The following is a 144,179-nucleotide window of genomic DNA, read 5'->3' as shown; positions in this document are numbered from 1 at the left end:
GAGCAGAATTTGGTAGAATAAAAGTTTATATTCTCACTACTTTTGCTTCTGCTGCTCTTCAAAGCCCCTACCTAGGAGCTTTGCTGTTGACAGACTCCCTTTAAGAAGACACATAATACATTTGAATTCAGGAGGGGGACCTGCAGTCATCGTTCTGGTACATGAGTACTTGCTGCTCGAATCATCAATTAACAGTGGGAGTGCCAGATCAATATGTACCTAGCCGGTGGCTGTGCATTTGGTTCATCCCAGGGGTGTCTTCGGCCAGTCCACCCCTATACATATATGCCAGACACATGCAACTTTATGATATACAGCTACGTTGCCTTTAAAAAATACTATACAGTATATTACAGTATACTCTTTCTAATACAGCTAAAAACAGATATAGCGACGTTTACCAGCTAATCATAGGCCAAAAGGGCACTCTTTTGTCATTTTTCTGGTCAGTTATAACCTATGGATACATTGTGTTTTTTTCCACAAAAATGTCCCACTGTATACAGAACATCAACTGTTTGCCAAAAGGGATGTCCTTTTAGCATACCTTTAACCAGGATACGTCTGGATCCCACAGACCCAACTGTATTGAAAAACACTGCACTTCACTTTTTGTACATTTACTATATGTATTTTACTATACATTATGAATTTATGATCATCAATGTACTGTGAATTTAGGCTGCATTCACACGTCCGCAATTGTGGTCCGCATCCATTCTGCAATTTTGCAGAACGGGTGCGAACCCATTCATTCTCTATGGGGACGGAATGGATGCGGAGAGCACACTTCCAGCATTTCCAGAGCGCGCCGCCGATCTTCCAGTCCGTGGCTCCGGAAAAAAATAGAACATGTCCTATTCTTGTCCGCGATTGCGGACAAGAATATGCAGTTCTATGGAAGTTCTGGCCAGGTGTATTGCGGATCTGCAATACATTACGGACGTGTGAAAGGACCCTTAGGCCTCATGCACACGACCGTTGTGTGCATCCGTGGCCGTTGTGCCGTTTTCAGTTTTTTTTCGCGGACCCATTGACTTTCAGTGGGTCCGTGGAAAAATCGGAAAATGCATCGTTTTGCAGCCGAGACCGTGATCCGTGTATCCTGTCCGTCCAAAAAATATGACCTGCCCTATTTATTTGACGGACAACGGTTAACGGACCCATTCAAGTCAATGGGTCCGTGAAAGAACACGGATGCACACAAGATTGGCATCCGTGTCCGTGATCCGTGGCCGTGGGTTGCTTTCATACAGACGGATCCGAAGATCTGTCTGCATAAAAGCTTTTTCAGATCTAAGTTTTCACTTCGTGAAAACTCATATCCGACAGTATATTCTAACACAGAGGCGTTCCCATGGTGATGGGGACGCTTCTAGTTAGAATACACTACAAACTGTGTACAAGACTGCCCCCTGCTGCCTGGCTGCACCCGATCTCTTACAGGGGGCCGTGATCAGCACAATTAACCCCTTAAGGACATAGGGCGTACCGGTACGCCCTATTTCCCGAGTCCTTAAGGACCAAGGGCGTACCGGTACGTCCTAACTTAAAATCTTAATTCCGGCGCCGCTGGGGTTAATCGGAACGGGATTTCGGCTGAAATCATTCAGCCGGCATCCCGTAACAACGCAGGGGGGGGTCATTTGACCCCCCCGTATCGGCGATCGCAGAAAACCGCAGGTCAATTCAGACCTGCGGTTTGCTGCGCTTTTTGCCGTTTCTGATCCCCGCGGTCCCTGACCGCGGGGATCAGAAACTTCAGAGTGCCCGAAATCAATATTGTTAACCCCCCCCTGCACCCCTGCACGATTTGATGGCGGCGGGTGGTGCAGGGGGGGTGTCGCATGCAGTGGGGGCGTTGCGGGAGGCGGGCGGTGCGGCAGGCGGGATCGCGATCCCCCGCCCGCCTCCCATTGCATAATCGTTGGTGTACAGTGGGTATACCAGGGTGCCAGCACATTGCTGGCACCCTGGTATAAACGGCTGACATCGTTGATGCGATGTCAGCCGTTTAACCCTTTCCATACAGCGGTCCGTACGGACCGCTGTATGGAAAAGGTTAACAGTAAGAGGGAGCTCCCTCCCTCTCCGATCGGGGGGCTGCTGTGCCTTTGCAGCCCCCCGATGGGAGAAGGAGAGAGCCCCCAGACAGCCCCCCCAGAACCCCGTCCTTACCCTTCCCCGTCTGCGAAGTTCTGACCATAACTGAGCAGACGGGGAAGGTTCCCATGGCAACAGGACGCCTGATCAGGCGTCCTGCTGTCCATGGTGCTGAACAGATCTGTGCTGAAAGCATAGACCTGTTCAGTGTAAGTAAAATACAGTGCAGAAACCTATATAGGTTCTGTTCTGTATTTTACAGACATCAGACCCACTGGATCTTCAAGAACCAAGTGGGTCTGGGTCAAAAAAATCAAATAAAAAGTGAAAAAAGTTAAGATAAAAAAAAAAAACATTTATCACTGAATAAAAATTAAAAAAATAAAATACACTACACATATTAGGTATCGCCGCGTCCGTAACGACCTGATCTATAAAATGGTCATGTTACTTTCCCCGCACAGTGAACGCCATAAAAATAAAAAAATAAAAACTATGAGAAAATTGAAATTTTGCCCACCTTACTTCCCAAAAAAGGTAATAAAAGTGATCAAAAAAGTCGCATGTACGCCAAAATAGTACCAATCAAACCGTCATCTCATCCCGCAAAAAATGAGACCCTACTCAAGATAATCGCCCAAAAACTGAAAAAACTATGGCTCTTAGACTATGGAAACACTAAAACATGATTTTTTTTGGTTTCAAAAATAAAATCATTGTGTAAAATGTACATAAATAAAAATAAAGTATACATATTAGGTATCGCCGCGTCCGTATCGACCGGCTCTATATAAATATCACATGACCTAACCCCTCAGGTGACCACCGTAAAAAAAAAAAAAAAAAAACTGTGTAAAAAAAGCAATTTTTTGCCATCTTACGTCACAAAAAGTGTAATAGCAAGCGATCAAAAAGTCATATGCACCCCAAAATAGTGCCAATCAAACTGTCATCTCACCCCGCAAAAAATTAGACCCTACTCAAGATAATCACCCAAAAACTGAAAAAACTATGGCTCTTAGACTATGGAGACACTAAACAATTTTTTGGTTTTCAAAATGAAGTTATTGTATAAAACTTACATAAATAAAAAAAATTGTATACATATTAGGTATCGCCGCGTCCGTGACAACCTGCTCTATAAAATTACCACGTGATCTAACCTGTCAGATGAATGTTGTAAATAACAAAAAAAAAAAACATGCCAAAAAAGCTATTTCTTGTTACCTTGCCGCACAAAAAGTGTAAGCAACCAAAAATCATATGTACCCTAAACTAGTACCAACAATACTGCCACCCTATTCCGTACTTTCTAAAATGGGGTCACTTTTTTTGGAGTTTCTACTCTAGGGGTGCATCAGGGGGGCTTCAAATGGGACATGGTGTCAAAAAACCAGTCCAGCAAAATCTGCCTTCCAAAAACCGTATGGCATTCCTTTTCTTCTGCACCCTGCCGTGTGCCCGTACAATAGTTTAGGACCACATATGGGGTGTTTCTGTAAACTACAGAATCAGGGCCATAAATAATGAGTTTTGTTTGGCTGTTAACCCTTGCTTTGTTACAGGAAAAAAAAAATTAAAATGGAAAATCTGCCAAAAAAGTGAAATTTTGAAATTGTATCTCTATTTTCCATTGAATCTTGTGCAACACCTAAAGGGTTAACAAAGTTTGTAAAATCAGTTTTGAATACCTTGAGGGGTGTAGTTTCTTAGATGGGGTCACTTTTATGGAGTTTCTACTCTAGGGGGGCATCAGGGGGGCTCCAAATGGGACATGGTGTCAAAAAACCAGTCCAGCAAAATCTGCCTTCCAAAAACCGTATGGCATTCCTTTCCTTCTGCGCCCTGCCGTGTGCCCGTACAGTAGTTTACGACCACATATGGGGTGTTTCTGTAAACTACAGAATCAGGGCCATAAATAATGAGTTTTGTTTGGCTGTTAACCCTTGCTTTGTTACTGGAAAAAAAATATTAAAATGGAAAATCTGCCAAAAAAGTGAAATTTTGAAATTATATCTCTATTTTCCATTGAATCTTGTGCAACACCTAAAGGGTTAACAAAGTTTGTAAAATCAGTTTTGAATACCTTGAGGGGTGTAGTTTCTTAGATGGGGTCACTTTTATGGAGTTTCTACTCTAGGGGTGCATCAGGGGGGCTTCAAATGGGACATGGTGTCAAAAAAACTGTCCAGCACAATCTGGCTTCCAAAAACCATACGGCGCACCTTTCACTCTACGCCCCGCTGTGTGGCCGTACAGTAGTTTATGGCCACATATGGGGTGTTTCTGTAAACAGTAGAGTCAGGGCAATAAAGATACAGTCTTGTTTGGCTGTTAACCCTTGCTTTGTTAGTGGAAAAAATGGGTTAAAATGGAAAATTAGGCAAAAAAATGAAATTCTCAAATTTCATCCCCATTTGCCAATAACTCTTGTGCAACACCTAAAGGGTTAACGGAGTTTGTAAAATCAGTTTTGAATACCTTGAGGGGTGTAGTTTCTTAGATGGGGTCACTTTTATGGAGTTTCTACTCTAGGGGTGCATCAGGGGGCTTCAAATGGGACATGGTGTCAAAAAAACTGTCCAGCAAAATCTGGCTTCCAAAAACCATACGGCGCACCTTTCACTCTACGCCCCGCTGTGTGGCCGTACAGTAGTTTATGGCCACATATGGGGTGTTTCTGTAAACAGCAGAGTCAGGGCAATAAAGATACAGTCTTGTTTGGCTGTTAACCCTTGCTTTGTTAGTGGAAAAAATGGGTTAAAATGGAAAATTAGGCAAAAAAATGAAATTCTCAAATTTCATCCCCATTTGCCAATAACTCTTGTGCAACACCTAAAGGGTTAACAGAGTTTGTAAAATCAGTTTTGAATACCTTGAGGGGTGTAGTTTATAGAATGGGGTCATTTTTGGGCGGTTTCTATTATGTAAGCCTCGCAAAGTGACTTCAGAGCTGTAGTGGTCCCTAAAAATTGGGTTTTTGTAAATTTCTGAAAAATTTCAAGATTTGCTTCTAAACTTCTAAGCCTTGTAACATCCCCAAAAAATAAAATATCATTCCCAAAATAATTCAAACATGAAGTAGACATATGGGGAATGTTAAGTCATCACAATTTTTTGGGGTATTACTATGTATTACAGAAGTAGAGAAACTGAAACTTTGAAATTTGCTAATTTTTCCAAATTTTTGGTAAATTAGGTATTTTATTATGCAAAAAAATTAATTTTTTTGACTTTTTTTTACTAGTATCATGAAGTACAATATGTGACGAAAAAACAATCTCAGAATGGCCTGGATAAGTCAAAGCGTTTTAAAGTTATCACCACTTAAAGTGACACTGGTCAGATTTGCAAAAAATGGCCTGGTCCTTAAGGTGAAAATGAGCCCGGTCCTTAAGGGGTTAACCCCTTCAGGTGCGGCACCTGAAAGGGTTAATTGTACTATCATATCCCCCTATAAGAGATCAGGGCTGCCAGGCAGCAGGGGGCAGACCCCCCCTCCCCAGTTTGAATATCATTGGTGGCCAGTGCGGCCCCCCCTCCCTCCCTCTATTGTAATAATAGCTTGGTGGCCAGTGTGCGCCCCCCATCGCCCCCCTTCCTCCCTCTATTGTAATAAATCGTTGGTGGCACAGTGTGCACCCCCCATCGCCCCCCCCCCTTCCTCCCTCTATTGTAATAAATCGTTGGTGGCACAGTGTGCGCCCCCCATCGCCCCCCCCCCCTCCCTCCCTCTATTGTAATAAATCGTTGGTGGCACAGTGTGCGCCCCCCATCGGCCCCCCTCCCTCTATAGCAGTAACAACATTGGTGGCCAGTGTGCGGCCTCACATCTCCCCCCCCCCCCCCGATCATTGGTGGCAGCGGAGTTCCGATCGGAGTCCCAGTTTAATCGCTGGGGCTCCAATCGGTAACCATGGCAACCAGGACGCTACTGCAGTCCTGGTTGCCATGGTTACTTAGCAATAGTACAATAGTAGAAGATTCATAGTTACCTGCTTGCTGCTGCGATGTCTGTGTCCGGCCGGGAGCTCCACCTACTGGTAAGTGAAAGGTCTGTGCGGCGCATTGCTAAAGAACTGTCACTTACCAGTAGGAGGAGCTCCCGACCGGTCACAGACATCGCAGCAGCAAGCAGGTAAGTATGAATCTTCTACTATTGTACTATTGCTAAGTAACCATGGCAACCAGGGCTGCAGTAGCTTCCTGGTTGCCATGGTTACCGATCGGAGCCCCAGCGATTAAACTGGGACTCCGATCGGAACTACGCTGACACCAATGATCGGGGGGGGGGGGAGGCCGCACACTGGCCACCAATGTTGTTACTGCTATAGAGGGAGGGGGGGCCGATGGGGGTGCGCACTGTGCCACCAACGATTTATTACAATAGAGGGAGGGAGGGGGGGGCGATGGGGGGCGCACACTGTGCCACCAACGATTTATTACAATAGAGGGAGGGAGGGGGGGCCGATGGGGGGCGCACACTGTGCCACCAACGATTTATTACAATAGAGGGAGGGAGGGGGGGGCGATGGGGGGGCACACACTGTGCCACCAACGATTTATTACAATAGAGGGAGGGAGGGGGGGCGATGGGGGGTGCACACTGTGCCACCAACGAGTTAACTACAGGGGAGGGAGGGGGGGGCAGCAGGGGGGCAGTCATGTACACAGTTTTTTTGTATATTCTAACCTGAAGCGTCCCCATCACCATGGGAACGCCTCTGTGTTAGAATATACTGTTGGATCTGAGTTTCACGATGTAGCTCATATCCGACAGTATATTCTAACATAGAGGCGTTCCCATGGTGATGGGGACGCTTTAAGTTAAAATATACCATCGGATTGGAGAAAACTTCAATCCGATGGTATAAAAGAACTCCAGACTTTACATTGAAAGTCAATGGGGACGGATCCGTTTGAAATGGCACCATATTGTGTCAACGTCAAACGGATCCGTCCCCATTGACTTACATTGTAATTCAGGACGGATCCGTTTGGCTCCGCACGGCCAGGCGGACACCAAAATGACTTTTTTTTCATGTCCGTGGATCCTCCAAAAATCAAGGAAGACCCACGGACGAAAAAACGGTCACGGATCACGGACCCCATTTTTGCGGACCGTGAAAATAAACTGTCGTGTGCAGGAGGCCTTACACTAAGACTTTTGCAGTGCGGCAATCACAGCACATAACAACTTAGGGCTTGTTCACACGACTGTTCTGTGTTTTGCGGATCCTCAAAACACAGATGCTGCCTGTGTGCCTTCCACAATTTGCAGAACGGACGGCTCTTTATAGAAATGCCTATTCTTGTCTGCAAAACGGGGAGCCACGTTGCGGAGCCACGTAACGGAGCAACGGATGCAGACAGCACACAGAGTGCTATCCGCATTTTTTGCGGCCCCATTGAAGTGAATGGGTCCGCATCCGAGCTGAAAAAAATGCGGCTCGGATGCGGAACCAAACCACGGTCATGCGAATAAGCCCTTACACAGAGTTAAAATGGGGCTACACATTGCGCAACGGATTGCTTTCTTAGCACTGCAGCCACTAATTTTGGAGTCTCAGTCATGGCCACTTGCGAGATGCGCTGCAACTCCATTAAGTTCAATGGCTACAGTGCTACAGGGACCCTTGGTTGCATGACGTATGCAAAATTTCCAGTTGGTTTTTATTAGTTTTTTAGACTTTATTGAGAATGTTACAAAATTTACTGCATTGTAAAAGGCAGTTATTGGGTACTATTTCAGCAAATTGTACATTATTTCACTGAGAAAAAACTTCTGGCAAAGTAATTTTGCCTTACTGAGTAGCAGAAATACTACATGTAGACAAGATTGCACGGAAGCAGGGCAAGAATAGTATGTACTCTCCTTGTAACTTTCATTATATTATTTTTTTTTTTTATTAAAAAGACTCTGTGTGGGTCAAAACATTTTATTATGTTGAAGGAATAAAATCTCTTGGACATTTAACACCTACTGAAACTAAATGTAACTGGATAAAGATGGAAATGTGTAGATTGATCCATTCTGGTTCTTTACGTAGTTGGGTGACAAATGGATGCCATTTCTACATTATTTATTGTCATCCAGAATTTATCTTACTCAAGTAACAATGCATCCACACTACAGTATTTTTTAGATGTATGAACATGAGGGATTTAATGTACAGATGAGATTGGGCTACTGACTTTGCATAATTTCTACAAATCATACTCAGGTGTGGCTACTTACCTTCTTTATAGGAGCTATAATACTGGGAGGCTTTCATTCAGGATCCTTAGTCATGGGATGATATAAGCATGAGGAGTAATTTTTTTATTTTTGCCTTCACCCTTCTTACCCTTGTTATACCTCATAATTATATTCTCAGGATTATACTGTGTTCTTGGTAACGCCAATCACACCTCTAGTTTGAAATTGATGTTCTTGAAGCTTAACATGCAGCAGAAGTCAGGGGCGTAGCTATAGGGGGTGCAGAGGTAGCAGTCACTACCGGGCCCAGGAGCCTGAGGGGCCCAAAGACCCTTGTTCCACATAAGACACTGGCATTATAGAAAGTGCATGCTGGTCAATTTACACCTCTGGCTGGAGGGAAAGGGTTAGGTCAAGAATTTGGCATGAGGGGGTGCCTCAGGCAGCAGGAAAGATATGTGCTCCCCTACCCCTTGTAAACAAGCACTGAGGGAAGGGGGGCCCAAGCTGAACTCTTGTACCAGGGCCCATGAGCCTTTAGCTACCCCCCTGGCAGAAGTAGTGCTCCATGGAGCAACCACAGAATTTCAGGCAGGCTTGTGATGACATTCCCTGCCCTCTGCTGCTATTTCACCGTTGCCCCAGTTCACATCTCTCTCTACCATCTGGTGCTGAGATCATCATGTCAGAAATGAATAGAACTTCCCACTCAGCCAATCACTTGCTACAGTGGTGACACACCTAATGATTGACTGAGCAGGTAGTCCAAGCCATTACCTGGATGTCGAGGTCTAGACTAGGAAGTGGAGAGGAGCATGGAAGAGATAGATGTTGATCCAGCCCAAGAACTGAGGACAAAAATGCAACTTTTTATATTTTTTATTTCATTAAACCAAAATTTTTCCTGGAAACTGAGGCATCATCTACTTGGGCTACTAAGGATACAATTAGAAAGCCGAGGAGCAGGACAGTCAGGCACTCGTGGGAGGCAATAAGGTTCTGATGGATTCCCTTTAATGTAAAATAAACATTACGATAAGTTCACATCTGCACCAAATGTTTTGTTCAGATTCTCTGTTACAGATTCCTTCAAAACCAGCAGACAAAAAAGTTTTGCATGCAGGGCATTTTTTTACACTAAAAGATTGGACTCCCTAGCAGAATGCAAACAGAACCCATTATAGTCAATGGCGCACATTTGGCACCATTTGATTATTTTTTGGGCTACTTTCACACTTGCGTTGTTGTTTTCCGGTATTAAGATCCAGCAGAGGATCTCAATACCATAAAAATGTATCTGTTTAGTCCTCACGCAAATGAATGGAAAGAGATCCATTCAGGATGTATCAGGACATCTTCCGTTCTGTTAGCATTCCGTTTTGTGACCGGACACAAAACCGCTGCAAGATGCGGTTTTGTGTCCAGTCATAAAAACAGAGAAAAATGGATCCAGTACTGAAAACAGTGTAAGTCATTGGTGACAAATATTTTTTTTTTTGGAGCCTAAAATTTCAATGTATTTAGTGACGGATCCGTTTTTTTTTCCTTTTTGATTTTACACAACCGCATCTTAACGGAGCGGATGCATCCTAATGTGCAAAATCAAAACAAGTCCTTTGCCAGATCTCAATACTGGAATTAACAATTCAAGTGTGAATGTAACCTAATTATGTGGCGAAACTGGGACTTCTGTTATCTTATTGTTCTGCTCCTGTTTTGGTGCAGAACAATGAAAACTGATAGCGTGTGAACCAGTGAGGCAATTGATGCATATACTGTAGTGTGCTAGGGCTCATTCACACGGCAGTGCCGCCATGTTCTCCATGGACAGCAGATGTATCCATTGCTTTTAATGTGTTTATTCACAAATCCTTGTTTTCAAGGGAGACATGCACTACTTTGGTCCATGTTGTGGACCAAAGAGGCCCCTTGAAGTCTATGGGTCAGTGAAAACTACAGACAGAAACTGACTGTGTTCTGTCAGTGTTTTTTATACTGACCATTGGTAGGATATGCTCGGGAAATCTCCTTTTCAGTATAGCAATGCACATGGAATATGGATGACATATAGACCAAACATTGACCCTTTCTGGACATTGCCATGGACATGTGAATAAGGCCTTAGTATGAAAATGACCTTAAACTGTTCACACAAGCGTCCAGCTAATTATAAGGATGAAACTGAGACGTCCTGCAATAATAATAATAACCTATCTGATTTTATTTACACTGGAAATGTTATCTTTGCACGTTACTGCATTAGTTGATACCACCTTTCAGAAATATATCATGTGCTATGAATGATGTTTGAACAACTCATGCTGACTTCCATAGGATTTCTGTTGGATATGTTGAATGTTTTCGGTAGCATAGCTTAAGTTGCTAAGGGTAGAGTCAATTTAAACAGTTGTGTGTGCAATTCCAGAGCTCCTTGGTAACTTGGAACTTTGCATTAAGGAGCAATCTGCAGAAGTACAATGCTTCCCCAAAGTGCATCTTCATGTATCTACAGTATACGTCCGTGACCAAGAACGTTCATTAATTGCCTACTTACTCTGCTAGTTTTTGTTGCCGTTATCTTTCTGTGCGTGAATTCTGCATCAGGTGTAATTCAGCTTATAAGGCTACTTTCACATATGTGTGAAGGTATCCGGAAGGCTGTCCCAGCAGAGAATCTGCCAGAGTCTGCCAGAGTACACCATATCGGGCATAGCCAGATAGGGCCAGTGCACCGCCACATCCCATTGACTATAATAGGACCCGGCAGGGATCCGGACGGTATCCGGCATAAGCACTGGGAGACGGCCAGACAAAAAACAGTGCTTGCATTAGTTTTCGTTCGGCCGAATACCAGCACTCATTTGGGAAACCGTCCTCATTCACATCCCGTCAATTGACTCCGGTGGTAAATGGCAGTATCCGGCTATGCTGGATATGAAGAACTCCAGCAGGCTGTCCCACTGCCTGAACAGCCTGCTTGACACTATCATATTTGAAACTGGGCTAAATGGAAAATTGGCCATGTACTGTATATGTATGTAGCAAATGATAAGAGTAGAAAATAAGAAACCTGACCTCTACAGCTACCCACAAATGCTTAGAAGTAAAGTATCAGTTTTCTGTGTTTAATCAGAACCCTATCCGCTTGGACAACTTTTAGGCAGAATGGAATAGATTATTTATTTAATTGACATGGCCAGGCAAGATGACCTTGCAAGACCTTGGCACTGTCAATCAAAGAGGAGAGGGAGAGGCTGGCAGAGGAAGCAGGAGGACCAAGGTTACACAATGTGCACTTAACTGCTCATTTGCATATATATTGAAAGTACTTTTTCTCCAAAACAGATTGCTAAGTGAAAGGTATCGTCACATTCAGCTCAGCTAGCCCTACATGGCGTTGTGCCTTTTTTAATAGTAAGTTTCCCGACGACAGACAACCTTTAGAGAGGTTTCCACTTTGGACAATCCATTATTGTCAGAAGAATCACCGGGCCATAAATGACAGGTATCCAGCTGTTTGAAGCTCCAGTGATCAGCTGCAATCTGTGAAAGAACCCGAAAACAAATGCTTACTTTCCCCTGCAGCACCACCACAATGGAAGAAAAAGAATTATGACGTTTCCATTGAAATCAGTGTGCTGATTAAACAATACTTGTCAACTCTCCGTTAAAAAGGGGAGACATCCTGGACTCCAAGAAGAGTTTAGCAAATCTGAAGGGTTGCTGTATCCCGGAAAGCAGCCCTCCATGCACTTTGACTATATGTGGTGTGGGGATACTGTATAACTCTGGCACCCAACATGCATTAGGAGTGGAGCACTGTATGGAAAGGTGCAGGACACCATAAGAACGAGGGTGCAATTTCAGTGATATGTGGGGGTGACCTAGTAAAATGGGCGTGCCATATTCTGGCAGCTTGCTGTATGCACAGCACCCACCGATCTCCCTAATGCTTCATGTCGGCAAGTATATGTAATACATAGGCATGCTGAATATACCACTGTCGGAGGCTACGTTCAGTAATTGATGAACACTGTGAACATCGCTTCAACTCCTGATGAAACACTGAAATCAACAGTGTAGAAACGCATTGAGTATCAAGTGTCACTGTATGGAGCATAGCCAGTAGGTAGGGTAGTAGCGGGACTCTGGTTTTGTCATAAGCATCTCTGTGGTGTGCTATACATATAGGCAGCATCAGCCAAAGCGTCAGATAAAGGGCTGGTGCAGTGAGAATAACTGCTGTATATTGTGGATACAACTAGCTCTGCCTCTTATGCTTGGCCCTTTAAGTAGGCCTTGAGACATAAATAAGCCAGCATCTCATCTGCAGACAGCAGTTCTGGGGTGATTTGCATCCCTTTCTTCCCAGAATTCCAGAGGAGCATGTATGGCCTATAAGTCTCCGCACACCGATTAAAGGGGACCTTTCACCACTCCTGACATGCCTGTTTTAATAGCTTCATGCATTCCCCATGTAATAATAATTCCAGAACATCTATTCTTATGTCTGTATGTTGTGCCATTACTTTATTACTCTTACTAGAAGTTTTGAATCAATTGCTAGCAGTCTGCAGTAAGGATACAGAGGGGTGGTAACAATTTAGGGGGTGCACCTGCACAGTCTGAAAATGGCAGCACTGATTGGATAGAGTCATTCTGTGCAGGAACACATCTCTATCTGGTTACCACCCCTCTGTGCCCTTACTGCAGACTGCTAGCAATTCATTCATAACCTCTAGTTGAAGTAATAAAGGAATGGCACAACATAGAGCCATAAGAATAGATGTTACAGAATTGGTATTACACAGGGAATGCATATAGCTATTAAAACAGGCATGCCGGAAGTGGTGCCAGGTCCTCTTTAAGGCGCTTTCTACCCAGACAGAGATAGTATTCCCCCAGATACAATTAGGGCATGGTGTTGGGCATCACTATTTCACCACTGTATGTTCATAAACTATATGCTGGACATCACAGTGCACCGATACCAAATGATATAAATATAGCTTCTTTAGGTGACTTTTGCTAGTCATATTAAGGGTCTGGAATTTGATTGAATTTAATACTTTTCAGGTAATTGTATCCACAACCAAATAATTTGCCTAGTTTATGAGACAATTAGTTACATAGTATCATTGTATTGCGCATGACATTGCATACTGTGATAGAAGATCATATTTGCTTTTACCTCTCTATCCCAGAATTCCCTGCCTTGCCTATGTGAGAACAGAATATATGGCAAGCCATGAGTTTGCTTTTTTTTTTAATAAGTATTTTCAATAAACTGCGTTTTAACCTTTTTTTCTCTGGCAGTGAACATTTCATAAATATGACACGTAAACACAATTATCTGATTTCAGTGAACCCCCATATGTGCAGAATATGCCATAAATGTCTGATAAATATGGTTTCCACCACTGGGACCTGCACCATTCTCTTAAATAGGGGTCCCCAACGTAATCCCACCTTACCTTGTCCGGCATCCATGCTGCAATAGGAAGCCAGGTTTATGAAAACAGCCAAAGTCATTGTGCTAGGCTGTTTCTGTAACTCCCAAAAAAGTTAATGAGAGTTAGGAAGACAGTGTAGTAAAATGAGCTCAGTTGTTTCCATAGCTTGGCCACATTTTGCAGCCTGGATGGAGTCAAGGATCCTCTTTTCTAGAAATAGGTAAACTGAGCAACCCTGATGCGGCAACCAGTAGGAAAGGGTGAGGTGGGACAGGGTCAGGCTAGAGATAGATGTGGGTCCCACATCTGTCAAACATTCATGGCATATCCTGTGGATACAGTGTACCATAAATGTCCAAAATGAAAATATCCCTTTAAAGGGGTTATCCCATTATTGATTTAAAAAAGGAAAATCAGAGATCATATAGTACATAACAATCTCTTTCTAACACAGCTAGAACCAGCCCTGTACCTCACATGGATCCAGAGATCTCCCCATTCACTACTCTGCTCAATTCAAGCTGGCAGTTCAGGGGGAGTGGCTTTTCTTCTGCAGCTAAGGGGGCGTGTCTATTCTCTCCCTATCACAGCTCTAGAGGGAGTTGGAGGATGTCTAATTGTCTCAAGCTTAGCATTAAGAGCCTATGGGGGTCATTTATTTAGAACTCCGGTCTTAATATATCCCCTATAGCTGGCAGTGGATCCGCCAGAGTTATCTATAGGCACCGGCCTCTACATAACTTCGGCGGATCCACCACCGCTTCTAAATGTAAGACAGCTTCTTAGCTGTCTTACATTTAGACCATTTTCTATGCCTAAACCAGGTGTAGAAAATTATAAATGAGACCGCTTGCCAGCCCATCCCCGCCTACATCATACCCACTTTTTTAGACTTGGCGTAAGCGGGGAAAAAGTAACAGATTGCGGCCCAAAGGACTCTTGCACTGTAATCTGCGCCTCAAATACATTTAACATAGGCATATTTTTGGTTAATAAATGTCCACCTACAGTGCCTTGCAAAAGTATTCACCCCCCTTGCTTTTTTTGTATTTTGTTACATTACATATTATATATTCACCCCCTTTATTAGGAAGCCCATAAAAAGCTCTGGTACAACCAATTACCTTCAGTAGTCACATAATTAGTGAAATGATATCCACCTGTGTGCAAAAGTGTCACATCATCTGTCATTACATATACACACCTTTTTTGAAAGGCCCCAGAGGCTGCAACACCTAAGCAAGAGGCATTACTAACCAAACACTGCCATGAAGACCAGGGAACTCTCCAAACAAGTAAGGGACAATGTTGTTGAGAAGTACAAGTCAGGGTTAGGTTATAAAAAATATCCAAATCTTTAATGATCCCCAGGAGCACCATCAAATCTATCATAACCAAAGGGAAAGAACATCGCACAACAGCAAACCTGCCAAGAGACGGCCGCCCCACAAAAACTCACGGACTGGGCAAGGAGGGCATTAATCAGAGAGGCAGCACAGAGACCTAAGGTGACCCTCAAGGAGCTGCAGAGTTCCACAGCAGAGACTGGAGTATCTGTACATTGGACGACAATAAGCTGTACGCTCCATAGAGTGGGGCTTTATGGCAGAGTGGTCAGAAGAAAGTAATTACTTTCAGCATAAAACAATAAGGCACGTTGTGAGTTTGCGAAAAGGCATGTGGGAGACTCCCAAAATGTATGGAGGAAGGTGCTCTGGTCTGATGAGACTAAAATTTAACTTTTTGGCCATCAAAGAAAATACTATGTCTGGAGCAAACCCAACACATCACATCACCCAAAGAACACCATCCCCACAGTGAAACATGGTGGTGGCAGCATCATGCTGTGGGGATGTTTTTCAGCAGCCGGGACTGGGAAACTGGTCAGAATTGAGGGAAAGATGGATGGTGCTAAATACAGTGATATTCTTGAGCAAAACCTGTACCACTCTGTGCGTGATTTGAGGCTAGGACAGAGGTTCACCTTCCAGCAGGACAATGACCCCAAACACACTGCTAAAGCAACACTTGACTGGTTTAAGCGGAAACATGTAAATGTGTTGGAATGGCCCAGTCAAAGCCCAGATCTCAATCCAATAGAAAATCTGTGGTCAGAATTAAAGATTGCTGTTCACAAGCGCAAACCATCCAACTTGAAGGAGCTGGAGCAGTTTCGCAAGGAGGAATGGGCAAAAAAAACTGTGGTAAGATGTGGCAAGCTCATAGAGATGTATCCAAAGCGACTTGGAGCTGTGATTGCCGCAAAAGGTGGCTCTACAAAGTATTGACTTTAGGGGGTGAATAGTTATGCACATTGACTTTTTTCGGTATTTTGTCCTATTTGTTGTTTGCTTCACAATAAAAAAAAAAAATCTTCAAAGTTGTGGGCAAGTTCTGTAAATTAAATGATGCAAATCCTCAAACAAGCCATGTTAATTCCAGGTTGTGAGGCACCAAAGTACAAAAAACGTCAAGGGGGTGAATACTTTTGCAAGGCACTGTATATGACCATGCTATTCAACATTGAATAATACATTTAGGTTAGATTCACACATCCATTTCAACTATAATTTTGACTTGCATCCTGTTTCTAAGACGAGCGGTAACAGATCTCACTGGGATCTGTTCCTATTTTTAAGACAAAGAAAAATTTGTGTTTGCCCAAATATGAGTTGCAATGTTTCTTTTGCCTTTGAGACATTTCTCTCTATTCCTTCTAAATTACAATAGTAAATTCATGTCTATGTTATCAGACTAAGCAGCGCCACAATGCAGAGAAAGTTGTAACAAGAAACTAAGTAAAAATTTTGTACAAATGAAAGGCCTTGATAGAAAACATTTAGCCCAAAAAACTACGGTACCTTGCAATGTTGTCATAATTTACAGCTATGGACCAGTGGGTCCCTTCATCAGTCACTGGTGGGGATCAGTGAGATCCTAAAGTATTTTACCACTGAATAAAGCAATTGTAATGGAAATGCAGTACGTACAATTAGTTACCGGCATGCCTTTGAGAAACCCTATTGCCCCATTGTATCCACAGTTATTTGTGTGAACTGGTTCATTGACTGCAAGGGTCACTATTCACTGCATCTCACCACAGCAATTAGGCTTGAAAAGACTGGATTTGGGAAAAATGTGTGTCTGTTTTAAGTCTTCAATCTTTTCCATAACTGAAAGGGCTAACTTTTTTTTTTATCCACGAGAAACAGTCCCTATGTCAGAAAGTTCATTTCTGGACTGATCGTGAATGTTCAATAGATAACGATCGATTAATTACATAGTTACATAGTTAATACAGTTGAAAAAAGACATAAGTCCATAAAGTTAAACCAAGGGATAGGTGGGGATGCGAATCCCAGAAGGAAGTTAGACATAGATTTCTACACATTTTCATAAGCATTAATGTTTTTTACTTTTAAGAATTCATCTAAACCCTTTTTAAAACTGTCCACTGTTCCTGCTATGACCACGTCCTAAGGAAGTCTATTCCACAGCTTCAAGTTCTTACAGTAAAGAAGCTTTGACGCTTCTGGAGACTGAACTTTTTCTTCTCCAGTCGGAGGCAGTGCCCCCTTGTCTTTTGAGGGCATTTGACATGGAACAGTTTTTCATAGTTTGTTTTGTATGGCCCATTTATATATTTGTATAGGTTAATCATGTCCCCCCTTAGACATGTCTTCTCAAGACTAAATACATTTAATTATTTTAATCTTTCTTTATAACGAAGACCCTCCAGGCCCCTATCAGTTTAGTTGTTCTTCTCTGTACTTTTTCTAGCTGTAGTGCGTCCTTCTCTAATGACTGGTGGCCAGAACTGAACTGCATATTCCAGATGAGGCCGCACCACCGCTTCGTAAAGTGGTAGTATTACATCACTGCCCCGCGAGTCCATGCCTCATTTAATACATGACAATACCCTGGTGGCCTTAGAAGCAGCTGATTGACATTGTATGCTGTAATTTAATCTACCATCTACAAGGACACCCAAATCCTTCTCTCCCAGTGTTACATCCCCTAGGAATTATGATGTACGGAGATTAGTACTACCAAGATGCATTTGTCCACATTGAACCTTATTTGCCAAGTTGATGTCCAATCACTCAGAGTGTTCAAGTCAGCTTGTAGTTTATGGACATCTTCCATAGACTGTACAGTTCTACATAGCTTAGTGTCTTCTGCGAAAATAGAAATGGTGCTATTAATCTCAGCCTCAATATCAATAATAAATAAATTAAATAATAAAGGGCCTAGCACTGAACATTGGGGTACACCACTTATAACCCGGGACCATTCTGAATAGGAATCATTGACCACAACTCTCTGGACACGGGCCTTCAACCAGTTTTGCAATCCAATTACAAATTATACTTTCTAAGCCTATATTATAGACCTTACCTTACCTATTACAGTGATGGCTAACCTTGGCACTCCAGCTGTGGTAAAACTACAACTCCCAAGATGCCCCCCTTGCTTGGCTGCTCTCAGAACTCTATAGAAATAAATGGAGCATGCTGGGAGTCGTAGTTTCACCACAGCTGGAGTGCCAAGGTTAGCCATCACTGACCTATTAAATGTCTATGAGGGACAGTATCAAAAGCCTTAGCAAAATCCAGAAACACCACATCCACAGCCGCCCCTCTGTCCAGGCTACTACTCACCTCCTTATAAAAACCAATCAGGCACTAATTTATTTAGCCCAAAGCCTAAACTGTATGTAATTGAAATTAGAAATTATTTCATCAAGTCATATCTGGCTTGTTATTCCAATCTTGAACATGGGGAATGAAAAGAACGTTCACTTGGGGCTGGTTTCCTAGAGCTGCATTATATGCAACTTAAAAAAAAAAAAGATCACAAAACCACAATTCTATTCTCGGCTGTTGCTAGGCAACCAGTCATTATTGTGGACGACCTCATAACTCAGAACCCTGGCGTACTTTGAAATGTTTCAAATATTTACAAAGCTTATTTGTCGGTAATGTTTTCAATAAGAACTGTTTTCAAGATGTTTTCCCCTGTTTTCCCAAGGTGTCATTTCTCAGTTCTCATCGTCCAGGTTTTTGAGTCAAATTCATTTAGGACAAAGAAAATAAAATTGCTGCAGTGTGTGCAGAAATGGTAATTGGTTTCACAATAGTGTTGAAGGGCTGTTAGAGAGGATTGTTCTAAAGGGCCAAATCCTTTAGGGAGAAGAAAACATTTTAGTTCTTTATTTAAGAACCGCAAAAAGCCTTCAACAAAGTTATTATTCTTAAAGGGTTTTACCCATGGACAATTATTGTTTACCTATCTATAGGATAGGTGATAAATGTAGGATCGCTGTGGGGTACAACCAATGAGGATGCCACTGTTCATAAGAACAGGGGTCCTTGAGTCCCCTTGTGAATGGAGCAGTTGTGTGCATGTTCAGCTAAGCCCCTGAGAAGCTGAAGCAGAGGACGGGAGTGGTAATAGGACTGATAATGATGTATCATGATCTCTCTTAGGCCATTGCTCATGGGGTTGGTGCCATGAAGCAGGGGCACCCTTTGTTCCCACGGGGACTCTCTGCCTGATGATGGTTTGGGGGTGCTCATGGTGGTAATGTCCATGTGGGTGCTAGGCAGGGCATGAGATGGAAATGCAATGGCCAGTGTGTGGTGTTAAGACAGTCAGAGACTAGGCCAGATTGAACTTAACAGAAGTCTCTCTTTACTGTGTGAAGCAGTGGCGTAGCTACAGGGGTCGCAGCGGTCGCAATTGCGACCGGGCCCCTGAGCCAGGGGGGCCCACGGCCCCCCCACCGCCTCCTATTCAAAATCCAGGCCAGGGCCCACCCCGGGGGCAGTGCGCACGGGGCAGTGCGCACGGCGCAGCGCAGGCTGTTGGCGGCTCACATGTCTGTCATGTCAGAGGGGGCGGGCGGGCGGCCGCAACATTGAGTGAGGTCTGACTGAGTGAGGAGGAGCCGGAGGCGTGGTTTCCGCGCATCTCCGGCTCCCAGTCAGATCAGACACTCAGAAGCAGGCGGCAGTGGCAGTGCGGACGTGCGGTGGCTGCGGCGGCGAGGTGAGTTTTGAGACTGTCTAACTGGTGACAGAGAGTGTCTCTACTCTGACTGAGTGGCAGGCGGCGGCAGGGCAGAGCCCAGGGACCAGCTTAATGATGATGGGATATGGAATGGGATTGGGTCTTGGGATCATGGAGTGAGTGGTGGGAGTCTGGGACTGGGACTCTGAATTCTGTGGGAGTGGGAATCTGTCTCTGTGGCTGAAGTGGTTACTGGGCACACTACTTACTGTGTGTGTGTGCCAGGCCCAAGGGTCAGACTCAGGCCGCAGGCAGGCAGTGTGTGGGCCTGTGCCAGGCATGGGCACTGCCCCTGGGGTAGGCAGTGAGGGAGTCTGATGGGACTGACTTGTAAAAGTTAGATGAGAGAAAAAGTATGAGTGCACTCAGACTTTTCTCTCTCATCTAACTGAAGACGCATGGTAAGGCCCCATTCACACATCCGTAAGTGTTTTGCAAATCCACGGGCCCGTGGATCCGCAAAACACTGACATCGGTAATGTGCGATCCGTAATTTGCGGACCGCACATTGCCGACACTGCATAGAATATGCCTACTTTTGTCTGCAGATGCGGACAAGAGTAGGACATGTTCTATTTTTTTTCGGGAACGGAATTGCGGACCCGGAAGTGCGGGTCCGCAACTCCGTGTCCAGGCTGCACATTGTGCGGCCCCATAGAAATCAATGGGTCCGCAATTCCGTTCCGCAAAATGCAGAACAGAATTGCGGACGTGTGAATGGGGCCTTATTGGTAGGTGCCAGACCAGATGTGACACCTCCAGACCCTCAGACTTTTCTATGCTCATGGCGGTGGGAGATCTAGGATAGGTGTTTGGGTGGGAGCTCTGGAAGGGGTGGTGGGAGGCCCGATAGATATGTGGGGGCTGGGGGGGCCCATAAATTTTTTTTGCTATGGGGCCCATGCATTTCTAGCTACGCCCCTGGTGTGAAGTATAGAAGTTGAAGTGCATCCAGCAAATCTCTCTAGAAAAGTCCCCCCAGATGTGCAAGCATGAGCTGATGAGTACAGCATTGGTCCTTAGATTATTATATTATTCTGGCTAAAATATCAGTTACAGGGATCTCTGGCTAAGGCTACTTTCGCACTAGCATTTTAGTTTTCCGGTCTTGAGATCCGCCATAGGGACTCAATACTGGAAAAAAATTCTTGTTTTGTCACTATTCATTGTCAATGGGGACAAAACTGAACTGAACAGAATAGAATGCTCCAAAATGCATTCCGTTCCATTTAGTTGCATTCCCAGACCAGAGAGCAAACCGCAACATGTTGTAGTTTGCTTTCCTTCCTGAGATGCGGAGCAAGACGGATTCGTCATGACCCCCAATGCAAGTCAATGGGGACGGATACATTTTTTCTGCCACAATAGAAAACTGATCCATCCCCCACTGACTTTTAATGGAGTTCATGATGGATCCGTCTTGGCTATGTTAAAGATAATACAACCGGATCCATTCATAACGGATGTAGATGGTTGTATTATCGGTAACAGAAGTGTTTTTGCTGAACCCTGCCGGATCCAGTAAAAACGCTAGTGTGAAAGTAGCCTAAACCATCTCTACTGCTTGTGCATCTAAGCTTCAGTCACTATAAAGAGCTCAAAACGAATTAATCTTAACTCTGCAAAGATTAAATTATTGGGTTATTAAACAGTGCCGCACTCCGAAGATTACCCTGCAGGCACATAAATGTCTGCTTTGTAGATTATTTAATCCAGGCCTATAAAGGATTGATATACTGGGAAAATAGATTAAAGAGACATTTGTATAACATGAAGAAATGATGAGGGAGACGTAAGGGCATTTTCACACTAGCATTAAAGTTTTCCGATATTGAGCTCCGTCATAGGGGCTCAATACCGGAAAAAATGCTTCCGTTTTGTCCCCATTCATCGTCAATGGGGACATAACTGAACAGAACGGAATGCTCCAAAATGCATTCTGTTCCATTTAGTTGCGTTCCCAGACCGGAGAGCAAACGGCAACATGTTGTAGTTTGCTTTCCATCCTGGGATGCAGAGCAAGACAGATCTGTCATGACCCCCAATGCAAGTCAATGAGAACGGATTGGTTTTCTCTGCCACAACAGAAAACGGATCCGTCCTCCATTGACTTTCAATGGCGTTCATGATGGATCCGTCTTGGCAATGTTAAAGATAAAACAACCGGATCCGTTCATAATAGATGCAGATGGTTGTATTATCAGTAACGGAAGCGTTTTTGCTGAACCCTGCCGGATCCAGCAAAAACCCTAGTGTGAAAGTAGCCGAATTGCTGTGTTCTGGCATCTGTGAGTGTAGTATACGCTATTCTGGGGTGCATAGGGTGTCTTAACTTATTTTCCCATTGCAGCAGCAGGGTCTGGAATGCTTTAAGCTGGGTTACCTTGCTGTCTCTCTCACTCGCTGTAGCCATGCATATACTCCTCCTCTAGTTCTTTCATCTCCTGGAGCTTGTGGATGTGCTGGAGGCTCCAGGGATTGATGCTGGAGTCTGGGGGAGAGAAGCACATGGAGTCTGCTCCCTTCCTCCTCTTCTCTACAGCTACTCTGATTGGAATCTTCTGGAACTAGGGGGTGGAACCAGCCCACATCCTAAGTACCAGAGAGGGCTGGGCCAGGATGTTAGTCCTGGCAACATCTATCTCATGCTGGGATATTCTAAGGATACAGTGCATTACAGGGAGACCCCCTTATAGCCTCATGGCCATATACAATAAATATAGAGCTGACATACTCTTGTAACCACATATTGCAAGATATCTAGCAATGGCCTTATTGTTTAGAGGAGTTTTCTGGGACTTAATCATTGATGGCCACATATATACTGTGGCTCATCTGTACTGGTGGCTGTTCCTGGTACTGTACAGTAGATTAATTCCTTTTTCAAGTGAATGGGACTGAGCTGCAGTACCAGACACAGCCACATGTGGAATTTTCACCAGATTTCCGCCCTCTTGATAGAATTGTTGAAGTCCAGCTGCAAAAATCTGCAACACTTCCAAATGAGAAGGAGCATGCAGAAGTTTTTGAAAACTGCAGCATGCTATTATTTCTGAGCACAATTTCTTCAACGGCGTGTGAATGAGGGTTTTCTAACATGAACATGAATTGTACTGTACTTTCGGTGAGAAATCTGGCACAAAATTCTGCAACAAATCTGTGAGAAGGGTAGGTAGGTTCAAATGCAATGTTCACAATAGTAGCATCTAGGAGAACATTCCTGTAAGGGCTCGTTCACATGAACGTGTGATGCCCGTTGCCGTATTGCGGACCGCATTTGCGGACCGCATTTCAATGGGTCCGCAGATCCGAGATGCGGAACAGTGAGGAACGGAAAAACGAACACTACGGAAGCACTACGGAGTGTTTTCTGGGGTTCCGTTCCGTGCTTTCGCACCGCAAAACGATAGAAATTGCTCTATCTTTTTGCGGAACGGAAGGATCGTGGACCCATTCAAGTGAATGGGTCTCCGATCCCCATGCGCCTGCCCCACGGACGGTGCCCGTGCATTGTGGACCAGCAATTTGCGGTCCACAGCATGGGCACGGGCTTGACACCTTCGTGTGAACGAGCCCTAATAAAGATACATATTAAGCACACCTAATGGCAGATTGTACAGTATCTTGGTGGTTTTCATTATCTTGTGTATAATGCCAAATCGTACATCAGTCATCGCCCAGTAGGGTGGTGTCCAAATAACAATGGCATATGTTGGCCAAACAGTACAGTTCAATAAAGACCCCTAGCTAAAATTACTATTCGCAATTTGTAACAGTCACAAACTTTGGGTACCAAGACTTGTTAGGTGCCCCCTTCAACTAGTGCACTAATCGCACATCCTGAAGGTCGGTCCTACAGATACCCCAAAACTGTGTATTATCCATTACCACTGCATTTACCTCATTTTTAAAAAATATTCATCAAGCAACTGTCCCTAGGAACTTCACTATCCCGTTCTATTGGTGACTCGCTAAGCACAAGAGGAATGGATGATCCCCTGTCAGTCAAGAAGAATGAAAGGCTCTATCCATTCAGCTTCGCAAACAAATGAAGCCCTGAGTTGCTGCCGATATCCATCCTTGCTCAGAAACACTGAGAAAGAACATAGTTATCCCCCCCATCTCATTCCCTGCCAAGCGAGCCAGCACCCCAGGCAATAACAACCCTTCACTAGGTTGCCGAGCGGGTCCTGTGAACCTCCCGAACACAATGTACATTTCCTATTTTTTCTGTATGGCAGCATGGCACATTACCTGCTCAACTGTACAAGGAACAATTGGTTCTTGCAAGTACAGACACTGACACTTCTCTTATGCCAGTCACAACACATTTCCAGTTTAATTAACAAAACTATTCAGATGATGAAGATATAGAGTTATTTTCCCATTTGACAAAAAAAAAAGTTATAACATAACTTCCCAGTTGTGATTCTGTAAGTGCCCCATAGAGATTTCACGGAGGCCGAGCCCACAACATGCAATGACTAGTCATAGACATCCCTGGAAGGACTGAGTGTTGAGCAATCCTCTAAGTATAGTGTACCTGCATTTAAGCTGTGATCGCTGAAGTCTTGTGCTGACAGGTAATTGTGGCATTCAGCACCATTGTACTGTGGTATTAACAACTAACAGGATAATCACCAACAGGACATAGGAAACCGCATAGGGTGAGTACAGCACTCTGCTCTACTACTCAATTATAGGTCTAGAGTATTTGTATAGGACAGTCAGGTATGATGTCAGCTACATTGTACAGCATGTATGGGTGCGGTTTAATGCATCCACCTACCACTGTTTTTCCTGGGGTTACTTAGTAGCTTTGATTTCATGTTCTCCATCATATTTCCAGAGAACTGGACAAAAAGGTAACACTTTTTATCATGCACATAGTTATACACATGTACAACTATGTTATAATGATGATTATATTATATGCGTTTTGTATGTTTTGCTTACTACATATGTAAAGAAACTAGCATTTAAGACGTCTTGGGATGTACAGTATGTGTCAGGCTGCCATTGCTGGTCCTGAAACTCCTCTTGCATGTCTTTTATTAGCATACCGCCTGTGCATGAACTTTTGCAGTGAGACAGGTACTTGGAAACCTCTTTCGTAGCCCCTGAGGAAACGCAGAAAGCATTTAAATTATTTTATTTGTACAGATAATAATAGGGACCACTAATGGTCACAGCTAAAACAAAAAATCTATAACATTGATGTTGATTGATGTTTATTGACTAAATCCTATTTACTAACAGTGCATCAACTAAGCTCTAAATCTCTATTATACCCAATAGACCAGTGATGGCGAACCTATGGCACGGGTGCCAGAGGCGGCACTCAGAGCCCTCTCTGTGGGCACCCGCACCTTGGAAAAAGTCTATGGTGTACCAATATGCTTTAGACTTTTCCTGCCATTGATCAGCACAGGACGCACTATGAACAGCACGGGCAGCGCACTGAATGTAGGTTATTAAGCTATTATAGCTAAATGATAAAGTACATGGAAGATATACTATATTGGTATTCAGGTTAAATTGCCGTGTTGGCACTTTGCGATAAATAAGTGGGTATTTGGTTGCAGTTTCGGCACTTGGTCTCTAAAAGGTTCACCATCACTGCAATAGACCCTTTAACCTCTTCGATCCTAGTTTAGATTTAGTTTGATGGCTGACCACTTTTAATAGAATACTGTAAACCTCCAAACCAGGCTGTTGATTCGATAAGTTGACTGAACGGTGGCAAAGACGTGAAATAGTAGGCATTTGCTACTAAAATGGCACAAATGGTGCCAAATATAAGTGTCGCCTTCCTAAAATTAAAAGTGAATAGTCTTCTCTTCTTATTAAAGGAAAAATCCGAAAATAAAGAAAATAACAACCAAAATGCCCTTAGCTCCAGGTTCTCACCTTCCGATGCCAGCAGATGCATTCTGAATAAAATAGATGCCCTATCAGAATACCGTTGTCCTTTGCCACTATGTTCACATACAGAATTGAGTTGTTCCTGACCCATAAAGAAAATAATCCTCCAATAGTCCTCCATGTCCTTGCTGCCTTGTTCCTATCTGATCTTGAACTTTACCTCTAAAAACTGCTGTCATATAGCTTTTATATATGGTATATCTATGTGATAAACTGTGGTATACCAAGTACAGTACATTAGATGTGGGAGAAATTAGGAAAGTTGCAATATTTTCTATTTCATGTCAATTTCCCTCACATAGCACAGGCAAATTGAAAAAATAGTAGATCGGCCTGTATGTCCCTCAAAAAAGGGAAAAACAAAAAAATAGTGGCAGAAGATGAAATGAAAAAGAATATTCAACTTTATAATGCATTAGTCCAAAACACTGTAATGACCCTTGCTCCTGAAAGGGTTAATAAATATTATACATCATTTGATATGACCATCAACATGTCAGACTAAATTGCCAGATCAGGAAGGTAATAATTTTTTTTTTAAAACACATAAAGCAACAGAGTGAGTTTGTGCCAGGGGCATACACAGATAGGACCCCATAACAAAACTTAGTATGGGCCCCCTGCACCATCCATACAGTTACTCCCAGGTAATGCAACAACCCAGATTTTGTTTTTATTAAGCAGAAAAAATTAATAAATAAAAAGTCATCCTCCACCTCCCCCACTTTATATTAGGTGCTTTATTAATAAGGTGCACATTCTATACACCATATTTCTCAATGTATTTACCGTACACTCGGACAACTGGCACAAATACACTGATAAATCTTTGGCTTCCCTTCTTTTACAAATCTGACTGCCTGCAGCCGCCACTAGAGGGAGCTCTGTGCATAGGAATTTATACAGAAAATTCAGGGGTTGGCAGCACTACTCATCCCACTCATTTGGGTACTGACCAGGAAATGGCTTACAAGCCAAATGGTGCGCGCAGATAGGGATCCTGGCTGGGGGTCCCAACTCATCCAGACAATTCAATAATCCGCAGTACTCGCCGGTAAATGATGAAAATAGTGGTGATTTATTCACTCAAGCAGCCAGTATACAGCGACGTTTCGACCTCAGTTGGTCTTTATCAAGCAGTCTGCTTGATAAAGACCAACTGAGGTCGAAACGTCGCTGTATACTGGCTGCTTGAGTGAATAAATCACCACTATTTTCATCATTTACCGGCGAGTGCTGCGGATTATTGAATTGTTAGGAATTTATACAGTCATCATTTACTGAAATAAAATCTTAAAGGGGTTCTCCAGGAATAACTTAAAATTGCAACCTGTAACATGTCCTATAATGTGAGGAGCGTTTATAGACAACAAAAAGAGAAGGCGCTCATAGGGTGAGTATGTAAGTTACTATTTTCCCTTTCTTGCGGGAGGTAATATGCTCACCTGTCAGAGTTGCACCAAATTGGGTGCAACTTCAATAAAGGCTGAATACTCATGAGGATTGGTTGGTGCCGCCGGCTTTGTCCAAACACTCTTCGGTCAGAGCCAAACCGCCGATCGGGTGAGTGTAAGAGCTGTGGGTTTGGTGGACCAAGGAAGTCCAAGAAGAGCGGACAAAGTGAAGGGCGCAAATCCACAACCAATGGTCAGAAACAATTCGGTTGTGGATTTGCGCCCTTCACTTTGTCCGCTCTTCTTGGACTTCCTTGGTCCACCAAACCCACAGCTCTATAATGTGAGGAGGACTGGGTTCCACCACTTGCAGAGCTGCCTGGGGTGTTGGTGGTCAGGTGGCAGGGCCTCACTACATACTACACTGCTCTACAATAGAAGGCAATGATGTAAACATGGCTATTATATGTCGTTATGGCTGAGCAGCCTGGCAGGAAAACTCACCAGGTTCGCCCCTGAAGAAGCGAGGCAGCGAAACCCGGGTCGGGCAGGAACGAGACGATCTAAAGTGATATTACTATATGCTTTTTGTTGAACAACTCTTGTGAGTAGATTAAAACCTTTTAAAACCATCTGACAAAGGGTACTTCACTATTTTGCCTATCCTTTTGAACCTCATAGAGGCTATTGTGTGTGGAAGACCGGACCCTGCTGGGGTGATAAAGAAAAGGCTTGTGGAGCCCAATGCCATCCATCAGTGACCGGGGAATCTAGTCTAAAGCAGCGCGGTTCCAAACTTTCTATTATCTGCATTGAGTGTGAACACCTACCACACTACTCCAGAGCCTGCAGCAGCGCAAGTATCTGTCCTTATTGGGACACAGGACTGACTTTTATTGTATTGTCTTTCACCAGTAGGTAGTTTATGGAAGTGCCAGAGCATTGTGCATAGTGAGACCCTGCTCCTCACCCTCCTAGGCAGCTTTGCAAGTGGAGGCAACCAGTCCTGCTCACATTCTAAGAAAGGTTGCTGTCGGACATTTTTTAATAATTCCCGGAGAACCCCTTTAAAAAATCTTTTAAGATTTAGCTCCCCTAGTGCCCCCCCCTCTTTCCAGACCCCATAGCAGTTGTGTTTTTTGCCTCCATTGAAGGTGCCTCCATTGTGAAAAGCAGCAAATGATTAGCTGCATTCAGACATTTTTACCATAAACCCAAAAATATCCATCCTGGCAGATCTGGCCCACCAGAGTACTAGAGGAGCTTCTGGTGGGCCCAGGCTCTGATACCATAGTGCAGGGTTCCTCAGCTTCAGTCCTCAGCGCCCACCTGCTGGTCATGTTTTCAGGATTTCTATAGTATTGAGCAGGTGATATAATTAGTGTCCGTGCACCAGGACTTACCTTAGGTATTCATTCTGTGGGATATTCTAAATCATGACCGGTAGAAGTGCCCTGAGGACTGGAGTTAAGAAACACTGCCATAGTGGGCCCTAAATGTCCAGAGAAAGGTTAGAGTTTATTGATGACTAGAAAAAGTACCCGGCCCTGCCCGAGTATGGTCTGGTGTTGGTCTGTTTGTGTGTTTATTGGATTTGTTCCAAGGGTGCCCAGGAGGCCAATCCATTTTTTTATGGCTAAAAAGCTATTGGCCCTATATCCCCGGGCAGTTACACAATTTTTATTTTATTTTTAACTGTCCCCATAACAGTGACCTTGACATCACCCTACCCCCTTAACAGCACCCCACTTCCTTAACAATGACCTTGACAGCATCCAGCCCACTTAACAGTGACCTCCACAGCACCTTGTCCCCTTAACAGTGACCTCCACATCACCACACCACCTTAACAGTGACCTCCATGGCACCCCACTCCCTTAACAATGACCTTCACAGCACCCTGCTCACTTCACAGCGCCCTGCTCCCTGTGGAGGTTGGCACTTGTTTAATAATGTATTCAGTTTGGCTTTCTTTGTTGTATGTATGGAGATTACTCGCTTGTGAAATGTTCAAGGGTTTTCCCCGGAACATGATAAGATAAGATAAGATGCCTTTATTGTCACTGTACAATACAATGTAATACAATACAATGAAATGTTGTTTGGAGCAATCCAATGGTTCAAGCGTTTAGGAGTCTATAGAGGACAGACAAACAAACAGACATTTATATTTATAATGTAGGCATAGGGGTTGGGCCACGAGAATAACTTCCTGGGACCAAGGAACCCCAGTCCGATCCCGGACAGATCATATCTTTGGCAGACAACAATCTGCTACCAGCCATCAAGAATGACTTTTTGCATATCATTTCTAAACCATCTTTGGCCAATATGGTCAGTGAACATTTATCTTATGTGTCTGGGCAGCTTAAATTATATCAGTGGGTACATAATACTTTGTACAATTTACACTTTAACTCTAGAAAAACATACAAATGACTAAATGGTGGTCCAACTGTACTTTTGGCTATGCCTCCACAAACGGCTATGCACAGCAGTGTAGATAAATGTAATAGTGAGAAATAAAAACCTCTTTACAAATCATGCAATAATCTACAGGTTATGGCAACTACTAGACAAATCCAAACAAGAGATGAAAATTTCGGCTCATTCATCAAGCCTACTTAACACATAAAACTGGAACTGTTGCCCACAGCAGTTAATCACAGTGCAGCGCCAGGTTTTCCAGAACAATTTAAGAAGTTAAGCTGAATTCCCCGTTTTGTTTTCTGCTAGACAGTTCTGATAAATGAGGCCTAATGTTATCTGATGTTCATCAGTCGTGGCATGAGTAGCCAATCAATGGCCCATAATTGGGACAAACAGTCAAATGCTTCAGCCAATATTTATCTTGGCTATGGCTGGCTTTACTAATTGTGTTCCAGATCTGAGCTGTTTATTCACTCTTCGGCTGCTATAAGAGATGAAAACAAACAGTGTTTTTGTCTAGTGCCAAAGGGAGAAAACCACGTATGTCCATGGGATGAGAGGGCAAGCTGCAGATTGCTTTTTTCTGTATATCTCTTCATCCTTTGCTGTCAGTGTTGCACTTTGCGTCTTGTTCTCTTCTCCTGGGAAATCATGCACACTGTTTTTGCAAATACATCAATCTGGGAGGGTCTGTTAAAAAAAAAAATGCAAAAACCAGCACTGATGTCGGAAAACGACCGAATCCCTGCAGGATCCCATTTTAGTCAATAGGGTCTATTGCGAACTGCTGGAACAGCCTGTCGGATCAGTTAAACGGAGGTGTGAGCCTACCCTTAGGCTAAACTCAGGTGCTAAAGTCATAGCCAACAGTGAAGAACTATATATGGGCCTCCTGCTTCCAACTGACAAAAGAACTGATAAAGAGAGCTACAAAACCCTCACCAACGTCTATGGTAGAACGAAAACCATTAGTACTATCCCTTACAGGCATCTTTTTCAAAGATGGTGGACCACTTAGCCTACAGGACCCCTGTGAAGCTGCACAGGTTACATATATCATATGTCCACCCCTGCTCAGATAGGCATGTCTAAATATGACATTGCCTAACTATGTGCAGTGCCTAACTATAAGATCAATAACATTAGGCACAGAAATCTACAAACTATTTATAAAAGTTTGTGAACTGGGATAATAATAATAATATGGTGATCTCAGGTGACAAATTACCTTAAAAGTAATACAAAAAGTGGAAACAACAAAAAATGCACAAAAACTCTAAAAACATAAAAAAGACAAATAATGACTATAGGGCTCACTTATGAACTATGGTACTGTTTTTCTCCTGTTTTCTGGTCCAAAAAAGTCACAGATGGCGTTTGTGACTTACGGTATTTGCGACTTTTTTGCAACATTTTGGTCTCTACGTCAATTCTGCAAGAGTTCCATCTTCTAGATGAAACCTCCAGATTAGATCGGGATTATGGCACATTTACTATGTGCGACTTTTCAAAATCTTGAAAAATGTCATGTCTCACGCCAGGCAACCCCTTGGTCTACTTTTACACCTAGAGGTGTAAACCACGTTACACTCCCGCCTAGGTTGGCCACCGATGTTCACCCCCAAAAGCCAGACAAGCAGACTCCGCTAGGCCACGCCCCTGCTGCCAACAAAGAAAAATGACTGGAAGAACGTCGGGTGAGCTGCCGGGGGTAGGGTTAGTTTGTGATGCGGCTCACACTTAGACAGCACAATGCTGCTGTCTAAGCGTGAGCTACTGAAAAGGAGGACATCCCTGCGTCGGTTCAGGACCTGCGCCAAACAGAGGACAGAGAGTCAATAAACCAGATTGTCCGGCCTAAAACTGTGTGTGAAACCATCTTATTGGGAACCTATGATGTTGAAAATGCAGTGCAGCCTGCAGGCAGCATGTTATAGAGCAGGAAGAGCTGAGCAGATTGACATATAGCTTTGTGTTAAGAGTCAGTAAAACTTGCCATTTACACATTTATATCTCTGCTCGTTATGGGATTATGAGTCCAGTGGGTGGTCGTACTTAGTGACTGACAACTATACACACAGGTCTAATTCATACGTCAGTGTTTCAGTCACTGTTTTGGTGAGTGATTGTGAGCCGATACCAGGTGCGGGTCAAAAACAGAACAGGAGCAAATCTTTCCATTATACCTTATCCCTGTAGCTCCACTCCTGATTTTTGCTCACAATCACTGATAAAAATCACTGACCAAACACAAAAAAATAATAAAAACAGCCCCTTATACCTTGTATATAGTGTTTTGCGTCGCAGGTACCAGATTGCGAAGTGGGTAGGTATTCACATACAGTCTAGTTGTGTTTTTGGTTGGACCGCGCTGCCTCAAATAAGTACCAGAAGAAAATTCATTAAGTCAGAGCCATTTGAACTGATGGACATGGTAAACATCGAAAACCACCCGAAGCCTCCTTCACTCCTTTACGTGCTTCTGTGGAGAACCAAAGGTCGCAGCAATAGTGAAGCACAGTCACCCAGGGTCAAATATAAAAGGGGTTTATTATACTCATAATATTTCAAAAGAATAAAAGCAGTGTATACAGAGATCAAACACCCGAGCCGGGTTTCGCTCCAAGCTTCGTCATTGTGGCTTCGGGTGGTTTTTCGATAGTTACGCATGTCCATCAGTTCAAATGGCTCTGACTTGATGAATTTTCTTCTGGGACTTTTTTGAGGAAGCGTGGTCCAACCAAAAGCGCAACTGACCAAACACTGACTGTGTGAAGGCATCCTTAGGCTTCATTCACACGTCCTTGGAACACGGTCCGTGAGATACCGGACTGGCATACTGCTATCATCTATACGAGTGTATTACTGTACTGCGGCGGCGGCACAAAGGGCACAGCGTCATAGCAACCAATGATGCTGAGCGCTCCTGCACTAAACAGGATGCCAGTCCCGTATCTCACGGACCATGTTCCACGGACGTGTGAATGAAGCCTTAGAGATGGAAGGCTGTCAGTCTTTCAGTAGGACTTCCATTGGACTCCCATAATGAGCAGCCCTTGTTGTACTGGTAATCAGTCGTCCATGCACTGACTTCCTAGTGAGCTTGTGATAGATCAGTGTTATACACAGTAACCAATCAGAGGAGGCAGAGCTCCAGGGAGGAGCGAGAGAGCAGCAGCCTGAACCAATGATGAGACAGGAGGTGTATCTCAGACTACCACAGGCTCCCTTTAGATGCTGTAGGTAAACTATAGTCACAGGTCACAACTCTGTCCTAATGGAGCTGAGCTATGACAGCCAAAGAGCAAAATCTGCATAAGGACTCATGCACGCGAACGTGTGACGGCCGGGCCCATGCTGCAGACCGCAAATTGCGGTCCGCAATGCACGAGCACCAACCGTAGGGCCGCTGCATGCAGACGCAGGACCCATTCACTACTTTTTTGTGGTGCAGACGCACAGACAGAAAACCCATGGAACCACTCTGTAGGGCTTCCATGGGCTTCTGATCTGTGCCTCTGTATCGCACCGGACCGCATCGTATCTCCTGGCTTGTGGATCCATTCAAGTGAATGGGTCCGCAACCGTGATATGGAGTGCACACGGCCAGTGCCCATATATTACAATATGGGCGCGGCCAGGCAACGGCTGCGTGCATGAGCCTTAAAGTTATTCAATCAACCACTGGAGGTACTGACTAAGGCCTCTTTCACACTGGCCTGTGCGCCCCGTTGCCGCATTGTGGTCCGCAAAATGCGGGCCGCAATACACGAGCACAGTCCGTGGGGCAGCCGCAGCGGATCGCAAAAAGATATGACATGTTCTATCTTTTTGCGGAACGGAAGTACGGGACAAAAACCCACGGAAGCATTCCGTAGTGCTTCCGTAGGGTTCCGTTCCGCACCATTCCGCATCTCCGGACCCATTCAAGTGAAAAAAACGGATGATGTCCGTGTTGCATACTTTTTTTTTTTTTTAAGGACCCATTGTAACAATGCCTTTTCTTGTCCACAAATCAGACAAGAATAGGATATGTTCTATCTTTTTTTGCGGGACTGTGGAATGGATATACGGATGAGGCCAGCACACAGTGTGCTGTCCGTTTTTCTGCGGATCCATAAAAATAAATGGGTCCATGTGCGATCTGCAGAATGTGGATCGGACCAAAAATATGGTTGTGTGAATGGGGCCTTACACTCACTTTAATATACTGTATCCCTGATTGTCTAGAGTTGTTAAAGGGGCTGATGGCAACATCAATGATGACCAATGGGGTTGTATGAGATTAGAAAAAAGAATCCATGAGTTGTGTCTGGTTTTGTAATTCAGCCTCATGCAAGTCCTCATCCAGGGAGAGGATGATTAGTATTAGGACCTGCCACTGTATGGCACTGTGTATAGGGGGTACTATCTGGAATTATAGCTGGAGGCACTCTGTGTTATTCTTAGTATTATTCAAGTACTTTGTGGTGTTATTGTGGTACTTTTTGATCACTGTATGGCTGTACTATTTGGTGACTATGGTGGTAATAACCAGTCACTGTATGGTGGTATTGAGTATTGGTATGGTTTCAATATTCAATAACTATAGAGCAGTGTTATCAGTCACTATAGTGGTACTTATTAATTTGGTCACTGTATTTAGGATTTACCATAACAATGTCAATTCAATTAAAAGGGTATTCCAGTAATTTCAAGTTATTCCCTATGCCCCAAAATAAAAATAGCAACAGGACAAGCATGTGCAATGCCGCTCTATTCATCTCCATGAACTGGTGGAGACAGCCGAGTATAGGGCTTGGCTATTCCCAGCAGGTCCCGTAGAGTTGAATGAAGCAGTAGTCCACATGCCTGACCTGCAGGGTACGAGACCCTAGTTATCATGATCAGTGCGGATCCCAGCAGTAGGACTCCAAATGATCTAATATGTATCCTCTATCCTGTGGATAGGGGATAACGTGAAATAAAAATAACCAGAATACCCCTATAACTTTGAAAAATGCTCTTCTGTGTTTGTACACGGTACTCTTATGGAGAAGTAATGTGCACATAAATCTAGGTAGACATTCCTTGTTCATGGATTATTTCCATAATAACATATGGGCTCCATTGAGTTACGCTAAAATCTGTGTGCTTGATGAAAAACACTCACTGCCAAAAGGTTTATACTATAACTTACACCCCAAGTTATGGGGGTTCAGTAGACATCAGGCACAGTCAAGTACCCTAACTAATACAGCAGGGATGGTGGTGTTGGGAAGAGCGGTGCTAGTTCACTCCCGCCTGCCTGTACACGTTACCTACCTATCATTCATAGCATCTCTCATGGGGTACAGTGTTTTTAATCCTTTAGTTAGCTCACCTATTACTTTTTTCACGAGTTTTAAATAAAAATAAGTTATGTTTTATTAGTCTGGGACAAGAGTGGTTAGTAGCCGTTTAGGCATAAGTGGTTGTTTAATTAAAAACCCTTCCCAGATAGGGTCCTCTGCAGGAATCACATAATAACATATGTAGAACATGACAAAAAGGTTTACATAATAGAATGAATCAGTAGTATAACACTCAATATTGTGTTGTGACTACAGAGAATCCTACACACCTTCTTGTCTCTGTAAAATTGCACTTTAAATTACCTTTTCCATTTCAGAACATGCTTTGATCTAGGAGTTCATGTATGAAGGGTCTGTCAACTGCACATGCCCAGAGGCTGCTGAATAAGTCAAATAACACTGAGTCACAAAACAAAGTAATAATAAAACAGTCTACATACAGGATATGTTGTAACCAGCATTGTGCCACGATCGCCTGGCTGCATTGTGGTAACATGCCACATCAAAGCTTCCAGCATTTGGACAAGAGTCCGGTATCTTTTTTTGCTAATGCAACTCTTAAGGTGAGTTGCCCGATTGTCGGGCAGATTATAAGGGGCAAATGTTCCTACAAACATTCATTCCCAATAATTGTCCCTCTAATGGTGACGCAGATCACCCGATGAACGAGTGAAAAGCTGATTCCTTTGGTGAAACAATTGTTCATGTGGACACCTAAATTATCATTTCTGAGCAGCAGGATGTGTCATCTGAACTCTGCTGCCCAGAAACAATGCAGCTATATAAGTACTAGCGACAGTAGTAGCCACCACTTGTCCTCACACTGTGGAGGTGATTGCTGCATGTACATGTGCAGTACCCCAGTCCTGGGGGTATCTGCAAATGCTTATCATGTATTGTTATTGTATGCATTGTTAGGCCATATGTTCCAGGTAGAGAAGATATGGTTGACAATGGTTGGCAGAAACAGGGCTAAGCACCCTGTGCCTCCTCTCTTGGTAAGAGTTGGCTAGTCCTACTTCCTGCCAGGAGGAGTTCCTAAGTAGACCGCTAGGAGGAAGCACAAGCCAGTGCTCCTACTCCTGTGAACCAGATCCGGTACTCCTATGAGATCATCAAATCAAATCACTATTTCCAAAAAACCTCAGTGTGCCTAGACACTGCTGCAGATGAGGGACTAAAGCTCAGACACCCATCACCTAGCTAACAACCAGGCCAGATTAAAATCAAGCCTGTATCACACAGTGGACACCTACTGTAGATCCAAACGTGCCTGCAAGTGCTATTAAATTGCTATTCAACCAGCCACCATACCTCCTCATCCGATGCCAGAAACTGCACTTTGTACTTAATACTGCTAGATCTGCCACAAATTAGTACAATGTGACACAAAGCCTCATCAGGGTGACTACCACTCCCATCCTCTGCACTGGTTCCCTAGGGGCTCGCTGCCGTAGCAGTTCACCTCTAAGCAATAAGTATAGGGGGTAGTAACAAATAAATAAAATTTAAGATTTAATCAATCATGGATAAAAAAAGGCACTTGACATGGACAAACAAACCACATGTGGGCATACATAGCAAAAGAGTCCAAATTGAAAAGGGAAAGCATGGGGAAGATGTATATAAGTAAGCAACTACGGTACATAGCATATCTGTTAAAAACCATAGTAATCCTGGAAAACCCCTTTAAGGGCAACCAAAAACTGAAGACCAAACCCCATGTCTCCTCCTAAATCCTACTTAGGGCTCATGCACACCAGCGTGTGTGCGCCGTGACTGTGCTGCGGACTGCAAATAGAGGTCTGCAATGCACGGGCACTATCCGTGTGCATGCCGTTGGATGCGGACCTATTCACTTGAATGGGTCTGTGATTCGCAAGAGAGGGTCCACACCACACAAACAATAGGAAATGTTCTATTTTTTTGCAGTACGGAGGCACGGACCGAAATCTACGAAGCTCTTCCGCAGGCTTCCAATCTGCGCCTCCGCTCCATATCTTAAGGATTACGAACTCATCCAAGTCAATGGGTCCACATCCGTGATACGGACTACACATGGCTGGTTCCTGTATATTGTGGACCCGCTGTTTGTCGGTCTGCAATACCAGCATGGGGAACACATGTGCCTGAGCCCTTATAAGAGAGTCCTCCTTTCCAAGATCAGTTCTGTGTTTTTTTTGGTCTGTCTAGACCACCATCTGATGAAAAGGGGCTTAAAGGGGTATTCCAGGATAGGCCAGTAATATCTGATTGGCAGGGGTGTGACATCCCAGTTTTTAAAGAGTAGCTGGTGCCAGACGATAGTGCCTGAATTAAAGTCTGAATCAAATATTGATGGCCTATCCTGCTTTTCCTGATGCCGTTTTGAAGGCCAAAACCAGGAGAAAATTCAAAAAAGAGAAGTTATATCTGTCCTTTATACTTTCTCTCCTTTTATCGTCCACTCCTGATTTTGGCTTCCAAAACTCCATCAGGAAACCCAAATGTGTGAGCGTGCCCTTAGGATTATGGCGCAGAATCCGCTTGTAAAATCCGCACAGAAATTCATGCACTCCACCACTGATTTCAATGGGAATACCATAGGGTAATCAGGTAGTATTAAATTGATTCAGGATGCCCGGTCTCAGATATGGAGGGAATATATATTCAGTTTTTTGTCAGTAACATGTAATGTATAAAGACTGAGAGTTGTGAATGATAAAGGACGCTTATGGACAGTGATGGAAGATTAAAGGCTCTCAGGGGTAAGGAGATCTGACAGTCTTTTGTCTTGTTAAAGCTCCTTACCCTCACACTGCGCTCGCGCAGATTGAAGCCAGCCAGCAATGAAACTGAAGCGCGCTGTGTAGCGAGGGTAAGGAGATTTTACAATCCGTGCGTGCGCAGTGTGAGTGTAAGGGGATTTGACAAGACAAAAGACCGTCAGATCTCCTTACCCCTGAGAGCGCACGCGCTGTGTCTGTGCGCGCTTCCATGAGTCAACGCTCACTGTAATTTTTACTTATCCATGCCCTGGTACTGCGCTTCAAGTGAATGGGTCCAGTGCGGGTGCCATGTTCACCTCACGCATTGCACCTGAGCGGAAAACTCGCCCACGTGAAAGGGGCCTTAGGCTGGGACTACATGGTCAAATGCGTGTGACAGCAAATCGCTGAAAAGTTGCACAACAAAAAAACATTGTGCAACTCAGGCTAAGTTCACTTCTTCGTTTCATTTTCCATTCTTCTGATCCGTCAGAAGAACAAGAAAAAAAAACGGTCCTGTAAAAAAAAAAAAAAAAAAATGATCCTGTGCATTGGGGCCCATTAACACAAACGTAAAACGTAAAAGATAGGATCATGCCCTATCTTTTACAGAGCAGGGACACGGATCAGAAGCCCACGGAAACTCAGAAGCGCTTCCCTGGGCTTTCAGGTCTGTGCCTCTGCACCGCAAAAGATAGGACATGTCCTATCTTTTGCCATATTTTGCTGATCGCGGACCCATTCAAGTCAATGGGTATGCACCGCAATACAGGATTCACACGACTAGTGCACGTGCATTGTGGACTACTATTTGCAGTCAGCAGCACGGGTATGGCGACCATGAGGCCATGTGAATAAGCCCTAAATGATGCACAGGTTCTTATCTTTTTACAGGTTCCATTTTTTTACAGGATGTTTTTTTTTTGTACAGGATCAAAAAATATATTTTTTCTGACAGGATCCTTTTTTTTTACACGATACGTGTTTTTTTCATTTTTTTTCAGTTCTTCTGGCAGATCATAGGAACGGAAAATGAAACGGAGATGTGAACACTTCCTTACCGGCAACTTGCTGTCACGGGACTGTTTTAGAGCTGTGATTTGGCTGTAAAAACACACCAATGTCACAAAATGATCGCAGGCAATTCACGTGTCGCACACGACTTACATTAAAATCACTAGAGAAAAAGTCAGGTGCAAAACAAAATCCATCAGGTTTGGCTTTTCGAAATGGTCGCATTGAAGTTGCAACCTGTCACGTGTTCCATTGGCAATCTTTAGATGCAGTGTTGAGCGACACCTGTGATGGTGTAGCTCCAACCTAAAGGGGCACTAACACGACCGTAAGTGTTTTTCAGTCCGCAAAATGCAGATCCACAAAATACAGATAACGTCCATGTTGCATCGGGTTTTTTTTGCGGACCCCTTGGCTTCAGTGGGTCCGTGAACCCCATTTTACAGCCAATTATAGGACATGTTTTATCTTTTGCGGAAAACAGAGATACAGGTATAGAAAGCACACTGTATGTCAGTTCCGGAAAAGATAGAAACTGTCCTATTCTTGGCTGCAAATGCAGACCACTGACCCACTGAAGTCAACAGTTTTGCAAAAAAACGGATGTCAATCATATTTTGCATATTTGCATTTTACGGATACATATGATCATGTAAATGTCCCCTAAAATAGTTGCACAAGTTGCAGACAAGTTATACAAATGTTTTTGTCACACAACACCTCTGATCATATATAGTTGTAACATTAGACCTATTTGAGGAATCAAAAGGGAGGAAAGGCTTATGTCTCTCCGCTTTCTTCTATCACTCCTAAATGTGCTTTCCCTTTTTTGCATTTTACTTGGAATATAATACTTTCAATTAAATGCTATCCTTTCTATAATGAAAAGTTTTTTAAAACTAATTTCTGTATTTAGGGTAGGCTCATGTAAATCTGGGAATCTATTCTGGCAGAGGAGCAGACGACGGGAACAATCGTATCCAGCGTAGCTGGACATAGCCGTGCACCACTGGGAGCCGCTGGATGCCCATTCACTATAATAAGATCGGGTGGGTTTTCAGCCTAAATACCGTCATTCTGCTGGAAAATGCAGCTGCATACAGGGTACATTAACTCCGATAGTCTGCTCCTTTGAAGGAACAGACTACTGGATTTACCAGCCATAGATGTGAACCTACCCTAAGGGTCCATTCACACGACCGTGTGTGTTTTACGGATCCGTGGATCCGCAAAACACGGACATCGGCGACATGTTCTATTTTTTTGGGGATCGGAATTGCAGACCCGGAAGTGCGGATCCGCAATTCCAGATCCGGGCAGCACATCATGCTGCCCCATAGAAATGAATGGGTCCGCAATTCCATTCTGCAAAATGCGAAACGAAATTGCGGACATGTGAATGGACCCTAACTCACATTTTCCGATCTGTTCTGGTCCTATGGCGAACATGCAGGGCCATGGCAGTTCGAATACTTACCTTCTCCTTGTCGCTTGGTCCCAGCTCCTTCAATTTACAGCACTACAGAAACTGACTAGCAGGGAACTGTAGCACCATGAGCTGAAGAAGCCAGAACCGAGCGGAAGGAAGCAGGTTGTCAGGCTATCCTCCGTGAGTCCGGCAGGAAGAGGCGGCTGCTGAAAAGGCTTTGAACCCTGGACAACCCCTTTAAACAGTTGGGGAAAGGATTTTGAGATTAAAGGGAATCTGTCACCTGGTTTGAGCATATTAAAGGGGTTGTCCGGGTTCAGAGCTGAACCCGGACATACCCTTATTTTCACCCCGGCAGCCCTCCTGAGCCTGGCATAGGAGCATCTCATGCTCCGATGCGCTCCCGTGCCCTGCGCTAGATCGCGCAGGGCACAGGCTCTTGTGTTTTCAATAACACACTACCGGGCGGTAACTTCCGCCCAGCAGTGTGTTCGGTGACGTCACCGGCTCTGAGGGGCGGGCTTTAGCTCTGCCCTAGCCGTTTTACTGGCTAGGGCAGAGCCAAATCCCGCCCATCAGTGCCGGTGACGTCACCGGGCTGCCTGTCAGCCCCATAGAGAGCCCGGTATGTCACCGGAACTCAGAAAAATGCCTTTGCCCTGCGCGATTTAGCGCAGGGCAAAGAAGAGCATCGGAGCATGAACTGCTCAGATGCTCATGTCAGGGGGGCTGCCGGGGTGAAAATGGAGGGATGTCCAGGTTCAGCTCTGAACCTGGACAACCCCTTTAAGGTGTTACTACTGCCATGTACAATACGATACCTTATTTCTTGCTGTAGTCTTCATTTTGTGTTTCGTGGTTTCATTAGCGATAAAATCCACGTTTTATGTTATGCAAATGAGTGTCCAAGGTGCCCAGAGGGGCAGCAGATGACAGATTTCCTTTAAGGGCCTGGACTCCAGTCTTATACATTGTAGCAAATTAGCAGGGATATTTGTTCAACTGCTAAAGCAGCGAGCCTCTGATCAGTCCAGAGGATGGGAGTGGTAGTGGCCCTGATGAGATGTATCACGCTGTACTCCCTCAGGCCATCATTCCCTAAGGATCGGTGCAGTGGAAATATAGCCCTGTTCCTGCCAACCATAACCTCCTCTGCTAGTACACACGGCCAGAACATAAAAATACATTACATAACTATATACAATAAATGTGCTAAATCCCCCAGGTCTGGGGTACTGCACTATGCATGTATTAGGCCTTATTCACATGGTCATTGTTTGGTCAGCATTTTACATCAGTTTTTATTATCCCAAACCAGGGGCTCGACCAAAACACAGAACAGGTAATCCTTCCATTATACCGTATCTTGGTGGAGGCTCCACTCCTGGTTTTGGATAATAATCACTGATGGAAAACACTGACCAAATCACTGAAGTGTGAATAAGGCCTGACGGAGTCCAGACTAAATACAACAGTATCCACTCTTCAGATGAAAGGAGGATTCACTATACCAGAATGCAGCTTGTGAATGTAAACAGGAGTGTTCTCATTCACTGACAGCAAACCGACATCTAGAAAATAGTGAGAAAGTCAGCAGGATTAACCCTATTAGGTTCAAGTGAAGATCGTATCCCCCTGGACTACTTATTTTAATGTATTTCATTCAATTTGTTATCAGCTGCCAATATTTTTAGTCATAGTTATTGATGATTGATGTACATGGTTCAGTGCTTGTTTTATATGAATGAAATAAATGAAACTAAGTAATCCAGGAGGACATTATCTTCACTTAAAATAGCCATAATGCCTGGTATGACTGATGTTGGCTCAAATGCACCGAGGACGGACCCTAGCAACTCTGTGCACCCTAGCTCCTCCCCTCTGCTTCTCAGGACACTCCCCCTCTACCTGGATACCTGACCCTGTCATTTGAGGAGGGGGAAGTGTATGAGGAAGTAGCGCCCTACTAGGGACATAACTACAGTGGACATCAATACCTTAGTTAGAGGTTCATTATTACCCATTTCTTATTTACCAAAAATAACTAAATTTATTAGTTAGCTATTAATCCTGCTCCTGAGAACACTTCTGATTTGTCATATCTCTAAAATGTGGTAACAATGCCTCCCAACATGTTTCGTTAGCACTCTAGCATCATCAGGGGTACCAGGCATAGACACCCGCGGACCCTGTGTCGGGCTGTTTATAGTTTCAGTCTAAAGGCTCGCCTTTCTTACTACGTTTTAATAGCGTTTCAGCACTTGTAGAGATATGACAAACCAGTAGGAGCAGGATTAATAGCGATCTAAAGCGGTTGTGCACACTGCTGTGATCGGCTCTCTAGCCTATCGAACACATGTTATACTAATTGCTGATTGCCGGTCTGCTGGGGGGTTTTGAAACACAGTTTGGTCTTAAAGCCTACCAATAAATGCCACAAAGTTTTATGAATTTTTAGGAAATGAAATGAGTAAAAAAAAAAACTCTAACTAAGGTACTGATGTGCATTAAAACACCCCTAATTTATCTAGGTCCCAAGTGTGCAACTATACCTATAGTGGGTCCTGGGAGCACCAGCCCTGAACTATTTTTTCTGTTCACAGCATGAAAACACTGTTGCTCAATGAATATAAATTCCTATTCATTGAGCTCCCCCTAGTGGTGCCTGCAGGAAGCCAGTTTTGTAATATTCGAAGGGAAGCAGTATGGGGAAGACTCATCAATGTGATGTGAATCCACTGGGAAATCTGGTGTTCAGAAAGCCATATTTTTAAGCACCGATTCCACTCTGGCCAACATAGAAGTCAGATAAATTCGATGAGGCCGAGGGCAGCTTTTTTATGTCAATTTTTTTCATAAATTTTCTTCAATTCAGTAAAAATCAATACATAAATTCATCAGAAATCTGGGGCCTCCTGATTTGCATTATGCATTTTCTGGGAGTGTCTAAAGGAGGAAGAGCCTATACTAAGTTTTGCTTTGGGGTCCTATGAGATCTGTGTACACCCCTGGGAAGTACTGATTAAATGATGCACATTGTGGGGAAAGAAGAATAGGACTTGTAATATAACTTACCCATCAAACACAGGCACAGTCTCTAGAGGTAATTTTTTAGCCTTCGCACGATTTTGCAGTGAATGCGTAAACCCTTGTGTACATGGCGGAAATGTGAATACAGCAACCAGATGTTATGCTGGGCAGATTCCCCCCCATGAACCCAGTGTTATAAACTTACAGTCCTGACCAGTGAGCCACCCTGCTTCTCGTCATATGATTGTACTGAATGAATGGCCGCTCCCCTCATAATGAACAGATAATGAATAGCCCCCGGACCATTAGGAGGGGGACCCATGGCAGAATTGGCATTAAGCCAGATTTGAACTTTATTTGACCCTAGGTGGTGTTGTTAGGGTAGGAGGGCAGAGAAAGGTAGATTTGGGCGGGAGAGTTTCCCGCTGTTATGGTTAAGGTTTCTGGGCTGATGTGTTTTGCCCAGCAACCTCATTTGATTGGTTCTCAGGTGGGCCTGTGAATGATCTCGGGCTAGGGCAGTGTTTTGGGAGGCCCCCGGAGATAGGGCTCTGATTGGTTGTAAGACCTCTGGAAGTGAATAAGAGGGCGAGAGACACAGGCTGTGGTGCCTTTTTTAAGTGACCTGCGGCTGTCAAGCGGACCGTTTGTGCCCCGCCCGCCCTCCCAAAGAAATTTCAGTCAAGTATAATAGCGTTGTGATTGGGCTATGGCGCTGTGAGTGGTGAGGATAGTCGTCCCCGATATGGGGATGGACTTGTTTATGTGTACATTTGATATTGTACTGCTGAAGTTAAGTCCGAGTCTATGACTGGACTTTGTTATGATTATGTTTCAAGTTATAATGTTATTAAGTTAATAAACAGGCCATGACTTTAACTCCACTCTCTGTTTATGTGTATTATAAAAAAAAAAATAATAATTAAATAGATAAATAAGAAACAGTTTAGGTATGGGTGGTTTTTGGTGTAAATGCTATGGCAATCTATATGGCATATTCTGCCATGAGGGGCAAAGCTTCATGCAGATGAGTGAAATGTATGATCCTGTTAGAAGTCCGAGACCTTTTATAGGTTTAGTGGATGAGCGCCAAATATTGACATACTCTGGTAATATGAATCAGAACAAGAGCTAACATGAAAGGTATGTAACCTGCGGCTTTCACTTCCCACAATAATGCAAAATATTCAAGCACACAGAAATATTGATAATTCATTTATGAAGGTCAAAGTCAAGGTCCTGGTTTAAAGGGGTTGTCTGGGATAATGAAAAAATCTAGTAATTCTCCCGAATGCTGTAAAAATAAATAGTACATACTCACCTCTTTTTGCTGCGCTGTTCTCTGTGCCGCTGGTGTGGTCCTTCTCCCGCTGTCTGTTTACAGTGATGTGCAGGTATACAGCACATGACCTCTTCAGCCAATCTCTGTCCTCAATGGTATAGCAGTGCTGAAGAGGTCAGGTGCCATATACCTGCAAGTAACCCCTGCAGTCTGTAAAGAAGCAGCAGGAGGAGGAACAGACCAGCTGCGCAGAGAACCCCACAGAAGAAAGAGGCGAGTATGTAATTTTTTGTAATACCAAGCAGAGCACCGTACATTGTATAGTGGCTGCAGTTGTGTGCCCAGGGTGTTTGCCACCCGGGACGGGTCATTTCTCTGCCCCCCCCCCCCCAATACTTGACCTCTTACATCCAGGGACATCTCCTGTCATGTAGACCTTCTCTTTCCTCTTCTCCTCCGTTAGACCGCCATGACAAATTCTTTCAGCCACATCTCTTCTCTACAGAGTTTGTAACACAGACACGTTAGATGTCTAAATTTTTCCATGAACCACCCCATCCTGGTGTCCCCACAGTGTCATCCTGCTGCCACCCCCAATACCTGTGCCCATTGTGCCCCCCAATGCCCCAGGCACTATACTGCTGAAAAAATAGTGACCCAAATAGACATAATTGGGGTCATTTATCAAACTGGTGTAAAGTAGAACTGGATTTACAAAAGAGCTGTCAAATATGAAAGGTGGAATCTGATTGGCTGCTATGGGCAACTAAGCCAGTTCTACTTTACACTAGTTTGATAAATTACCCAAAATATCCCTATAGTGTCTACAGCAGCTATAATGTCCCCTAGAGTGCCCCCAGAAATAATAACACCTTATATTATGCTCCAGGCAATAATCCCTGTATATTATCCCCAGAAATAATAGAATGCCTCCCCAATAGCAACGTCCCCCACGCTGCCTCCCACACAGTAGTGCCCCCCACACTGCCCCCAATACAGTAGTGCCCCCCACATTGCCCCCAACACAGTAGTGCCCCCCACACTGCCCCCCAGACAGTAGTGTCCCCCACACTGCCCCTACACAGTAGTTTCCCGCACACAGTAGTGTCCCCCATACTGCCCCCAACACAGTAGTGTCCACTACACTGCCCCCACACAGTAGTGTCCCCTACACTGCCCCCCACACAGTAGTGTCCCCTACACTGCCCCCACACAGTAGTGCCCCCACACAGTAGTGCCCTCACACAGTAGTGTCCCCCACACTGCCCTCACACATTAGTGTCCACCACACTGCCCTCACACAGTAGTGTCCACCACACTGCCCTCACACAGTACTGTCCCCCACACTGCCCCCCCACAGTAGTGTCCCCATATAGTAAATTTCCCCCCACATGGTAATCCTTCCCATAATAATTTGCCCTCACACAGTATCCCACCATATCCCCCCCCCCACGTCCTCCTGTGTGCACCCCCCTCATGTCCCCCAAAGTTGGCACATAAAATAAAATAAATTTATTTTTCCCCCACACAGTATCCCACCATATTTTCACCACACACATACTCCTGTGTGCACCCCGGCCCCCTCATGTCCCCCCCAAAGTTGGCACATAAAAGAAAGAAAAGCAAGAAAAAAAAAACTAAAAGCTAAATACTTACCTGCGCTTGCTCGCAGAGTCCCGGCACTGTGCTGCTGAGTCCCGGCACAGGCGCGCGTGCGATGATGTCATCACACGCGCCTGCGCCGGGATTTCACTACCGCATATGCTTGAGGCCTACTAGGCCTGAAGCCTATGGCGATGATCGGCGGCGGGGCAGGGAACTATGTGCTCCGCTCCCTGCCGCAGTATGTGGGTGTCCGTGCTTCAGCAGTGAGCGCTTTCATCTGTATTGATGGAAGCGCTCATTGCTTCTGGGCCTGCTGGCACCCCCGTGAGAGCTGGCACCCTTGTGGTGCCTAAAAAGTCTCATCAGTTACCAAGGGATTCCACAGGGAGCTTCTGAATCTCTGGGCCTCGTTGCCAATGTGCCATTTCTTTGGACAGTTCTAACACCTGGCAGTCTGACAATTCCTGCGTTTTACAAGTAATTACATTAATTAAAGGCTGAAACACTGGGGACATTTGCAGAAATGTTACAGTCAAAATAATGAAACCTGTTTTTCAGGACACTGTGAAATGGGGCATTATTATGAGGTGTCCTCTTTCTAAATAGGCTTAGAGAAGACTTCCAAGACTGAAACCCAATCCACTTTTCCTAAAGAACTAAAACATCCTGCAAGGAAATGCTGTACTTTTCATGATTACGGGGCATCTTGCCTTAGCTGTTGATATGAGCTGAGAAGAGCAATTCCAAAGATTTGTCTTACAATAGGCACCTGGAAATTAAAAAACTTCAGTCGGAAAATAACTCAGATTGACTTCTATGATTGAGCGCTGTGAACATGATCTGTGATATGTGCAGAGGTCACTGTGCAGGGAGGGGGAGGAGATGAGCTATCACCCTCACTTGACTACGAGTTGTAGTCCAGAAGTCAGCAGCCTCCAGCATTCCAGGTGTTGTAAAACTACATCTCCCATCATGCATACTTGCTTGGCTGTTCTTTGAAGTCCCACAGAAGTTTACCGAGCATGCTGGGAGTTGTAGTTTCACAACAGCTGGAGTGCTGAAGGTTGCTGATGCCTGTTGTAGTCAATGGTTTAATCAGCCTCCTGGCTGATATAATTAAGATTTAAAGGAAATGTGTCATCAGAAAATGATCTATAGTTTAAAGCACATTTTTATGTTAAACAAGTTTTTAAAGAATTTTTGGTGATGCTATTTTTTTATTTTCCATGTCAATAGCTATGTTTAAACAAAAAAACATAAATCCTGCAGTTTTCACACTGGCCACAATCCATATAATCCCTTGGTTTCCTGCAAAACAGAAGATTAATTAGTCTTAAATAAGTAGATCAGGCCTGATCTATAACCTAAATCTGCTAGAATCCCAACGACCAATTTTTTTAACTACCGACTCATCTAAACCCCATCTAGCCACCTCTGTAGCTGCCTCAATTCTAAAGGAATGAGAGGATATATTAAAGGAACTAAGCCCCAAGGCTTCCATGCATTTTTTAAGGACAGAACAGAATTGAAACTTAGTCAAAGGTGAACCATCTTTATAAATCAAAAAGGGGGCAGGCCCAGCTGGCCGAACCTCAAACCATAATCTAATAATGGGCATAATTTAAACCCTACCCAAGAATTTATACAAATTACTCAACCCTTACCAAACTGATCAGTTTTGGAACGACTCAGGAAGATCTCAACAATTTTAGCCCTCAAATATACGTCAGAAAATTCCAACCCATTACAAGACGTCCGACTATGAGCAACCAACTCACTAATACGCAACGCAGCAAAGAATGCTAAAATGACGGCTGTATGAAACAATAAAACTTCAAAATTGTCAAAACAAACGCTAAGTAAGATCCCATACAGCTTCTCCAACAAATCAATAGAGATAGGTCTCCTATTATCCACTCTACTACCACTTTTCCGATAACCCCTTTATTGTCTGTCCTCAATAATATTCTCTTGTTACTAAATTCAGAATCCCAAATCACTATAGAGACTACAACCGGGAACAGCTCCAATAAAACAATATTTTTTGTCACACCACTAGTTATCCAAGAACTTGGCCAAGCTTCAGCAGACAATTTATTGGCCCAAAGCGCACCGTAGCCACAACTTCCCGCAGCGTCCGTAAATAAACCTAGAGAATCCAACTCTATAAATTCCACCTGCCAACAACTTGATCCATTAAAATTTTCTAAAGATTCCAACCAGATTGCCATATCATCCTTCAAACCATTTGTCAACCTAATATGTGAAGTAGACGACTTAAGACCCCCCCATAGAAAAATATAGGCGTTTTGAAAAAACGCGTCCTACTGGGATAATCCTACAGGCAAAATTTAAAGAACCCATCAACGACTGCATTTCACTCAACGTACATTTCTTCTTCCTCAAACAAGAAATTAATAGTCATCTCATTTTATTTAATTTCTCAACCGGTAAACGAAACTCCATATTAACAGTGTCAATCATAATACCTAAAAATTCCAAACAATAACAGGGTAACACGTTTTTTTTCTTTTGCTACTGGAATCTCAAATAAACTGTATAACTAAAAATTTGCTTAACAACATAGAACATAACACGGAACGAGGAAAACCTACAAATAAAAAGTCATCTAAATAATGTTATACACCTCCAGAAGGAACTTGCGACTGAATCACCCAATGAATAAATGTGGAAAAAGATTCAAAATAAAAACAAGATAACGAGAAACCCATTGGGAGACATTTGTCGAAATAAAAACTGCCATCAAACTGAAAGCTCAAAGAGTTAAAACCTGAATGAATTACTGGAAGTAAGCGAAAGGTTGACTTAATGTTAGCTTTGGCAAGCAGAGCTCCTGTGCCAAAATGCCTCAGTAAAGACAATGCATTATTAAACAAAGAGTATTCGACTGAAGCATTAGACTTATCCACCACGTCATTTAGTGAACTTTTCTCAGGGAATGACAAATAGTGAATAAGTCTAAATTCTCCCGATTCCTTCTTTGGAACAATCCCCAATGGTGACAATCTAAAGTTCAAAATAGGTGGGTTAGGGCTCTTTCACATCTGCGTTATTGTCTTCCGGCATAGAGTTCCGTCGTCGGGGCTCTATGCCGGAAGAATACTGATCAGGATTATCCTAATGCATTCTGAATGGACAGTCCGTCCTTCAGGATGCATCAGGATGTCTTCCGTTCCGGAACGGAACGTTTTTTGGCTGCAGCAAATAGCGCAGCATGCTGCGCTTTTTGCTCCGGCCAAAAATCCGGAACACTTGCCGCAAGGCCGGATCCGGAATGAATGCCCATTGAAAGGCATTGATCCGGATCCGGCCTTAAGCTAAACGTCGTTTCGGCGCATTGCCGGATGCAACGTTTAGCTTTTTCTCAATGGTTACCATGGCTGCCGGGACGCTAAAGTCCTGGCAGCCATGGTAAAGTGTAGTGGGGAGCGGGGAGCAGTATACTTACCATCCGTGCGGCTCCCGGGGCGCTCCAGAGTGACGTCAGGGCGCCCCAGGCGCATGGATGACGTGATCACATGGATCACATGATCCATGCGCATGGGGCGCTCTGACGTCACTCTGGAGCACCCCGGGAGCCGCGCGGACTGTAAGTATGTCGCTCCCCCGCTCCCCACTACTACTATGGCAACCAGGACTTTAATAGCGTCCTGGGTGCCATAGTAACACTGAAAGCATTTTGAAGACAGATCCGTCTTCAAATGCTTTCAGTACACTTGCGTTTTTCCGGATCCGGCGTGTAATTCCGGCAAGTGGAGTACACGCCGGATCCGGACAACGCAAGTGTGAAAGAGGCCTTAGAAAAAGGACCGGCAATTCTACCCAGTTCCAATTCCTTTTGCAATTTAGCACTAACCACATCCTTAAAACGACTTACAGATTTTAAATTATCCACCCAGCAACAACCTTCTCCCAGGAATTCAAGAACTTCAAAACCAATATTAAAACCATCAAATATTAATTTAGCTTTTGCATTATCTGGGTACCTGATCCCTGGTACTTGGCTGTTGCTGGTTGACTTGAGAATTCCTTTTAAAACAATGCATCATTGGATGCGTACCACCACAAAAAGAACATTCATGCTTGTATCTACAATTAGATAACCATTTACATGAAGACGCATTAAATGCAAAACATAGGCAAAACATTTTGTCATATTGGAACCAAGCCATCCTGCCAAAATTGTGGTAAGCCTCCAGAATAATATCTAAATGTTGAAACAGACCACTACAATAGTCTGGGAGTTTTTCACCAAGCACTTCGGCATAAATACTAAATGCTTGAATCCAATTATTCAGTGACCTATGAAAAAAACGTCTGACATCTTCACTTTTTTCATCTTTCTTCTCAATCCGCACTACACGTTCCTTTGCTGAAGTACATTACTTCAATAAATTCCAAACGCCAAATTTTTCCTTTAATACTATTACTTAAATGGAAACCAAGTGGCTATAGTTCACATACCATCGCCTCCTTAACGCAGATCTCATTAACACCAATACCTTAGCCAATACAGGCACGGTTTTCTCTACCGCTGCACTATTAGTATTCATTTTCTCACAATTAGAAATCCAGATATCAGATGCTGGATGAACCACTCGCCTACTAGCCACCTCAGCCAGCAGTTTAACCAAAGCTGACAGTAACAAAGATTCAAAGACAACACATGAAGGTTCTCACCATCAGCTCCCTCCTGGACCGGCCCAGAGGATGATTCTTGCCTATCTCTTCTATGGGGGCCAGGAGGTGGCTCAACCACAACTTGTGGAAACCCCTCGACCAGCTGTCCCATCGACTCTTCTGCTGCTTCTCCTCTTGTGCTGAAATCCTGGCTGTCCTCTTCCTCCACCGCTTAGGTGTACTTGCGTTGCTTATTGAAAAGGCCGGCGCTCTCTCTGCTGACAGGCCAGCCGCTCTGTTTCCCCGCCTCATTGATCCTGGAAGACCTGCTCCTCCGCCTTCCTCCGGTAGATGGCAAGGCTTCATGTCCCGATCTCTCGGCTCTGTTCCGCCGGCGCCCCGCCTCAGGAGGAGGAGCATAAGCGCTCCTAGCTCTTTCGACTCTTTTGCAACAGAGTGAAACCAACTCCTCCTCCCTCTGTTGACAGGCAGCTGGCTCTTCACTGCCCGCCTCCGGCGCAGCCCTGGTTCCTTCTTCCGGCTCCCTCCTTGATGTCAGCAGCTATTCCAGGAATCTCTGTAGCCAGTCTTCTCCGCCGGCAGTCTCTGCTTTTTCGATCAGCTGGCGCAGTAGGACGTCCATGGCACAGGTCCAGCGATGCTCCTCTTGTTCTTCAAACTGGCCCCAAACCACTGGACCACCTGAAATATAAAGGGTACAAGCTTACCGCCGTATGCATAACAACAAATCACAACGCTGGATTTCTCACCCAGCAACCGCCCGCAACCATTCATTATTGAGGATTCTTCAGCCAGCAACAACATCAGAACCGGAATAAACCAGCTACCTCAGCACTAACTTTCAGGTACCTGAAGAGCGGGAAAAAGAGAGGGGGGGGAAAGGAGGCATTTAAATACAAAATATATGAGGTGCCTGCGCCCCCATGTGTCCCCCAAGCTAAACGCTCTGGAGGACTATTCATTTGAAAATTCCCAACAGAGGTTCAATTTTTATGAGAGCAATCCCTGGTGTCTGCCATTGAGTAAGATTTGTCATCTTGCAGCTGCTTATCCTCATTCCCTAAGCAATAAATATGTATATTAAAGCAACCGATTTGTTCTAGTTTCGAGAAATCTGCACCAACCACTGATAATAAATACTGACAAAAGCTGTAGAATAATCCGCCCCGCAAATGTTAAATCCTATATCTTGTTCAATGTACCCTTTTAAAGGCTTATCCCAAGATATAAGGTTATCCCTTATTCATAAGGCAGGGGAAAGGATGTGATCTGTGGCGGTCCAACCAGTATGACGCCCATGAATGTCCAGAATGAGGGTTCTGAGTTCCTCGAATGAAAGGAGCAGTGGTGTCAATCCATACATTCCTCAAGGGACTGCCGGTATAGAGATACTGCATTCTCCAGCAGTCTTATAGAAAAGGAATGGCTCAAAAATGTGCATGCGCGTTGGCACTGTTCTTGGGATTGGTGGAAGACCCAGGGCTCAGACCTCCACTCATTGGATACTTATCCCTTATCCTGTGGATAGGAAATACGTTTATATTTTGGGACATGCCCTTTAATTCTCTTTAAAGTCATATGTCTTGCTGGTAGGAAAGGCTGGAGGAAACTGGGTGTGGGAAGCCCCTAGGCTGTAAAGGTACCTTTGTTCAAGTCCCTTTTTGTCCTCCCCATAATATGGTCCTTATCCTGCCCAGTAATGATGGTGAGATGACGCCTAAAAAGTGATCTCTACAGAATAGGAAATGTCAGCCTATTATGAGACATGGCGGCCAAAGTGAAAATTGCTAAATTTAATTTTTCTTAATGTAAGTTTAAGTTATAAACTACAACGTATATAATAATATCTATCAAAAATATATTTACACTACCGATCAGCTGTTTATATATACTGCTGTTTAAAGAGGCTGTGGCACTCTACCGAGCACCGCAGCCTCTACCTAGGGCAGTCACGTCACAATCATCAGTCACAAGGGAATGGGTTTCGGAACCCCAGCCCAGTAATCCTTTTCTGAGGACAGGTCATCAATATTTTCCTCCCAGAACACCCTCATAAAGGGGTTGTCCAGGATTTTGATACTGATGCCTATCCTCAATATAGGTCATAAATATCAAACCGACAAACTACTTAGTGTAAGCTCTGGTGCCAGAACTACACAGCTCCCATCCATTGGTAACTGCAGCACTGCTCCCATCCACTTTAGTTCCAGAGCTGGAGCTACAAATAAACAGCTGATCAATGTGGGTGCAAGGTGTCGGACAAATGCCAGTCTGATATTTAGGACCATCAGTTTTAAATCCTGGTGTCACGATAGGGATCAGTGAGGCCCTGAACTTCACCCGCACCACTGTCCCTACTTGTTTCCACAATCAACCCTAGCTAATGGCCCACAGCTAGACAGCGGTCCCTTCCTTACCAACTGCAGGGGTCTAGAGAGAAAATGCAGCGACAAAATATTAAATGTAGTAAAAGACATACAGAGCAGATAACCGACTTGGATAACCAGAATCAGAACAGAACCAAACTGAATATAGCAGAGTTGTACAAGCCTAAGTCAATCCAAGAGGAATCCAATCTAAAGCCAAATGAGAAACTGGAATACATAAGTGTACCAAACCAGGAAGTCAAAACCAGGATGTCTTGTCAGGTCCAAATTGTCAGGCAAAGGGATAGTAGTCAGAAACATGCTAAGGTCCAAAAATCCAGAGATCAAAAATACAGTATAGCAGGGTATATGATCAGTAACACCTTAAACACAGGCAACTGTAGCAAGAAGTTGTCTGTTTAAATAAGACCGCTAGCCTGGTAGAGAAGTGACATCTGGACAACCCTTTCACCAAAACATTAGGTAATTTTTTTTATATACAGTATTTGCGTAAAAAATAAGAAGTCCCAGTTCCAGGTTCACTGACACTGTTTATACAACCAACTTCAATTTCTGGTTGACAAAAATGAAAATGGCAGATAATGGGCATGTACTGTATACCCCTATAGCAGATTACATACTCACAGGTTAGAGGACCACATTAGACATGGGACAGATAAATAGAAAGTAGCAGCTTCTCCCTCGGCTCAGATGTACCATTTGTTTTTATGCCAAACCTTTGATGATCAAGCTGTTTACCCAACACTAAAGTGAAGACCGGTCTGATATAATTATCAATACCCAGCATATTGAAGTGCGTATCATGTCCACCTGTATGGCATATGGGAAATGCTGTTCCTTTGTGCTGGGCAGCCTTTCATGTTGAATAAAAATGACATCTATTGTCTCATTCTGCAGGTGCAGCGATTGTCTAATGTGCTTTATGACTGACGGGTGGAAGGAAGACCACTGGGATCAAACAGTCTCATCAAAAAGAAAATGCTCTGTCTCTGGGGAAAAGTTGTTTTCTGTCTTCTGTCATTTATAAAATGCTTTAAGGCTGTAGAAATACCTCTTGAAGGTAAGTTGTTTTTTTTTTAAGGGGTTTATTCCCAAAAAATGAGGATGAAAATAGAAATGTATTAGAAAAAAAGATACCGGTAGTTATAATATAGTTGTATTTCTGGTTTCATATCACAAATGCCAAGACTGCAGGCACATTTGGTAAAGTAGAAAAGTCTAATAGTTCAAGAAAATAATGTTTCAAGGGTGCGTAGCATTTTAGAATGTTTGCATTGCTTTTCTTTGTACATCAGGGCTGTCTTTTTCTTACCTTTTAACTTTTTTCTTTTGTACAATATTAGAGGTTCTTTTATTCGTGTTAGGGTCCATTCACACGTCCTTTGTTTCTTTCCTGATCTGTTCCGTTTTTTGCGGAACAGATCTGGACCAGATCTGGACCCATTCATTTTCAATGGGTCCTGAAAAAATGTGCTGTGCGATTTTTTTCAGGACCCATTGAAAATGAATGGGTCCAGATCTGGTCCAGATCTGTTCCGCAAAAAACGGAACAGATCAGGAAAGAAACAACGGACATATGAATGGACCCTTATAGTTATTTATTTTTCAAATTTCCACATTAATAGTAAAATAAAGGATTATAATGGGTTCCCCTTATTTGTTTTAGTCCTTTTGTATGTATACACTCATGTGATCTGGCTACAGTTTGAGTTGAGGTAGGCAGTTTGTGTGTGTTTTATTTTCTTTATGTGCTGAAAATGAGAATTACATGATTATTACTTATTGAACAGTTATAGATAGCTTGAAGCAGGATTCACTTGAAACATCTTTGCTGCATAGGTGACTAAAGATTGTCTTTTGGAACTTTTTTTAAACTTGGAGTGCTGCCATTTTTTCAAGTTAGATAGCTACCGTGGCCATCAATGGAGGCAGACCACATAGGTACAGTTGGGCCCCCCAGTCCTCCTTTCCAAGGCTGTAAGGACTCCCTGCTCTTCTCTGTGGAGTCATGGCTCAGCCCCTTTTGAAGACTGCTCCTAGCCTTGCTCTAAGGGGTCTGTAAGCACCCCTATATATTTAGGGGGACATTTATTAAGACTAGCGCTTTCCACACCGGTCTTAAGTCCCTGAGCGCTGCTGCCAAATTATGTAGAGCTTTTTCCAGCAGGCCGTGCAACTTAAACCTACACTTGCTCCCTTGGTGGCGTAGATTTAAGCAATTTTTCATGCCAAAAACTAACGTGGAAAATTATAAATGAGCAGGGCCTGCCAGCCCGTCCACTTTTACACCCACAGCAACTTTTCTCGCCACTGTGGAAAAGTGCCGCAAAATGCGGTGCGAGAAAATCTGCAACTTATATACATCATTATTGTGGTGTATATATATTAATAAATGTCCCTCTTAGGGTCCATTCACACATCTGTGTGTGTTTTGTGGATCCGTAGATCTGCAAAACACGGAAACTGGCAATGTGCGTTCCGCATTTTACAGACTAATAGAATATGCCTATTCTTGTTCGCTATTGCGGACAAGAATAGGACATGTTCTATTTTTTCCGGGATCGGAATTGCGGACCCGGAAGTGCGGCCCCATAGAAATGAATGGGTCCCCAATTCCGTTCTTGCAAAATGCGGAATGCAATTGCGGATGTGTGAATGGAGCCTTAAGGCCCCTTTCAAACGAGCATGACGGCTTAGGTCCAGATGCGTTCAGTGAAACTCGCACCATTTTGCAAGCAAGTTCAGTCAGTTTTGTCTGCGATTGCGTTCAGTTCAGATTTTTCCGCTTGGGTGCAATGCGTTTTGATGCGTTTTTCACGCATGTGATAAAAAACTGAAGGTTTACAAACAACATCTCCTAGCAACCATCAGTGAAAAAACGCATTGCTTCCAGATGCAATGTGTTTTTGACTGAAGCCCCATTCATTTCTTTGGGGCCAGGGCTGCGTGAAAAACGCAGAATATAGAACATGCTTTGTTTTTCACGCAACGCAGAACTGATGCGTGGAAAAAATGCTCATGTACACAGACTCATTAAAAAATTAGGGTCAGGATTCTGCGCCGGTGCTATGCGTTCACATCACGCATTGCCCCCGCGCGGAAAACTTGCTCGTGTGAAAGGGGCCTAGCTTTTTATTACTGTGTTTCCAAATTGATAGATATATATCTTATTTTATGTAATTAGGGAACTACCATTAATATATTTTTCAATATACTCTTAAAAGTAGCTCCAAGGTGGAGCTCACTTCAAATTTCATACCTATCATTAGATGTAATAGATGTGCCTGACTGAATATTCGCACTCGCCTTGTTTTATTACATTTTGTGTTACTCACTTTGTATTAGATAAACAAACATGAGGACAGTTTTTGACCAACTCCTTCAATTTTATAGACAAATCCTTCAAATTATAGACACAGCTTTAATGTTTCGGCAGCAGGATTCTTCTGGTTAAATTATGGGATCTACTGTATTTTTAAAACTGTTTTTCTGAGCCATCCAGTGCAGATGGATGAAAAAGAAGAGAAGAAAAGAAAAAAAGTTCCTTTTATGAACAAAGTAGTGAGGTTGAGTAATATTTGTAAACTTTAGAATGAACAACTTGGAATTTCCCAAAGTTAAACAGACTTTTTTCTGAGTCATGTGCATCTTAGACTGTGTACATTTATCTTGAATGAGCTCTATCTGCACATGACCACAACTAAACCCTTTAACACTAGATGTTATTGCGGGTACTTTCCCTCATCATTAACGCCAAATCTCTAACTCATTTTAAGGGGTTATCCCATGAATAAAAATCTGAGATTATATAGCACATGACAATCTGTTTCTAACAAAGCTAGAACCAGCCCTGTACCTCACATGGATCCAGAGATCTCCACATTCATTTTTCTGCTATATCAATCTGACTGCTCAAGGGGAGTGTCTTTTCTGCTGCAGCTCAGAAGCAGGGCCGGCTCCAGGATCATGTGGGCCCTTGGGCGATAAAGTCTCAGTGGGCCCCCTTACACAGTGATAACTCTCTGAGTACACATAATACAGTAGATATCACCTGCAGTCCTATGTAACAGCATAGATAACACAGTCATGGCTATCTGAGTACAGAAAATGTAGTAGTGTTACCTGCAGTCCTATGTAAAACCACAGATAACACTAGTGTAGATCATGTAGTAGTGTTACCTGCGTCCTTAGTGTGCCTCCCTGTGCCTCTACCACGGACTCCATGCTGGTGGTGATGCCTCCTCTTCCATCTTCATCTTGCCCCGCACAGAATGTCCTGATGCAGCTGCGTCAAGACAAAGGGAACACTCTAGGCATGGTTATGGTGACACACACACGGGGACAGACGCACACACACACAGGGACAGACACACACGGACAGACACCCACTGATATGACTCCCACTGATACCCAGTACTAAGGAGACATGGACTGAGGTTTAAAAGGGAATTATCAACATGTACCAGAAGGTGGTCTAAACCATAACCCATTAGGCACTGGCTAGACTGTGGGATGGAGTCTAAGCAATGCCTCAGGCCTTATGCACACTGCCGTTATGCGTCCGTTCCGTGCATTGGGGACCACAATTTGTGGTCCCCAATGCACTGGCAACGTCCGTGCGGCGGCCGGGACAGATTGAGACCCATTCAACCTGAATGGGTTCATGATCCGTCCGCACAAAAAAATAGAACATGTTCTATTTTTTTGCGGTGCGGAGGCATGGACGGAAACACCATGGAAGCACTACAGAGTGCTTCCCATTGAGCGATTGCGGACCCATTCAAGTGAATAGGTCCGCATCCGTGATGCACACGGCCGGTGTGCATGAGGCCATAGACACAGAAAGGGGCACACACACAGGGACAGACGGACTGACACACACACACACAAGGACAGACGGACTGGCGCACACAGACACAGGGACAGACGGACTGGCACACACACACAGGGACAGACGGACTGGCGCACACACACACAAGGACAGACAGACTGGCGCACACACACACAGGGACAGACGGACTGGCGCACACACACACAGGGACAGACGGACTGGTGCACACACACAAGGACAGACGGACTGGCGCACACACACACAGGGACAGACGGACTGGCGCATACACACACAGGGACAGACGGACTGGCGCATACACACACAGGGACAGACGGACTGGCGCACACACACACAGGGACAGACAGACTGGCGCACACACACAGGGACAGACGGACTGGCGCACACACAGGGACAGACGGACTGGCGCACACACACACACACAGGGACAGACGGACTGGCGCACACACACACAGGGACAGATGGACTGGCGCACACACAGGGACAGACGGACTGGCGCACACAGAGGGACAGACGGACTGGGGAATACACACACACAGGGACAGACGGACTGGGGCACACACACAGGGACCGACGGACTGGGGCACACACACACAGGGACAGACGGACTGGGGCACACACAGGGACAGACAGACTGGGGCACACACAGGGACAGACAGACTGGGGCACACACACACAGGGACAGACGGACTGGCACACACACAGGGACAGACAGACTGGGGCACACACACACAGGGACAGACAGACTGGCACACACACGCAGGGACAGACGGACTGGCACACACACACAGGGACAGACAGACTGGCACACACACACAGGGACAGACAGACTGACACACACACAGGGACAGACAGACTGACACACACACACAGGGACAGACAGACACACATCATGGCCCTCAGAATACACCTGGATCTGTATGATAACCCCCCTTAATTGCACCAGATTCCACTCCACTTGAAACCCACTGCCCCCGAGTGCTCCACCTGCCCCCTCATATATGAGCTCCATATGCTTCCCCTCACAAGTTCTATGTTCTCCAGCAGCACATCCTACCTCACTCTGCATCTTGCAGGCACACAGCCCCTCCTCCTTCCACAAGCTGCTGCTGCCGTCAGGGTCTGTCATGTGACCATGAAGGAGCATGTGACCAGTGATGTCACAGACCTCCTTCTAGCAACTACATTGTAGCATATGATCGCTCATCTACCGAAACAACTCCATCTACCCTGTTCTGAGTCCTGGGGCCGCTTACCCCAGCAGTGCACATGGCGAAAATTGTCTGCATTGCTGGGGTAAGCTGCCCTAGAATTCAAAACAGGCAGGACACAGCTGCAGGAGTGAGTGGGCACAGTGGGCCCCCCCAGGAGCAGGGGGCCCCGGCACTTGCCCAGGTTTGCCGGGTGGTGGCGCCGGCCCTGCTCAGAAGGCCTGTCTTTTCTGCTGCAGCCCTCTCCCTATCACAGCTCAGGAAGTTGAAGGATGATACTGAGCATGTGCGGCCTTCTCAGTGAGTCGGATCAAGACAAAAGAGAAAAACAATCAGCAGGTGGCGCTATACAGATACATTTTATTAAATAACTCAGTGGCTATGCCATATTTTTTATTGCATGCAATTACAAAAGAATTCAGACCCAAATGCTGTTTGAAATCTGTAGAATATTATTCATGGGATAACCCATTTAAGTGACAACTGAGAGAGTGTGAAATATTCAGAAGAACTCATATGTCCATGCTAGACTGGACATCTCCCATGTACTTTGGGCAGTCATACCCTAAAGGACTTCACTCCTAAAGGACTCCTTTTTTAGATCATTTCTCTCCCTCCCTTACCCAAATTAAAAACTCCATACTGAAAAATACATCCCATCCACATTCCCTCATGCAATAAGAACACTGTTGTTAGAACATACTAGTCTCAACTCTCCCCCACATTCATCTAATCTTAAAGGGGTTCTGCAGTTTTTTAAACTGTGATGATCTATCCTCTTGATAGATCATCAGCATCTGATCCCTGCCGATCATCTGTTTGAGAAGGCAGCGGCCCTGGCAGTAGTGCCGCGCCTTCTCGCTGTTTACCGCAGGCCCATTCAAGTGAACAGAGGTTAGCCCAGCCCAGGCTATTGATACTAGTCGTGACGTCACTGGGCCTGCGGTAAATAGCAAAAAGGCCGCGGCACTACTGCAAGCGCTGCTGCCTTCTCAAACAGCTGATCAGCAGGGGACCCGGGTGTCGGACCCCCGCCGATCAGATGCTGATGATCTATCCAGAGAATATATCAGTTTAAAAAAAACTGCAGAGCCCCTTTAAAGTATGTGTCTCAATGGAAAGGTATTATTGGGGTTCACTTACAAGATACAAAATGGCAAATGCTGTGGGTCTTTATTGTTATTATTGATTATTTATTGTTATTTATTTATTGTTTATTGTTATAATTTAACCACTTACCGCTACTCTAACGCCGAAAGGCGTCATCTCTGCGGCGCTCCCAGGCTACGCTAACGCCGATTGGCGTCATCTCGCGTGAGCCGAGATTTCCTGTGAACGCGCGCACACAGGAGCGCGCGTTCACAGGAACGCATAGTGCACAAGTTCATCTGCAGCCTGCCGGCCGCGATCATTGGCTGGCAGGCTGTAGATTTTTGAATCGTCCAATGAAATGGTTATGTCAGACGCTATTTTGAAAATAGCGTCTGATATAACTGCTGCCTGGTCCTCTGGTGGTCCCTTTCGCTTGGATCGACCACCAGAGGACACAGGCAGCTCAGTAAGTAGCACCAAACACCACACTACACATTAGATATTACCCTGTCATTTATTAACCCCTTATTTAGCACCTGATCACCCATATTAGACTCCCTGATCACCCTGATCACCCCCTTGTCCACCCCCCTGTCATTGATCACCCCCCCCTGTAAGGGTCCCTCACCCCTGCCAGGTAGTTAGCTACTTGCTAGGTAGTTTAGCGCCCACCGCACCGCACCGCAGTCACCGATTAGTCGCTGATTAGCGTCATCGCTGTCGCTAATCAGCACTAGTACTATATAGTATCTGTAAGTGATCAATACTGATCGCAATCAGATCTATATAAGTACATTAGGGTCACCTTAGGTTCTACAAAAAACGCAGTGTTCGCCCAATCAGGCCTGATCTTGTGCGCACACTTGCGTTCAGTCCGCCCCACCGCAGTGACAGAATTTTTTTTTTCTGATCACTGCAAAAACACCGTAAAATCGCTGCGGCGCTATAAAAGATCACTTTTGAGCTTTTTGGATCTTTATTAGCGATCGCAGCTTTACTTCGCAAGCACTCCCTTTTACTAGGCAGGTTTGCTCTTTTTCCTGGGTAGTCTCAGAGGAATACCCCCTAAATTTAGTGAACCCAAAATGTCAAACAAGGGGTATTCCGCTGAAGAGGCCTACAGGATTCTGGCCGTGATGGATGAAAGCGATGGGGACGCCTCATCCGCTGAATCCAGTGGTTCAGAATATGAACCTGTAGACAGCAGTGGCACTCTAACGGCTAGTGAGGATGACGAGGTAGAGGTCCCTGCTACGGCCAGACGTACCCGATCCCATGTAAGAGTTCTGCCTACCCTGCATGATGATCCTCATTTGCAGCAGAGTGGTGCTAGCGCTGATCTTGTTTATGGTGCGGCATACACCAGCAGCGCAGCACAGCCTGGACCTTCTACCAGCACTGCCGTATTCCCTGGTGAAGTGGCGAGCACCAGAAGGGCAGTTCCAGCTGGTACGGTGGCACGTGCAATAACTCCCCCGTCGCAGCCACCGCGTTCACAGGCCCGTAGAACCCTTAGTCTCCCAGAGGTGCTGGCAAATCCTAATTGGCAATCCCCTGATTCCGCCGCACCCGTATTGCCCCCTTTCACCGCCCAGTCTGGAGTTCGCGTGGAGACGGCTCATTTAGGATCGGCCCTTCAGTTTTTTGATCTGTTCTTCACCGCGGATCTCTATGACCTAGTTGTGGCAGAAACCAACCGCTACGCCACACAGTTTATTACCGCCAATCCGGAAAGCTTCTATGCCCAGCCTTTCCGGTGGAAACCAGTCACTGTTTCCGAGTTTAAATTTTTTTTGGGCCTTCTCCTCAGCATGGGTCTAACTAAAAAAAATGTATTGCGGTCATATTGGTCTAAAGACCCAATACATTTCATGCCCATGTTCTCTGCTGCAATGTCTAGGGCACGTTTTGAGGCCATCATGTGCTTTATGCATTTTACGGACAATAGCACCTGTCATCCAAGAGGCCACCCTGCTTATGACCGGCTCCATAAAATTCGGCCCCTCATAGACCATTTGTCATCCAGATTTGCAGATGCGTATACCCCTAATCAAAACATCTGCATAGACGAGTCCCTAGTACATTTTACCGGGCGCCTTGGCATAAAACAGTACATCCCCAGCAAGCGCGCCCGGTATGGGGTCAAACTGTATAAGCTCTGTGAAAGGGCCACAGGCTATACATATCGTTTTAGGGTCTATGAGGGAAAAGACTCAAAACTGGAGCCGGTCGGATGTCCTGACTACCTGGGGAGCAGTGGCAAGATTGTCTGGGACTTGGTGTCACCCTTACTCCACAAGGGGTACCACTTATACGTGGACAATTTTTACTCAAGCGTGGCCCTCTTTCGGCACTTACATCTAGTCGGAATTCAATGCTGTGGCACCGCGCGACCTAGTCGCCGGGGCTTCCCCCAACGGCTCGTTAGTACCCGACTTGCACGGGGGGAGAGGGCTGCCTTGTGTGACCAAGAACTGCTCGCGGTGAAGTGGAGGGACAAGAGGGACGTTTACCTTCTGTCCACCATTCACGCAGACACGACTGTCCAAATTGAACGGGCAACTGGAGTCATTGTGAAACCCCTCTCTGTCCACGACTATAACCTTCACATGGGAGGGGTGGACTTCAATGACCAGATGTTGGCTCCCTATTTAGTTTCCCGCAGAACCAGACGCTGGTATAAGAAGGTGTCTGTTTATTTGATCCAATTGGCGATGTACAATAGTTTTGTTCTCTACAGTAAGGCTGGGAGAACAGGATCCTTCCTAAAATTCCAGGAAGAGATCATTTCGGAAATCCTGTATCCAGGAGGGTCCGTGCCCCAAGGCCCTGATGTAGTGAGCCGGCTACATGGCAGACATTTCCCGTCTGTCTATCCTGGTACCCCAACTCAACGTTCCACAAGAAAAAGATGTCGTGTCTGTAGCAGGGGTGGAATAAGGCGTGACACCACCTTTTTTTGTCCTGACTGTCCTGACCAGCCTGCCCTATGCATAGGGGAGTGTTTCCGCAAGTTCCACACTCAGGTACACTATTAGCATAGGGATTGCGTACACAGGACAGGCACACAGGGGTCTTAGGGCCCTTTCACACAGAGCTGCCACAAACCTCTCCTTTCACCTGGGACAAAGTGCATAATGTACTTCGCCGCATCTCTGGGCGATTTGCGCTTTGCACATTGTCCCATGGGGAAGGAGAGGTTTGTTCAATAAAGGTAAAAAAAAAAAAAAAAAAAAAAATCACCGGTAAGCAAAAAAGTTATTGTTCTGTTTCAAAAGTTTATAAAAGTTAATGTTAATAAATTTATTGCGTTGCGGCCTGTTTTTTTTTTTTTTTTTTACCTTCTAGGTGGACCAAGCGATCAAGCAGCTGCAGCACTGATGTGCATTCTGACAGAAGCATTGCGCTGCTGTCAGATTACACAAAAGTCGGTGTATGCGGCGCTGCAAGACGAGATTTCTCCTCTGCAGTAACAGATATGTTTGCCGAGGCATACGAGCTGAGGAGGAGGCGGCGTTCCTATGCTTTGGCAAACACTTTGTATATATAAAAAAAATAAAAAAAATCCCGGCAATGATTTATTCATCCACATCGATTGATGTGAATGGAGAAATCGGGTTTGCAAGGGCATACGAGCTAAGTGGGTATGGATGTTGGGCGGAGCTCCTATGTCCTGGCAGACGCCTTTCCCCTCCTTTTTTTTTGGGCAGAGATTTTTTCATCCACATTGATCGATGCGAATGAAGAAATCTGTGCCGTTCATTTTTTTCTTTCAGCCCAGAGGCTGAACGGGAAAAAAAAATCTCATTACCTGTATGCTCAATATAAGGAGAATAGCAGAAACTCCTAATGCTGGCCATACATGTAATGATTGCGGAGACCCTCAAATGCCAGGGCAGTACAAACACCCCACAACTGACCCCATTTTGGAAAGAAGACACCCCAAGGTATTCCGTGAGGGGCATATTGAGTCCATGAAAGTTTTAAATTTTTGACCCAAGTTAGCGGAAATTGAGACTTTGTGAGAAAAAAAAAAAATAATCAATTTCCGCTAACTTATGCCAAAAATGTTTTTTTCTATGAACTCGCCATGCCCCTCATTGAATACCTTGGGGTGTCTTCTTTCCAAAATGGGGTCACATGTGGGGTATTTATACTGCCCTGGCTTTTTAGGGGCCCTAAAGCGTGAGAAGAAGTCTGGGACCGAAATGTCTAAAAATGCCCTCCTAAAAGGAATTTGGGCACCTTTGCCCACCTTGGCAGCAAAAAAGTGTGACACATCTGGTATCGCCGTACTCAGGAGAAGTTGGGCAATGTGTTTTGGGGTGTCATTTTACATATACCCATGCTGGGTGGGATAAATATCTTGGTCAAATGCCAACTTTGTATAAAAAAATTGGAAATGTTGTCTTTTGCCAAGATATTTCTCTCACCCAGCATGGGTATATGTAAAATGACACCCCAAAACACATTCCCCAACTTCTCCTGAGTACGGCGATACCAGATGTGTGACACTTTTTTGCAGCCAAGGTGGGCAAAGGGGCACACATTCCAAAGAGCACCTTTAGGATTTCACCAGCCATTTTTTACACATTTTGATTGCAAGGTACTTCTCACGCATATGGTCCCCTAAATTGCCAGGGCAGTATAACTACCCCACAAGTGACCCCATTTTGGAAAGAAGACACCCCAAGGTATTCCGTGAGGGGCACGGCGAGTTCCTAGAATTTTTTATTTTTTGTCACAAGTTAGCAGAAAATGATGTTTTTTTATTTTTATTTTTTTCCTTACAAAGTCTCATATTCCACTAACTTGCGACAAAAAATAAAAAATTCTAGGAACTCGCCGTGCCCCTCACAGAATACCTTGGGGTGTCTTCTTTCCAAAATGGGGTCACTTGTGGGGTAGTTATACTGCCCTGGCAATTTAGGGGCCCAAATGTGTGAGAAGTAGTTTGCAATCAAAATCTGTAAAAAATGGCTGGTGAAATCCTAAAGGTGCTCTTTGGAATGTGTGCCCCTTTGCCCACCTAGGCTGCCAAAAAGTGTGACACATCTGGTATCGCCGTACTCAGGAGAAGTTGGGGAATGTGTTTTGGGGTGTCATTTTACATATACCCATGCTGGGTGAGAGAAATATCTTGGCAAAAGACAACATTTCCCATTTTTTTATACAAAGTTGGCATTTGACCAAGATATTTATCTCACCCAGCATGGGTATATGTAAAATTACACCCCAAAACACATTCCCCAACTTCTCCCGAGTACGGCGATACCAGATGTGTGACACTTTTTTGCAGCCTAGGTGGGCAAAGGGGCACATATTCCAAAGTGCACCTTTCGGATTTCGCAGGCCATTTTTTACAGATTTTGATTTCACACTACTTCTCACGCATTTGGGCCCCTAAATTGCCAGGGCAGTATAACTACGCCACAAGTGACCCCATTTTGGAAAGAAGACATCCCAAGGTATTCCGTGAGGGGCACTGCGAGTTCCTAGAATTTTTTATTTTTTGTCACAAGTTAGCGGAAAATGATGATTTTTTTTATTTTTATTTTTTTCCTTACAAAGTCTCATATTCCACTAACTTGCGACAAAAAATAAAAAATTCTAGGAACTCGCCTTGCCCCTCATGGAATACCTTGGGGTGTCTTCTTTCCAAAATGGGGTCACTTGTGGGGTAGTTATACTGCCCTGGCAATTTAGGGGCCCAAATGTGTGAGAAGTAGTTTGAAATCAAAATCTGTAAAAAATGGCTGGTGAAATCCGAAAGGTGCACTTTGGAATGTGTGCCCCTTTGCCCACCTTGGCAGCAAAAAAGTGTCACACATGTGGTATCGCCGTACTCAGGAGAAGTTGGGGAATGTGTTTTGGGGTGTCATTTTACATATACCCATGCTGGGTGAGAGAAATATCTTGGCAAAAGACAACATTTCCCATTTTTTTATACAAAGTTGGCATTTGACCAAGATATTTTTCTCACCCAGCATGGGTATATGTAAAATGACACCCCAAAACACATTCCCCAACTTCTCCTGAGTACGGCGATACCAGATGTGTGACACTTTTTTGCAGCCAAGGTGGGCAAAAGGGCACATATTCCAAAGTGCACCTTTCGGATTTCGCAGGCCATTTTTTACAGATTTTGATTTCACACTACTTCTCACGCATTTGGGCCCCTAAATTGCCAGGGCAGTATAACTACCCCACAAGTGACCCCATTTTGGAAAGAAGACACCCCAAGGTATTCCGTGAGTTTTTGTCGCAAGTTAGTGGAATATGAGACTTTGTAAGAAAAAAATAAAATAAAAAATAAATCATCATTTTCCGCTAACTTGTGACAAAAAATAAAAACTTCTATGAGCTCACTATGCCCATCAGCGAATACCTTAGGGTGTCTACTTTCCGAAATGGGGTCATTTGTGGGGTTTTTCTACTGTTTGGGCATTGTAGAACCTCAGGAAACATGACAGGTGCTCAGAAAATCAGAGCTGTTTCAAAAAGCGGAAATTCACATTTTTGTACCATAGTTTGTAAACGCTATAACTTTTACCCAAACCATTTTTTTTTTACCCAAACATTTTTTTTTTATCAAAGACATGTAGAACAATAAATTTAGCGAAAAATTTATATATGGATGTGGGTTTTTTTGCAAAATTTTACAACTGAAAGTGAAAAATGTCATTTTTTTGCAAAAAAATCGTTAAATTTCAATTAATAACAAAAAAAGTAAAAATGTCAGCAGCAATGAAATACCACCAAATGAAAGCTCTATTAGTGAGAAGAAAAGGAGGTAAAATTCATTTGGGTGGTAAGTTGCATGACCGAGCGATAAACTGCTAAAGTTGTGGAGTGCCGATTTGTAAAAAAGGGCCTGGTCACTAGGGGGGTATAAACCTGTGGTCCTTAAGTGGTTAAGACTGCAACAAAGCATGCATATTCTGGAAACATCTTAAAAGTGTTGCTCCACTAGCCCTTGTGTCTAGTTTCCATCTGAGTAGCCAAGTATGTTCCCCAGACACTGAGGGAGAAAAGGATTGGGAATGTTGACATTCTTTGTTGGTCTAAAAGTTAAGCCATTGTTAGAAATGTCTGAGAAGTCCTCTCTGACCTAGCTGAGTCTGAGCTGGCGTGCAAATGAGAGGATTGCTTGTCCAAGGCCTAGTTTGTGTATATGGCCAGCTTAAGAATTTGTTTTGGAAATGTCATTTAGTAATATTCTTTTATTATGCATGTAGTTTCATTGGTAGTAATGGTACTCTTCCAACTAATAGTGTTTTAGACATTTCAAGTTACCAAATTCTCTTACTAGAGATTGTAGTGCTGAGGTCCCTCGACCAAGAATAAGTGGAGGTCCTAGCTCATAGATCCCTATCAAATTGTCAGTCACATTCATAATCCTCTGGGTATACAGGTGTAACACAGTTGTTCCATGCCTACCAGTGTCCCTCTGCTAACCAGAGGGCATGGCCGCCAAGATGCTCACCTTAACGTTGCACCAGCTCTGATGGTCCATGCCTGCTGGCATCCTCCTGCAACTTCTTGACTAGTATGCATGCTCTAGGCCCATGCAACATGTCTGCTTCCTGTCTGCTTCTCTCCTCAGGGAGGAAGTACACATTCTCCTCAGCTTTTAAAGGGCCATCACATGTATCCTACTCTATTCCCAGCCTATGGCTAACCTTCTATGTGTATTTAAAGCACCTTTCCTTTTTGGGAGAGTGCCTGAGCAACAGGTTCTCTAGCTTGCTCATGTTTGCTCTCTGCTCGTGACTCGATTTGAACCTTTGTTGCCTGTCCTGACTTCTGCCTGACTTTAGTATTGACCCTATGGTGCTTTCCCAGGCATTTGAACTGTTTACTAGACTGAACATACCCTGCTTGCCTTGACCCCAGCTGTTACACTGACTACAATATTACCTGAATTCTTGCTGTCTCTTGACCCGCATGGGTTAGTTGTCACTGAACAGAGACTCCTTCAAGAGGTATTTACCTGGTGGTTCCCCAGCAGTGGAGACCAGATTCCTTTATAGGGGTGAAGGGGTGAAAAGGTGCAGACTGGGGACTACTTAGATAATGCCCTTAGGAATAACCCTATACCAAATGCGCTCAGTAGACACAGTGGGTCCACACCCGCTGAGTAACAACAAGTTTACCCCACACTCTGAAAATCATATATGAAATCTAACTGTTCAAAGTATAAAAAGCAATGTGGATGTCACACGTGTTGCTTACTGTTGTTCATGAATATGTAGAGAACTGATCTAGACTAGAAAACGAGAAGGATACTGATCTGAAGAGCACCCTTAGTTGCTATAGAAACATTAATGAATTTGACGTGTGCAAACATGGCACTAAACTATGCAAACATTTCACCCAAAGAACATGTAGAGCTTATTAGACGTACTCATAAATGATGCAAATATTTGGACATTTTATGATTTCATGTTTGAACTATTTCCAAGGTAGCATTGTATCTAACAAGTCTAAACCAAATTCTGAATGATCTTGTATGTAAAGCCCTGGTGTGTGCCACCCAAATAATTTCGTAAAGAATACTTGATTTGTCTTTAGTCATTAAATATATCTCCCATCGTGGTGCCATCCCCATAATAAATATAATATATCCCTGTCAGTACATATCAGTGATGAGTTCTCCAAATTACCAGGCATTTACAAATAACCCGAGTATACTTAGATTGAATGCACTACTGGACCACTGAATGTTACAGTACTTGACAATTTCTTTTTACTGTGTTACATTTTTGTACCTACATTACATTTTCCTGATTAGACATCATTGTGAATTATGTTCATGCAAATGTATAATGATTCATAATAAATAAGGCAAATCAGTCACCCACACTAAATTGTAGATCATAATGAGAATGAGAAAATGCTGTTATCAAAATGAATCATGGAAATACTTACCTAGAGGTAGCCCATGAGGGGACCATTCCAGAATGGTCTTAGCCCATTTTAACTATTTCAGCCTATACTCTCTCCTAAAAAAAATAAACTCCAGCATTGTGGATTGAATTATTATACCCCCCAATAAGGACAGAGCCCATTAAAGGTTCACCTCATCCCCAGTTTAATGTTTGGTGAAATCCTTTACAGGGATGTGGACTACAAGCAATCATTAAGTGATGATTGGGGCCATCAGGACCTCCTGCTGCAGGTGGCTAGGTGTGTGATGGTGTCAAGCAGCAGCTGAAAGGGCCTAAATTTTACCATTGCGATGGAGCCTGTTTGTGGTATGAACAGCCAATGTCCATAAATAATCACCCAAAAGGCAATAGGAGTCATTTATAAATACACCTATATTAGGGGTATTTCTCGCACAAATTGCGGTGCAATGGTTAAGCAAGGAAGCTGGCTGTCACGATACTAGTGGAATACTGCTGGAACCCAATGTCAGGGAGAAGGTCTAAACACAGGAGGCACCGGAGTCTTGAACAGGAGGTAGCAGGAATGCAGATAAAGGCAGTGACCCAGAGGAGAGGGCAGGGGGAAACCCAGCGAGCGGTCGGCAAGTGTCCAGGAGTAGCAGGGTAAACCATAAGGAGAAGAAACAAACCAGAGAACAAGTTCCAGGCGAGAGGACTGCAGAAGCAGGAGCTAAAACACAAGACTCAAGCAATTAGTAACAGGCTTGAGAGGTTTATATATGAAACAGGAAGTAAGATGGCACCCAGCTGAGACACAATCCACCATCTTAACTGAGGGAAAACTTAAGAGCAAGACAATCTGAACTAAACAGACATCACAGGATGATTCCTGACATTACTCCCACCTCAACAGTGGCCTCTGGACGAGAACTGGCTTGGTCTCCTAGGATGTCTTTGATGAAACTGTTTGACCAGTCGGGAAGCATTAATATTACTCACCAGTTCCCAAGAATTCTCTTCAGACCCATAACCCTGCCACGTAATGAGGTATTGTAGATGGTTCCAAGATTTTTTCTACAACAAACTGTTCTTGCCCATCTATCTCCACCGCATCGGGACGAGGAGGGACACGTTCTGGAAAAGGGTTGGGCACGGCAGGCTTTAGTAGAGACACATGAAAAACAGGATGACTCTTCATAGATCATGGGAGCTTGAGCCGAACAGCTACTGGATTAATTATCCCGCTAATCTTATAAGGCCCAACAAACTTCTGTTCTAGTTTTGGTGAAGGAACCTTAAGTTTAAAATTTCTAGTCGAAAGCCATACTTTATCACCTATTTTAAAGATTGGTGCTGGTCTACGAAATTTATCTGCCGCTTTCTTGTAATTTTCTTGAGACCTCTCTAATGTTCCTTTTAGTAGAGATCCTTTCTGCAACTGCTGGAATAGATGAAACAGCAGGGAATTTGGGAAGAATATTTGGCTGATACCCCAAATTTGCAAAGAAAGGAGTTTTCTTGGTGGAGGCATTTTGGGAGTTATTGTAAGAGAACTCAGCCACAGGAAGCAGATCGACCCAATCATCTTGTAAATGACAGATATAGCATCGAAGATATGGTTCCAGAGTCTGATTTGTGCGTTCAGTTTGTCCATTAGATTGTGGGTGAAAGGCGGTTGATAGATCAATATCAATCTCAAGTGCTATGCAAAAACTATGCCAATATTTTGATGCAAACTGCACCCAACAATCCAAGATAACTTCATCAGGAACTCCATGAAAATGAAACACATTCTGAACTACAAGGTCAGCGGTATCTTTGTCAGAAGGTAGGCCGGTACATGGAATGAAACGTGCAGCCTTGGTGAGCCGGTCAACTACCAGAATTGTATTTTTTCTCTTAGAGATAGGTATATCTACGATAAAGTCCATGGAAATAGAACCCCAGGGATGAGAGGGGATCGACAAAGGCTGTAATAAACCCATGGGTGAAGAACGTGGAGTCTTGCATCTAGCACAAACGTCACATGACATGACATATTTCCTTACATCCTGTTACTAATTGGGCCACCAAAAGAAACGGGATAAAAATTCCTGTGTCTTCCGCAATCTTAGAATCATGGACTAACTTTCGAATTTTCAGTCTTATTGTTTCGGGTATATCTAGCTGCTGCCCATTGGTCCACACTTTATTAGGCATTAAATGCACATCATCAGGTGGTCGAGACAGCAAGGAGTCGGTGTCATAGGCCTTTTTTTTATCTCTTCAACAAGTCCTTATTATGGATCACTCCCACAAAATTAAACTCAGGAACAATATAGTCTTGAGCGGAATCATAGAAGAAGTGGAATCATTGGAAAAGATTCTAGATATAGCATCTGCCTTGCAGTTACGGGAATCGGGCCTGTATGAGATTAAAAGTTGAATTGATTGAGCTTGGTGAGGAGATAAACATTTGGCAGATCTAACGAATTCCAAATTACGGTGATCAGTCAGAACTATTATTTGCTGTGAGGTTTCTTGAAGATGATGTCTCCATTCCATAAAAGCTGTAACGATAACTAACAGTTCTTTATTCCCCACATTATAATTCTTCTCAGCAGGGGATAAACATCCAGAGAAAAAAAGCACATGGATACAATAAACCCTTGTCTCATGTTCTTTGAGACAGAATAGCCCCTATGGCACAGTCTGAAGCATCTATTTCCACAATGAAGGCGAGTTCTGGGTCGGGATGAACTAATACAGGGGCTGTAGTGAACTTGGACTTTAGGAGACAAAAAGAATTCCTGTGCTTGGGGAGACCAAGCAAAAACATTTTTTTTCTTAGTCAACTGTGTAATAGGAGTATTTATTTTTGAGAAATTCTTAATAAAGCATCAATAAAAATTGGTTGCTTTAATCTTGCTAGAGTTCAGGCTTGAGAGGTTTATATATGAAACAGGAAGCAAGATGGCACCCAGCTGAGACACAATCCACCATCTTAACTGAGGGAAAACTTAAGGGCAAGACAGACTAAACTAAACAGACATAACAGGATGACTCCTGACACTGGCTTACATTTAGACTGGTGCTGCATGCCTCAAAGTTATGTAGAGGCCTGCACCTCTTCCTAACTTTGGTGGATCCACCAAACCGATATAGAGGTTAAAGGGGTTGTCCGGGATCAAATTTCATTTTTTTTTTTTTTGTGTACTCCCTATTAACAGCTGAATCAAGGTCCCCCCCATATGTTTTTAAGTATTTTCACCATTTCTATATGGCTCATACGGTCCCCCCACGCTTTGTTTACACCTATGTTTAATTTTTCCTACCTTCCTGCCGCACTGCACTGTGGTTCCCAGCCCAGCGCGGCATCACATGGTTTCATCTCCGCCGTGACTCCGCCCCCTAATTAATATTCAGTGCTCTGCCTCTTTCATTCATAATAAAGCGCCCTGCCCGGTGACGTCACCGGACCAGATGGGCGTGGCTTAGCGCGGTTGGTTGCCGCCTTGTTACCGCCCATCCAGGCACTTTGAATAATTCATGTGGCTGAGGGTGACGTCACCGGGATCCCTGGGAAGCGGAAGAAGAGGCTTCACTCGGCAGAAAGGGACCCGGTACGTCACCGAGTCTTGGAAACACAGCGCTTCCGGCTGAGAGTTGGAGATTTGAAAACTGGGCATTAGAAATGTCAGGTAAAGGTAGGACAGGCACGATTGTAACATTTAGGGCATTGTTGTACACATACTCCAATCTTCCCAATCCTGGACAACCCCTTTAAGGCCTGTGTCTAAAACGCCGGTCTTAATAAGTGACTCCCAATGTTGTTCTCATATAGTCTCATAATCCAGGTTACAAGAATAAAACTTAAATTATTGGAGCAGGAGAATACAGCAAACGTTAAACTTGCTGTAAACGTTATCTGGTATATACTTCATGGATATTTTAGCAAAACATTAAGTGTAAGTTCATCCATATTATAATCGTGTACCATTAAGGCAAATTGTAAATTATGCCTGAGCCATCATTTCAGTTTAGTAAGAGTCCTGTATAATAATAGCATTGCACTTTCAGTGTATAAAATCCTGTTCTCACAGTAAATAAATAATACAGAATGTATAAAGTAGGCTGCATAATAATATAACCTCACACAATAGTAATATTTGCTCCAGGGACATAACTAGAAAAGACTGGACCCTATAGCAATTTTTTGAAAAAGCAGCGTACCTTGAGGATCTTCCTTGCAACCCCCCATCCCATGGCAAGTTAAGACGCCCATGCTCGCCATACAACCCCCCCACCCACTAAGTCATGTAAAAATATAACAACAAAAAGCTTACTAGCATTGGATGGGAGTCAAAAGATTACTTTAGAGTATGCCGCCCATGCCCTGTATGTCCCCTTAGTGCCCCCACACAGTAGTTATACCCCTTAGTGACCCCATACAGCAGAATGTTCCCCTTAGTGGCCCACACAGTAGTTATACCCCTTAGTGACCTCATACAGCAGAATATTCCCCTATTGCCCCACACGGTAGTTATTCCCCCATAGTGAGCCCACACAGTAGTTATTCCCCCGTAGTGAGCCCACACAGCAGAATACCCCCTTAGTGCCGGTCTTACAGTAAGTTATGCCACCTTAGTGCCTGCCTTATAGTAGTGCTTCCCCCTTAGTGCCCACATTACAGTAAAGCTGCCCCCTTAGTATCATCTTTATAGTAGTGAAGTTCCTGCAGTGTTAATAAAAAAAAAAGTAATACACAACTAGGCCTATACACCTGATGAATGGTGCACATCATCATCTCCTGAGCAGAAGGCATGATGTAGTGACATTGTTGCTTCAGCTGAGCTTGACAGGAGAGTCCACAGGCCGGAGAATGATTCGGGGATCATCCTCCAGCCTGTGTGCTCTCCTGCCCATCTCAGTAGGCACAATGACGTCACTGCATCACATCTGCTGTGGAGAGCACAATTCCCAGGCCGTAATGAAAGATGGGCACAGCAGCCTGAGTCCGACTGTTGTATCAAATGTCATTTATTAAAGCCCGGGCCTCAGCTGTCAGTACACACACACACATTAATCATTACTATGTGTGTGTACTGGTAGGTCAGAACCGGGCCCCCATGCCAGGGGTGCACCTTCAATGAGGCCAGGTTAGGCGGCTGCCTCAGGCGGCGAGACGTAGAGACAAGAGGGGGAAGTGGCAGGGTCATGAGAAATGAGCGCTTCCATTGTGGAAGTGCTCATCTCTCTATATTCATGTGTATCACAGTATGCCTTTATTAGTAGGGCTGGAGGCGGGGGGGCCATTTCAATTCTCGCCTCAGGCAGCAGAAAGACTAGGTGCGTGCACCCCTGCCTCCTGTTACTGTAGGCCCCTTTAGCAGCCTCTAAGGCTGCTAGTTTCCCCCCCCCCCCCCCCCCTGAAAAGAACCTGAATTATAAACTGCATCTGTATTTTATTAAAATGCAGCAACATATCCCTAGTAAATGACTTGTGATTGGTATTAAAACTATGCTTATACCATGTCCAACCTGTCTATTAAAATTTAACCCCTTATACAGGGCTTTATTTTGCAGACCTGCAAAAATCTTTTATAGTTCATTGAACAGAAAAGAATAGAGCCAGAAAATAAAAGCTGTCCCTCTGGAGCTATTATTGCCTAGACTCATGCCCCTAGTACTGTCTGATGCACTTCTATTCTCATAGCTACTGGTCACTTCACATGGCCCTACGCGGCTCAACACTTCAACACTTTCATCAGGAGCCTACTGAAGAGGGCGGTCTGTATGTACAAAGTTACTATTCTCTTTACTAGGCTCCTGATAAAACAAAACTGCTGAAACATGTACAGCCCGGTGAAATGGCCAGAAGGTATGAGAACAGAAGTGCCTCAGACAATACTGGGGGCATGAGGTCTCCTGGTAGGGAAAGAACACATCTAGTGGGATATACTTTTTTGTTCTAGCTGTACTCTTTTCTTTTCAATAAAACAGAGACTATGGAAAGGAGAAGTTTGTGTATGTGCAAAATACAACCTTGTATTCAGGGTTAACTTTAAAGGGAACCTGTCATCAACTATATGCTGACCTCACTGAGGGCAGCATAAAATAGTGACAGAAATGCTGATTTCAGCGGTGTGTCACTTATGAGCTGAAAGTAAGTGGTTGCTGAGAACCAGCATCATAATCATTGCACCCCAGGAATGGAAAAAGAGTTAAATCTACCTGAGAAGAGTCCTGGTTATCCATAATCTCCTGCTCTCCCCCATCTGCTGATGATTGGCAGGTCTCTCCTAGAGAGAAAGGGAGAAAACTAGGTAGAAGACTGTCAGTCATGAGCAGGTGGGCGGGAGAGCAGGAATTCATGAATAACCAGGACTCTTCTCAGGTGGCCGTGACTCTTTTCCAGGCCCAGTCTGCAATGATTGTAATGTTGGTTCTCGGCAATAGTGTTCATCGCGAATATTCAAATTTTTATTGCGAATATAGGTACTTCGAAAATTCGCGAATATTTTGAATACAGTGATATATATTCGTAATTTTGAATATGCGATTTTTTTTTAAATCAGTACACATGATCCCTCCCTGCTTCTAGCTCGTGGGCCAATGAGAAGGGTGCAGTATATTTGACTTTAGGAGTAGTGTTGTTTGCAAATTTTTGTCATGCTAATTTTTGTAATGCGAAATTTATTGCTCTATATTCGGTTTTTTTTTCGAATATTCGCTATATTGCTATAACAGTTTTTTCGAATATTCGGAATATTCTAAAACAAGAATATATAGCAATATAGCGAATATTCAAAACAAAAAAAAAAATATACAGCAATTTAGCTAATATAGTGCTATATCTTCTTTGTCTAATAGTTGTCTGAAGTTCATATTGGAAAAAAATGACAACTATAAAAAAAAAAAATTATAGCACTATATTAGCTAAATTGCTCTATATTATTTATTTATTTTTTTCGAATATTCGCTATATTGCTACAGGGAGTGCAGAATTATTAGGCAAATGAGTATTTTGACCACATCATCCTCTTTATGCATGTTGTCTTACTCCAAGCTGTATAGGCTCGAAAGCCTACTACCAATTAAGCATATTAGGTGATGTGCATCTCTGTAATGAGAAGGGGTGTGGTCTAATGACATCAACACCCTATATCAGGTGTGCATAATTATTAGGCAACTTCCTTTCCTTTGGCAAAATGGGTCAAAAGAAGGACTTGACAGGCTCAGAAAAGTCAAAAATAGTGAGATATCTTGCAGAGGGATGCAGCACTCTTAAAATTGCAAAGCTTCTGAAGCGTGATCATCGAACAATCAAGCGTTTCATTCAAAATAGTCAACAGGGTCGCAAGAAGCGTGTGGAAAAACCAAGGCGCAAAATAACTGCCCATGAACTGAGAAAAGTCAAGCGTGCAGCTGCCAAGATGCCACTTGCCACCAGTTTGGCCATATTTCAGAGCTGCAACATCACTGGAGTGCCCAAAAGCACAAGGTGTGCAATACTCAGAGACATGGCCAAGGTAAGAAAGGCTGAAAGACGACCACCACTGAACAAGACACACAAGCTGAAACGTCAAGACTGGGCCAAGAAATATCTCAAGACTGATTTTTCTAAGGTTTTATGGACTGATGAAATGAGAGTGAGTCTTGATGGGCCAGATGGATGGGCCCGTGGCTGGATTGGTAAAGGGCAGAAAGCTCCAGCCGGACTCAGATGCCAGCAAGGTGGAGGTGGAGTACTGGTTTGGGCTGGTATCATCAAAGATGAGCTTGTGGGGCCTTTTCGGGTTGAGGATGGAGTCAAGCTCAACTCCCAGTCCTACTGCCAGTTTCTGGAAGACACCTTCTTCAAGCAGTGGTACAGGAAGAAGTCTGCATCCTTCAAGAAAAACATGATTTTCATGCAGGACAATGCTCCATCACATGCGTCCAAGTACTCCACAGCGTGGCTGGCAAGAAAGGGTATAAAAGAAGAAAATCTAATGACATGGCCTCCTTGTTCACCTGATCTGAACCCCATTGAGAACCTGTGGTCCATCATCAAATGTGAGATTTACAAGGAGGGAAAACAGTACACCTCTCTGAACAGTGTCTGGAAGGCTGTGGTTGCTGCTGCACGCAATGTTGATGGTGAACAGATCAAAACACTGACAGAATCCATGGATGGCAGGCTTTTGAGTGTCCTTGCAAAGAAAGGTGGCTATATTGGTCACTGATTTGTTTTTGTTTTGTTTTTGAATGTCAGAAATGTATATTTGTGAATGTTGAGATGTTATATTGGTTTCACTGCTAAAAATAAATAATTGAAATGGGTATATATTTGTTTTTTGTTAAGTTGCCTAATAATTATGCACAGTAATAGTCACCTGCACACACAGATATCCCCCTAAAATAGCTAAAACTAAAAACAAACTAAAAACTACTTCCAAAAATATTCAGCTTTGATATTAATGAGTTTTTGGGGTTCATTGAGAACATGGTTGTTGTTCAATAATAAAATTAATCCTCAAAAATACAACTTGCCTAATAATTCTGCACTCCCTGTATATATTCTTGTTTTAGAATATTAGGAATATTCAAAAAAACTAAGTTATAGCAATATAGCGAATATTCGAAAAAAAAAACAAATATAAAGCAAATTAGCTAATATAGTGCTATAATCTTTTTTTAATAGTTGTAATTTTTTCCAATCTGAACTTCAGATGAGAAAAAAATTACAACTATTAGACAAAGATTATAGCACTATATTAGCTAAATTGCTCTATATTAGTTTTTTTGAATAGTCGCTATATTGCTATATATACTTGTTTTAGAATATTACGAATATTCAAAAAAACTAAGTTATGGCAATATAGCGAATATTCGGAAAAAAATGAATATAGAGCAATTTAGCTTATATAGTGCTATAATCTTCTTTGTCTAATAGTTGTACGTTGAAAAATTTGCATTGCTAAAATTTGCATTACGAAAATTCGCATATTACACGGTCATTACTTTGCCGATTTTTTTCGAGTAAAATAATCGTAGTATATAACGAATTTGCAAATATTCGACGAATATTCTACAAGATATTCGCTAAATATCGCGAATTCGAATATGACCCCTGCTGCTCATCACTACTCGGCAACCACTTACTTTTAACTTTTAAATGACAGACCACTGAAATCAACTCACCTGTCTCTACTTTATGCTGCTGTTAGTATGGACAGCATAAAGTTGATGACAGGTTCCCTTTAACCTGCAGGTTGGACATAGTTTGTGGATAGTTTTAATATCATAGTAAAATAGAGGGTCATTTATTATACTGAAATACGCCTAAATTAGGTGTATTTCAGACGCAAATGGTCATTAGGTGTATTTTCAGACGCTATTTCAACTTCTCCCTGCTCACACCAGGTCTAAAATTGTGGGTGTGTCGTGGGTGGGGACAGACCGGTAGGCCCATCGCATTTACTATTTTCTACGCCTGCTTTAAGCCTCATTCACATGTCAGTGTTTTGGTCTGTGATTTCCATCAGTGATTGTGAGCCAAAACCAGGATTGGAGCCGCCACAGACATAGGCCTCATGCACACAGCCGTTGTGCGGCTGTTCTGTGCATTGGGGACCGCAATGAACTTAAATGGGTCCGTGATCCGTCCACACCGCAAAAAAATAGAACAGCTCTGGTCAAGTGGCCTGCTCCTCTTCATAACTCTTGCAGGTCCTCCGCCAGCGCATGGGGCTTTATTAAGACCGACGTCTAAAACGCCGGTCTCAATAAATGTGCCCCATAGTTTATAAGGCTGAAAAAAGACATCCGTCCATCCAGTTCAGCCAGTTATCCTGCATGCTGATCCAGAGGAAGGCAAAAAAAAAAAAAGGTGGGTAGAAGCCAATTTTCCTCATTTTAGGGGGAAAAAATTCCTTCTCGACTCCAATCAGAATAACTGAATAACTACCTGGATCAAAGCCCTCTCCAGAAATCTAGTAACTATAACCTGTAATATTACTACACTCTAGATAACCTTTGTATATTATTTATTACACGTCCATTGCTAAATTTTAATCAGGTGTGAATAAAGTATATATTTTAATCTATTCTCTAGGCCTGGGATGCCCAACCTGCGGCCCTCCAGCTGTTGCAAAACTACAACTCCCAGTATGCCTGGACAGCCTACAGCTTTTAAGGCATGCTGGGAATTGTAGCTTTGCAACAGCTGGAGGGCTTCAGGTTGAGCATCCCTGCTCTAGGCTATAGAATAGCAAAATATTGTAGCTCAGACCCAAAAACCAAACAGACAGAAATTTTGTGCACTAATGTACTGTACGTAATATACAAACCAAGATGATTCCAGTTGCATCATGTAAACTCAAATTAAAGGGGTTGTCCCACAAAAAAATATTCTACAGTTTTAAAATCAGCATCTGGATCTGAATTGCATGTAATTAAAAATGTACTATAGCTACTAAATAATGCCTCATTCACATGTGGGTGTTCGGTCAGTGATTTCCAACAGTTATGATGGCCCAAAACCAGGTGCAGCTGTAGTGTCCCACACATGTGTGTATGGTCCACTCCAAATTGTTATATATAGTGTGATGTCATTTTGCACTATTCCTTTGTCTATGCTGCTGAATCCATATTACAGGCTGGTAACATGCATTACATACTTCCACCACTAGAGGTCACCATCACACCATTTATATAGTGCAGCCACAGGAAGTTAGAGGGAGATTAGGAGTTAGGAGGAAGGAGAGGAGACAGTCTTTTCTCTGTCCTCCTGGGCCTAGCCCAGGAGAACTAATTTACCTCAACCTTTGAGTCCAAGATGTGTGATCCTACACTGTAGATTACCCTTCCAGGGTATAAAGTAGATTATCACTCTGAGGACCCCAACGTTTTAAAATAATGAAGCAGAGAGTTTGCCTGCCATGTGGGAGATCGTCCTTGGGTTGCTGAATCAATTAACTATAGACTATTGGCAAAGGAAGATAACTGCCATTTACCAGGTTTTAGTCACCTTTGCATTAGGTGGAGAGTTTCTAAGCTACAGGCTGCCCACCAAAATTAAGGACAGAAAGGCCATTTGTCAGAATACTAGATTACAGAGGATCTAAACTACTACTGAAAGGCGGAGTGATCACAGCAAGATCAGGAACCAAGTACAAGTAACAACATCACCTTTACTAAACTGAGCTGGAGTTAACCTCTACAATTCACATCAAGGAGTCTGCTAATTTGTATTTGCAGCTTTACCATTTTTGCCATCTGTATGCAAGACAAAGTGATGATATTGGATGCCTTACTACATCTGACAAGTACAGATGTTGTTTGGTTTAACCACTGCCTTATTCCTCATTCTTCTGCTCCATCTCTTGATTGCATCGTACGGTGCTGGCATCACAAACAGAGGGGCCCAGCCACCAAAGCACCCTAAGCATACCTACTACCATCAAGGGCACCTCAAACAAAATCTGGCTGGTGTTCCCTGCAACCGAGAGTGCCCTGGAGGATTTAGTGTTGTCTTCCCATCCACTGCACGCCGGCCCCAGGGGACAACTGAGCTGTGAGTACTACTATCCTCGGCACCTCATCACTAGTACACTCAGCACACATCACCCCTAGGGTGTCTGGTTTGCTGCACAGCTCTAAACACAGAACAAGTGCAGATCTTTCCCTTTTACCTTATGTCTGTGAAGGCTCCAATCCTGGTTTTGTCTCAAAATTACTAATGGAAATCACTGACCAAAATACTGATGTGTGAATGAGGCTTCATTTAATTAAAACCTATCTGTATAGCGCCACCTGCTGTTTGCTGTTTTTCGAATTTCTCTGTCCTGCTCTACTGAGATAGAAGCACATGCTCAGTTCCATCCTTCAGCTGCCACCACCTGGAGCAGACCGGCCATACACCCCTGAGAAAGGCTACTCCCCCTAACCTAACAGCTTGAAGAAACCTAGCAGAACAATTGGAGCAAGGAAGGGGGAGAACTCTGGATCGATGTGAGGTACAGGGCTGGTTCTAACTTTGTCTGAAAGAGGTTGTAATGTACTAATGATGTCTAATTTACATTTTTTCCATTATTCATGTGATAAGTAACCCATTTAAGTTGTACTTTTCTTCCTGACCCATTCATTGGATGACATACACCATTATGTGGTCCACATTTGGAGTGAATTCTCACAAGTATTTAGATATTCTCAGCGCTGTGTACAGTAGACAGACAGTATTCTGGCCATTGCCAAGTTCCCTTTGTACACTAGTTGACCTACCTACAACAGTTCTTCTTCATGAGATCCTTGAGTTTTACACTATGTTTTAATCCCTATAATGTATCAGTTAGGCCAATAGTAACAAAAGATGGCTGTCAACTCTTCTCTATTACCTATATTTATAGGAAGAACCTAAATGGATAGATAAGTGGATGAATGGATAGACACATTTCATCACGTTTTATGAGGTTTTAACTTACCCAAACCTTAATCCCCACAGTGGAACAATTGCCAACAATTATTGAAGTCACTAAAGGAATCCAAGTTGCCTTTCCTGTAGGAGAAGATTTCACCATCAAGTGTAAAGCTAAAGGAAACCCAACCCCTGAGTAAGTGTCATTCTGTTACTTTCTGATCAAATAAATTTAGTTGTTTCAGAAAGAAGCCCCAGCTGTGTGCACACAAAAAAGCTGAAATAAAACTATAAATTCAAACAGATACAAGTGGCTCACAGTGTCTGGAAGATGGATGTTGAGGGTACTCACGTCCTACTGATTTACCCAATATCGGAAAATATGTATTAATAATTCTCAAGACTGCCACTCTCACAAACTGGCAGTGCTATTCAATACAGAAAAAACTTAAATTCAGATAAAAACATAGAATACTTTTACAATCTAAATAGAGTTAAACAAAATGATTTTTTAAATTAATTAAAATAACTACCCTCATTTAAATAATCCACTATGGGAAGTTTAAATTTTACTGAAACACTACAATAACAACAAAAGATACATTTCAAAGTAATTAAAGAATAAATAAATAAATAAAATATATATTTTTTTTATTGATTTCATTTTTATCTTTTATTTTTATTTTAGTGTTCTATGCTTTAGCTTAAAAGGGGGAGTAAAGTTATTTTAATTTATTTAATACATCATTTTATTTAACTCTATTTGGATTGTAAAAGTGTTCTATGTTTCTTTCTCATTAAATTTTTTATTGAGGTTTTTAGTATAGTATTTTCTTTTTATTAACAAGTGATACAAACTCGTAATAAAGATACAGTAAGGGAGAGCACTTATGAAGTCCTGTGCTCAAAAATAGTAAACCACACAATGACGTGGATGAGGGCAAGTGAGCAAACATGGAACATTACAACTGGTTAAATAACTTAAAGGAAAAAAACTGATAGAAAAGAGACAAAACGAGAGTAGGAGGGGGTGGAGTGGGGAGAGGGAGAAAAGGAGGGTATAGGAATTAAATGTGTTTCGTTCACAGCTGCAGGTTCTGAAATGTCCCTAAAGAGCGAAACGTGTCCCACGAACCCTAGGTCTTCAAAAATCGTGAGGAATCTAAGGATGTCACCCTAATGAGATCCTCCATTCTTTGGTATAAAGTGATCTCCTCGAACCATTCCTCCAGTGAAGGTGGGGAGGGGGATTTCCAGTGTTGTGGGATGACTGCTTTTTCTGCCTGAATCATGTACTTCATAAGCGAATTCTTGTAGGCTGGGATGTTTAGGTCGAGCACAAATAATAGGAGAGATTCAGGGGTATTTTGTATAGGAAGTGGATGTGGTCGCTGATCGTGCTTGCAAAGGTCCATGTGCAAGGCGGGAGGCATCCAGGCCTGTGTCTTGGACAGGGGATTGGCCAGCATGTAACACAGGGGAAGAAGAGGCAGTAGTGTGACCCGCAGACACAGATTGTGGACCCAGGCGTTGCAGCAACATGTCCCTTGGGGCCCGCAAATATGGCAAATGGGTAGCCCCAATGATAAGGAATTCCATAGTCCCTGAGAATGTCCGGTAGAGGGCGTAGGGCAGCTCGCTGTGACAGAGTGTGACGTGAAAGGTCTTGCAGCAGCGTGATGGGGGTCCCTTCATGAGACAAGGGGGGGATTGCCGAGCTTTGTTCAGGATTTGCTCTTTGATGGCGTATAAGTGGATTCTGCAAATGACATCTCTTGTTTTGGCGCCATCAGGATTAGGAGGTCTAAGGGCTCTATGGGCCCTTTCAATCTCTATGTGGGAGTTTGGCGGGCGGCCCAAGATTCTATTGAATATTCCCAGCTTAGAGCGGACCTGGCAGAATTCCCGCTTACACTCTTGCAAGATATTGGTAGCAAAACTGCACAGGTCTGCCTTAGAGGGTAGAGAGCAGATGAGGGTACGCAGGTCTGCCATAGTTGGTGGTCTGGAGTCCTCGTCAAATAAATCTGCGGAGAGTTTCAAAGAGGAGTCTAAGGGAGATCCCTGAGGGGGTATAGTTGCAAGATCGTTCGTGACCTTGGGACCAAGTGGTGCTGCTCCAGATAACTATGGGTGGGAGCCGTCCCATAAGGATCCAATGGACCAGTGTGGGGATGCTGCCAAGGAAGGCCCAGGGGAGTGGAAGGAGGGTGAAAGGGGTCTTGTGCAGTGGGAGAGGAGGGGACATGGAGTGCAGACCAGTCAGGTGACCTTTGTTGGTGGTCTACAGGCTGTACCTGTAGGGAGACCAGGGTGTATCGGTGCTTGGTCGCATGAGGGCCCCTGGTGGATAACTCCCCTGGTGGATATCTGGGGCATTTAGCACTTTAGGTATGAGCCTTTCAGGCAAAAAAGAATGGGTCGAGGGCCTCAAAGGAAAGTCCACTGGAGAGGCAGGGCTGGTAACCGCTGGTGCTGCAGCCTGTGAGGAGGGGTGAGTCCCCTGGACTGACCTGTGGTGCAGCTGTTAGCGACGGTGCTGCACAGGATGGCGGAGGTTCCGGCAGGTGGAGAGAGGTGAAGCCGGGGTGCTCATGTGGAGAGCGCTGTTCGGATGGTAATTAAGAGATCTGGTCCGGGCTGTGGGGCTGCTCGTGGTGCTCAGAAGGGAAAGGTAGGGAAGGCACTGATGCTGAACGGCGTCTGTAAAGCTGTGAGAAAGGGTGCTTCAGGCAGCGCTTCAGTAGACCGCATAAGTGGGGTCCAGTGAGGCGGATTGCCGGGCAAAGAAGTGAGGGAGATCCCCTTGGGGGGACTCCAGGGGAGCTGATGATCGGGCTCTACCCTTTTTTATCGTCTTGCCCATCAGGAATGGCTGATATGAGGGGAATCTCGCCAGGGATGCAGCAGAGGTCTTGCAAAGCACGTCCTCACTCGCTCATGGCTGGCCAAGCCCCCCAGTATTCTATGTTTCTATCTGAATTTAATTTTTATTGTATTGAATGGAACTGCCAGTTTGTGAGAGTGCCAGTCTTGGGAATTATAAATACCCATAAATGAAAAGCAGATACCACCTTCTGTGCCAAGAACCTTTGACCCAAAGTCACAGTACAAATGTTAGAATCTTCTTAGGATTTTTCACATGAAACTATAACATGTTTGATTTTTTTTTTACATCAGATATCACTGGACAAAGAATGGACATCCATATAATCCATTTACAGACCAAAATGTTAAGACTGTGAAGGATTCTGGTTCATTTATTATCCATAACGATGGTAACATTTTAGCCTACAATGGAACATACCGATGTTATGCCACTAATAAGTTAGGAACTGCAGTATCGGAAGAGACAACTTTACTCATTCCAGGTACGTTACAGGACAGAGGTTTCTTGTACATGTTACATGTTGTCCAACCATTTACATATGATGGCCAATTCTCGGGGTAGTCCAACGCCTCACAGTCCACCAATCAGCAGTTCTGTAGTGCTGCTCCCATTCACTTCAGTGGGAGCAGCACTGGATTAACAGGCTCAGTCCACTGCATAACGGATGTAGCTGTGTAGTTCGAGCACCAAGTTCCAGAGGTTCTGCAGAACAGCTGATTGGAGGAGGGAGGGGGTGTTAGACCCCCGCTGATCATATAATGATGGCTTATCCTGTTGATAAGCCATCACTTGTAATCTTTTGGACAACTCCTTTAACCCCTTCGCCACAATTGACATACTAGTACGCCGTGATGATCGGGCAGGCACCGGAGCTGTGCGTGCCCGATCAATGTAGGGGCCTGGCTGTGACTGTATCAGCTGTTATCACTGTAAATGCAGATGCCGGCGGATTAACCCCATATCTGCGACGATCAATACTGACAGCAGCACATAAGAGGATTTCTGCCCCCGCTCTGCAATGAAAGGGGGCCGATGGCTGCCATGGCAACCCCTGGCTACACCAAGGCTTTGGGGTCTGTGATGCACGGAAGCCTGTGAGGCCCAGCCCCCAAGCTGGGCCTCACAGGCGCACTGTCAGTGTATTACTCTGACAGTCAATGTAGTACAATACAGCATTGTACTACATTGAAACAGGGATCAGACCGTAAAATGTTAATGTCCCTGTACTGGGACAAAACTATAAAGTAAAAAGAAAGTTTAAAAAAAAGTTTAAAAAAAAGTTTAAAAAAAATGTAAAAACAAATTCAAGTTCACAGTAAAAAAAAAGTGCCCCTTTCCTTTCATCAAGCGATTTTTTTATAAATTTTTTTTTTTTAAATGAATGAAAATAGACATATTGATAGGGATATACACGGACCATAATGCAATTCCTATCCTATCCTGACCTGTGCCTGCTGTTTTCACCCCCCATCATGTCTTGTGGTATGCTTTGATTTCCATCAGTAGTTATTTGCTGTGCTCCTCTATATGCTTTATTATAAGGTTCTGTGTATTATTATGCCTTGAGGGTTTAACCTCTCCCTCTATTGCTAGATTCTAGCCTCTGTTTTATTTTTCCTCAATTGTATTTTGAGTGGAGCCCTGTCTGGTGGTGCTGTACCAGGGTGATGACCATATGTTTTTTACTCAGTAGTAGCAGCATTAGTGCTACTTCATGTGGAATCACCCTGATATACACCATCGGCATACCTGACATGTCCTCCATCTTTTGGTGGGTAGCAGCGGCATAGGCCAGTGGATTGCGGCATCCGTCTTTCTGCTGGTTCTTCATTTTTTGCTATTTCTAGTATTTTATAAATCATGATATTACAATTAAAAATAGAAAAGAAAAAATATTTTGGGCATTCTTTTGTTGTTTGTTCTCTAACAACATTGTAGGTTCATATGGTTTCTAATTCTTTGCCCTGACTTATAGTTTGTATACTGAGGCATTCTTTTTGGTTCTACAATTCAGATTCTGGTTAGGAAAGGGTTAACAGTTTTGTTTGTCTGTTAACCCTTGGCTGCCTTACAGGAAAAAATAGATAAAAATTAAGAATCTGCAACAAAAAAAAAGTGAAATTTTGAAATTTCTCCTCTATTTTCCTTTAATTCTTGTGGAGCACCTGAAGGGTTAACAAAGTTTGTAAACTCATATTTGAATAACTTTGAGAAGTGGGGTCATTTATGGGTGGTTTCTATAATGTAAGCTCCACAAAGTGACTTTATTATTGAATTGGTCCTTAAAATAATGGGTTTTGGAAATTCTTAAAAATGTAAACAATTGCATCTAAAATTTTAATCCATCAAACATCCAAATAAAATAAAATAACATCTACAAAATTATTTCAACATAAAAGTAGACATATGGGAAATATAAAGTAATAACTATTTTATGAGGTATCACTATCTGCCTTAGGCTACATGCACAACGACCGTTGTTATAATTGCCTATTCTTGTCCGAAAAAAATGGACAAGAATAGGACAGGTTATATTTTTTTTGTAGGGCCACGGAATGGAGCAACAGATGCGGACAGCACACGGACTGCTGTCCGCATATTTTGCGGCCCCATTGAAGTGCGGCTTGGATGCAGACCAAAACAATTGCCATGTGCATGAGGCCTTAGGCTACATGCACACAAACTTATGTATTTTGTTTCCAAGTCCGTTCCGTTTCTTCTGCAGATTGGATGAGGACCCATTTATTTCAGTGGGTCCACAAAGAATGTGCTGTCCGTATGTCCGTTCCGTAGACCCGCAAAAAATATAGAACATGTCCTATTCTTGTCCATTTTGCGGACAAAGATAGGCAAAAAAAACAGATGCTATACAGATGTCAAAAGGACATCATCCGTATTTTTTGTGGATCAGTGTTTTGCGGACCGTAAAACACATACAGTCTTGTGAATTTAGCCTTAAAAGCAGAGACATTTTAATTTTGAAAAATTGCTAATTTTCCAAATTTTTTGCAAATTTTGGATTTTTTTAAAATAAAGGTTAAATACATCAACTCAAATTTACCACTGTCATGAAATATAATCTCAGAATGACTTGGATAAGTAAAAAGCATTTCAGAGTTATTACCAGATAAAGTAAGATAACATTTCCAAAATTTGGCCTGGTCCTGAATGGATTAAAACAAAACTTCTCAATTTTTTCATACTGGGGCCTTACCAGCCAGAACATGGTGATTACAATTTGTCCTGGTCCACACCAAAGGTTTTAGAAATCACATCTGTTTCTCAAAAACATAAACAAAAATATTCTGAACATAGAATGTTTTTGCAGGTAAACATGATATGCCATATTCTATATACCTGTATGCGATGTATTAATCCAAGATCATAGAAGATTAGAATGCCTCATCACAATAAACTCTTTCTACGTTGTAAGAGTTGTAAGGTGATATTATTCTCAAAAATTCTTAGAATGCTGTAAACAATTTAAAAAAAAAATCATACTGACCTCATCGATCCCCTAGGACTCTCATTCCAGTGCTTTGTGGGTCCCCCAACAGTCTCTGCTTTTCTTCTCGGCATACAGGAAATCGTCACTCAGCCAGCCATCTCCTAGATCCCCCACCATTCTTGTTCTTGGATCTCCTACCAGTTTCTGCTTCCTAATATTTCTCAACACGCAGAGAATGACTGCTCAACCAATGATTGGTTGAGGCAGGTCATCACTGCAGCCAGTGATTGGCTTAGCAATCACTTCCTGTGCGCCAGGAAGTAGAGACTGATACACAATTCAGGAACTGTTGGAATGAGAGTGATGGGGGATCGGTGATGTATGAAATTTTTACCTCATGCTCAGCATGTTTAAATGAAAATATTAGCTGGCAGACACAGCAATTAACTAATAGTCATGAGTCCAGATGAAAATGGCCAACTATGTCAGATATGGACAAACTGGATCCACCAGAGGAAGACATTGCTTTTATTAGTGGTCCTTTACTTTGGCTAGTAGAGGGGGATCCTGAGCAGTTGAACACCTAATAGGGTTAATGGAATGGTGTTGTCTTCATGAACTCATTTAAGATCTAGCTATACTAATTGGGGACTGAAATTATACATTTGTGATCCTTAAAAAAGTTAATAGTTTGGTCATTGGACTATCAAGAGATAAGAATAAGCATTCACATATTTTCCTTATTTTTAGGAGATCCCAGATTTCCTAAGGAAGTTATCCCTCCTATAGAATTAGAAGAAGGGAACCCACTGGTTTTAATTTGTGACCCTCCCCCTGGTATTCCTCCAGTCAATGTAGTTTGGATGACACAAGGTAAGAGTGTACAGCAAACTATCACAATAATGCTGTCAGTTTTTCTTTTTATTGTTTTTTTTTCTTTGTCCTGTTGTTTATGACTTAAAAATACACAAAAAATAAATTATTGCCCATGTGATCAACTTTTTATTGATATTCAAAAAAACTACTTCTGCTGATTACATTTTATAAATTTTTGGCAATGTATGTTGTAGGGGTTTCTTACTTCTTCTCAATTTACCAATCAGCCAGTGACTCAGATTTACTAATGTGCCTGTGCCTAAAATCTGTCTAAAAAGTGGTGAAAATGTATGCAATTCTGGTGAAATTTGGCACAAATAGGGTTTCTACACTTTTTTCTGACTTGCTTAAAATGAAGGTGGGCTTAGAGTGATGGGGTGGAGCTTTGCAAAAATTTGACATTGCTTAAGATGCACCATTTTGCGCAAAGATTTTGCCACAATTCTGGCATGAAATTCTGTCCTAAAGTAAACTAAGCAATAGTTGGTATAGAACTAGACACAACTGTCTATCCCTGCAGTGGCCTGCTATGGGCTTAAATTAAATCTGAGCCACTGTCTTTTTCTATTGTGCACTTTTTCTACCATTGCTAGATACAAGGGGAGATTTATCAAGACTGGCATTCCTATACAACAGCCTTGATCCCCTTTGCTTCAGAGTAAGATGTGCCGAATTTGCCTCTTAAGGTCTCTTAAGGTCTCTTTCAAACGAGCGGATGCCTTGCCTGGAATCCGCTGTATGAAAGAATACTAAGCCCTGCTCTGGACAGCAGAGAGACGGAGCATTAACATGATTGATAATGCTCCGTGCCTCTCTGTGATCTTTTTACTACAAAATCACAGTGAGATACAGTTGTCACCATGATTTTGTAGTAAAAAGATCACAGAGAGGCACGGAGCATTATCAATCATGTTAATGCTCCGTCTCTCTGCTGTCCAGAGCAAGGTTTGGCATTCTTTCATGCAGCGGATAGCATGCGTGGCATCCACTCGTGTGATTGAGCCCTAACAAATTAGGCACATCTCTGTCCCTCCATGCACCAGAAACTCAAATCTACGCCAGTCAGATGTTGGCATAGACTTAAGCTGTAACTCATGCCTGTTTCTTGTGTAAGTTATAGTAAATCCGGAGGGCTGTCATAGACTCCACTCATCCCACTAAGAAAAGAGGCAAGAACCTCAAATAGCCACAGATTATGGCTCGAATATGGCAATTGCCATAATTTGTGACTTTTTTATGCCACTATTTCAGTACATTAGATTTATTACTATTGTATTTCAATAACCCTCATCAAACATCTGAATAGGGTTGTTGCGATACCCAAATTTTGATTCGATTTCGATACCATAAAAAAGTATTGCAATACTCAATACCATTTGATATCACGCGAAAAAAATATGACACCAAAAAAGCAGTGTACATTCTGCATTTTATGGAATGTCCGATTCCGGCCCATAATCGAACAGTCCAATCCTATTTTTTGGGGGGACAAGGTGACAAAAAATTGGGAATCGCACGGTTTTTATTTTTATTTTTTCTGTTACGGCGTTCACCGCATCGGAGATTTTTTAAATATTTTAATAGTTCACACTTTTTTAGGCGTGGCGACACGTAATATGTTTATTTATTGTTTATATATTTTATATGCAAAATTGGGAAAGGGGATGATTTAAACTTAATATTTTTGTGTTTGGTTTTCTTTTTACTTTTTATTTAATAACTATTTCCCCTTTAGGGACTAGAACCTGGGATCTTTTAATCCCTTTTCCTATTCACCATAATAGATTAGGACTTCACACTCTCCCTGCATAGTACACACAGCAGCAGGGAGATTACCATGGCAGCCAGGGCTTCAGTAGCGTCCTGGCGGCAGATTAACAAATGCGGCACCTGAGGGGTTAACTGCCGGAGATGGCAGCACCGTGTCATAGAGGTCGGGTACCGGCTGTGTGTTTCTGCAGCCGATACCCGCCTCCTGTATTTGTATTAATGACTTACTTATCTTCATTGGTGGCGCAGTGGCCACAACCCCTCCCCTCTTCCTCCCCTCTCTCTTCTCATTGGTGGCAGCAGAAGCAGGGGCACATGGGGGGGAGAGAGACTCCTTCTTCCCTGTGCTGCTGAGGAAAACATGGCGGGCGCTGAGAGCAGCGTGCGCCATGTTCTCTGATACTAGGCTGCGCAGTTTGTACCGGTACAAAAGTATCGATTGGGTATTGATAATTCGATACCCGCTACAACCCTACATCTGAAACACTTACTGGGGCCACTTCCTGCTTCTGCCTACTAAAATTATTAGTTAGGTAAGTGACACAGTAGAAGGAAACAATTGACTACAGCTTTGCTCTTATTAAACTGACACCTCTTCATTCTTGCTCAATGTTGCCAATGAACCATCTCACACAGCTAGGCTAATACTTCCTGACAATACACTGCCAACCTATCCTATGGTCTGAGGCCCCTGATCTGCAATTTCGAGTGATGATTAGTATGTATGTACCCATAATACTGTGAGGCACATACTGGTTTGCAAGCTGTAACTGTACATCCGTTGCATTGCATGTTGATTTTTTCTTTATACTGTAGTATTGATTTCTTTATACTGTAGTATTGATTTTTTCTTTATACTGTAGTATAATAAAAACGAATTTTATTTCATATACATTAATGGGATGCAGTGAGAATCCTAATTCACAGACCTCAACCAATAAAAGCTTCTATTACTTTAAATGCTATGAACACCTTTGAAATAGAAAAAATATGTTTACTTATGTTAGTGGTTACCTTAAGTACATTAATTGCAGAGTGCTTTGGTGGTCATTTTGCAGCCTTCTCTTATTTTCAGATTTTTCCTAGGCTGTCCTCACTCCCAATAATACATGATGGATCTGTGTGTCCAGGATGATGCTGTCTTCTCCTGCTTTGTGTTTGTTTCCTTCTTATCCCCAGCCATTGTGAGCTGCCCTCCTTGGATCGTCTCCCTTGTTTCCACACATCTGTGCATAACGTCCGATTGTTATCCCCCAGAGAAGAGGGAGAGGAAAGAAAATCACCAGAAGCAGTGCTTTGAAAGACTTATGTCAAAAGTAGCAGCACCATTAGCTGGGTGAAGGACTTACACTTACTCTGCGAAAGCAATATGGTATGGAGTAAAAAAAAAATACTATTAAAAGGAAGCTTAATTTTGCATACAGGATGCAAATGAACGATTGATAAAAGCAGTGCAAAGGTGTTCATAGCTTTTAAGTAAAAAGGAAAACCTAATATAAAACCCAGACCAAACCGTATGCAGTTTCTCATAAATAAGATATTGGTTCTTTACCGAGCAGCTGATTTCTCCTTTTCTAACTTCTTTCAAATTGCTCTAAATCTGGTTAGTGGAAAAGTGCAATGTATGTGTGATTCTTGTCAATCTAATTCGTTCTAGATCTACGGCAGATCCCTCTGAGCAAGCGTGTGTCTGTTGGACTTGATGGGAAATTATACTTTGCACACGTTGTTCATACGGACAGCACGTTTGACTATTTCTGTGTTGCTGTATATTCCAGAATCAGACATATGTCACAGAGGACTCCGGTGAAGCTCAGTATACAACACAGTAAGATATTTTTACTAACAGAATATTGGGTTGGTCAGCCAACTAGGGCGCCAGTTAGGAAGCTGTAGTATTTATTGATTTTAAAAACGAATTTGATGCCTTCACATTTCTTTTGTAAAACCTATTGGATGGTGTGTTTCAGCTGCTGATGCTTTAGGTGGTGGGTTATGGGTATGATGAGCTCTTCTCTTTAGCACTTTGGATTGGTTCTGTAAGCAATCAGAGTTCTCCTGTAGAAGAAAGTGGCTGATTGAGTAGAAGAAATTTCAGGCAGCTGGGTTTATACATACAGTATTTTCTTTTTTTTTAAAAGCAAGTTTTCCAAATCATTCTGCACACAACTCATAAGGACAAAGTGAAAAAAGAATGTTCAAAATCTTTGCTAATTTATTAAGGTAAAACTAAAATTGTGCATTAACATAAGTATTTAGACCTTTTATTCAGTACTTAGTCAAAGCACCTTTGGCAGCCTTCAGTCTTCTTAGGTATAATGCAACAAGGTTTACTCACCTGGATTTGGGGGAGTTTCCTCCATTATTCTCTACAGAGCCTCGCAAGCTCTGTCAGATTGGATGGGGACAGTCGGTGGGCAGTCATTTTTAGGTTTCTTCAAATGGGTTCATTCATCAACTGTTGCTCCACCTGTAGTATACCACGACCTGATTCAGACCCTCACTGAGGCTCCACAATTGTATCCACATAATCCACTCAGTCGTATTAGTCTTATTCAAAAGGGTATTCGTGAGGTAAAAATAATACTCACTCTTTTGAAGCTTTTCTTGTATTTTTCAGTCCTTGTATTCATATAAATAAATTGCTATAATGCATAGTAATCCTGAGAGGGTAGCAATCAGTTCAGAGCTCTCAGGATTACTATGTATTATAGTGATTTATTTGTATGAATAAAAGGACTGGAAAATACAAGCAAAGCTTCAAAAGAGTGAGTATTCTTCAAATGAGTTCAAGTGAGGGCACTGACTGGGCTACTCAAGAATATTCACAGTGTTGTCCCTAAGACTAGTTTCACACTTGTGGCAGGGAATACCAGTAGGCTGTTCCTGATACTATCGCCTTCCCACCGGAGCCCCTTGACTATAATGGGGTACGGCAAGGTCCATCCCCTACCCGGCAACTATGTGAAAAAAGGCTAAAACATACTTTTAGAAAGAAAATTTACGTCACAAAACCCCAGTGTTCCAGTTTAATCATGGCTATGATCTCAAAGGTTGCTCTAGTTATCCTTTTTTAACCAAAATGGAGCACTTTTGGTTTGCAATATTCAATAAGGCTATGTGTTATTTACTAATCACTTTGCATTTTCTTATTATTTGTGAATTCATTTTAGAAGATAGAGTCTTGATGAGCAAAAGTAACATCAAGGCTAAAAACGCCATTACATCAACCCCTGTGTAGTTCTCATCTCCAGTGTAGCGTTTAAGAAAATGCTCTACCAAAATTGTAATAAACAATGTGCTATATTTTTAGGCAATGTCATAAAAAATCGTGCCCCAAACATACTAACAACCCAAGGAGGGATGGATAAGTCAATTGTTGTGCTAAAAGGTGAAGTCCTACAATTGGAATGCATCGCTGAAGGACTGTGAGTTACATACACAATATCTATTTTTTTCAGAATTGGGCAATGACTAGAATCTAGCTAGTGCAAATTTAATTTCTATGAGTAACAGTACATCAGCTACAATATGTTATCTGTGGTCATTGCCATCTAATTTTCTTAAAGGGGTTATCCAATTAAAAAAATGCCCCCACAATGCCCGGGCCCCCTCCCTGCTCCCCGAAACACGCGTCAGATGTGATGCAGCGGCGGCCGTGCAGGGATCCAAAGTGAGAGGTGGTGGGGAGCGGGGTAAGTATGATCTATAGGAGGGGTCCAGGCATTGTGGGGGGCATTTTTAGAATTGGATAACCCCTTAAAGTCAACCATAATGTACATGCACGCTTTGGTGAATAAACATGTACTCTAAAATGTAAGTTTTGCTATATATTTTATCAAGATAGAATAAATACTTTACAGTCTTTTTCGTATATACTAATAATTTGGATGGTTTTAGGCCAACCCCTATAAATGATTGGCGAAAAGAAGGTGAAGAATCAATAAAGTACCGTGCTATAGTAGAGGGCCATGGGACACTACTGAAGATCAAGGATATTACTAAAGATGATCAAGGAGTATATATTTGTGAAGCCAAAAATGAGATGGGTTCTGATCAGCAAAGGTTTCACGTTCTCGTTGAAGGTAATAAGTTTAAAACTATCCATCTATCCTCTAAAATTTCTCTTCATTAATGGTGATTGTAAATCTCCCTGCCAAAAAATAATTAAAGGGAGCATCACAGAAGGGATTTCTTACCATCCCCTACGCCAAATTAACAAATTATATGAGGGGAACTACAGTGGTAAACATGAACATAAAGAATAAAATGCAAACTGTACAATTCATTGGACTTCATGCCATCCATTATTCATCCTTTTATAATTGATGACCTGTCCTTATTATAGGCCAGCAATATTAAATTAGTGGGGGTCCGATTATTGGCACCCTGCCAGTCTGCTGTTTAAAGAGGCTGCAGTGCTTATGCAAGTGCTGCTACCTCTACATTTTGTACATTAGGTGCTGTTCGGACTCAGAACGCTGTACTTTTAATAGTTACTCTTCTGGGTATTATAGCTTTCCCCTATTCATGTCAAAGTTCAGCACAACAATAAAATCTAAAGTTTATTTTATCTTCGTACACGTAACAAAATTAAAATGCCATCCGCTTACGTGTTTCACATGCTCCTGCATGCTTATCCCAAAATAAAAACATACAAACCCATAGTGTTTAAATACAGGAGTATGCTGGGAAAACACTACTAACAGAAACATAGAAAACCTGGAATGAAGTAAGGTGTTGTGTACACATATCCTACAAATAGAAAGAAGCTTTTATATTTGCAATACCCCAGACCTGGGGGTATTTGCAATTTTTATGTTTTATAAATATTGTTATGTAATGTTCATGTTATGTTTTAGGAGTTAGTTCCTCTAGGGGAGGAATGGTTGGCATTAACAGGGCTACCACCCTGTTCTGCCCCTCTTGGTAGGAGTGGGCTAGTCCTGCTTCCTGCCAGTGCAGATAGTGGTGGAGTGAGGAAGCATATGTCAGAGTTTCCACTCCCAGGAACCGTATCTTATTCTCCTGTTAGACCAACACCCCAGAGAGATCATCAAAATTCGAGAGCACAGCTTCAAGAAAGCATCAGTGCGGCAAGACAGCTTTACAGACACTGCTGCAAGGTGCGGGACAACAGCTCAGACACCACCACCTACCTAAAAGTTTGCTAGGCCAGGCTAACATCGTCTGTATCACAGTGGACACCTACAAGTGCTTGCTTGTTAAAATCCATAGAACACCTTTAGGCTGTATTTACACATTCAGGATTTCTGATGCAGTTTTTGGAGCGAACACCAGGAAAGGATTCAAAAAGAGGTAAGGTAGAATCTGTCCATTATACTTAGGGCTGTATTAGAAATTGTCTGGCTGATGATCGCTAACAAGTGCTCGTAGGAACGCTCGTTAGGGATGATCTACCTGTATAAAAGTGCTGCCGCGTACCCGATGAACAAGCAAACTCTCATTCATTGGGCAATCACAATTTTTAAGTAGCCTTAAAAATAGTAATTTGCCAGTGGCAGACCGTGCTGTCTACTCACATTCTTCTGCTGGAAAATAAAGATTCTGTATGGGGACGAATGCTGATTTGCAGATCTAATACAGGCCTTAGGCCTCTTTCACACGGGCAAAATTTCCGCGCGGGTGCAATGCGTGACGTGAACGCATTGCACCCCCACTGAATCCGACCCATTCATTTCTATAGGGCTGTGCACACGAGCAGCGATTTTCACGCATCACTTGTGCAGCATGTTCTATATTCTGCATTTTTCACGCAACGCAGGCCCCATAGAAGTGAATGGGGCTGCGTGAAAATTGCAAGCATCCGCAAGCAAGTGCGGATGTGGTGCGATTTTCACGCACGGTTGCTAGGAGACGATCGGGATGGGGACCTGATCATTGTTATTTTCCCTTATAACATGGTTATAAGGGAAAATAATAGCATTCTTGATACAGAATGCATAGTACAATAGCGCTGAAGGGGTTAAATAAAATATATATAAAAAACTCACCTTAATCCACTTGTTCGCGCAGCCGGCATCTCTTCTGTCTTTTTCTTTGCTGTGTACAGGAAAAGAACCTGTGGTGACGTCACTCCGGTCAACACATGGTCCATCACATGATCCATCACCATGGTAAAAGATCGCGCATGTTCCCGCAACGCACCCGCACCTTTTCCCACGACGCCCGTGTGAAACCAGCCTTACTCTCTCTTTATGATCCCTACCTGTTTTTTGCTTCAAATACTGCATTAGAAAACCTGAATGTGGGAACCCAGCCTCAAAAAAGTAGCTTATTTTGAACATAATAATCTAATCTTAGTAGTGTTCTCCTTTTCATGCACATGCTTAATAAAGAAAATGTGCATATGATGTATTGATTTCAGTTTACGTCACTTTCTTAGCTGTTGTATTCACTATTTTAGAGCCTCCCAGATGGATAAAAAAGCTGACGAGCTCTATACAAGCAGTGGGATCTGAGGTTATCTTAAACTGTTCAGCCACTGGGACACCTGAACCTGAAATTCATTGGCAAAGAAATGGAATCCCTTTGAGAAGTAAGCTCAAGAAATACTTTCTGTAACTGTAATACTTTTCACTTTACATTGTAAAATCACAACATCTATATTAAAGGGATTATGGATTGGCTACCCCTGTGCAAAATACCCAGCTATCACAGCTTCAGAGAATTTTGAAATCACTGCTCTTACCCTGCAGACCCATCCAGAGATTACAGGCTTAAATTTATAGCAGACTATATTTTGTCACTGAATTGCAATAATATATATTTGGAAGACTGACAGTAAGAAACACACAAGGAACTTGTGCCTCATGGTAGAACCTCATGACCAGTGATATAACTGATAATACAGCTTCCAGATTGCATTTGCAGTGACCTACTGGATCATTGCTAGAAGTTAATTGTTTTTAAAAAATTAAATGTTGTGGTTTAATGTTCAAAGCACTTATTTCTTTATGCACTCTATATCCTACAATGTGATGTATGGACAACAAATAGTTATCAATGACAGTGTTAGCCTAGTTTGCAGGGTGATGGGTTGCTCCTGCCCTCTGGCTAGTGGAGAGTCTTAGTTATGCAGAGCTAAAAGCAGGACCTGCAGGTGTGAGGTCCAGCCAAGTAGACCCAAATAGAACCCTCCTCCAGGAAACACTGTTCCTGAGACCGAACAGCTGCAGGAGAACAATTTACTGAAAGACTACACCTGAGGGAAAGAGACTTTTTGTCACGACCATGGTCATGATGGTCGTGACTCCTTGGGAGCCGCATGCATTTGCCCGCGGTCTGGTATTGTTGTCAACCACAGGTGAGGGCTAGTATCTTGCCTCACGTGTGGTTGCCGCTGGCAACTTGTGGTTGTTGGGCAGTGGAGCAGCCTGAGCTGGTTGCTGGGCTGCTCGCTGTCCATGCATGCGGTTGTCTTTGGCAACGTGTGTTTATGTGTGCACCTTCCTTGTCTGGTGTGCACGGGGTTTATTGTGTGTATTCCCCTTTTAGTTGCTATCTTCCCTTTCCTGGTGTGTGAAGGGTTAATTCCCTTCCTAGTCTGTGAGCACTGGGTGTGTCTGCGTGGGTGTGGCTACATGGGCTATTTAACCTCAGTTGAGACCTGAGTTCTGAGGGGTACTCCAGCCTTGTAGTAAGCTGGAGGCACTCTCCTGGTCCCATATACCATCTGCCAGTGAGGGCCACCCTTGTGGTCATAAATTATTATACAATATGTTTATGTGATGTTAATTTTATGTCTATGTGGTGTCTGTTGTTATTGTAGCTATGGTTCTGGGTCCCTGTGTGTTTATGTGTGCTGTGTCCTTTTATGTTTGTGTGTGGACAGCCAGCACTTGTGTCCAGGGATCCAGTCAGTGTGTCTGTGGCAGGTAGAGGTGGAAGTCTTTCACTCTCCTGCCATAGCCATAGTCTGTTTATGTTTATATCCCATTGCAGCTCGGCCAGTTTAGACTCCTGTTTCTCCGCATCCAGGAGGAACAGGTGGTCTACCCAGCTCCTAGTTCAGGGATCGGCGGAGGGTGAGTAGGGATCCGAGGTTCCTGAGCATGGGCCCTCCTACCTTCAAGGTCGGCTCATGCAGCTAGAAGTTAGGGATGCGTTAGGAGGTGACCTGCTCCCTAATTCTGTCGTCCTGGCCGAGCAGCCATTAACATCTTCCGCATCGCACGGCTGAGGGTTTTTCCCCATCCTCAGTCGTGACACTTTTACAGAAAGTCTAGAACCACCAAGGTTGTGCAGGATTCAGACAATCAGGTACCACACGTTAATAGCCAAAGACTTCACTGCTTGTGAAAAGGATATATTGCTTCGGTGCCCACCACAATTTGAGATGGACTGGCCATCTGGATCTAAGATCTGTGCCTTGCAACTGGGAACTGCAGAAAGAGTTAATGAGAACAGATTTTTATGCCTGTGGTTACATGGAGAGACCGTAAGGTATACATAACGAGAGAGACAGGGAAAACTACTAGTATCATCATTGCTGTCTATACACAGCTATCGGGAAAAGACTGCACTGTAACATACTTTGGAACTGTGCCTAATACTGCTATTTGTACTATTGTTTCCATTATCAATTCAGTAAAGGGAGACTATTTATTATAACCAACTTGGACTTTGTCATTGACTCCATCCTCCACCCTCCAGCCCCTACATCTACCTAACATCAAGGGCACGTTATCAAACACCAGGCAGGAACCACCCGGCTCTCCCCCTGCTGGCTCATCGCACATTCTTCTTTACTACGTTTGTGCAGTGATTGCTGTGCTTTGACATGTGTCTGTCCTTGTCATATATGACTTTTTTCAACTTTTTTTTTCTTTTGCTCACATTAAGGAGATACACTTCCTCACAATCATAAGATGACAGGAGGCATAATATTCATTCACTCACTTCAGCCATCGGATAGTGCAGTGTACCAGTGTGAAGCCTCTAACAAGCATGGGACTATTCTCACCAGTGCCAACATTGATGTTGTAGGTAAGTCAACCTCAATTATTGCCTTAAATTATGGGGCCACGATTTAAAATCTGACCAGGACAATATTTGAATAAAGTTTGTATATTTTCCCTGTGTCCGGGAAACACTGGCCTTTAAAGGGGATATACCAAGACTAGAAAATGCTCCCCCATATGCCAGGCCCCTCACAATGAATACACTTACCTAGTTCCCCGCTCCCTGCACCGCTCCTGGTCCCCACACCGCCTCTGCTGCTTCTCCCTATGCGAGGATGAAAACATCGGGTGTCAGGGGGGACCAGCCAATGGCAGGCGGTGACAGGGACAAGCCTCCCTAGCATCGTGGGTGACGCATTTGGTCAGTGGAGGTCCTTTCCAGGGCCATGAATGATTGCAATTCACTATGGCATCTAAAAAGGTTAAATGCCCATAATCAGAGCTGTCCGATCAATCACTGGGTGTGTGTGTCCGTATAACACAGAAGATATATATATATTTAAACTTCTGACTTCCGCTTTACATTTATGGTGGATGACGGGAAGAGGTGAAGCTGCCATATAAATCATCATTACTGCACCATGATCTGTATTCTGATCTGATCTGACTCCCCCCTCCTCGGCCCAGCGGTTATAAAGGAGAAGTGGTCATGCATGCAGGCTCTCTCCATTTATTTCTATAGGAATTCTGAAAACAGCCAAGCCAACCTGAGGGATCTGGAGATACAGTAGGTGCAAGTTCCGTAGGTTGGGACCTTAATCTATCAGACATTTATAGCATATCCTGGGGATATTCCATAAATGTCTAAGATGTTTAAGTTGGGCAAATGGGGCAGAACAGTGGCTCAGTGGTTAGCATTGGTGCCTGGGTTCAAATCCAAACAAGAGCCAAATCTGCAAGGACTTTGTATGTTCTCCCTATGTTGACATGGGATTCCTCTAGGTCAGGCATGTCCAAACTGCGGCCCTCCGGCTGTTGTAAAACTACAACTCCCAGCATGCCCTAATAGCTGTAAGCTATCCATGCATGCTGGGAGTTGTAGTTTTGCAACAGCTGGAGGGCCGCAGTTTGGACATGCCTGACCTAGGTATTCTGGTTTCCTCTCACACTCCAAAGACATACTGATAGGGAATATAGATTGTAAGCTCCACTGGGGAAAGCAAGCAATGATGTCTGTAAAGTGCTGCGAGATATGTCAGAGAAATAAATGCCTTTAACATTTCCGAAAGAAAAAAAATATTTTCATTAGCTAGATGTAAAGCAATTCTAACGACTGATGGTTCATTGCATCAAGAACAATAAATTAAGAGTTGCCCCTACAAATTTTTTCTCAGTGCTGAAACTCTGTGGTGTTCTGCTGTTATCTGGAGAAAGTCTGGGTGTCCAAACATTTGCCCTGCAGTGACCTCTGCAGGGGAAATGCAGTATTGCATGGCCCCCAATTCAAATTAATGAGAGACCACTTAATACATAGTCAGGAGTGGTTTCTCTGATCCGTTTGCAGTAACTCTCCACTCTGGATAATAAAGGAACATTCATAGCATGTGACCTTCATTTTTTATATCAATATGCCCTAAAGGTAGCCTGCTGCCATGAAATTCAGTTAAAACAGGCAAAATATATGTCCTTGTCAATCACCCTCTCAATTATGCAGCCATGATTATTTATTTTTATTTTTTTGTCATCCTATAGATATTGTACCACTGATATTCACTGATGAGAACACGACGTACACAGCAGTGTGGGGGCAGAATGTCTCATTACTCTGCAATAATTTTGCATTTCCTGTGGCTGACATTGTATGGTAAGTGAATTTTTCTTTAGCCTGTTAGGGTACATTCACATCTGCATACAGAATAGCCAGATAATGTTGTAAACCGTTGGATCCCCATTGACTATGTAGTATAACTTGGGTGAAATTCACCTACTTAATACAGATAAATCACTGAAAAGGGTTCATGCTCGCGAACGTATTTTTTGTTCGTGTCTGTTCCATTTTTCTTGCAGCCTATATGCGGAAACATTCATTTCAATGGGGCCGCCCAAAAAAACGGAAATGACTCAGTGTGCATTTCGTATCCATATGTCCGCAAGTCCTTTCCACAAAAAAATAGAACATGTCCTATTCTTGTCCATTTTGCAGACAAGGACAGGCATGGTTACAATGGATCCGCAAAAAAATGGATGTAACACGGACATCACACGGATGTCAGTTTTTTTTCGTGTTTTGCAGACTGTAAAATACATACGGTCGTGTACATGAGCCCAAATGGTGAGCTGCAGTGTTAGTATAAACCAAACACTAATTGTGGCTCTTGGCTTTTGATAAGAGGGAGGAATATGGATATAGAATATATTTTGGTATTTTGAATCAAGGAAAAAGCATATTCCAAGATTGTATAACCAGTAGCAGGTATGTATACAAACTACACTGACATTTGATAAAGTGTATTTCTGTAAGGTATCACGGGAGAAGAACAGTTCAACCTAAAAGTGGCCGGTACATAATAGATAACAATGATACCCTTCATATATGGGAGCTGGAAGCAAAGGACGCTGGGTCATACACATGTGAAGTGTCAAACACCAAAGGAAGCGCTTCAGTTAAAGCAAACCTTATACTTCGAGGTATGGCACGTTCACTATCAGAAGATCACACTGTGCGTTGCTTAAACCAGTAACTTTATGTATGTGATTTTATTATAATTTTTTTATTAGAACCTACAAAAGGATATGTGTCTCCAGAGAATCCTGGGGTTAGAAGGTGGCATTCCATAACCCTAACATGTCACATTCAATGTGATCCTCACCTCTGTTCTTCTGTGAGAATTACCTGGATGAAAGATGGTCAGGAGCTCAGAGAGGACAACCGAAGGTATTTGCCACCTACTTAAAGGACACCTGTTAGCAGGATCAATCCTATTAAACAAGTAAAATTACCTGGTAGGGTTGATCTTGCTGATTAAAATTATTGACCTGAAATCGGTTGAGGCATTCCCGAGAAAAAATATATTGTATTCTTTATGCAAATGTGTATGATTTTTCCAATTAAAAAAAGTCTATATCTGATCTGAACCTTTTCTTTAGATAATAGCTCCAGTTGAGTCTCAAATCACAGGACATTTTATAACCTACCCCTGTTCCTCCTGGGAATGTCCCCAAACTGGCTAGAAACACCCTATATGTAAATCATTATAAGTTTCACTTATTTGGAGGGACTGTTGGAAGGTATAAGTCCTCAGGTGCTTACCCACTTATAGAAAGTAAAAAAATCTGACTGCACTCCAAGCGTATCTTCTCAAAATACGTTTTTAATCACCCATATGGTGGCAAAAGCGACGTTTCGGCTCAAGCATGAGCCTTTTTCAAGCCTTTTCAGGCTTGAAAAAGGCTCATGCTTGAGCCGAAAAGTCGCTTTTGCCACCATATGGGTGATTAAAAACATCTTTTGAGAAGATACGCTTGGAGTGCAGTCAGATTTTTTTAATTTATATATATATATATATATATATATATATAAATATTAAGAAAGTATTAAATGGGTTTTCTGAGACTTTACTACCGATGGCCTATCCTCTGGTGGGGGAAGCACCTGTGCTCGCAGTAGCGCCACTATGAAATGGACGACGCTGTGCTTGGCGAGCTAAGAGAAGGCCACGGCACCACTGCGAGCAATGGTGCCTCCTCAAAAAGCTGATTGGCGGGACCCCCACTGATCAGATACTGATGACCTATCCTGAAAATAGGTCATCAGTAGTAAAGTCTCAGAGATCATATCATAATCCATTTGTAGGGGAGGTAAAAATGAGCAAACTTACTAGTGGTTTTGGTGATCTCGGATACCTCCTATTGGTTAGGTGCTTACTTACTCTTTGTGCTATGCCTTTAATACAGGATACAAGTGAACTTAAACCGTTTGTCTATCAATGATGTAAACTGGGAAGACGGAGGGACCTATAACTGCATTGCCAGTACATGGCTGGATTCAATGTCGGCTGAGAGTCATCTAACAGTGCGAGGTATCTACAATAAAATCCAGACTGTGATTTGGCAGCACATCCACGTAGTAGAAAAATAAAAAGACTTTATTCACCCAGCACGCTGGGTGAATAAAGTCTTTTTATTTTTCTACTACGTGGATGTGCTGCGGAATTTCTTTATTTTATAATTTGGAGGTGGATCGCCGACTCAGCCGCTGGCACTCCCATTACAGAATACGGATAGTGGTGCTGCCCACATTGCTTTTTCTATTATCAGACTGTGATTTGAATATCTGCAGTTCCCTAGAATAGGGTACTTGCAAACTGTTCTTGTTGTGAAAGGTTATCAAATATATAGTGTTATTTGAGGGGGTTGTCTCATCTCGTCATTACTAAGATGAGATGAGACACAGTCCCGATCAACTCCCGGCCAGGAAGCAGCAGAATACTCCAGTGCTCGCTGTTTCAGCAGCTCCCATTGCGGTGCATGAGGGCTACAGAAACAGCATAGCACAGCAAGCTATGCTGTTTCCCTAAATCAAAAACAGTAGTGTGAGAAGGTGCCCACTTCTCAGAGTACTAGGACTGCACACAGAAGAACTACTATCTTCGAGAGGTCAACAAAAAGAAAACCATCTGTACTCCACAGTTCTACAGAGAGAAAAAGAAAGAACCAGGAAGGTCCAGGATCTGCATGGCATTGGAGTCAGTCAGTAAGGTATTTGCTTTTTAAGGCTGATACTTTAAGGCAGAGATTTTACTGCAGTGAGAGGGAAATTGTTAAAACACCCTTCATTCATGGATATAGTCTGGCACATCATATCTTAATCCTGTACTCTCAGGGAATTACAGCCATCATTGCAAGGATAATATTTTCAGCCTTAGATTCTGCAGAGAGAAACTTTGGAAAGATAGAGGAAATGATTACTACAACCTCCACCCTGGCCTATATCCATACATTGCTATCTAGGAAGATTTTCACTGTGAACTGTTTGGAACGAGTGCTGTCCGCTTCTTCATCGGGTCCCCGAGCTGCATCAGGGCTTGCCTGCTACAGAAGCCTGTGAGATCCAGCCCTTAGGCTGGGTCTCACAGGCAGGCTGTCACCATACAAGCTGACAGCCAATGCATTACAATACAGGTTTTATTGTAATGCATTGCAGAGGAGATCAGACCCCAGAAGTTGAAGTGCCAGAGGACAAAAAAAAAGTGTCACCTCATCAAAAAAGAGCCCCTAAATAAAACAATCGGGCAAAAAAATAATAATATGGATCTCAGAATATGGAGACACTAAAACATGATTTTTTTTTGTTTCAAAAATGCTTTTATTGTGTTAAAAGTGAAAAAAAAAAAGTAGACATTAGGTATCGCCCTGTCCGTAAAAACCAGGTCTATTAAAAATCACATGAACTAACCCCTCATGTGAACACTGTAAAAAATAAAAAATAAAAAACAGTGTCAAAAAACCCATTTTTTGTCACCTTACATCACAAAAAGTGTAATACCAAGCGATCAAAAAGTCATATGCACCCCAAAATAGTACCTATTAAACATCATTTCATCCTGCAAAATAAAATAAAAAAATGAGACCCTACCTAAGACAATCGCCCAAAAAAAAAAAAAAAAACAATGGCTCTCAGAATGTGTAGACAGATATATACTTTTTTGTTTCAAAAATGCTGTTATTGTGTAAAACTTAAATAAATAAATAAGAAACATATTAGGTATCTCCGCGTCCGTAACAACCTGCTGTATAGAAATATCACATGAACTAACCCCTCAGGTAAACACCATAAAATAAAAAATAAAAACTGTGTAAAAAAAGATATTTTTTTGTCACCTTACATCACAAAAAGTGTAATACCAAGCAATCAAAAAGTCATACACAACCTAAAATCATACCAATCAAACAGACATCTTATCCCCCAAAAAAATCAGATCCTACCTAAGACAATCGCCCAAAGAATAAAAAAACTATGGTTTTCAGAATATGGAGACACAAAAAAATAATTTTTTTCAAAAATGCTTTATTATGTAAAACTGAAACAAACAACCTAAAAAGGTAGTCATATTTGGTATTGTCGCATCCGTAACAACCTGCTCTATAAACATAGCACATGAATCGGATCTAACCTGTCAGATGAACATTGTAAAAAAAATAAAAAATAAAAGCTGTGCCAAAACAGCAATTTTTTGTTATCTTGCCTCATAAAAAGTGTAATATAGAGCAACCAAAAATCATATGTACCTGAAAATAGTACGAATAAAACTGCCACCTAATCCTGTAGTTTTCAAAATGTGGTCACTTTTTTGGAGTTCCAACTCTAGGGGTGCGTCAGGGGGTCTTCAAATGTGACATGGCAACTTAAAATTATCCCAGTGAAATCTGCCTTCCAAAAAACATATGGGGTTCCAAAATAAAATATTTTGACTCAAATTTACCACTGTCATGAAGTACAATATGTAACGAGAGAACAATCTCAGAAAGGCTTGGATAAGTAAAAGCGTTTTAAAGTTATCACCACATAAAGTGACATATGTCAAATTTGCAAAAAAATGGCCTGGTCCTTAAGGTGAAAAATGGCAGGGTCCTGAAGGGGCTAAGCTATTCTGACTCTTTTCAAAAAGAAAAAAAATGGCTAGACAACCCATTTAAAGGGGCTTTCCATGGCTCAGTTGGTCCTGCAAAGCCACCATAAATACACAGCACACACCTATAGGAGAATGTTACCAGGTTTCTGGCCTGGTTAATGGAAGAGACTAGGGATGAGCGAACTCGAACTGTATAGTTCGGGTTCGTACCGAATTTTGGGGTGTCCGTGACACGGACCCGAACCCGGACATTTTCGTAAAAGTCCGGGTTCGGGTTCGGTGTTCGTCGCTTTCTTCGCGCTTTTGTGACGCTTTCTTGGCGCTTTTTGAAAGGCTGCAAAGCAGCCAATCAACAAGCGTCATACTACTTGCCCCAAGAGGCCATCACAGCCATGCCTACTATTGGCATGGCTGTGATTGGCCAGAGCACCATGTGACCCAGCCTCTATTTAAGCTGGAGTCACATAGCGCCGCCCGTCACTCTGCTCTGATTAGCGTAGGGAGAGGTTGCGGCTGCGACAGTAGGGCGAGATTAGGCAGATTAACTCCTCCAAAGGACTTGATTAACTGATCGATCTGCAGCTGTGGATCATTGAGCTGCTGATCCTCAATTGCTCACTGTTTTTAGGCTGCACAGACCGTTTGTCAGTCTCATTTTTCTGGGGTGATCGGCGGCCATTTTGTGTCTTGTGGTGCGCCAGCACAAGCTGCGACCAAGTGCATTTAACCCTCAATGGTGTGGTTGTTTTTTGGCTAAAGCCTACATCAGGGTGAAGCTGTCACACCAAGTGCATTTATCCAGCAATAGTCTGTTCATTTTTTGGCCATATACAAAATCAGGGGCAAGCTGCGCCTGTCACCAAGTGCATTTAACCCTCAATGGTGTGGTTGTTTTTTGGCTAAAGCCTACATCAGGGTGAAGCTGTGACACCAAGTGCATTTAACCAGCAATAGTCTGTTCATTTTTTGGCCATATACAAAATCAGGGGCAAGCTGCGCCTGTCACCAAGTGCATTTAACCCTCAATGGTGTGGTTGTTTTTTGGCTAAAGCCTACATCAGGGTGAAGCTGTCACACCAAGTGCATTTAACCAGCAATAGTCTGTTCATTTTTTGGCCATATACAAAATCAGGGGCAAGCTGCGCCTGTCACCAAGTGCATTTAACCCTCAATGGTGTGGTTGTTTTTTGGCTAAAGCCTACATCAGGGTGAAGCTGTCACACCAAGTGCATTTAACCAGCAATAGTCTGTTTATTTTTTGGCCATATCCCAGTCTAATTCTGTCACTAAATCCATACCGGTCACCCAGCGCCTAAATACTAGGCCTCAAATTTATATCCAGCTAAATCTGTCCCTAGTGCTGTAGCTGGGCGAGTTATTTAGTGTCCGTTCAAGCACATTTCTTGTTCTGGGTTGAAATACAATTCCCAATTTAGCAATTTCATAATTTAGTGGTTCCTGCTATATCAGAGCTATTTGAAATCTATCCCAAAAAGGGTATATAATATTGAAGGTGCACATTGGGTCATTCAGAATAACTTCACACACACCCGCTACTGTGTATTTCCAAGTCTAATTCTGTCACTAAACCCATACCTGTCACCCAGCGCCTAAATACTAGGCCTCAAATTTAAATCCCTCTAAATCTCTCGTTACCCACCGCTGTACTGTTGTTGCTGGGCAAGATATTTAGTGTCCGTCAAAGCACATTTTTTGTTCTGGGTTGAAGTACAATTCCCAATTTAGCAATTTCATAATTTAGTGGTTTCTGCTATATCAGAGCTATTTGAAATCTATCCCTAAAAGGGTATATAATATTGAAGGTGCACATAGGGTCATTCAGAATAACTTCACACACACGCTTCTGTGCATTTCCAAGTCTAATTCTGTCACTAAATCCATACCGGTGACCCAGCGCCTAAATACTAGGCCTCAAATTTAAATCCCTCTAAATCTCTCGTTACCCACCGCTGTACTGTTGTTGCTGGGCAAGATATTTAGTGTCCGTCAAAGCACATTTTTTGTTCTGGGTTGAAGTACAATTCCCAATTTAGCAATTTCATAATTTAGTGGTTTCTGCTATATCAGAGCTATTTGAAATCTATCCCTAAAAGGGTATATAATATTGAAGGTGCACATAGGGTCATTCAGAATAACTTCACACACACGCTTCTGTGCATTTCCAAGTCTAATTCTGTCACTAAATCCATACCGGTGACCCAGCGCCTAAATACTAGGCCTCAAATTTAAATCCCTCTAAATCTCTCGTTACCCACCGCTGTACTGTTGTTGCTGGGCAAGATATTTAGTGTCCGTCAAAGCACATTTTTTGTTCTGGGTTGAAGTACAATTCCCAATTTAGCAATTTCATAATTTAGTGGTTTCTGCTATATCAGAGCTATTTGAAATCTATCCCTAAAACGGTATATAATATTGAAGGTGCACATAGGGTCATTCAGAATAACTTCACACACACGCTTCTGTGCATTTCCAAGTCTAATTCTGTCACTAAATCCATACCGGTGACCCAGCGCCTAAATACTAGGCCTCAAATTTAAATCCCTCTAAATCTCTCGTTACCCACCGCTGTACTGTTGTTGCTGGGCAAGATATTTAGTGTCCGTCAAAGCACATTTTTTGTTCTGGGTTGAAGTACAATTCCCAATTTAGCAATTTCATAATTTAGTGGTTTCTGCTATATCAGAGCTATTTGAAATCTATCCCTAAAAGGGTATATAATATTGAAGGTGCACATAGGGTCATTCAGAATAACTTCACACACACCCGCTACTGTGTATTTCCAAGTCTAATTCTGTCACTAAACCCATACCTGTCACCCAGCGCCTAAATACTAGGCCTCAAATTTAAATCCCTCTAAATCTCTCGTTACCCACCGCTGTACTGTTGTTGCTGGGCAAGATATTTAGTGTCCGTCAAAGCACATTTTTTGTTCTGGGTTGAAGTACAATTCCCAATTTAGCAATTTCATAATTTAGTGGTTTCTGCTATATCAGAGCTATTTGAAATCTATCCCTAAAAGGGTATATAATATTGAAGGTGCACATTGGGTCATTCAGAATAACTTCACACACACCCGCTACTGTGTATTTCCAAGTCTAATTCTGTCACTAAACCCATACCTGTCACCCAGCGCCTAAATACTAGGCCTCAAATTTAAATCCCTCTAAATCTCTCGTTACCCACCGCTGTACTGTTGTTGCTGGGCAAGATATTTAGTGTCCGTCAAAGCACATTTTTTGTTCTGGGTTGAAGTACAATTCCCAATTTAGCAATTTCATAATTTAGTGGTTTCTGCTATATCAGAGCTATTTGAAATCTATCCCTAAAAGGGTATATAATATTGAAGGTGCACATAGGGTCATTCAGAATAACTTCACACACACGCTTCTGTGCATTTCCAAGTCTAATTCTGTCACTAAATCCATACCGGTCACCCAGCGCCTAAATACTAGGCCTCAAATTTATATCCCGCTGAATTTGAATACAATACATTGGGCCAAATAATATATTTGTTGTTGTGGTGAACCATAACAATGAGAAAAACATCTAGTAAGGGACGCGGACGTGGACATGGTCGTGGTGGTGTTAGTGGACCCTCTGGTGCTGGGAGAGGACGTGGCCGTTCTGCCACATCCACACGTCCTAGTGTACCAACTACCTCAGGTCCCAGTAGCCGCCAGAATTTACAGCGATATATGGTGGGGCCCAATGCCGTTCTAAGGATGGTAAGGCCTGAGCAGGTACAGGCATTAGTCAATTGGGTGGCCGACAGTGGATCCAGCACGTTCACATTATCTCCCACCCAGTCTTCTGCAGAAAGCGCACAGATGGCGCCTGAAAACCAACCCCATCAGTCTGTCACATCACCCCCATGCATACCAGGGAAACTGTCTCAGCCTCAAGTTATGCAGCAGTCTCTTATGCTGTTTGAAGACTCCGCTGGCAGGGTTTCCCAAGGGCATCCACCTAGCCCTTCCCCAGCGGTGAAAGACATAGAATGCACTGACGCACAACCACTTATGTTTCCTGATGATGAGGACATGGGAATACCACCTCAGCATGTCTCTGATGATGACGAAACACAGGTGCCAACTGCTGCGTCTTTCTGCAGTGTGCAGACTGAACAGGAGGTCAGGGATCAAGACTGGGTGGAAGACGATGCAGGGGACGATGAGGTCCTAGACCCCACATGGAATGAAGGTCGTGCCACTGACTTTCACAGTTCGGAGGAAGAGGCAGTGGTGAGACCGAGCCAACAGCGTAGCAAAAGAGGGAGCAGTGGGCAAAAGCAGAACACCCGCCGCCAAGAGACTCCGCCTGCTACTGACCGCCGCCATCTGGGACCGAGCACCCCAAAGGCAGCTTCAAGGAGTTCCCTGGCATGGCACTTCTTCAAACAATGTGCTGACGACAAGACCCGAGTGGTTTGCACGCTGTGCCATCAGAGCCTGAAGCGAGGCATTAACGTTCTGAACCTGAGCACAACCTGCATGACCAGGCACCTGCATGCAAAGCATGAACTGCAGTGGAGTAAACACCTTAAAACCAAGGAAGTCACTCAGGCTCCCCCTGCTACCTCTTCTGCTGCTGCCGCCTCGGCCTATTCTGCTGCTGCCGCCTCGGCCTCTTCCTCCGCCTCTGGAGGAACGTTGGCACCTGCCGCCCAGCAAACAGGGGATGTACCACCAACACCACCACCACCACCTCCGTCACCAAGCGTCTCAACCATGTCACACGCCAGCGTTCAGCTCTCCATCTCACAAACATTTGATAGAAAGCGTAAATTCCCACCTAGCCACCCTCGATCCCTGGCCCTGAATGCCAGCATTTCTAAACTACTGGCCTATGAAATGCTGTCATTTAGGCTGGTGGACACAGACAGCTTCAAACAGCTCATGTCGCTTGCTGTCCCACAGTATGTTGTTCCCAGCCGGCACTACTTCTCCAAGAGAGCCGTGCCTTCCCTGCACAATCAAGTATCCGATAAAATCAAGTGTGCACTGCGCAACGCCATCTGTGGCAAGGTCCACCTAACCACAGATACGTGGACCAGTAAGCACGGCCAGGGACGCTATATCTCCCTAACTGCACACTGGGTAAATGTAGTGGCAGCTGGGCCCCAGGCGGAGAGCTGTTTGGCGCACGTCCTTCCGCCGCCAAGGATCGCAGGGCAACATTCTTTGCCTCCTGTTGCCACCTCCTCCTTCTCGGCTTCCTCCTCCTCTTCTTCCACCTGCTCATCCAGTCAGCCACACACCTTCACCACCAACTTCAGCACAGCCCGGGGTAAACGTCAGCAGGCCATTCTGAAACTCATATGTTTGGGGGACAGGCCCCACACCGCACAGGAGTTGTGGCGGGGTATAGAACAACAGACCGACGAGTGGTTGCTGCCGGTGAGCCTCAAGCCCGGCCTGGTGGTGTGTGATAATGGGCGAAATCTCGTTGCAGCTCTGGGACTAGCCAATTTGACGCACATCCCTTGCTTGGCGCATGTGCTGAATTTGGTGGTGCAGAAGTTCATTCACAACTACCCCGACATGTCAGAGCTGCTGCATAAAGTGCGGGCCGTCTGTTCGCGCTTCCGGCGTTCACATCCTGCCGCTGCTCGCCTGTCTGCGCTACAGCGTAACTTCGGCCTTCCCGCTCACCGCCTCATATGCGACGTGCCCACCAGGTGGAACTCCACCTTGCACATGCTGGACAGACTGTGCGAGCAGCAGCAGGCCATAGTGGAGTTTCAGCTGCAGCACGCACGGGTCAGTCGCACTACAGAACAGCACCACTTCACCACCAATGACTGGGCCTCCATGCGAGACCTGTGTGCCCTGTTGCGCTGTTTCGAGTACTCCACCAACATGGCCAGTGGCGATGACACCGTTATCAGCGTTACAATACCACTTCTATGTCTCCTTGAGAAAACACTTAGGGCGATGATGGAACAGGAGGTGGCCCAGGAGGAGGAGGAGGAGGATGAGGAAGAGGGGTCATTTTTAGCACTTTCAGGCCAGTCTCTTCGAAGTGACTCAGAGGGAGGTTTTTTGCAACAGCAGAGGCCAGGTACAAATGTGGCCAGCCAGGGCCCACTACTGGAGGACGAGGAGGACGAGGATGAGGAGGAGGTGGAGGAGGATGAGGATGAAGCATGGTCACAGCGGGGTGGCACCCAACGCAGCTCGGGTCCATCACTGGTGCGTGGCTGGGGGGAAAGGCAGGACGATGACGATACGCCTCCCACAGAGGACAGCTTGTCCTTACCCCTGGGCAGCCTGGCACACATGAGCGACTACATGCTGCAGTGCCTGCGCAACGACAGCAGAGTTGCCCACATTTTAACCTGTGCGGACTACTGGGTTGCCACCCTGCTGGATCCACGCTACAAAGACAATGTGCCCACCTTACTTCCTGCACTGGAGCGTGATAGGAAGATGCGCGAGTACAAGCGCACGTTGGTAGACGCGCTACTGAGAGCATTCCCAAATGTCACAGGGGAACAAGTGGAAGCCCAAGGCCAAGGCAGAGGAGGAGCAAGAGGTCGCCAAGGCAGCTGTGTCACGGCCAGCTCCTCTGAGGGCAGGGTTAGCATGGCAGAGATGTGGAAAACTTTTGTCAACACGCCACAGCTAACTGCACCACCACCTGATACGCAACGTGTTAGCAGGAGGCAACATTTCACTAACATGGTGGAACAGTACGTGTGCACACCCCTCCACGTACTGACTGATGGTTCGGCCCCATTCAACTTCTGGGTCTCTAAATTGTCCACGTGGCCAGAGCTAGCCTTTTATGCCTTGGAGGTGCTGGCCTGCCCGGCAGCCAGCGTTTTGTCTGAACGTGTATTCAGCACGGCAGGGGGCGTCATTACAGACAAACGCAGCCGCCTGTCTACAGCCAATGTGGACAAGCTGACGTTCATAAAAATGAACCAGGCATGGATCCCACAGGACCTGTCCGTCCCTTGTCCAGATTAGACATTAACTACCTCCCCATAACCATATATTATTGGACTCCAGGGCACTTCCTCATTCAATCCTATTTTTATTTTCATTTTACCATTATATTGCGATGCTACCCAAAGTTGAATGAACCTCTCCTCTGCCTGTGTGCTAGGCCTAAATATATGCCAATGGACTGTTGCAGTGGTGGCTGACATGAAGCCTGATTCTCTGCTATGACATGCAGACTAATTCTCTGCTGACATGAAGCCAGATTGTCTGTTACGGGACCTCTCTCCTCTGCCTGGGTGCTGGGCCTAAATTTATGACAATGGACTGTTGCAGTGGTGGCTGACGTGAAGCCTGATTCTCTGCTATGACATGCAGACTGATTCTCTGCTGACATGAAGCCAGATCCTCTGTTACGGGACCTCTCTCCTCTGCCTGGGTGCTGGGCCTAAATTTATGACAATGGACTGTTGCAGTGGTGGCTGACGTGAAGCCTGATTCTCTGCTATGACATGCAGACTGATTCTCTGCTGACATGAAGCCAGATCCTCTGTTACGGGACCTCTCTCCTCTGCCTGGGTGCTGGGCCTGAATATATGCCAATGGACTGTTGCAGTGGTGGGTGACGTGAAGCCTCATTCTCTGCTATGACATGCAGACTAATTCTCTGCTGACATGAAGCCAGATTGTCTGTTACGGGACCTTTCTCCTCTGCCTGGGTTCTGGGCCTAAATTTATGAAAATTGACTCTTACAGTGGTGGGTGACGTGAAGCCTGATTCTCTGCTATGATATGAAGACTGATTCTCTGCTGACATGAAGCCAGATTGTCTGTTACGGGACCTTTCTCCTCTGCCTGGGTTCTGGGCCTAAATTTATGAAAATTGACTCTTACAGTGGTGGGTGACGTGAAGCCTGATTCTCTGCTATGATATGAAGACTGATTCTCTGCTGACATGAAGCCAGATTGTCTGTTACGGGACCTTTCTCCTCTGCCTGGGTTCTGGGCCTAAATTTATGAAAATTGACTCTTACAGTGGTGGGTGACGTGAAGCCTGATTCTCTGCTATGATATGAAGACTGATTCTCTGCTGACATGAAGCCAGATTGTCTGTTACGGGACCTTTCTCCTCTGCCTGGGTTCTGGGCCTAAATTTATGAAAATTGACTCTTACAGTGGTGGGTGACGTGAAGCCTGATTCTCTGCTATGATATGAAGACTGATTCTCTGCTGACATGAAGCCAGATTGTCTGTTACGGGACCTTTCTCCTCTGCCTGGGTTCTGGGCCTAAATTTATGAAAATTGACTCTTACAGTGGTGGGTGACGTGAAGCCTGATTCTCTGCTATGATATGAAGACTGATTCTCTGCTGACATGAAGCCAGATTGTCTGTTACGGGACCTTTCTCCTCTGCCTGGGTTCTGGGCCTAAATTTATGAAAATTGACTCTTACAGTGGTGGGTGACGTGAAGCCTGATTCTCTGCTATGATATGAAGACTGATTCTCTGCTGACATGAAGCCAGATTGTCTGTTACGGGACCTTTCTCCTCTGCCTGGGTTCTGGGCCTAAATTTATGAAAATTGACTCTTACAGTGGTGGGTGACGTGAAGCCTGATTCTCTGCTATGATATGAAGACTGATTCTCTGCTGACATGAAGCCAGATTGTCTGTTACGGGACCTTTCTCCTCTGCCTGGGTTCTGGGCCTAAATTTATGAAAATTGACTCTTACAGTGGTGGGTGACGTGAAGCCTGATTCTCTGCTATGATATGAAGACTGATTCTCTGCTGACATGAAGACAGATTCTCTGTTACGGGACCTCTCTCCTCTGCCTGTGTGTGTGCTGGGCCTAAATATATGCCAATGGACTGTTGCAGTGGTGGCTGACGTGAAGCCTCATTCTCTGCTATGACATGCAGACTAATTCTCTGCTGACATGAAGACAGATTCTCTGTTACGGGACCTCTCTCCTCTGCCTGTGTGTGTGCTGGGCCTAAATATATGCCAATGGACTGTTGCAGTGGTGGCTGACGTGAAGCCTCATTCTCTGCTATGACATGCAGACTAATTCTCTGCTGACATGAAGCCAGATTGTCTGTTACGGGACCTCTCTCCTCTGCCTGTGTGTGTGCTGGGCCTAAATATATGCCAATGGACTGTTGCAGTGGTGGCTGACGTGAAGCCTCATTCTCTGCTATGACATGCAGACTAATTCTCTGCTGACATGAAGACAGATTCTCTGTTACGGGACCTCCCTCCTCTGCCTGGGTGCTGGGCCTAAATATATGCCAATGGACTGTTGCAGTGGTGGCTGACGTGAAGCCTCATTCTCTGCTATGACATGCAGACTAATTCTCTGCTGACATGAAGACAGATTCTCTGTTACGGGACCTCTCTCCTCTGCCTGGGTGCCGGGGCCTAAATATCTGAGAATGGACTGTTCCAGTGGTGGGTGACGGGAAGCCAGATTCTCTGCTATGGAACCTCTCTCCAATTGATTTTGGTTAATTTTTATTTATTTAATTTTTATTTTAATTCATTTCCCTATCCACATTTGTTTGCAGGGGATTTACCTACATGTTGCTGCCTTTTGCAGCCCTCTAGCTCTTTCCTGGGCTGTTTTACAGCCTTTTTAGTGCCGAAAAGTTCGGGTCCCCATTGACTTCAATGGGGTTCGGGTTCGGGACGAAGTTCGGATCGGGTTCGGATCCCGAACCCGAACATTTCCGGGATGTTCGGCCGAACTTCTCGAACCCGAACATCCAGGTGTTCGCTCAACTCTAGAAGAGACGCTTTCACGGTAGACGTGGCCAGAACTATTTCTCTCCTTGTCTCCATATGTCTAGAGGGGATGGATTAAAGAGTTTTACGTATGCACCAGGGAGAGAAAAAGTTCTGGCACCCCGTCACAGCTGACGTGATCTCTCATCCATTGACCAGATTGGAAACCTGGTAAAGGGTGTGACATTAGTGGAAACTAAACTTTTAGAAGAGGAGCCTCACATGATCGGGTTCCAGGAGACCAATCCACGCAAATTTTCAGCAGTAAGTATATTACAAACATTCTTTTAGAGGTGTGTTCAGGTAATTATGGTGGCTTTATGGGGCCTGCTGGGTCACACAAAACCCATCTTTCAGCAGATTTGTACCTATGACACTGGCTGACCTGTTACATGTGCACTTGGCAGCTGAAGACATCTGCTTTGGTCCCATATTCATATGTGCCCGCACTGCTGAGAAAAATAAAGTTTTAACATATGCAAAGGTACAAATCTGCTGACAAATGCACTTTAAGGCGTTATGGATTATGAATATGTTTTGTATGAATAAGTAGCATTGTATCAGTAACCTGTAATTGTGCCCCTGATTTCTTCCGCTAGCTGAGTATACAATGTCTGACGGAGGAACAAAGTGGCAGCCCATTGCTCTGTAATAGTGTTTGAAAAGTTCTGAAAAACTTAATAAATCCATATAAAAAAAAAAAGAGTTTCTTTTTTCATAGATGTTCCAATGCCTCCTGAAAATGTACAACTTTTGGAAAAGCAGAACCGTAGTGTTGTGTTGTCCTGGACACCAGGGGATAGTCACAACAGCCCTATTTCAGGTATATTATTATCATTATTATTATTATTATTATTTTATATACACAATGGAGACACATTATTATGAACACTTCCTACATTTGACATTCACAGTATGCAGCTCATGAAGGAAGTCATGTGTCTTGAGCTGGCTTGGTGGGTATATAAGGTGTGCTCTAGGCTGTCTGCACACATATGCCTCGTTGCTGTCATGGGCAAAAGCAACAGTTTATCAGAATTGCGAAAAGGGGCCAAGGATGGCAGCATTTCTGAAACTGGGCAGTTTATGAACTGTTCTCGTGCTGTAGGGGTGAAAGTGTATCATGAGTGGACAAATGGCACCACTGCGAATAAGCGAGGTGGAAACTGCAGAGACCCACATGCCATTGATGTGAACGTCATTGAGGTGAACGTCAGCTATGAAGGTGCACAAGGATGGACTGACACAATACAATGAAGCAGCTCACCACCAAAATGATTCCAGGGTTAACAGACGTGTGTAAAACAACGGTTCAGCGAACCCTACTGCTTATGCGGCTCCATATGGTCACTGCACCTCTACTAAAGAAATTTAAACAGCAGAAAAAAGTCACTTTTCATGACTGTATTGGAATTGGAGCGCCACTGATTGGCAAAGGGTTGCCTTCCCCGATACATCGCATTTTCTGCTTCAATGACCTGAGGATGTTGGTGTGTCAGGCAAGAAACATCAGAGAATAAACACCCTGCAACCATTGCTGGAAGAACACAAGCTTGTGGTGGCAGTGTTATGGTCTGGGGAATGTTTTTGTGGCACTATCTGGGCCACTCATCCATGTGGAAAGCACTCTCAACCGATCTGGGTATGAATCTATCCCTGCAGATCATGTGCACTTACTGCATGCTGACTGTCTTTCCTAGGGTGTTTGAGATCTTCCAGCAAGACAGTGCCACATGTCACATGGTTACAAATGTCCGACACTGGTTGCAAGAGCATGACCGAGACTTCCAAATACTTCCCTGGCCCCCTAATTCTCAATACTTTGAGAATACTCTGAGCATTGAGCAACTGAGCATCTGTGGGACCACCTTAATCTTCGTGTTCACTCTATGGATCCTTCCCCACGCACCCTCCAGCAGCTGTGGGATGCACTGCAGTCAGCATGGCTCCAGATACCTGTGACAGCCCACTAGAACCTTATTGAGTCATTGCCAGTCTGTCTAGCTGCTTCACATGGCGGTTACTCTGGATATTAGCTGGCAGTGATGGCCAGTTCGCCGTGTTCGCCCGCGAAGACATGCGGGCTGCCATCTTAACTCACAAGTCCGGCGATGCACAGTTAAGCTCTTACCTGTGCCGCAAGCCGGTCTAAAACAAATGCGGTCACCGGGAGCAGGCAGTTCCGAGAAAAGCCGCCAGGGGCCTTCATCGGGCTGTCCTCGGAATTGCCTGCTCCCGGTGACCGCATTTGTTTCAGACCGGCTGGCGAAACAGGTAAGGGCTTGTGAGTTAAGATGGCAGCCCGCACGTGTTAGCTGGCCATCACTGTTAGCTGGTGGTCGCAATAATAGGACTCAACTGTGTAAAAAACCACTAACTAATTCTCTGAGTTTGACTCCATTGAATGTCTATTGGAACTGACAGGAACAGGCAAGCACCAGTAAAAAGCCTAACAAAGGATGATGAGAATCATCATTTGTTTCATATGGGTGGACTCTTGAGTGAGGATTTGGTGTATTTTGGAATTTTGCATGTATAGCTACTGTATAAAACTTCATGTTTTATGTTTACCTTTGTAGATTTTATCATCCAGTCCATAAAGAGCATTGATAAACCAGGAGAATGGGAAGATGTAACCAGAGTCCCTGGAAATGTCACTTCAGTTCACGTGCAGCTCATCCCTCATTATAACTACCAATTCCGTGTCTTTGCTGTGAATGGAATTGGAAACAGTCCTGCAAGTCTTGTCTCAGAAAATTATGCTACGCCACCTGCAGGTAAGCTTGTACCCCCTTAATCCTCTTAATTTTCTAAACTCAACCCTGGATTACCTCAATACTCACTCAACCACAATGATCAGATCAGAGCCTATGTTGAGAGCCCTTTACCGCAGATATTACTCTCACTAAATTAAAATTGATTATTTGCACTAAAGTCATAATACAGAGATGCAAAATTACTCCCATGAAGTTTCGACCAAATAAATCCTACAACCAGAAATGAATCCGCAAAGTAAAAACCAGCAATGTTCTTAAAAGCTGTGACGATCCTTTATTCTTGAGTACAGCAAGAACATACAAATAATCACAGCACCCCAACCGTAAAAGTGTTTCGGACAAAACTACATGTCCTTAATCATTACAACCAGAAATAAAAGATGAAATGTAAAATATGGGACATCAGATATGATTGGTGATGACCCCTTGGTTAGTAGCATTTGTCGTAAGGGTGTAGTAGACTGGCAGATAGTCTGCCAGATTATCACTAACAAGCGTTCGTAGTAACGCTAGTTATTGATGATCTGGCAGTGTAATACTGCCGATTACCCAATGAACGAACAAATGCTCATTCATCGGGCAATCCAAATCTTTTACGGAATTTACCCATTGTTTGCTGGCAGCAGACCACGATCTGCTGCCAGCCAACAACTAGTCAGTATGTGGCGGTCACTCCTCCCCGTACTCTGGAGGAGATCGTTGGATGCAATAGCAGCTGTCTGCTCCACCAGCGAGTAGGCGATTGCCAGGAAGGAATGCTTACCCCCAAACAATCTCCTGCTTAATCTGCAGGTCTAAAACAGCCTTTACATTACACCCAAGAGACCTCGTGGGTCTCACAGCTAAAGTCTATCTGACCTCTTACAGCATGTATGTCACTGTACAGCCCAATATGATATGGCATTGGACATTCCCTGTAATGATGAAAACCTACACCCAAGTTGAAGGAACCTCATTTTGCTGATTGAGACATCACGTTGTTGCATCAATTAAAAAATAAGATGCAGTTCTCCCCTATGGACCATATAAATGCGGCGCAATGGTCGTCTTGAATATGCCAGATTCCCTTGGTGGGCAGCATTATTGTCCAGAACGTCATCTTGCTCTCTGTCACGGGAAATCAGCACAAGGGGTGGTCTTTTGTAGAGGTTAGCCACTGTATTTCAGCTCCACTATTAGTACACTGTCTGGTATAGATCGGTAGGAGAACATCTGCTATTTCCAAACCACAATACAAAGAGCAGGATTTTGCCTTTTTACTCATATGTGAAAAAATGATAATGCTGAACGCCTTTTTTGCTCTGTTTTAGCTCCTGAGAATAACCCATATCTGATATTTGTTGAAGCAAATCGTTCAGATGAAATGACAGTGAGATGGGAGGTGCGGTATTATAACAGTATATAACCTGCCACATATCTTGTCACCTAAATGGTTAACAGACTTTATATGGATCAGTGTGATCAACCAGATATGTTGGTCCGATACTTCCAAAATGGAATCACTATTCTAATTATACAACATAATGCAAATTACCTTAAACCTGAAATTCCATCTTTTAACAACATGCTGCATATGTCACTACGATCCACTCTACTCATACTGCCTGGTACAGCTGATCGTGGAGAATATCGGTATTACCGTTGCAGAGAAATTCTTATTCTTAGTTATATGCGAAGGATATGCTGGAAGCACCCCTTCCCCTCCCAGTAAGATTGACAGGGCTGGGCATCCTCGCTGCTGTGATGCCTGGCCCTGCAATCTCACGCATGCGGTAGCAGCAGTACTATCAACGCATGTGCAGCAAAGAGGAAGTGCCCTCAGCCTGCCTCCTGAAACAGAAGACTCATACTTAACTGCTCCCCGCCGCTCCGGTCCTCCATGCTGCCTTCTCTGTCTCCCCACTGTTTACATCTGGCATGCATGGTCATGGTGACATACACCACTCCAGCCAATGACTGAGTTCAGCAGTGATGTGGCCATAAGCAGCATGTCACTGCAGAAGCCAGTCATTGGCTGGTGAGGTGCATGTGACGATGCCCATAGTCAGCCGGATGTAAACAGTGTAGGGAACAGAAGAAGGAGACAGCGGAGGCAGCGCCGAGGATCCGAGTGTTGGGAAGGGATAAGTATGGATCTTCTGTTTCAGGAGGCAGGCTGCTGGAACTTGTTCAAAAATTATTACCGGACAACCCCTTTAAGGGTACTTTCACACTAGCGTTATTCTTTTCCGGCAATACCGGTAGAAAAACTGATCAGTTTTATCCTAATGCATTCTGAATGGAGAGCAATCCGCTCAGGATGCATCAGGATGTCTTCAGATCAGTTTTTTTGACTTTTAAGGATGGAGATAATACCGCAGCATGCTACGGTTTTATTTCTGGCCAAAATTCTGGAACACTCGGCATTTTTTCCCATTGAAAAGCATAAATGCCGGATATGGCCCTGAGTGTTCCAGCAAAATGGATCCGGCATTGCGATCTGCGCATGATCAGACCCTTTTTCTCCAGATGACACCAGAGAGACAGATCCGTCATTTAAATGCATTCATCATATGGATCAGGATCCTGATCCGTCTGACAAATGCCATCAGTTTGTGTCCATATTGCCGAATCCGGCGGGCAGATCCGGCGACGAAACTGCCTGCCGGAATTCTCTGCTGCAAGTGTGAAAGTATCCTAAGGCCTCTTTCACACGGGCGAGATTTCCGCTTGAGGTGAACGCATTGCACCCGCACTGAATCCGGACCAATTCATTTCTATGGGGCTGTGCACACAAGCGGTGATTTTCACGCATCACTTGTGCGTGGCGTGAAAATCACTTTGTGGGTTTTTAATGCAACGCAGGCCCCATAGAAGTGGATGGGGCGGCGTGAAAATCGCAAGCAAGTGCGGATTTTCACGCACGGTTGCTAGGAGACGATCGGGATGGGGACCTGATCATTATTATTTTCCCTTATAACATGGTTATAAGGGAAACTAATAGCATTCTAAATACAGAATGCTTGGTAAAATAGGGCTGGAGGGGTTAAAAAATAAATAAAATTTAACTCATCCACTTGTTCGCGCAGCCCAGCTTCTCTTCTGTCTTCATCTTTGCTGTGCAGTAGGAAAAGGACCTGTGGTGACGTCACTGCGCTTATCACATGGTCCATCACATGATCCATCGCCATGGATCATGTGATGGACCATGTGATGAACACAGTGATGTCATCAAAAGGTCCTTTACCCAGGTCCTGAAGAAAGAAGAGAAGCCGGGCTGCGCGAACAAGTGGATTAAGGTGAGTTAAATTATTTAGTTTTTTTTTTTAACCGCTCCATCCCTATTTTACTAAGCATTCTGTACTAAGAATGCTATTATTTTCCCTTATAACCATGTTATAAGGGGAAATAATACAATCTACACAACACCGATCCCAAGCCCGAACTTCTGTGAAGAAGTTCAGGTTTGGATAACAAACATGCTGATTTTTCTCACGCGCGTGCAAAACCCATTAAAATGTTTTGCACTCGCGTGAAAAATCGTGCATTTTCCCGCAACGCACCCACATCTTATCCGGGCCAAAATCATGACGCCCGTGTGAAAGAGGCCTAAGGCTCACAGGAGCTTTGGTTGTCTTCTCCAGCAGTGCATTATAGTCTGAACACATTGCATGTTACATACCAAGACTGAACATGACTGCCGTTCATCAGGATCGCCCCTACAGCTGTTGCATGCACCACTAGACAGAACATATTTAAAGAATGATGTTTAGCAGATTTCTGGAGGCTTGAGGAAAAAAACTACCTACCTCCAACAAATACAGCAGCATACTGAGGAGCTAAAGAGTTTTTCTCTACTCAAGACCTAATGGTGACTTGTTTTATCTGTCCCAGCCCCTGAGTTTAGATGAGCAAAATGGTCCAGGATTGGAGTACAGAGTCAGCTGGCGTTTACATGGCGTGGAGACACAATGGCATCATAAAAAAGTTAAACGTCCACAATTTACAATAAAGAACACACCAGCTTTTGTGCCGTATGACATTCGTGTCCAAGCTGTTAATGATATTGGAGCTGGTCCTGATCCAGAGATACACACTGGTTACTCAGGAGAAGACAGTGAGTATTCCTTAATGTTAAATAAAGAAGGTTTTTTTTCAGGTTACTGTGAATAATACCTTTAATTTGCATTGTATTGCAGAAGATGCTGATTGCTGTTATTTTTCACACTACGTTATTCTTCTCATTAAGCCAGTAAATGCATTGTGGTCCGTTGGGGTCTCTTTTGTGATTTTCACAATTTTAACTGCAAGAATAATACTATATTAGTGAAGCCTCCAATGGCAGTATGATCATAGCCTGATCATCGGTCGAACGTGCACATGTTTTGAGTGAGGAGAGAGGAATTGCCTGCTGCGGCAGCGACTTACCTGCTGTGGGAACAAAAAATTGGGCATACTGAAATCCAACATAGTTGATCCTCGTTTCCCTGACACATTAGATAATTGGCTGCTCTGGCCTGGATAATTGGGCTCAGCCACATTATCTAATCGGTTCTCGGTCCCCTAATGGGGTTTTTTCCGGGCTCTTAATATTGATGAGCTATCCTGTGCAAAGGATGACCTAAATAACAACCCCAAAGCTGATAGAGCCATAGAGAGAGAAATGGGACATTTAGGGTTCAAATAATGGTGCCATGTAGGTAGAAAATGGCAGTCATAGATGCTACTAAGGACAAGACAAATAACACCAAATTTCAGGGCATAAATAGCAGATCACAGAAAATAATGCACTAATACAATAGATGCAAACATTATGAGACTCTCAGCCAATATATTTTGATCAAAACACATCTGTGCCCACCTACCCGTGCCACGGTGGTCTCAGTCAGGCGGGTCCTACTCTAGACCTACCTATGCCGTTGGGCGTCTATGTTCAGGAGAGCAGACCCTCCACATATAGTGTGCTGCTCCTAGTCACCTCTGTGTGCATCAAGCAACCAATGAGAGGAGGAGCACGTACACCTATATGTACCACCTAATCAAAGCCGCCTGTGGGATAGGCGGGGCAAAAGTGCACAAAAATGCTGAAGGTGCCACTTCTTCAAGAGTATACTACAAACTAGTCAAGATATGAATATATGTGAATATGTGGATGTCCATGGCTACATTTATAAAAGAAAAAGCACAGAAAATAATGCACTAACACAATAGATGCAAACAATACATACCGACTAAGTCCTCAGACTCTCAGCCAATATATTTTAAGCAAAACAATTTTTTTTTTTTCAGAAACAGCAGAACCTCAAATAGTGGTATAAAATACACACACACTGCTCTCATACTTAAATCCGTCAGGAATTCTGTGACTTGTCCAGAAAACCACCCAAGCATTCAATCACCCATGCAGATACACAAGCATCCTTCCTGATAGTTTCTCATCATGACTATCCTTCTCCATCGCAGTGCATTGCAGCTTTCATTAGAAACCATTAATAACTTAGCAGACAGCTCAGGCAGTTTCCGGCACCTGCACATCATAAATCACATCATAAATCATAAAACATTCTCCAAAATCCTATGTGAAACACGTTCTGACAAGTTATGGTGTGAAAGTTTAGGAAGTCCTGAGAGCCATCAGATTAATGTGGCTGACAACTACTAATTACAGTCTTATTACTCTGCGGTAGGGATGAGTGGAAGTTCAAGGGATTTTCCCCATAAACGTGTATCTTGAAATATTGGGGATAAGGACAGATGCCTACCTTCAGACACGAACCTCCCGTGCCCAGACATAAATCTGACTATGCGTTTCGGTCTTGTTTTCATGCTCCTTTGGTTCAATACAGTATGATGAGGTAGCTGGACTTTTCTCATATGACATTATAACCATGTTAACACTATAAAATGTCTGTCCTAGCTCCTGATGCTGCCCCATCTAACGTGGTAGTGAGCCTTGTAAATCACATGATAGCCAATGTAACCTGGACAGAAGTATCACAGGACAGGATACGAGGACATCTATCCGGTTATAAGGTATAATTTATAACAAACACATATACAATTATTGTATTTTAGTATACCATTCTTAGTGTAAGTGCAATTTAAAGTTGGATTCCAGCTGAGGTTGAAAGACCGTGTCCACCTTTACAGCCATTCTTATCGATCAACTTCATCTAGTCTAAAATAATAAATAAAAATCTTTGATTTTGCCTCTGTTTATGCAAACCTATGCATCTCCATAGTAACAGACTACAAATGAAGAAAGTGTAGTCTAACCTTGTAGTCACACTTCCTTCCACTTGTTCCCAGACTATTTCCCAAATTTCCAAATGTTTTACTTTAGATGCATAGGAGAAATTTAAAAAATGTTTTTGAAGGTGGACAGAGCTCTACTATCCCACGAGTAAAGCTTTCCTGTTTAATGTCCTTTTAGTGTTGACAGCTTGGCTGATTTTAATTCAGCTATATTAGAGCACAGCTATGATCAGCGACTACCGGAAATCCGAGTTTAGCCTCATTCACACGTCAGTGTTCCACGGATGTGTGCTGTACGTGTTCTCCATGGACAGCACACGTACCCAATCCATTCATTTTAAGGTGTGGATTCACACATCAGTTTTTTACCACAGTCCATGTTTTTAGCACGGAAGCATGCTCTATTTTGTCAGTGTTCACGTATCCATCATGCCCCATTATAGTCTATGGGTGCGTGAAAACAACGGATGCAACTCGAATGCCATCCGTGTTTCACAGATCATTAGGAAGAGATACTTTGAAAATAATTTTTCAGCTGTGCAGTGTCAGTGAATATGGATGACACACGGACACACGGACCACACGTTCCTTCACTGACATCTTCACGGAGGCATCACTGACCACCTTTTCACGGATTTTAGCATGGACGTGTAAATGAGGCTTTCGTTTGAAACACATCTTATGTTTCATTTATACAAAAAATGCAGTGGCTTCTCAATCAAGGCCTTAATTCGGTGTTCCTCAACTGCAGTCCTCAGGGCCCAACTTCTGGTCGTGATTTGAGAATATCCCACAGAAGGAATACCTGTGGTAAGACCTTATGCAAAACTAATACGAAGTCTTGCTCAATACTAAGGAAATCCTTAAAACATGATCGGTAGGTGGTCCCTGAGGACTGGAGTTGAGGAACACTGCCTTTATTGATCACTGCAGATCTGTATGGTTAGATTGTCTAATTTGTAAAAACAGAAGCCCATCATAGGCATGGAGAGCTGATTTGCTGCATGGCAAGGACCAATCTACAGTGGTGCTTGAAAGATTGTGAACCCTTCAACATTTTCTATACTTATGCATAAATTCAACCTAAAACAACTGATTTTCACACAATACTAAAAGTAGATAAAGATAACCAAATCTGAAAATCTGATCTACTTTGAAGGTATTTATATGGAAATATAGAAAATTCTGAAGGGTTCACACACTTTCAAGTACCACTGTATTATAACCTACAATGAAATAAATCACCAGTGAGAAAAATAATACTACTGGGTAATAAGCATAAAGATGTGTGTCAAATTAGTCAGAGTAAATGGTAATCTAGGAGTTCTGCTTCATGTATCCTTTTATATTTGAAACTATAAACTATTTCTTATATGCTTTTACTGTTCTATCTAGATAATTTACTGGAAAATAAAAAGTCTACAAGATGGGAAAATGCATCACGGTGAGCGACACACGCTGTCTTTTAGTGGCCAGAGGAACTCGGGGATAATCCCTATAGTTCACCCATTCTGCGAGTATCAAGTATCTGTTGCCGCCTATAACACTCGAGGTGATGGCCCAGAGAGCATCCCTGTCACTCTCCAAACTCCAGAAGGAGGTGAGAAGATGGAGACCTAATATTAATCATTTCATGAACATTATTATTAACAATATGCTTTGGTATAGGTGACAGCTGTCTGCTAGATGATATGTGAACATTGATGTATATTGTCCTTTTTAAAACTTTTCGTTTTTCATTTCTCAGTGCCAGAGCAACCACAGGTTTTACGAATTGTAAGTTCTGACCTGGAGTCCTTCACACTGTCCTGGGCCCCACCAAAGAGAAAAAATGGTATCCTTACCAGTTACATACTGCAGCACCAGATAAGTATGTATATTTACTATGAATTTTTGAATATATAAGATGCACAGAAATAATCTAAGAATTATCCATTATCAGTAAAGAAAAAACATAGACAGTCTCACTCTCTGCCATAAACTAAAAAGTTTGTCCTACCTGGACAAGATTTTGTGTACATGAGGAACCGCTATTAAATAGCTGATTACACAGACAGCGAAAACCCCTGCCAATCACGGCAAAACTGGTTGATCATATAATACATGGTCAAGCTGAGACTGTGGTAGATGTTCTGCCTCTCGGACAGAGTGACTTCAATTCTGGTGACATCACCAGAAGATTTCCATATGTTCTAATGGGGCATTCATTTAAGCACCCTTGCATCAATACTGATGTAATGGATAATCTAGCCATGGTTTGGGCTTACTATTAAGGATTTAGCTTCAACCAATCCACAATTTAAGGATGTTTGGAGAAATGCTGTATGCATAATGGTATGAGGAATTATGATAGTTTTCACAGGTTTTAGACTCCATCCAAAAGAAAGGAATGGGAGAAGTTTATTAATGATACATTTATGATCAGATCACTCAGCCTATCACTACACCCTTAGCTAAATAAGCAAAGTGTTAGGCTACTTTCACATTAGCGTTTTTAATTCCGCTATTGAGATCCGTCGTAGGATCTCAATAGCAGAAGAAAACGCTTCAGTTTTGTCCCCATTCATTGTCAATGGGGACAAAACTGAACGAAACAGAATGCACCAAAATTCATTCCGTTCCTTTTGGTTGTGCTCCCATCGCGGACAGAATAACGCTGTAAGCAGCATTCTTCTGTCCACTATGTGGTGTGGAGCAAGATGGCTATAAAAAAGACATGATACAACTGGATCCATTCATGACGGATGCATGCGGTTTTATTATGGTAACAGAAGCGTTTTTGCAGATCTATGACAGATCCGCAAAAAATGCTAATGTGAAAGTAGACTTATTTGTTATATATAAAGTATGCTATATATCTATTTATAAATATCCATTTATTTTTGTTTTATGCACCTGATGTTTTATTTCTGTGTCTTTTAGTTAATGAAAGTGATGTCATAGGGGGTTTATATAACATCACCATAACAAACCCAGAAGCAGTCAGTCAAAGAATTCCGCGTCTTGAGCATGGTATGAGGTACAAGTTCTACCTTCGAGCATGTACCCGTATTGGATGTAGCAAACCCGTGAGTGAAGAAGGACTGGCCCAAACACAAGCAAGTAAGATGTGTTTTAGGTTATTAGTGGTCCTAGCAATTGTTGTACTAGAATATTGAAAATATCTTGAGCATATATCTTGAAGGGACATGTCTATATATGTCCTAAGGGAACAATTTATTATTCTAGGTGTATTTGAGGTCAGTTTATAGTCCGGAGTTGCTGTGTGCGCCAAATTTATGAAATTAGAGCACAGTATTGCTATGAGGTTTACCTCTACAACAATAAAAGTACAATGGTAGGATGCCTGGTGATGAGTTTTGACTTTAAATAAGTTAACATTAAAGGGATTCTGTCATGAGATTTTACCCCTATAACCTAAACATATGTTCATGTCCGGAGTAATAATAAGAATCCTAAGCTGGCACTATTAAACTTTACTGTGGCTCTATTTGCACAAAAAACAGGATAACCTGTCAATCACTCACTTAAGGTGCCCAAGGGGAGGTCCGTTAATACAGGGTGCCCGGCCGCACCCCTCGCCGACCTTCCCTAGCTCACCGCCGCCTCAGCAATCCTACCTGTCCCTCTGCCAGATCCCGCTCCTGCGCACTAGGCTCAGCCTGGTGCGCGGCAGACTCCTGGCAGCGGCTTCGCTCAACGTAGCCGCTGCCAGGAGTCCGCGACGCATCAGGCTGAGCCTAGTGCGCAGGATCTGGCAGAGGGACGGGTAGGATTGCGGAGGCGGCGCTGAGCTAGGGATAAAAACCTGTTTTTTGTGCAAATAGAGCCACAGTGAAGTTTAATAATGCCAGCTTAGGATTCTTATTATGACATCTCATGTCTCATGACAGAATCCCTTTAAAGTGCTCTACACAACAAACTTGGCGTAAATAAAAGTTTTAAAAGTGGAGCAGGGTAGTGCAGGAGACCAAAAGTCGCAAAGTTTTGTGCAACTAAAAATGTGGGCCGCCATATGGTATGTGACAATTTTTTTTATTAAAAAAAACCTGGCATAACACATTTGATAAATTTCCTTTTTAAATGTGTTTATAGCAATAGAAATGAGGAAAGGCTCTAATGATGTGGTCTATATAATCATTGAAGTAAAACTACATACAATTATGTCCTTTCTTACCTTTCCTCTTTTCCTGACATTTGTCCTTCCTTATCTTTCCTCTTACATTAAGATACCCAGAGATGAGTGGCTCAAGATGATCAGCTTTGAAAAAAAAAATGTTTTATAAACCTGGTTATCTTGCTCCACTCATCTCAAGATATCTTGAGCCAAGAAGAAAGGTAAGAAAATAGGAAAGGTAAGGACAGACATATGTTGAGAAAAGAGGAAAGGTAAGGAAGTTGTCACGTTCAGTTGTGGGAGAGAAAAACCACACCGAACATAGGAGGGAAAGGGGTGAGGAAATAAGACCTGGAAACTAGGGAAAGGAGATGGACACCTCCTAGTAAAATGCTAATCAAAGTCCTGACTAACTACCAGTATGAACAGACCCCAGAAGTAGGAGAGTTCATACACCTGAATACCTAATGTCCTAACTCACCCTATAGGACCCTGGTACTAATGTCAGGACTGACACAACCTGTTCCTCCAAAAGGAAGGACGAACAGGAGTCTCCCTCAGGCCTAAATACAAATGCCAGAAAAATGCAACACACAAAATAACCCAAACAAAATACAAAAAGGAAAGAAAACACTTAACTTCAAGTGGCTATGGCAGCACCAGGAACTCAGCCGAGATCCACACACCAGCTATCCACAACTCAAACAGAAGCTATAAACCGCATAGCATAGTGGGAGAAACAACAATAAATAGAGAAGGTTAAATGACCATGATAGTCACACCTGGGGAAAGAATATGTGGCAAGCACCAGAAACAACACAGACGCCAAATGGAAAACATGTCAGATCAAACCACGTGTTGCCAGTCTCACCGATCTGTAACATCCAAAATCCAGACAATTGTTCCTTTCTATCATTAATATTTTCACAAGGATATGAGATGGACCACCTGCAATGAAAATAAGAGACTGTCTCTAAAAAGTTTAAGCAAACTATTAATGGCAGACATGGCACACCTAGTAATAACTGGAAATATACATGATGATTCACCAACGCTAGTTCGCATCCAGGTTCCCAAGAATGTACCAAGAGTTAATCATCACCTGGAAGGACTGTAGAGAAAGTAGTCTAGCCATTGACCTATTTCCAACTAGTTCATGTGTGGTATCACAACCTGCCATTTGTGCAGAGTCAGATAACTCCTGAAGAAGACATAAAGGCCCTGATTTATCATTTACCTGTTTTGCACTGGTCTATGATCTCCCTTGCACTGCTGGAAGATTCGCCTAATTGATGAAGTGCGGATCACCTCTTCATAAACTAGGTGCATCTCCGGCAGTCCGTGCGCTGTTACACGGCGCCATAACACAGAAGGCGAATATATGGAATTTGACACCATTGTTATGTGGTCTGCATCACTTACCAGGATGGACGAGTCTCCTGACCCCTGTTCTTCAAGACTAGCTGACCTCAACCAAGTTATTTTATTTCAAGTAAACAGATCTAAACCTATTGCTAAATTATTGTACATTGCACGTAAATCCATTGCAAAACACTGGATACAGCCAATCTCTCCGACTAAGTCAGAGTGGATAAATATGGTCAATCATATGATATCCATGGAGAGTGGCATCTATATTAAAAGGGGCACTGTACAGAAATTTAAGAAGCAATGGCAGGTGTGGCTGGCTGGACCTGGGGAGAAGTCTCAGAGATTGATGCATATTTGGAATGGAATGGTCCTAAGGGGATTTGGAAGCTAAGATGTAAGAGAATTGGAGCATGTTTGTCCATGTCGAGGGAGATGACCACACGGAGAGGGGGAGGTGGGGAGGGAGTTGGGGGGGAATGGGAGATTTAATAAAGATTTTTATATTATTTTTTTTTTGATGCAGTGTCATTGACATGCTGATTTGGATAAAGTATGATTGATTTTACTGTATTGATATCCTATTGTCATATAATGTATGGTTTATCTGAACAATTGGCTGCATGTAAAATCTTTAATAAAAATTATCTGATTAAAAAAAAAAACAGATCTAAACCTTCCGTCTACAGAGAGAGATTATTGCCATGAACAATGAAGTCTATATGATAATATAACAATAACACTACATCACCAATGACTGCAAATATATGACAGCGTAAATTTGCTACTAAATAAAAAAAAAAAATATATAATGAAATACATATACTATGCACATGGTTGGTGACCTGCGAGTTACTCTTTGTATCTCTAGTTTTTTCTGCAGCAATAATCAATAATATCACCACTGGGGTTATGCTTCTAGGTCTGCAAGTTCATTTTCTAGCAAGATAATTATAACAATCTATCACAAAAAAATCTCCAGTGAATTTGTGCAAAAAACTTTTCATTTCTTACAGGATTTTCTACTATTTCTTCTTCTCCAACTCACACTTCTGCCCTTGCTGCCAAAGTTCCTGCTATAGGTTTGTGTTGACGCTTGCTATGGGCTTTGGGATATGACTCTCTGTATTCTGCTAGATTGTCTGCCAAATTTCTTAAAGGGGTTTTCACACCTTAGACATTATGTCATATCTTATGGTTATGCCATAAAACGTTCTAGGACCACTACTTCCCGGCCTCTGTTCTGTAAGACTAGGTGGCCAGTGCCGACGGCATCATCGGTGTAAATGAATAGGCAAGTGGAAAAGCCCCTTTAAACTAACCCCCTGCTTCTCTGTCATCTGTGAATCTATTGCTCTAATTAAGTCCATAATATCTGAACAGTGTATAAAAAAACAGTACATTTATGTATTAACGTCATAGTATCAAGCTGCTGTTTTGATTTACATAATTTTGAGTGCACCTAAAAGTGCCAACACATCATCCATAGCTGTTAAGTCAAACACTTATTTGGCTACGAGCTTGTTCCTGAGTCGTACATACACATACATGCCAGCTCAGCCAAGCATGCATGTTTTGTCAATGAGAAGAGAGGAATGGGTCACTGCCAGACACCATATCTGCTGTGGGAACAAAGGATCGGTCATGTATGCTGAGTCCTTTGTCCTGACATCTGCTTTCACGGAAGAGTTGGAGCACCCACATACTCGTGAGATATTTGGGCAATCATAATCAGTCAATCATGGACATGAGCATGTAGATCTTACTGCTTCAGTGGTCACACACCACAGCTCATTCTTGTACATCACAGCAATGTGGCAAACGTTTCCATATTTGCTCCTAAGCTGCCACTAGTAGCTACTGCAAGCATCCAGAGTTTCATTATTTAACCCTATGCTCTCTAGCAGAAGAAAGGAACCCAAGCTTCTATAAAAATATATAATCTGGACAGAATTAGGGCCTCTGTAGGTTAAGAAAAAATGGTGTGAAATTCAATGTTGTTAAACTGCAGTAAGTATTCTGTCCATGATATCATCAATATTTGCACCAGTCATACGCTTTGAGATATATTTTTCAGTTTATATAGGAATCCTGTCTTAAAAATGTAAATCAGAAAACAGCATAGAAGAGGAGTGGCCCATGAGCTTAGGCCTTACAATGCTTGGGACTTCTTCTATGGTCATTGGACATTTCGATAATTTGGAGTATTTAACACAGATATTGAGCTATTTTTGTAAAATAAAAATAAAAAATAAACTTTTTAAAGTAAAATTTCCTATTTTTACCTATGGGGCTCATGCATGGAGTCGTTTGGCAGCATTATACAACCTGTGCATGCAACAAGAGTATAGGCTCTTGCTAGTTCTAGAAGAGAAGATGGAGCCCCTGTGATAGAACACTGATGCCACTCGGTTCTGTACTAAGGGGCCATATGGCCTCAATGCATTACCACAGAGACTCTATGGTTGTGACTCTACCATTATTTTACCTAGCCTACCCTTCACAAGGCCTAGTCCTCTCAAACCTGTAAGGATGCAAAGAGTCTAACGAGACCCATTCTATACAAAGCTTAAATGTAACAATGTAGCATATTTGTCAATAAATTTATATATGACCCAAAAAAACACACGTTATAAACTCAGATGACTTTTAGAGAAGTAGTATTGTCTTGTCCACTGTAGTCTGTATGTGTAACATATGGTACATGTAGTTTGTTGTACATGTAGAGATCTACATACATAGGTCTACATAGATCCATAGTAGTAAAGTCTTTGTGTAAAGAAGGAAATACTGTAAAATGAAGTGCAACATTTGCATAGTATGCTATCCATATAGTAATTTGCATAGTATGCTATCCATATAGTAATACACTGTAATTATCTCTTATTCCATTGCAGCTTACGCTAACGTACCTCGGAGCCTATCTACTCAAGGATGGTTTATTGGACTGATGTGCGCTGTGGCTCTTTTAACACTTTTAATGCTTGTTGGTTGCTTTGTGCAGATAAATAGAGGAGGAAAATATGCAGGTACAGTAACATGAGAGCTTCATAATGTAGACCACCTCATATTGTGACTTGTGATGTATATCGTGTGCCAGAATCTCATTGCCCCTGAGGCACCATGACAGACAGAAGCAGCTAATGTCACCTTAACCCCACCCCTGAATTCTTTGATTACACCTTCCACAACCCAAACTCTTAGGGGGTGGTGCTTAATTATTGAATGTTTTACACATTGAGATATTAGATAATACAAACGGAAAACAAATATGGCAAATACATTGCTCACACAAAATATAAGATATAAAGTATCTACCTATTAAAAGTAATAATCAACATGAAGGGCCAATTTATTAATTATACAATAGTGAGATAAACATACCAAAGTCATAAACCTTGTGTAAAAAGCATCTTGTAATTTAACCTTGGATGCCAATTTCTGACTTTGCAGCACAGCACCATAAGTAACTATAAGCCCCTTTTCCACAGTATGGTACTAGCTTTACCTTTCTCTACTCTACTCGCCTCTACTAGGTTTTGGTACCGGGTAGTTTTTTTTACACTGAGGACATGGTACCCCCTTAATGTAGCTGGTAGAAGTGTAGTAAAGTCACATGACTTCATGGTACCGTCTTGGCTCCCTTCGAACATCCTCAAATTAGGTACCAAAAAAGCACCAAGTACAATTTACAACTTTGGCCCAGTAGAAAAATGCTTAAAAATTATTGCCATGCAGTGCAAAAGGGGCTTAATAACATAGACATATTTTATATATTTAATAGTTCATTTTATTCAAGCAGGATGTACATTTTTCCCTTTTAGCAGACACCTCCCCCCCAAGGCTCCCTTTAGGCATTGGACTACTGTACCTCCAGAAATTGCACATATAAGTGCCATGTTTTCTGATTGGCTGTGCTGAAAAATGAGCCAAATGAAGATATGAAAATTTTAACCAGTTTCATGTTTTTTTGCAAGCATTAAATAATACAATGCAAAACCATGTTAAAGTTAGCCTCAAGCACTGCAAGTACATCTGTAAAAATGCACATTAATTTGAGGCCATCACACGGAGCCAGATTGCCAGATTGTACATTGAAACATGAGGGTGATTATTGAAATAAAGGTTCTTGAGTATTAATATTATAAATAGGGATGAGCGAATTGACTTTGGATGAAATATCCAAAGTTGATTAGCATAAAGCTTTATTCTAATACTGTACGGAGCAGGAGCGCCGTACAGTATTACAATGTTTTGGCTCCGATGAGCCGAAGTTATTGCTTTGTGAAGTCTCAGGAGACTTCGGGTAATAACTTCATAAATTAATTTGCACTGTAAAAAAGCATTTCCCGAACTCGGGTTCAGTTCCAAGGTACCATTTGGAACCAAACCCGAGTTCAGGAAATTCATTTTTACAGTACAAATTAACTTATGAAGTTATTATGTGAAGTCTCGTGAGACTTCGCGAAGCAATAACTTCGGCTCATCGGAGCCAATACATTCTAATACTGTACGGAGCTCCTGCTCCGTACAGTAATGGACCAAAAGTTTTATGCGCATCGACTTCGGGTGTTTCATCCAAAGTCGATTCGCTCATCCCTAATTATAAACATGAAAAGATTGGAGTCATGGTTTGGAATAAAGTATTTGTGCATTTTGCCATCCCGCTATAGAGAGCTGCATGACTGAAGTCACGTTATGCAATTTCACACCCTGCTTTTCTTTTGCAATTGAAATTGAATGGACCATAGCAAATACTCAGAATTTCTATTATATTTTATATGGTGTGATGGATTTTGCATCTAAGGATCTCAAAATGTTGCATTTTTTCACAGTTGATGCATCATGGTTACAAATAAAATCTCACTTTTAGTATAGATTATGGGAACAGCAGATACCACATCCCTTAAAGGCAATGTGTCATCAGAAAATAACCTATTGTTTAAATCATGTTTTTACGTTTCACATATTTTTTAAGAATATTTGATGTTATTTTTTAATTTTCCATGTCAATATATTTAAACAAAAACCATAAAATCCTGCAGTTTTCGCACTAGCCAGTAGTCCTAATAATAGGCGACACTTCTTGATCTGTACAGATCCCTTTACTGCAGTTACCTGCTTATCTGTCCTTCTAATCCTGTCTGTAATGATATCACCTCTGTTTATAGATAGGACGGGATCCTCCATTTACAATAGGTGATTGTCAAATCTTATCTATTCTTTCCTTGTACAATGACCTCTGCACAGGTCACAGAGCATGTCCAGAAAACTCTCCCATAGACAAAATTGAGGTCCCCTCCTGACCATGGTGTCTAAGGACGATGTGGCTGCCGTAAAGCAATTTTCTTAATGCTTTCTACATGTTGTTAAGAGCAACTCAGGCAAGATGGCCACCCCCAGAATTAGGTTCACGAATAAATAAATCTGCAATCAGAAAATAAAAAACTGATTAGAAAAAAGGATATGTGTGGCTATATGGTTTTAACTGTCAAATAACATTTCTGGTGGCACTTTTATTTTAAAGCAACATTCTGGTTCAAGAAGATCATATTAAAGGGAACCTTTCACCTCCAAAGACCACCCCAAGCCACCAGCAGTACCCGAGAGTAGCCAGAAGCGTGTTTCCGACGATCGTTTTCTTCCTGAAGGCAGATGAAGCAAAAGCTCAGAAAACGTTCTTTTTCTCCCTGCCCGTGTGATTTTCTAGTCATGCTTGAAGTCAAGGGGGCAGCGGCCTCCTTGCTTTAAGTCAAGGTAACCACGCCCCCTTACCTGCCCCTTCGCTGTGACTGACAGCGCTTATGCATGAGAGTTTGGCTGCCTTTGCCAAACTGCCGGCTGTCAGTCACAGCGACCTCAAGCATGACTAGAAAATGACGCGGGCAGGGGATAAAAAAACGTTTTCTGAGCTTTTGCTTCATCTGCCTTCAGGAAGAAAATGATCGTCGGAAACACGCTGCTGGCTACTTTCAGGTACTGCTGGTGGCTTGGGGTGGTTTTTGGAGGTGACAGGTTCCCTTTAACTGAGGAGTGAACAGAAGACTTAATTGGTGCCCTTCTTTTCAATTGCAGATTCACCGATTCCCGGGCTCCTGTTCAGTCATACAAGATGGCCGCTCTTCTTAGACTACCTGATACAATGTGCATTGGACAGTCCAAACACTTCCTGTTGCCCTCCAAGGGCAGGGCTGAATAAGCAGGAATAGTCTTGGACTACCAAATGCCCAGTGTGTATCAGATAGTCTGTGAAGTGGTGCGGCCAGCTTGGATGACTGAACAGGAGCTCAGGGATCGGTGGATCTTAAACTAAAACCATGAAAGGAGGGCCCCAGATAAGTATTCTGTTCATCCCCAGTTGAGGTGAATTCCTTTTCTTTAACCAGAGACTCACTATAACAGCTCAAGTGGCTTTGTAGCCCCAGAAATGGAAGAATACATGAAGGATTTTTCAGTATGCACCAAGAAAAAAATGTATGACTCCATAAAGGAATATAATAAAGTCCTTGTACAAAACACTTATACCCATTTTTTCTAATCTTTTCTTTTGATCTTCTATGCTTTTTTTTTTTGTTTACAGTGAAGGAAAAAGAAGATCTCCATCCTGAACCTGAAGTACAGTCTATGAAGGATCAGTTCTTTGATGACTGTAGGTTAGTGTTGAGCGAAGTTCAGACCTTCCATTTAGCAGAGTTGTTTTTTACAATATTCTTTCCCCCTATTAATACTATGTGCATACAGTGTATTCTAATACTGTATACCATAATAATAATATCATTATTATAATATCATATGCCAGAATGCTAACAGCTGACACTGTCTATGAGAACAGGCTAGGTAACAAAAGAAACTAAACTACATGCAATGCAGCCATTTGAAACATGGCCAGATTCAGGGTGTCAGTGGTAAGGAGCAGCTCTATTATAGCCCCCCGAGAACCTAAGTATAGAGGAAGATTTATAGTGTAGATCTTGCCATGCCACAGCTACATTTTTCACCTTTTCTGAATCAATAGAAATGGTCACACATGTGTGGTTTACACATATATTTTTTTTTTGCACCACACAATTTCCATTTAATGTGAACACAAAAATGACTCATTTGGCAATGGAAGCAGTGACATCATTACCCATTAGCCTCCACTATAGGTCGTTCCTGCCCCATGGTGCATCCTGGCAGCTTCTGGTCCTGAATTTATAGGACTGCATCCCCTTCAAATAGCTGATTGGTATGGGTGTCAAAAGTTTAATCCCTACTGATCAGATATTGATAACCTAACCTTAAAAAAAGTGTTTAATGCAATTTATGCTCCATAGCTACAGACTACCAATAGACCTTGTGTGTAGACTGATCCCGCAGTCAACCCCTGCTTTTTGCTAGCCTTCTCCTGAATGCTGTAGCAGCATCTCTGTTCAGTGAAAGTCAGCATTATTCACACAAAGCAGATTACATATTCATGAGGATGCTTCTGGGCTCCACTTCATCACGGAAATCACAGCTTCCAGGGGAGAAAAAATGCCTCATAGAGGATTCCCACTGAGCTCTGTAAAGCAGCATGTCAGGGAAAGGAGGATTTACGAATAAAATAAGTAATATAGGAATAAAAGTGCAACTTGAACCTCTCAGGATACACACTTATAAGAAATATAGGCTTACATCTGCATTGGAGACTTGGTCTGGAGTCTCCATCATAGATTCCATAAAAAAAATAATTTGTCTCACTGACAAAAACCTAACAGACCTCATTATAGTCAATGGGGTCCTTCGGGTGGGGAGGCATAGGTGTCAGTTATGTGCTGCGATTTCCATAATTGTCATTGTTGTGCTCCCAGATCAGAGCTGAAAAATGGAAATCAATAGTGGCAATGTGAACAACGGCTTAAAGAGGATCTGTCACTAGATCTCACAATAAAAGCTGCATGCAATATTAAATAAATTTCTTTGACCAGATGAGGCTGGTGTAGTTACTTTGAAAATCCATATCAGAATGGCTGTATAATCCTTTTTGAAAGTTTTCTGGCCTGATATTAAAAATAATCTAAAAAAATAACTTTTTGAATCCAACTAAAGAGTGACAGAGCTGACTATGGTTCCTTAGACCCATCGGAGCAAATTATTCTGAGAGCCCACTATCAAACTGGACAGAACACATATACTCACTTCTAATTTAATTGCATAGATTGGCTCTAAAGTCATCTCCAAACTGAATACATTTTTGTAGGACCTTAGGGCCTTGTTGTGTAAGTGGCACATTATTGTGTCCAAACCTGGGCCAACTAGTGGTTCCTATACTTTTCTGATGGGCCAGTCTGAAATGGAGAGCTGATGACTCCTAGTATATTCATGAGCTAAACTCAGTCTCTTCCCACCTAACCTAACTTTCAAGCTCCTTTCAAGTGTACCTCCTCTACTGCTATCTCACACTGATCACTACACGCTGCAGTGTGTCAATAGGGTTGATTGGACATCGAGTTTAGCTGATGACTACACTTGGACTCATCAGCTCTATCTTTAAAGGACTCATACGATGGTAATTTTATTATCAGGATTATACAGCCATTCTTACATGGATTTTCAAAATAAGCACACCAGCCTCATCGGGTCTAAGCCATCTTTTTATTATGGTATGTAGTTTGTATTGTGAAATGTGGTGACAGATACTCTTTAATAATGTCTTTATGGGGTCAGTATGATCAATATCACAACTTCGATGCTCGTCAATTTGTTAGACTATCTTCTATGATGCCAGCCTCAGCTACTAACATCATTATTTTCCCTTAGTTCCAGTGATAAGAAGGCAACAAATGGCAGCATGGACTCATTAAGCTTAGATATTAAAACCTATGACAGTGTGGATAGCCTTGTCCAGTACAGTGATGGAGAACACAGTAACTTCAACGAAGATGGATCTTTCATTGGAGCTTACACAGAATCAAAGGAGAAACATCTAGGGGATGGAAACACACACATTCAAGCTGTTCGCTCTTAATAACTGCACAGCATCCACAAAGAACTTTATCACAGTTATTGAAATACTCAACGAGAAGGACACATTTGGTGCACAACTGTAAGAGGGAATTGGCTTGGATATTCAAATGTTTAGTAGCCAAAATTGACTGTTCCGCCTCACCTAAAAAAAAATGGAACGTTGTCATTTGTTTCCCCAGCATCGTCATTTTACCAAGCATTCATAAATCATTTGCAACTGAAGAAGCATAAGCATTTGTTCCGGTACACATGACTATCACAATGTACACTATTTTGTGAAGGAGGTCATAACATAATTGCTCTTGTTTTCAATTTAACATTTTGAAATATCCCATCGTGCAACTGTGCTGTCTGTACATCGCGCATGTGCTTTGAAGATCCAATGTTTATCTCTAATGCAGCAACATTATTGGAGCATGGACTGTCCTAATTATACTATTTAAAGGGCTTTTCAATTTTTTAAAATGGGCGGTATATCAATTTTTTTTTTTCAACTTTAAATGTCCTACAGCCCCTTCATGTTGTTTCACTGTCTGCTGGTCCTGCATGCATTACATCATGTCCATCGTTCATGTGATTGCTTGATGCCAATTAATGACCTCATTGATAATGTGCTGTTCACACACACGTTTCCCTGCTCTGTGCCCACTTTTTTTTTTATTTTTATCGGAAAACCCTTTAAACAAAGATGGAGTTAAGTTGGGAAAGTCAAAGTATTTGTAAATTAGTAACATCTCATACAGGTGAATCATGCTTCTTATTATCTACTATAACTCTTATCACAGTTTATAAACTGAACCCCAATTTTGACATCTCTGTTATCTGTTAGGGTACTTTCACACTAGCGTTAGAAGAAGTTGCCGGAACTGCCTGCCGGATCCGGAAATCTGTAGGCAAACAGATATACATTTTTTTCCGGATGCGGATCCGTCTGACAAATGCGTTGCAATACGGGATCCATCTCTCCGATGTCATCCGGGAAACCGGATTGGTTTTTCCAGAACACTTGGTACCGGATCCGGCATTAATACATTTCTATGGAAATTAATGCCGGCAAGTGTTCTGTAATTTTGGCTGGAGAAAATACCTCAGCATGTTTTTTTTTTACAGTATTGAGCCCCTATGACGGAACTCAATACCAGAAAACTTTAATGCTAGTGTGAAAGTACCCTTAAGGTGTCCAGACATTAGGCATATACAGTATATATAAATATGGTATAAAATGAACAGATAAAATTTGAAGAATACAAAATTTGACCGAGAGCCTCGATCGATCAAAAACATTATACGTCTGCCAAACCAGCCAACTCTAATTTTATAGGAGTGCCCCAATCTGGATTTCAACTTGTCCAATCCTTCGTTCCCTTGGATATTAACCTGATTCAAAGGATATCTGTAGTGGTTTTTTCCCCTCCACCCACTGAAAACACATGTTTGGTGGAGCTGAGTTTGCATGTTTATGGATGAGTTAGGAGTCATGGATGTTTGACCAACAGCTGCTGTCTAAGAAGTATTGTCACCATTAGTTCCTAGATATTAATGGATGAAAGAAGAGAGGGCCAAAACACATTTCCTCTCCATTCTTTAATATTAAGTACATGGCTAATGGTGGTGACAATTGCTTTAAGTGAAAACTATGGGCAAATTTAGTTGTATCTTATAAAGCCAACTGTGTGGTCAAATCACCTTTGCTGTATTTCTTCCTATACTTCTTGGAACACGACAAAGGTAAATATGGCTCCACTTAGATCATTGATCTTTAACCAGTGACGCTACATTTGTTTCTAAACTACAAGTAACAGCATGTCCTATAGGCATCATAGGACATACTGGGAGATATAGTTTTGCGATAGCTGGAGAACTGCAGGTTGGGGACCACTGACTTAGATAGTAACATGGTCAAGAAGGAAACAATTTCCAGGTACTGACAGTGGTGGCTGAAGGTCTTTCCTGCAAACCTTTACTTTTATGTTTTCAGTGGAAACAGATTTACTACACTAATAAAATTCACAAAGCTGTATGCTGCCAAAACTTGACATTATTTTTTTCAACATTTCTATTCTCTGGTGGGTAAAAGATGAACAAGAACTGTGTCCATGTACTACAGAAAAATATGCATGAAAAAGAATAGCCCACTCATGCTAGTGGTGGGTCATCAAAACGTGTGCCCAGCACTCCTGCTGGTGGGTGATAATTCTGGTTACTTCATAGATGGTTAGTAAAAAAGTCATGACCATGTACCCCTCAAACCTTCCACATGGCAGTTATGGTTGTAGCCTACAGATATTTAAAGTTTAGCCTCTGTTTGTGCTAATGCCACCTTTTATCTGCATGATGAGCAACTATAAAAGAATAGTGTTAAGTTGTGTAACTGAAGGAATCATAGATGCTGTTGAAATGGAGGAAGCTCAAAGCTTTGTGTTGTCTTGTTTGTAATGTGCCCTTTGATAAAAAATAAAAAATAACAAAAATAAAAAAATATCATTGACTGGACTGTGATTACTTGGAATAGGGTATTTTCCAGCAATAAAGAATACTAGAAGCATTCTTACATTCTGATGCAGTATAGTTATGAGAGTTACGCAAAAGGTGGCAAGGGCGCTGGAAAGTAAAGACCCAAAGTTATCTTTCCATCACACTGTGCAGGCCCAAGGCATGGCTGAAAGAAGTCTTTGGGGCGGTCTGGGCTAAATGGAGAACAATTATTGACAGCTGATCCAAAGTGTAAAGAGATACCAGTTCAGAGCACCAAGGGGTCAGGTAAAATCATAATCAGGGGCAGGCAGAGTACATGAAATCTGATAAACAGTCCGAGGTCAGGTCAGTGTCAGTACAGAGATGAAGTAGAGGTCAGGGAGACAACCTTTGGAAAACCCCTTTAAAATCTTGGATTGAAAAGTAGATTACCCTTTAAACTTCATCATATAATCTTGGTAATCTATGCAACTACAAGCAATTGCTTAACGCATTTAGTTTAGATAACATGTCTCATAAAGCATGTGTGCTAACCCTGCTACATCTGTACCTGGCGGAGAGCATGAGGGGAGAACGGAGGTGGTGGTGGCACTCACAGTGGCTCTGTCCTAATACCTCATTCCCAGGGCTGTTACAGGGAAATGGAGGTACACCTTGTTATCCCTTAAGGTACACATTGGTTGGGGTCTTCTGCCTGATGGAAGGTGGGGTCCCCTTGCTGTTGCAGCGGTGTGGTACAAAAGGACAGGAGACAGAGAAGAGAAGGTACAGTTAAACATGAACAAAGTGTAAATTCTCATACAATGTTCCATACAAGATGGAAGCACTTAAACAGTTACAACAGGTTCTAGGCTAAATCAAAGGTTACCTTTAGAGCTCCATCCTGTGCCTTCTCATATAATAATACTTCACACAGCAATCCAGCCACTGATGTCTTCCATCTGCTTTCTACATCAGTATGTTTGTTCCGCAAAGGATAGAACATGTCCTTTTCTTGGCCGCAACTACAGACCACCAACCTATTGAAGTCAAGGGGTACGCAAAAAACAGATGCAACACGGACATCACACAGATGTCATCCGTATTTTGTGAATCCACATTTTGCAGACTACAAAATACATACGGTCATGTGAATGCCCCATGTGATTAAGACCACTTGCTTCTCCACTTACATTCTAGTGATCTCAGAATACGGGATTTCTATACTCAGTATCCCTAATAATCCTAAAATGAAAAACCATTGTTTAGACCTTTCAGGCTCATACAATCCAATAGTAAATCCATTTAGCTTCCTCCTGTAGAGTCTGTCTATATTTCCCTTCCTAGCCCTCAGGCCCCCAATCATTATTAGACCTCAGATCAGACCCTCAATCTTCATCAGACCTCTAATGAGACCCCCTAATCTTTATCAGACCCCCAATATTTATCATACCTGAGATCAGAACCCCCCAATCAGACCCCCCAATCTTTATTAGACCTCGGATCTGACCACCAACCTGTATCAGACCCCACTAATCAGACCAACAAACTTTATTACAGCAGATCTCAAATCAGACCTCCCCCATATGTATAAGACCCCCCCAAGCAGACCCCTAATATTTATTAGACCTCTGATCTGACCCCCAATCTGTATCAGACCAATCAGACCAACAAACTTTGTCAGACCTAGATCAGACCCCTAATCTTTATTAGACCTCAGATCAGACCACCCAATCAGACCCCCCAATCTGTATTAGACCTCAGATCAAACGCCTAATCAGACTGATGGGATATAGGTAACTCCATCTTGTCTCTCTTAGTTGACCAGTACATCTGTTTAAGATTACCATCCCCCTTTGGTATATGAGAAACTTCCTTAGCGGTTTCAAGAACACCCAAACATTCCTAAAAGTTGGAAGTTTCACCTTATAAGGTCATCAGGATTTTAGATGCATAGTGGCCCATGTGTCCATACCTAATTGGTCAAGTGCTGTTACTACTGCATCCTTTATGTTAATGCAGAGCTCATGTGTATGAATACTATAGGTTGTGATAAATGCTAACACATGATTGGATGTAAAGAAAGTTCAACCCCTCCTATATCTACTGATGCTCTTCTGCCATTAAACAGAATGGATTGGAACTAGACACGTGTTCAGTGCTCATCTGATTCATTCGCCCGGTACCGGATAGACTTAATCCAAGCTGATCACCGAAATCATGAGTCAGGGACACGTTAGGCAAGAGAGTATATTGTCCAACAGTTTTGGGGGCTCGTTTTTCGGGATTGAGAGGTTCATCTTCACGTCCACAGTGAAGGACATTAATTTTTGTCCTTCTTGGACCTGGGGGCACTGACCAAAATCTCAATCAAGTAAGTTGAACCATCTATTTATGATTTCGGTAGATTGCTGTGTCCGGGACACGCAATTATAGCTCAGGGAGCTAAAGTTGGCAGTAAGAGG

At 43.0% G+C, this 144,179-nt stretch overlaps 1 protein-coding gene across 7 annotated transcripts; it reads left to right on the top strand.

Annotated features, from left to right (window-relative positions):
- Window positions 1-24,347: 24,347 nt before the first annotated feature.
- On the top strand, window positions 24,348-141,739 carry CHL1 (cell adhesion molecule L1 like). Of its 7 annotated transcripts, XM_044302093.1 has the most exons (26): window positions 24,348-24,494; window positions 27,828-28,002; window positions 53,963-54,125; window positions 81,575-81,683; window positions 84,668-84,858; window positions 88,576-88,698; window positions 92,129-92,299; window positions 93,785-93,899; window positions 94,372-94,556; window positions 96,899-97,030; window positions 99,337-99,480; window positions 101,148-101,259; window positions 101,917-102,083; window positions 102,174-102,330; window positions 103,350-103,474; window positions 116,498-116,599; window positions 118,356-118,553; window positions 119,864-119,934; window positions 122,427-122,649; window positions 124,450-124,565; window positions 126,183-126,387; window positions 126,535-126,657; window positions 127,710-127,889; window positions 133,170-133,301; window positions 136,853-136,925; window positions 139,054-141,739. In XM_044302093.1, the coding sequence occupies exons 3-26, from the start codon at window positions 54,044-54,046 to the stop codon at window positions 139,259-139,261; spliced, it is 3,444 nt and encodes a 1,147-aa protein (XP_044158028.1). In that variant the 5' UTR covers window positions 24,348-24,494; window positions 27,828-28,002; window positions 53,963-54,043; the 3' UTR covers window positions 139,262-141,739. The 7 variants fall into 7 exon arrangements, with proteins under 7 accessions (XP_044158028.1, XP_044158027.1, XP_044158030.1 ...); XM_044302092.1 differs by lacking the exon at window positions 27,828-28,002; XM_044302095.1 differs by lacking the exons at window positions 24,348-24,494; window positions 27,828-28,002 and adding an exon at window positions 24,602-24,692.
- The last annotated feature ends 2,440 nt before the right edge of the window (window positions 141,740-144,179 follow it).

The sequence above is a fragment of the Bufo gargarizans genome, chromosome 7 (genome assembly GCF_014858855.1).
Source record: "Bufo gargarizans isolate SCDJY-AF-19 chromosome 7, ASM1485885v1, whole genome shotgun sequence".
Classification (NCBI taxonomy): Eukaryota; Metazoa; Chordata; class Amphibia; order Anura; family Bufonidae; genus Bufo; species Bufo gargarizans.
This window is presented reverse-complemented; position numbering and strand designations above follow the sequence as displayed.

Excerpts from the sequence above, each read along its gene's own strand:
- CHL1 (XM_044302092.1), top strand. The coding sequence starts at position 54,044 with ATGCTCTGTCTCTGGGGAAAAGTTGTTTTCTGTCTTCTGTCATTTATA. Across the intron at positions 94,557-96,898 it reads GTTTCACGTTCTCGTTGAAG|AGCCTCCCAGATGGATAAAA; the intron begins GTAATAAGTTTA and ends TCACTATTTTAG. Across the intron at positions 118,554-119,863 it reads TTATGCTACGCCACCTGCAG|CTCCTGAGAATAACCCATAT; the intron begins GTAAGCTTGTAC and ends GCTCTGTTTTAG.